This window comes from Squalius cephalus (genome assembly GCF_949319135.1).
Source record: "Squalius cephalus genome assembly, chromosome: 10".
NCBI lineage: Eukaryota > Metazoa > Chordata > Actinopteri > Cypriniformes > Leuciscidae > Squalius > Squalius cephalus.
Genome location: NC_137131.1, coordinates 11,313,078 through 11,438,854, shown reverse-complemented (window position 1 = coordinate 11,438,854; position 125,777 = coordinate 11,313,078). Strand labels below are relative to the sequence as shown.

At 37.5% G+C, this 125,777-nt stretch overlaps 7 protein-coding genes across 17 annotated transcripts in view; 3 read left to right on the top strand and 4 right to left on the bottom strand.

Moving 5' to 3' along the window:
• Positions 1 to 10,379: 10,379 nt before the first annotated feature.
• stk35l (serine/threonine kinase 35, like) lies at positions 10,380 to 21,819 on the top strand. Its single transcript, XM_079883904.1, has 3 exons — positions 10,380 to 11,008; positions 14,274 to 15,029; positions 19,763 to 21,819. The coding sequence occupies exons 1-2, from the start codon at positions 10,546 to 10,548 to the stop codon at positions 14,996 to 14,998; spliced, it is 1,188 nt and encodes a 395-aa protein (XP_079740030.1). The 5' UTR covers positions 10,380 to 10,545; the 3' UTR covers positions 14,999 to 15,029; positions 19,763 to 21,819.
• Positions 21,820 to 27,915: 6,096 nt separating this feature from the next.
• bin2b (bridging integrator 2b) lies at positions 27,916 to 37,705 on the top strand. 2 transcript variants are annotated; one of them, XM_079883890.1, is made up of 13 exons: positions 27,916 to 27,984; positions 28,097 to 28,256; positions 28,786 to 28,866; positions 29,895 to 29,949; positions 30,818 to 30,912; positions 30,997 to 31,092; positions 31,477 to 31,584; positions 31,687 to 31,772; positions 32,429 to 32,504; positions 32,795 to 32,877; positions 34,999 to 35,599; positions 35,693 to 35,788; positions 36,819 to 37,705. In XM_079883890.1, the coding sequence occupies exons 2-13, from the start codon at positions 28,152 to 28,154 to the stop codon at positions 36,930 to 36,932; spliced, it is 1,596 nt and encodes a 531-aa protein (XP_079740016.1). In that variant the 5' UTR covers positions 27,916 to 27,984; positions 28,097 to 28,151; the 3' UTR covers positions 36,933 to 37,705. The 2 variants fall into 2 exon arrangements, with proteins under 2 accessions (XP_079740016.1, XP_079740015.1); XM_079883889.1 differs by lacking the exon at positions 27,916 to 27,984 and having other exon boundaries at positions 28,070 to 28,256.
• Positions 37,706 to 39,917: 2,212 nt separating this feature from the next.
• Positions 39,918 to 43,972, top strand: slc48a1b (solute carrier family 48 member 1b). The gene is made up of 4 exons (XM_079883906.1): positions 39,918 to 40,132; positions 40,242 to 40,373; positions 42,509 to 42,676; positions 42,883 to 43,972. Exons 2-4 carry the CDS (start codon positions 40,244 to 40,246, stop codon positions 43,017 to 43,019), a joined length of 435 nt encoding a protein of 144 aa, XP_079740032.1. The 5' UTR covers positions 39,918 to 40,132; positions 40,242 to 40,243; the 3' UTR covers positions 43,020 to 43,972.
• A 965-nt stretch (positions 43,973 to 44,937) lies between these two features.
• On the bottom strand, positions 44,938 to 58,834 carry hdac7b (histone deacetylase 7b). 2 transcript variants are annotated; one of them, XM_079883875.1, is made up of 21 exons: positions 58,681 to 58,834; positions 58,532 to 58,589; positions 57,085 to 57,187; positions 56,603 to 56,666; positions 55,004 to 55,092; positions 54,758 to 54,868; positions 54,553 to 54,653; positions 52,911 to 53,007; positions 52,654 to 52,823; positions 52,299 to 52,581; positions 50,697 to 50,830; positions 50,446 to 50,610; positions 50,311 to 50,366; positions 49,634 to 49,721; positions 48,036 to 48,137; positions 47,811 to 47,908; positions 47,472 to 47,590; positions 46,522 to 46,655; positions 46,352 to 46,436; positions 46,152 to 46,263; positions 44,938 to 45,405 (listed from the first exon to the last, which is right to left on the bottom strand). In XM_079883875.1, the coding sequence occupies exons 3-21, from the start codon at positions 57,185 to 57,187 to the stop codon at positions 45,360 to 45,362; spliced, it is 2,157 nt and encodes a 718-aa protein (XP_079740001.1). In that variant the 5' UTR covers positions 58,532 to 58,589; positions 58,681 to 58,834; the 3' UTR covers positions 44,938 to 45,359. The 2 variants fall into 2 exon arrangements, with proteins under 2 accessions (XP_079740001.1, XP_079740002.1); XM_079883876.1 differs by lacking the exon at positions 54,758 to 54,868.
• Positions 58,835 to 68,972: 10,138 nt separating this feature from the next.
• Positions 68,973 to 90,661, bottom strand: vdrb (vitamin D receptor b; the record flags this gene model as incomplete). Of its 3 annotated transcripts, none has more annotated exons than XM_079883895.1 (9): positions 68,973 to 70,441; positions 70,551 to 70,667; positions 71,982 to 72,133; positions 72,820 to 73,006; positions 74,666 to 74,765; positions 75,614 to 75,798; positions 76,648 to 76,778; positions 76,936 to 77,080; positions 90,433 to 90,661. In XM_079883895.1, 9 exons carry the CDS (start codon positions 90,659 to 90,661, stop codon positions 70,188 to 70,190), a joined length of 1,500 nt encoding a protein of 499 aa, XP_079740021.1. In that variant the 3' UTR covers positions 68,973 to 70,187. The 3 variants fall into 3 exon arrangements, with proteins under 3 accessions (XP_079740021.1, XP_079740022.1, XP_079740023.1); XM_079883896.1 differs by having other exon boundaries at positions 89,940 to 90,659; XM_079883897.1 differs by having other exon boundaries at positions 90,296 to 90,497.
• A 6,411-nt stretch (positions 90,662 to 97,072) lies between these two features.
• On the bottom strand, positions 97,073 to 117,631 carry tns2b (tensin 2b). 6 transcript variants are annotated; one of them, XM_079883862.1, is made up of 26 exons: positions 117,209 to 117,631; positions 114,266 to 114,371; positions 113,951 to 113,988; positions 110,994 to 111,026; positions 110,130 to 110,164; positions 109,745 to 109,928; positions 109,609 to 109,659; positions 109,359 to 109,481; positions 108,819 to 108,883; positions 108,599 to 108,682; positions 108,408 to 108,520; positions 107,652 to 107,712; positions 107,090 to 107,165; positions 105,676 to 105,805; positions 105,501 to 105,563; positions 105,296 to 105,412; positions 103,713 to 105,011; positions 102,774 to 102,843; positions 101,812 to 102,653; positions 100,691 to 100,915; positions 100,504 to 100,581; positions 100,346 to 100,423; positions 99,373 to 99,541; positions 98,977 to 99,045; positions 98,631 to 98,660; positions 97,073 to 97,923 (listed from the first exon to the last, which is right to left on the bottom strand). In XM_079883862.1, the coding sequence occupies exons 1-26, from the start codon at positions 117,320 to 117,322 to the stop codon at positions 97,779 to 97,781; spliced, it is 4,398 nt and encodes a 1,465-aa protein (XP_079739988.1). In that variant the 5' UTR covers positions 117,323 to 117,631; the 3' UTR covers positions 97,073 to 97,778. The 6 variants fall into 6 exon arrangements, with proteins under 6 accessions (XP_079739988.1, XP_079739989.1, XP_079739986.1 ...); XM_079883860.1 differs by having other exon boundaries at positions 97,079 to 97,923; positions 98,631 to 98,722; positions 117,209 to 117,610; XM_079883861.1 differs by having other exon boundaries at positions 97,079 to 97,923; positions 98,631 to 98,722; positions 109,745 to 109,925; positions 117,209 to 117,589.
• A 3,475-nt stretch (positions 117,632 to 121,106) lies between these two features.
• The window catches only part of eif4bb (eukaryotic translation initiation factor 4Bb), a 16,260-nt gene continuing 11,589 nt past the window's right edge, over positions 121,107 to 125,777 (bottom strand). The window contains exons 10-14 of one of the 2 annotated variants that reach the window (XM_079883884.1): positions 125,764 to 125,777; positions 124,942 to 125,181; positions 124,683 to 124,851; positions 122,805 to 122,877; positions 122,146 to 122,541 (exon numbers count right to left, since the gene is read on the bottom strand). The exon at positions 125,764 to 125,777 is cut by the window's right edge and continues 60 nt beyond it. In XM_079883884.1, coding sequence (XP_079740010.1) covers positions 122,470 to 122,541; positions 122,805 to 122,877; positions 124,683 to 124,851; positions 124,942 to 125,181; positions 125,764 to 125,777 — 568 coding nt within the window. In that variant the 3' untranslated portion in view covers positions 122,146 to 122,469. Of the gene's footprint in view, positions 122,542 to 122,804; positions 122,878 to 124,682; positions 124,852 to 124,941; positions 125,182 to 125,763 lie in introns of both variants that reach the window. The other variant, XM_079883885.1, reaches the window with a different exon arrangement.

Sequence of the window (125,777 nt, the reverse complement as noted above, 5' to 3'; positions counted from 1 at the left end):
TCTTAATTTATTTATGTTTGTATAATTGCATTGTCCAGATTGTACATTTTTCTATGCTGCCAGGCAGTGTTTTTGTCCTGATGAACCAGCACTTTGAGAGATTAGTGATCGACTGAAAAAAGTGGCAGGCATTTGTGGCACTATACCGATATCACCAGCTCTGGCATCAACATGGTCATCCCAGCCATGCTAATGAGACCTGAGAAATCCTTAAGGCAATCTGCGGAGCTGTATTGTTAATCCCAGATTAGGCCTGAGTGCCTATCTGAGCCACCTAATACTCTTTCTTGGCCTCAGCCCTATGTGTGCTTCAGATAAACTGAGCTGACCTTACAGCACATGCGAATCAGTGAGTGAGTGAAATGAATATATAATATATTGAAACATTTGCAAAGACATAACTTTTAATAGCATGTCACCTGCCAATAGAAAATGATCAAGTTCCCCTAATAAGGACTAAACCGCCCTTTAACATCTGCCATCTGTCACAGATCTCGAGGCAAGATACAAAATCTGAATTCCACCTAAAGGTTCATCTTACCTTTATTTTACTAAACAAATTGTAATTACATTTTTGATGGTTAAGATAGGCCTATGTGATTGTGAGCCTCACATTTTTACAAGTTTGCTTTGCCTCGTTTGCACAAGCTTGATTAAAAATGACATTAATATGTAATTCATATATTTTGGTATATCAGAAGCAGCACTATAGAGCCTTGTAATTCGTAATATCTGAATTATAAAGCATAGAATGGATATCAATCTTTGTTCTAACCTGATTGAAATCTAGGAAGATATTTTTTGAGCTCTGAATGATTGTGTTCTTATTTTCCCCTTTTATTCATTTATGTATTTATTCATTCATTCATTATTTATATTTTTAATGCAGACCATGAAACATTAATCATTCAAACAAGTAAACGGTACTACACTTTATTTTTTACACTTCCCTCAAGGGGAAGCCATATACACTCTCAGAAAACAAGGTACAAAAGCTGTCCCTGTGGTGGTATCCTTTCAAAAGTATGTACCATTTAGGTACTAATATGTGCACTTTTGGTACCAATATGTACCTTTGGAGTACTAACATGCATTCTTTAGGTACAAAGGTGTACCTTTTGAAAGGGTACCGCCCCAGTGACACCTTTTGTACCTTTTTTTCCTGAATGTAGATATGAATAATATGCACAGACTTTGATTAGAAACAAGTTCATTTTCATCCAAACGTTTCTCTTACATTCCACCAATCTGATTTACTGCAGTGCTGCTCTTATCAGCAGTCCTCTTTCATCTCAGAGGAGGCTAAGTGTCTTCAGCTCAGCTACTGCGAAGCTTTTCATGTCACGAGGACACCGAGTGACAGAGGCAGCGCGTCACTGCTGCAGCCTTTAGGGAAAAGCTATGTAGTCCACCGTAAGAAATATTTTTCTATAGTAGACTGATGATGTCGCTGCAGAGTATGGGCTAATCCAGATTTGCTTTTCACACAGGTGCTAGTTAGCTGGTAATTGTCGGTTTTGTCTCTAAATAGACCCTACTGGAGTCATTTCTGGTGATGCTTAATGCAGCCACATCTGACTAGCATAGTTGTTGGGCGCAAGTGTTATGCCACTCAGATTAAGGCACCTATTCCAACCAGTGTTGAGACATACTGATTAACTCTTGTGTGTAACTGATCTAAAACGCACCTTGTCTATTGATTATACTGTGGACTGAATGAACAGATACTCAATGGTCATTAACTTAAAAATACATACTTACTAATTAAGTATTCAGTTATGATAATAAAACTATCACTGAGTCTCACTGTGTTTGTTTGGAATCACGTACAGAAACATTCAGATCAATTAAAAGCCTCTTAGCTCAAGCAGCCAGAAGGTAAAGATAATCACTATCTCTAAACACTCTACTGTCTGCCTATCTCTCTTGCTCACTCGCATTCACTCACTCTATAATAGTTTCAAGACTGCATTCGCCCTGAACTGAAACTTTTTGCCATGTTGTTCCACCTAAAATCATTACAAATGACTCCAATTCACCCACATGAATCTGAATCTGTGAAGAAAGAACCTGCATTTGTGGAAACTGTGATAATGCCTTTGATTTTCCGTGTGTTTGCAGAAGGTTTTTGGAAACCCTACATTTCCCATGAAGAGGGAAAAAATGCTTCTTTTATAATCACTGCAGCTGTCGCTCGCTTAAGGTCAGCAGGAGGTCACTGACTAACCCGATATACGTATTCATTTGATTTGCTCTCTTTTGTTTAGTTTTTTTGGTTTTCTGCCACTCTCTCGCAGGCAGAACTGATAAAAAATAGAACAATTAAACAGCTGCGCAGTGGATCTGTTTAATACCATTGCACATTTCGGAATACTGTAAAACACATGCTTGATTAGAAAGTCAGTCTGCTGTAGTCACTAGCATATAGGCCTACATTTCAAAGTACATGGATATAAATTGAACTTGCTTGTAGGAGTTGTATGTTTAGTCCCATAAAACAACCAATATGTAATGTTCGTATCTGTCCCAGGGCATCCGACGTGCCAAATCAAATGTGTGTAAAGCGGACCCTGCAAATGAGCGGGAATAACGCTAGGAAGATGGCTGGATGGATGGATTTTTACAGCGCAGTTTTGCTGTTCCTTTGAAGAGAAGAGCTTTGACCCGGAGCATTAAACGCTGTTATCCTGTTCTGCTCTACATCTCCTACAGAATCAGCTCAACAACCTGTTAAATGATCCTCCAGTTTCTAACTAAGAACACAGCTCTCTATTTTTATAGACACATCCTTTTCCAAATAACATCTATATTCTAGTTATCATTCTTTATTTATTCCCATTAGATTAGAATATTGCTATACATGTTGTTTGCTGGTGGAAATTATTGAGTCGCTCACAGTTTCCATTTATTTCAAATAATTAATACTAATTTATGTATGTGGACATGCAACGCATAGATTTAATTTTATTATTTTTTATTACAGTGAATATTTTTTTCTTCAGATTTCTTGAAAATTTAATACTGGCTTATATTCGCATAAACTTTTCTTACATTAGGCATGCATGACCAAATTCTAATATCAGCATGTATACAATATGTTAAAGGGGGGGTGAAATGCTCATTTTCACTCAATCTCCTGTTAATCTTGAGTACCTATAGAGTAGTATTGCATCCTTCATATCTCCAAAAAGTCTTTAGTTTTATTAGTTTCTTTAGTTTAAAGATAGGCTGTACCGAGTCTTTCCGAAAAAACCCGAGCGTCTGGAGGAGGGCCGTGTGGGCGAAGCCAGAGCCATAGAGAGAATCCGTCGATCTGGGCTTTGTTTATAAAACATTCATCGTCGAAATGCATGGAACAAACAGTCTACACAACTACACAACAATCTGCATCCACTGTTCCTAACGCTGGGTTATTTGGGAAGCTTTCCCTCACATCCAAAAACACACTTTGGAGACACTATGCAGCGCTGCCGATGATTTCCTGTTGAAGCGCGTTGATGTGCGCGGTCTCGCTCTCCTCTGGTCGACGTGTGCGCGGCCGCGCTTTTCCGGGAGAAATGCTCATATAAGGAGTTCCACTTTGGTCTACGTCATTAGATCCACGGTCGAAAAAAAACCAGCCGAAACTTGTACCAACCCGGAAGTAAGATTTTCGGCACAGAAATTCTCCGTTATTCGTCCAAAATATTTTTTAAAAACTTTGGCCATGTTATGCATGAGAATCCATCTCTTTAACACTGTAAACAACTCTGAATACATGAAACACCATTGTACCCCCCCTTTAAGCAGCTATTATTAAAATCCTTATGAGACCTAAAGTGTGCACAATATATTACTGATAATTAAAGTTAATAAAAAAAACAATAGTTAAACTTAATTATACATGGTTATTTATCTCTGAATCTTTCTTTGAATTAGGAGATCAGATTTTGTAGCAGTGCATGGGACATCTGTGTGTTCCATGTGAACATCAGACCATGTGACAGATTTCCCTCTTTTGACAGACGTGCTGATTATGACAATAGTGTTCTTAGGGTGATGAGAGGTTGCTATGGCAACCATAATGCTTGAACACTCACATGCCTCAACCTTCCCACAGCAGCAAACATGAACCCATCACAGGAATTCATTTCAGCCAGGCTGATTAGAAGGCTTTGAAAATATATTGCATTTCACAACACGATTAATATTTCAGTCAAAATTAGATTTAGGAGACCTTAGCATGAATGGATTGTAACTTCTAAGATGAAACGAATCTCATACCATGTGTGCTTGTCTAATTAATAAAGCATTGAAATATGGCATTATATAGCAAAAAAAACAAACAAACAAACCTTTGTCTACTTTTGTATTTACACTCAAACTACACAATATAATTAGATCCCAAAGGAGTCAAAAAATGATCTATAAAGATGTCTGTATAAATCTTGTCGCAAAGTGGTTTTTGACTCTTTTTGAGGCCAACAAGTATCCCAGCCCCCTCTGGTAATGATATAGGAAAAAACAATGAAGAGATTAATGTAATCATGTCAGTCACTCTGCATTTCAAATTCAAGGAGAGAGTAATTGCAGTGAAGTGATATGTGTGTGTGGAGGTGTGTGTGTAAGCCTAATCCTCCATCAGCATCAAGCCTTTCTCTTCTCCTTGTGTCCTGATTACTCCTGCAGTGATTGTGTTTTTCAACAACCTCTCAAATTGAAGAGGTGGACAGAGGCAAAAGCAATGTCAGACCCCTTAACATACGCACAACATCACATCTTTCCATTATCACAGCAATCTCAATCAAAGAATGGAAAAAGTCTTGACTCTTTTTCTGACTTACAGTTCAGTATGTTGTTAACAGCTTAATATCAAGTGAGTAAATCTTTGATCATCAGCACAAGCTTAAAAAACTCGAGCCATAAAGGTTCTTTATTGGCATCTATGGTTCCATGAAGAAACTTTAACATCCATGGAATCTTTCCATTCCATAAAATGTTCTTTAAAGTAGAAAAAAAGTTGTTTAGATTATTAAAATATTCTTTATACTAAGAAAAAAATGGTTATTTTTATGCTGGCTACACACTACTTGAAGATTTGGGGCCCGATTTGCACCCCCCAACAATGAAGGTAAGCCCTATTGGTTCAGTAATAATACTAATGTATTCAAATTAATTATTTATGACTATTATTATTCCATTATTATTTCATTAGACAATTTTATTTTATTTTTTACTTTATCTTATTACTCAGGAGGTTAGTATTTAAAAAACAACAACAACAACCAAACATAAAAACATGCATAAATGTAACTGGCCTTTGTGATTGTTAAGTTGCCATGGCAGCCACACAAAACCAAGGAGTGTGGCACACTATTGCCCACTTCAGAGCTGCACACACCAGCCTATTGTACTACACACTCGTATCCTACGCCACTTGTTCACGGTGGTTTCTGCCTTCAAGGCTACACTACACACACAGCACACAAATGTCTCCAATGTCTTTTCATTTTAATGTGTCACACATAATGTGACACAACATGTATGTTCTTTCCTATAGAGATGCAAAGCATTGAGGTTGCACCAATTTAGAGTTGTTTTACTTGCATCTTTTTGCATAATTACACATACCTTGGATCCTTTGTTAGTGAAGAAAAAAATCCTCCAAGCACTTTCAGGTTCACTGAGCAGGGAAGTCCCAATTTATACCTTTGACTATATCATTTAAGTCTGCTTTTAAGGCTGGACTTTTCAAACTAAATGTTTGCTGTAATCTTACAAGAATTTATTATTCATATGTAAAGATTAGGTTCATTCATTCAATTACTGCAAATGCACTTCAGAAGAAACCGATGTACTTAAATAACATCACTGCCATCTACAGGATACTCTGCAAAATAATAAAAAGACATGGAAGAAATCACCAAACTGTTAAGGCAATATCTAGATTTTTTAAGCCATTTTACATTACCCCTCTTTATAAAAGGTTAACATATTTAATTACAACCTGACTATAAAGGTGATATAACCCTTTTAAATGTATCCAACAATTAAATCATACAATTTTGCCTTTTTGATTAGTATTTATAGTAAATTCTTATGAATTTGTTAATAATTATATTTAAAACTAAACTAATTGAATTTAATTTAATTCAGACTAAATCTATATTAGACATATAAATTGAAACATAAGGGCCACATTTTCAAACAGCAATTCCCTATCATCTATAAACCTTGTTTTGAAACTGAATAAAATAACACAGAGGCACGAAGTTTATTCACAGGGATTTAAACTTGTCACCTTTCGGCGAAATTCAGGATTTTGAATCCAAAATAGGTTATTTGTTTGATTCGTGGTGATTGAGTGATGATTGGGGCTGTGACGGTGTGGCTGACTCTGTGACACACTCATTATATCATTTTTGTACATTCTGAACACAAAAAAAAGTTACAGACTGCAGCTTTAAACTGACACTTTGCGTTGGAATTTACACTTTGCTTCTGTGAACAAAAAAACCCTGACATTGACGAGTGCTGTTAGACCGTTGAGTCAGACCAGACTAAAAATTGTACTTTTTATGGAAGGCCAATAGTGCCAAAACATATGAAACTAATGTCTTAACATGTAATTAACATGTTTATACGCAATTACAAGATAAGATGTTAGTTTCACACATTTCGGCCCCTTTGGCTATCCACACTTTTAAACTTTTTGTCATCCTGAGATCGATGGCCTGTCCATGTCTTGGCATCTTGCAAGGCTTCCAATGATTTAGCTAATTAAAATTTAATTGATTGAAATGTAATGATTTCATTAAAATATTTTAATAAATTTGATTTCACTGTTATTGACATTTACTGAGGCCCCCGGATGTGAGAGACTCAAAAACACAGAATAGCCTAATAAAAATATTTTGTGGGTTTGCCAGCTGACCAATCCTGACCTGACCTTGAGAAAATTATATAGCATTTGCTATTTTCAATTCAAAATATAGCCATCTAAACGTCACAGTGGCCATCTCAATCATTTTGGCATTGACGAGCACTGTTAGACCGCTTACCGGGGTGGCATGGGGTGGCAACTGCTATCCTAAGAAAAAGCATTGGCACCCCAGAAATATCCCAGTATAAAATATAAGTGTTAGCAGTGTTTCCTGTTGGGGCGTGGCTTGTGGGGGAAAGGGGAACTGTGTAGGGGGCCCAGAGGCATTGGAGGACTTCCCTAAAGGAACAACATTTCGAACGCATATTTTTTTAATTCAAAATGGCCAAATTTGTCAAAAAGTTAAGTAGCCTAGTTTACATCACTGAATTACTGCCGGTCGTTTAACATTTTTTTAACTTTATAGTCAGGTTTTTCCAATTTTACATGTTTGGATACTGTATAAAACTACTCATTACCCGCAGAACTGTCCACGCCCATCAGCACTTTAATAGGATTGCGGAATGACGCTAATTCGCCCTGTTTAGTAAATCTGTAGCAAATTGCATTGATGCAAGATACAACTGAATAATTTAATGATATAATTTAAAACCAGTAGGTGGAGCAAGAGATTAAGTTTTTCCCACTGACTTACCCCTAAACCTTTGGGAGATTTTCCACAATGCATTTTCTTTAATCGTGTTTTCTTTCATCAGTCCATTGTTAACTTGAACTTTTACAGTCAATTTAATTGCAAATTAGTCCAGTCATGTTATGAAAAAGGTAGGACAAATTGCAACGGAAGCAAACTCAACTGATTTTGTATCCTCAATATGTCCTGAGTAAGGAAAAAAAAAAGACCCGAAGAATCCCATTAGGGGAAAGTTTCGAAAAAGACCCAAATATATCCTATTCATACGCCTATTCATTCTTTTTCTTACGTGAATCGGGTAAAAAAAAAAAAAACCTTTATATATCAGCATGAAAATTACGGAGTTGATTACATCAAGACAAACAAAAAATGTATTACACGTTTTTTTAAATTGTTTGTTAACATGGGCAAATGGTGCATAATCTAATTACGTATGTGCTAATTTGCATAAATACCACAACATGGGTAGCCTAAATGGGTTCCATTCAGACCTTTACATTAAGTCTTTTACTGTTATATATCAAGATTCAACAAGACATTTTTACCTGGCTATACCCAAAGTTTAAATCTGTTATGGTATTTAACGATTAATCGCGATTAATCGCATCCAAAATAAAAGTTTGTGTTTACACAATATATGTGTGTGTATGGAGTATAATTATTTTCTATATATAAATACACACACATGCATATATATTTAAGAAAAATTTGTTATTTATATATAAAATATTTATATATAACATAAATTATATCTAATATAAATATATATACACAGTATATACATGCAAATATTTCTTAAATATATACATGCATGTGTGTGTATTTATATATAGAAAATAATTATACACCATACACACACATATATTATGTAAAAACAAACTTTTATTTTGGATGCGATTAATCGCGATTAATCGTTTGACAGCCCTGCAAATTAGCACATGCGTAATTAGATTACACCGTTTGCCCATGTTAACAAACAATTTCAAAAAACTTGTTATTCATTTTTTGTTCATCTTGATGTAAGTAATCAAATCAGTAATTTTCATGCTGATATCTAAAGGTTAAAAATTTTACCCTATTCACATGAGAAAAAGAATTAATAGGTGTATGATAGACTATATTTGGGTCTTTGGGTCTGTCTGTGTGTGTGTTTGTGAGGTTATTGGGACAAAATGTCTCCCACAGAGACAAGTGGTGATCCCTTTTGGAAAATCTAAAAATACAGAAAGTTTTCTGTGATAGGTTAGGGAATAGAATATACAGTTTTTACAGAATAAATTAGTTCTATAGAATATGCTCCTAAAACATAAAAAAACCAACGTGTGTGTGTGTGTGTGTGTGTGTGTGTGTGTGTGTGTGTGTGTGTGTGTGTGTGTGTGTGTGTGTGTGTGTGTGTGTGTGTGTGTGTGTGTGTGTGTGTGTGTTTGTGTGTGTGTGTGTGTGTGTTTAAAGGACACTCACAACATTTAAATTAAAATGTTTAATAAAAAACCTTTAGGAGCAAGCTGCAAGTTTCCAAAAGAAACAGTTTTGCTTATGTAACCTATATAAAGTGCATCCGATTTCCTCATTGACAAACAAAACATTGACCCATGTAAGCAGTGAGCCATTGATGTTGGCAGTGTTTTCAGACATGCCCTCACGCCTGTATGTGAATGTGGATGAGTGATGACATTTGAGGTCATTTTTTAGGTCTGGGTCATCCTCTTTTTTTATGAAATCACTGTTATATGCAGGTGCACATAAATAGTTAACAACATAAATACAGTAACAAAGACAATGCTTGTTTATTCTAAAAGGAGAATGAACAACAACATCTGCCACCTAATAATGTTGTCATCTTATGTAATCCATGTAAATCCTGTCCATCAATATCTGAACGTTGATATACTTTATCTGCAAAGCTTATCATCTTGTAATAACCTACAAATATTATTATTATTAAATATAAATTTAAGTTCAACAAAATTATAAACTTGAAAAATAACTCACTGTTCACACATTTGTAACTTTTTATTTATTTAATAATAATACATTTTACTACAAATATTTTAATATGAATCATACCCGATAGCAGAATGAAAAAATAAAAATGTGACAATATTTCTAATTTATGTTCGACTGATGGGAAGCCTCAAAATGCTCCCCGTCGTGTCTGACCCGGTCTGACCACGTGTGTGCGCTGAGCTGTAGTAGAGCACATGCTGGAAGGACTAAACCAAATCTAGTCCACAACAAGGGTGACAACACTCCACGTATGTACATGTATTTAGGTTTCCCACAGGGACATAGCCTGATCCTTGTTGATTGTATGTAGCCCATGCATTTCTGAACGTGTATTGGAGTTATTCATTTCTAAATTAATATTAAAAAATTGTGATATTTATATAGCCAAACATGTCAAATGGAGTAACCTAACTCCTATCTTCTTCTTGATATTCACAACTCAAAATATATATATATAGGCCTATATATTTTTAAAAAAGAAAAGAAAAAAGAATGCAATAAATAATACCTTTAAAATGCTTGAAAACATTTGATTTTATGTAGCCTTGCCTGTGTAAATGGTAAGCAACGCTCGTTCATTTTCAAATGCACGAAACTCACATAAATACAAAGAAAGAATACAAAGTTATTTAATTTAAAATATGTGATTACGCAAGAGGTTTCATCATATTTGGATCTCCTCAACATTTTAACACCACTGATTTAACGTACCAAAATAGGCATTTACATTGCGTGTGTTCTCATAGGTCAGGAATCCCCCCTGTAGAGGAAAGTGGGATGATCCAGTCAAGTTCTCACTTCATTCAAGGTTCATTCAGTTCAGACTAGAAGCTCGATTGTGATTGAATCACGAGACCCCACTGGTACTGTGTGATAAAAATGCAGATGTCAAAGAATATTTAAGAGCTGCTGAACGTCCTCAAAATCTAGAAATATGAACGCGGAAGATATTTCCAAACGCACGCACAAAACGTGAGGAGGCGGGATGGATGCAAAGAACAGAGAGCGGCAACGGACACGGAACGCTTGCAACAGAACCGAAAGCGCCAGTGTCCTGCGCTCGCTCAGCGTCGACAACATAGACGACAATGAGACAATGGGAGACGAGTTGGACCGGGGTAAACATTGTGGTCTTGAACGGCGGCTTTTTGCACCGCGGTACAGCTTGCTTCGTGAAGTTGGCAGGGGCAGTTATGGCGTTGTGTACGAAGCCATTGCCCGTAAATCAGGTGCGAGAGTGGCGGTGAAGAAGCTGCGCTGTGACGCGCCTGAGAATGTGGAGTTGGCGCTGGCGGAGTTTTGGGCTTTGACCAGCCTGGAGAAACGCCATGAGAATGTGGTCCAGCTGGAGGAGTGTGTGCTCCAGAGGAACGGGATGGCCCAGAAAATGAGCCATGGCAATAAGCGTTCAAAGCAGTATTTGAGGTTGGTGGAGACCTCGTTGAAAGGTAAGATGTTTGTTCTAGAAGGTCAGCGGTTGAAGAATGGTTTGTCACGAGCTAACATTAGCTTTTGTTTGTGACAGTTCACTCATTTGGTAGAAATGACATTTTGGCCATTCAAAATCTGATTCATGTCAAGTTTGAGTAATTTCTCATTGTAATCTGAAACAAAACCAGTTAGAATCCATTGTTTGGCAGTGAGTCATGGCGTTCGGCGATGACACCGGACGTTTATAATGCGCATGTCTTTGTTCTACATTAAGATTGTTTACATTTTATGTAAGAATGTGGCAAATGTCGGTCAGATTTGCCCTCCCCCACCCTCCTCTCGGTTATGAAACTCTTGAGTTTGGAAGTGGGGGAGGTGCTGGTGTTGGGGTCAAACCGTCTATCCCGGGTTAGAACAAGGAAGTTTGATTCCTTGCATGACAACTGTGTAAATGATCTTACAAATGAAAGAGAGACAGTGGTGATTTAGGTCAGATAATCGAGGCCAGTTCGATCTCATTAATCTTAATGTGTTGGGCTGTCTTTGTGTGACTGCTTTCACGTGTAGATCTGAATCATGATGTAGGTTTTTGTACTGTATAATACTAGTGTTTCTTGAGGCATTTTCTTGGAAGCTGTTGGCCTAGTCTATATTTAGTGTACATGGGAGTGAAAGTAGGAAGAGGTGTTTAACTTCTAGATGGGTTATATGCTATCTATGAATAAATAAGTGATTTTAAGTGCTTCAAAAGTGTAGTTTCTGACTTTTCGAAGTTTTGTAGTGAACAGTTTTTGTTTAAATGATTGTATGTGTCTAAAAATGATGGCTTAGGCTTAAAGCTCCAGGTTATGTGAAAATAACTGAAAGTCCCACTCCCAACTCTTCAACCAGTCAAGCAAGGGGTTTTACTTCTTGCTTAAATAACAGGTGTTTTGTTACTGATGCAGTCAGTATTTTTTGTTTTACTCAAATGCATTTTGATGTATTTTGAGTCACTGCAACTTCAAGTGCAGCACAGTGTATATGAGACAAAAAACACTAAATTAAATCTTGAGTAAGATTCTCACAACAGGACAAAGCAATATTGAGACAATCCACCTTCATGCTAAAGTTATTTAGGGAGACATACAAAATGTGCAGAGTTGGGGGTACTCCAGGACCAGGGTTGGGAACCACTGCTTTAAGCCAGGCATACACTGATTTTCGTCCAAATTTAAGCTGATTTCTAAGTCATGTTTAGAGCCTGGGACACACCAAGCCGACTTTAAAGAACCAGCGGCGACGGAAACCGACGGTTTTGTCGCCTCGCGTCGCCTGCGTCTGGACAGCACAGACTACAGCCAACTGCAAACTAGCACGTGCATTCTGTGTGTAAGGAATTAACTGTCTATATCAGCAGGTATCAATAGTCTATATCAGCAGGTATCAATAGTCTATATTCGTCATTCAAAAGGTGAAACCGAAACAAGGATATACAAGAAGCGCACAGATATACGAAAAGTTAACAAAGCAGTGCTTGCTTACCATTTTGAATAGCCTATCAGTTATGTTGATAACTTTCTTCATTTTAAGTGGTTCATGTTATGATGGAAATATTCCCATTTTGGAATGCTCGGGTAGAATAACATAACATTAGATCAGCCTTCTGTCTGTGCCGTCTTGACATCAACGGTCTCCCGGCCTTAACATAAATTAAACCATGGCGGCATGAAATAGCTATACTAGCCTATATGTGCTGGGCAACGATTAACCTTGATTAATCACATCCAAAATAAAAGTTTGTGTTTACATAATATATATGTGTGTATTATTATGTCAGATATATGTGTGCATTATTTTGTATATATAAATACACGCATATGTGTGTGTATTAAGAAATATTTGCATGTATATGCTGTATATAATAAGAATTTTTTCATAAATATAAACAGGCATATGTGTGTATACAAAATAATTATACACAGTACACACACATATATTATGTAAACACAAACTTTTATTTTGGATGCGATTAATCGTTGCCCAGCACTAATATATTACGAAATATAAACGAAAATTATCGGCCGAAGCATTTTTTGTAACTATGCGAGTGGAACCGCTTCTCATGGCACAAGCGAATGGGTCCCACATGTTTATTTCACATGTATGTTGTGAGCAGTCAAGTCGCAGCTCTTTGGCTTTACATTGCATGCGATTTACTCGTACATTGAGAGATTGTATATTAACAAACACATTGCTGAAAACGCACAGTGTATGCCCGGCTTTAGACTTTTGTTTGTGGTGTTGTGATGATAGCACCCTTACCTTTGAAAAAGAACTGTGAGATTCACAAATGTTTTATTTATATTTACAGCAGCAGCATGTGCAGATTCGGGTAATGCTTGCTCAGACATAGGAAGTGATAAAAATAAAACCCATGAAAGCACAGGACCACATTTATAATTACACTAAGGCACTTTGGCTTGTATCAGGAAATACAAGTCAGTCTTTGTTGTTCATATGGGAGCTAGTCCAGTCCTGTGAGAAGAAACCAAAATGGCTTCAAACTGGTTCCACTGCAATTCAGCCTCTGAAACTGATGACAAAGCAATTCTTCCATTGCATTAACTCCTCCTTTTGTCTGGTGCTCTCATTCTCTCACCTTTTAATATGTTTACTTTAATGTTATGTGCAAGGTTTTCCCACAGTTTTTGTTCCTGTGTTGTTGTTTTTTTTCTTTTCCTAAAGCAGAAGGTTGGTGCGTTACATAGTGAAGGGCCAAACCCTTCTTTAAAAGCCTAAAGCTTTACCTCAAACTCCCTTTGAGACAAATCGGTTCACTTGACGGCCATATTCGTAACACCCTGGGCAACTATTTCCAGGCATGCATGTACAGCTCACACAACTAATAATTTGTCAAAGTTACATTTCAATTACATATTTCAAATCAGCAATTTGACAACAATGGTGTCATAAATTGTGCTAATATGCATTCTAGAGTAAACAAAGAAAAAGAAGATTGGCTCTTTCAACTGCACAGCAAGACATAAAAGAGGATTGGTGCTTTAAACTGTATGGCGAAACTACAGCTGCTATATTGAGCATTACAATTTCTCCCATTCATTAATGAGTGGACCTTCTCTGCCTTATACAGTCTCTGGTTTATGTTACAGCCACAATTTAATGCCTGCAGAGGCATGTGCTTATTAGGGAAAGGAACATTCTTAATTGTTAACATTGTTAACTGATTTGAACACACTCAATTATATTAATCTCTAGGTATGTTTTTTTGTGTACTTTCAGGTGAGCGTGTATTGTCATGTCCTGATGAACCCTGCTACCTCTGGTTTGTAATGGAGTTCTGCGAGGGAGGCGACCTGAATCAGTTCATCCTGTCTCGTCAGCCTGATCCCTGCACCAATGCCAGCTTCATGATGCAGCTGAGCAGCGCTGTGGCATTCCTGCATCAAAACAACATTGTTCACAGAGACCTTAAACCAGATAATATCCTCATTTCGCAGCGTTCTGGCACACCTGTGTTGAAAGTGGCTGATTTTGGACTGAGCAAAGTTTGTGCTGGTCTTGGTGCCGGAGTACGGGACCCAGAGGAGGGACGAGACAAAAACAAGAATAGTATTAACATCAACAAGTTCTGGCTCTCATCGGCATGCGGCTCGGACTTTTACATGGCACCGGAGGTGTGGGAAGGACATTACACAGCCAAAGCAGACATTTTTGCTCTGGGCATTATCATCTGGGCCATGATCGAGAGAATCACGTTCATTGACGCTGAATCGAAGAGGGAACTGCTCGGGACATATGTGCGGCAGGGTTCTGACATTGTCCCGGTTGGAGAGGCGCTTCTGGAGAACCCAAAGATGGTGTTGAGTATTCCCCAGCGCAGACGCTCACACATGTCCGAAGCGCTCCGGAAACTTTTGCAGGACATGCTGGCCGTCAATCCTCAGGACCGACCAGATGCATTAGAGCTACACTGCAGAATGGGAAAGGTCACATGTGCAGCGTAAAATCTGAACTTTGACCTGAATGCACACACAGGTATGTCTTTGCCAGTGAAGTTTCCATAAATGTACAGATATGGTTGTTTTTGGCTTTTATGTTTTTGTGTGAAGATTCTTGTGTTTCCAGATGCAGTAATAGCAGCTAATAACAATACTATTACTATATTATCTCTCTTAAAGACAAACACATTTACACACAGTGCTGAGTTGTTGTTCTAGTTCTTATTCTATTACTGACTGTTTACTTTTTACTTCAGCCTATATTAGGCTGATTTTTTTTTTGTGATGGTGAAATTGATATCAAGAATTGTGAAATTTCAGTGGCATCCAAAAAGTTGCCACCATAACCTTATTTCCAGCAAAAATAACTATAATGGTTGATATTGTGTATTAAATTGTTTTTGCCTGTTTTAATATTTAGATCATCATCTAGTACCAGGTTAAAATGATAACGATAGATTTAGGCAATTATTGTTTACCCCTTAAATGCTCTATTTCTCGAGGAGCACTTTCCCATTAAAGAGTGCATTTTGGAGTGATCTGATGTGTGTGTGCGCACATGTACAATATCTCACAAAAGTGAGTACACCCCTCACTTTCAGCAAACATTTTAGTATATCTTCTCAAGGGACAATACTATAGAAATGAAACTTGGATATATTTTAGAGTAGTCAATGTGCTGCTTGTATAGCAGTATATATTTACTGTCCTCTGAAAATAACTCAACATACAGCCATTATTGTCAAAAAAGCTGCCAACAAAAGTGAACATGTCAATACTGTGTCCAAAGTGTCAATATTTTGTGTGAGCACCATTGTTATCTAGCACTGCCGTAATCCTCCTAGGCATGGAGTTCACCAGAGCTGCACAGGTTGTTGCTTGGACACTCTTCCACTCCTCCATAATGACATCATGGAGCTGCTGGATGTTAGACACATGGTGCTTCTCCACCTTCCGCTTGAGGATCACCACAGGTGCTCAATAGTGTTCAGGTTTGAAGACATACTTGGCCACTCCATCACCTTCAGCTTCCTCAGCAAGGCAGTTGTCATCTTGGCAGTGTGTTTGGGGTCGTTATCACACCGTTCGGCCCATTTTCTGAAGGGAGGGCATCATGTTCTGCCAGTAATTCATGCTCTTGGACAGGTTGCTTTCAGCGAACTGTTTGTGGGCTTTCTTGTGAGCCAGCTTCAGAAGAGGCTTCCTTCTGGGACGACGGCCATGCAAACCGACTTGTTACAGTGTGCAGTGTATGGTCCGAGCACTGACAAGCTGACCTTCCGCTTCTGCAACCTCTAAGCAATGCTGGCAGCACTCCTGCGTCTGTTTTTTGTAGCCAGCTTCCGCACCTTACGCATAGCATGAGGACTCAACTGCTTTGATTGACCCTTGCAAGGCCTGTTCCGAGTGGAACCCGTCTTGGAATACCTCTGTATGACCCTGGCCACTGTACTGTAACTCAGTTTCAGGGTGTTACCGATCTTCTTATAGCCTAGGTCAACTTTGTGGAGAGCAACAATTCTAATTCTCAAATCCTTAGAGAGTTCTTTCTTTGTCATGAGGTGCCATGTTGAACATCCAGTGGTCAGTATGAGAGAACTGTACTCAAAGCACAAATTTTAACTGCTCTAATACAAGATACACAAATTGATATCGTCCTGTCAAGCAGACAAAAACATGAAAATGATGAATAGGACATGTGGCTTTGCATGGTTAAACGACGTACAGCTATTATCACTTTGTACTCACTTTTGTTGCCAGCTATTTTGACAATAATGGCTGTATGTTGAGTTATTTTCAGAGGACAGTAAATATATACTGCTATACAAGCAGCACATTGACTACTCTAAAATATATCCAACTTTCATTTCTAAAGTATTGTCTCTTGAGAAGAAATAGGCCTACTAAACCGTTTGCTTAAATGTGAGGGGTGTACTCACTTTCGTGAGATACTGTAACAGTTTTTAGGGCGTTTTAAAGTTGTTTTTAACAAATCAGTCTGAGTTTATAGCATTTGGCATGGCATTTATCAGTGATATCAGCCAGAATTTTAATATTGATGCATCCTTAACAACATCATCTCTATTTCCACACGGCTGTCCCAGGGGTGTGATTATTTTGAGTTACCATGAGTGGGGTGGAAAAAAATAAGACGTGATATTCTAGGTTTTGAATCTAAGTAAAACCATGCACTGCACACTTCTGCAATATCATAATACATTACAATAAGTTGAGTTGGTTGTATTATCGATTTTGGATAACATATTAATTGTCTTTCCACGGGATATATTGCCGGTTGTTTCTGTTCTTTTTACTTATTACTAATGTTATGTGTTTTGACACTTTATCATGACGACTTTATCATGATGTGATTTTTTTTTTTTTTTTCACAGACATTCAGAGAGCTCATGTTGGCGTGCTATAAGAGCCTCTTTTGTTTTTAAAAGTGCATGCTGGGATAGCTGTTATACAACCACACCCATTCACCACCACCCCTCCTCTAACACTCCCCATCCCTTATTCTCTCTCTCTTTTCCATACCCTTTGCCCCGGGGGACAGTGCTCATCAGGCAGACCAGGAGACTGGGAGTTGTTCCTAGTTCAAAGATGGAAAGATTTTTGTTTTGACATGCCACACACAACTCACAGTTCCTTGCAGAGACCAGAATTTAGACTAAAGGTAGTGCTGCATTAGGGATGCACAATATGTACTATTTGATTTAAATATCGACCTTTTAGTGCTTAGTAACTATAGCATTAATATAATTAACAGTGTATTGATATTGACCACACTTTTAATATCTGCACATCATTAAAAAAATGTAATTGTAAAACTGCGAAATGTTTTGTTTTTAAGTTGGATTGGTTCAACATAGCATTTAAAATTATGTATTTTAGGGTTGAATATCAGTCACTGAAATATTATTTGTGTGTTAATGAATATGAAAGGCAGGGGGCTTATGAGTTCTCCAGCCATTATGAGGACATTACAGCTGTCTGCTTCTCCCTCCAGTCGTCTTTTGTTGACCATCCCCCTCTCCTTCTCCTACCGTTGCTACATTCAAAGCGGAATAGAATACTGCATGCATGGAGCCTCTTGGCTAATTTGCTCTCAGACAGTGGTGTGTGTGCGTGTGGGACGTGAGAGCGTGTGGTTTGTAGTTCGAGTGACTGCAGCGGGGCTTTAATAGCTATTCCTGACTCAGCACATAGTTTGAGCTGCAGGATATGAGGAGGAGGGGTGAGGTCTTTATACTCTATGTACCGGTAGCTGAGATCAAGCTGCACTCGTGCTGACTAATGACAGATAGACTTTTAGTAGTAGTCAGATAGACCTGCAAAGACTTTTATTATTTGTGTTGTGTTTGAATGCTTGTAAATCTGGTTGTAAATCTGGTTACTCAACAAGCAATCTGAGATTCGGACCCACTTGAGGCATTATGCAACGCTATCATGACATCACCACTTTTAGCCACGTGTTTTTTTAGCCTGTCACTCAAAAGATGGAAAATGCATGGCCCCTCTTTTCTTTTTCTCTTTCTTTTTCTTTTTCTCTTTTTGTGAAAAGTGTGGTTTTGTCTTGTCTGGGTTCTTATGGTCAGTGGAAAACCTGGAAATATCAGGAAATCATGATTTTCTTTTTTTTTTGGGGGGGGGGGGGTGAATTTTTATTTTATTTATTTATATTTATTTTTAAAGACATTTAATTGGATGGGAATTGCTGTTTTTGAAATCCTTACCCAGGGCTGCCCTCGGGCCTTAACTAGTAGTCGCTGTCGTTCATTTAAGTGATTAGTCGACTAATCGCACGTTTACATTAAAAAGCCATAAATCATAACAATGAGCCTTTAAGTGCCTATAGCTATATCATTTCTGTTTGCGGCTGCAGAGATTAAGTCGACGATGCTGACTCGTCATCTCCACAGTAGTGGACACGCATATATGCACGTTTCATATGGATTACATAATCTGAGAATATTTGTTTTCCACTTGAATTGGTTCATTTAAAAGTAGACATTTCAAGCTTTCTATAGATATATTGTGAGGCAAGTATACACTGAGTTTCTGTTCATTTTTGTGACATGCTCAAGTTCACAGAGACCGAGACAGCAGAAAGCGCATCCTGATTGTTTTCATTATTTTACAAAAGCACAATGTTTTGTTGTTATTGTGAGTTTACAGAAATAAAGGTAGACCCTTTACAGTTTGCATTACTCTTATCTGTATGACCAAAAATGACGGAGTATTTTAAATTAAAAACAAGTGATGGCGCCGGCGCCTGTATGTCATGCAGTAAGCGCGCTCTCCACACAAACACAGATATGCGCCTAATAATAGCGCACTTTTATCTAGGTTAACATTAGTGTGAGCGGATTTGTAAAGTTGCTACTACTTGTATGTTTCAAGTGATAAGCCATATTTGAGGTTGATGAATGGTAGGCATTTTAGATTTCCTGCCATTAACAATCTTTCCATCACGGACTGTGTGATTTTGCCACTTCCTGTGGAGGTTTTTTTCTTTCTGCGACTAACCGTCTAATAAAATTTTGGACGACCAATAGCCTCTTCAAGTTGACTATTAGGGGGCAGCCCTATGCAGTAGTAATCATGAATGACTGAAAAATCATGAAAATGAATTGGTCAAAACATGTTTTTTCTTCATCTGTTTTATATTTTTTTGCTGTTTTAGTCTTTCATGTTCTTAGTAAAAGTCCTTGTAATCAGTTCTAATGACTTGTTTTTGTTTGTTTTTCTTTTCATTCTTTTTAGGTTTTCCCTTTCCACATCAGCCCAGAAGGGACCACATTGCTTGGACAACTGTGAATCTTCCATTGCGGATTTAATGTGAAGAGTACGAAGTGCTCAACTTGAACATCAATACAAATAGATTTTCAACTGACCTTTCACTTTTTTTGTTTACAGTAGTGATTTAAACGAATCATTCAGAAAGCCCAGAAGTGTTCAGCCTAACTCAATCATCGGTTACGTCACTAAAAGTGAAGTAAAGCTAAAAACAATGTTGTGATACAGTGAGTACAATCAAGCTAAAACAAGCAAGCTATTTATTAGTCTTACTGAAGGACTAGGACTCTAAAATTGTTCATGGAGCTTCCCTAGTTGCTCATATTCTCAAAACAATCTTTTGCCATAAATAACAGTCAACAGAAGTATTTCAGTTAATTTATCAAGTTTTATGAGCAGTAAACATTAGTTTTTTTTTTCAAGACTTCAGTTTTAGTGCACAAACAATTCACAGATGTTAGGTTTCAGTGATATTTGTTTTTTATTTTATTTAAAAAAAATTGCAATAAATAGATTGCAATACTAGATACTTGACTACATTTTGAGCTCATCACGTCACCAAACAAGCTTCATAGTCTTACACTTGTCCAACCAGTTGGTCTTAATTGAGTGAAAAACTAAACTCCACTGAACTTGATGATATTTATCTTTGCTATGTCGCATCGCAATAGCTAAAATTATAATTAAAGACTAACTTTCTAAACTTGATTTTAAATTGCTATTAAAATGCTCATCTTAAGCCTAAACCCAGTATTGAGATTTTTTTCCCCCTCCTTGAATGCAGATTTATTCTGGTGCCTTGAAGTCTAGTGATATTGAGATTTTCTTTTAGGTTGTTTTGTTTTACAGCTTTATCTTTTAAACATGCAGTACATTCTCCAAGATTTTAATATTTAAACACTTTACTTATTAGGCGTGTGTAGTTTAACCATTTAGGTGCCAGTTTTACATTGTGTGAGATTTTTTTTTTTGCCCAAAAAGATTGATTGATTCTGGTGTCCATTTATAATGCCACTGTCAACTTTGTAAAACCGTGTGAACATCCCTACTGCACAGACACACACATACACTTATACAGTTTCACAGATTAGTTGTTTTTGGACTTGGAAGAGAAGGTTATAGATTGATTATGAATATTTCCTTTTTGTTAGCTGATTCCTTGGAATTGTTCTCAAAAACAGGATGGGAGCTTCAAAATGGTACCATTGGATTCTTGCATCCGCATCCTAAATTCTTCATAGAGAACAAGTTGGTGTGTCTGTGTGTGTTTGACTGTGTGTGATTTTGCTTGACAGTTTGTGTGTGCTATAATTCTACCTCAACACTCTTGTGTTTTAGTAACTACTTCACTAAATGAACTAGCAGTGCTTTCTGTTTTTTGGAGAGAATAGTAGTTAATGTTTTCCAGATGGTTTATTTATTTATATTTTTTTGAATAATAAATCTATAATGTCAAACTTTTAGTAACTTTATTCCCTTATTTTTTTTACTGCTTATTGCTGTCTGCTGTAGAAGAAATTTGAGGCTTGTGAGAACAAGATTTTTATTTAATTTTTGTGGGATTGAATCACCCTCAGGTTTAAGGTGTTGTAGTATGGTTCTTCACTTGGGAACAAAAATGGTTCTGTTACTTTTATATGTTCACATTTCAATCAGGAAATGCTTTTTGTTTTTAATGGGAGCATTTTATTTTATTTTATTTTTTTTCACATTTATTTTCCCGAACGGCATTTTAAATGATTGTATGCTTAATGAGGGTCAGTTAATCCTGGTGAGAGTTGGTAAATGTTTTTACATTTTCTTTATTGTTCACTCAGTTACTCCTCTTTTCAGTTTGGATGTTTCAGAGGGCAGAAACAGAATTTTGTCATAGCAGTCAGATGAACCACAGTATTAGACTGCACTTGCGCTGAGGAGAGTGAACCAAGCATAATAGAAGCTCACTTCCTCTTGTATCCTCTCTTTTGCTCATTATGTTTTTCTTTGTATTCCTTGTGGTCCAATTTTGACTGTACACCGCACTCGTCTATGCAACCTTTCCTTCTCTGACACTATGTGATGCTGCTCTGCTTAACTAGCCTCTTCAGACCTTAACGTTTTTGTTATTCTTTTGTGCTCATTTAATGACCTTTTTGTGGAGCACTTTGTGCTTTTTGTGTGAAAGTCTGACATTTTTTTTTACAGACTTTCCTTTGTGTAAAGCACACTAGAGCTGTGTTGAAAGCTTCACTCTTTTGAGTGGCATCTCTTATTGTTTTGATGTTTTGGATCAATAAACCATGTAAAAGCAAAACTTACGTGTGTTTTTAATGTTTGTTACTCTTTAAGATGACAATTTACATTTGAAGTTGTTTTAAAGGTGCAGTGTTGCAGTTGCAAAAATAGCGCCATCCTGTCTACCATTGTTAGGACAAACCGGTATAAATTACACTGAATAGATTAAAGATTATCTGTTGTCGAAACATAATACTAGATGTTGTACAATATACTGTGATGAGCCAAAACATTATGACCAGTCACAGGTCAAGCCAATATCGTTGATCATCTGACATATTAAGGTCTGGGTAGATCAATTGAGCAAACAAACAGTTCTTGTAATTAACATGTTGGATGCAGGAGAAATGAGCAGGAATAAAGATCTGAGCCACAAGGGCAAAATTGTTATTTGGCAAGGTGACTAGATCAGAGTATCTCTGAAAGTCTTGTGGGTTGCTACCAGTCAGCAGTGGTGTGAATTTACCAACAGTGATCCAAGGAAGGACAAACCACAAACCGGTGCCAGGGTGTTGGGCACCCAAGGCTCATTGTTGCACAAGGGCAGCGCAGGCTATCCTGTCTGGTCCGAGCCAACAGAAGTTCTACTGTGGCTCAAGTCTCACACAAATTTTAATAATGTTATGGGAGGAATGTGTCGCAACACTCAGTGCATCATCTACACCTGGGGAAGTGATGGCACTGTGGGACGACAAGCCTGTGGAGGTGATGCTCTGGGCAATGTTCTGGGTCCAGCCATTCATGCTGATGTAAATTTGACACATGCTTTCTAAACACTATTGTAGACCAAGTACACCTGGTGGAAGTGAGCTCTCTCAGCAGGATAAAGCACCCTTCCACATTGCACCCATTGTTTAGGAATGGTTTGAGGAACATGATGAAGAGTTCAAGGTGTTGCTCTGGCCTCAAAATTCCCCAGATCTCAATCCAATTGAGCATCTGTGGGATCAAAATGTTAGATTCACAGAGGCTCCATCTCGCAACCTACAGGACATGAAGGATCTGCTGCTAACGTCTTGGTGCCAGAAACCACAGAACACCTTCAGGGGTCTTGTAGAATCCATGCCTCGGTGGGTAGGCTCTGTTTTGGCTGCATGCGGAGGACCAACAGCATATGTGCTTGTTTAAGCCCTGACGGACAAAACAAATCCTAATGTAATCCTTTAGTCCCGAGTCATGATGATGTGACCGGACTTCAGTTTGATTTCCACGGTCCGGCTACTAAATACTTGTCTGATTTTTGTCGCCTGATACCACAAACAGCCACATTATACTAATCAGTTCAGACAAGATAAATCCCCTCTTAAAACAAACCTTCCATAGACTGCTGTTATCCATTGTATTTATTTGGCAGTCATGCGTGAGAGCCAGAGGACACTTTGTTCCCATACACTAACACCCAAACACCTGCCTGCTAGACTGATAATATCCGTTCTGACAATTTTTGGCCTAACCTACTGTCAATTCTCACAATAAAAACCATTACAATGGTCATGAAAAAATCCTAAGTATATTGGCTCCACCAAAGGAGGAAAACTGCATATTTAAGCTTGGAATAATGACAGATAGAAAGAGTCTTTAAGAGCGCAAGCCAAGGAGACAGTGGGGATGGGAATGTGTAGTCTATGGTCATGGTATGCACTGGGGGGAGGGTCTTCTGTTTGTGTGTTAATATGACGGGGGAGTCTATGTACTCACTGACCCCCATGATGGGGGAAAACAGCTTTATAAGGTCATTATATAACCATAAATGTGTTTCTTGTGATGCTTTGTTGCTTGCTTCTCAACTAAACACCCTTTTAAATGTTTTATTAATACATGTATATATGGACACTTGTGTCTTTTTTAAAAAAACATTTAAAAAATCTTTATTCCAAACATTTGTTTATTCCATCATTTTACACCAGTAGTGAACATGGCTCATGTCCATCTGCAAAGTGACTAAACAGAGGTGCAGGATATCCAGGACAGACTTTCACCCTGCTTTTGTCATGTAATATATAAATAGTGCCTGTTTGATTGTTAGTGTCATATTAAACCAGCAAACTTCCTAAAATAGTCTATATTTTTGACAGAATACAATTTGTTGAATAATTGAGTGATATCTTAAGTGATATGCACATCTAGTTATAAGGTTTGTTGATCTCATTTATCAGTTTTTAAGGTTATTTCAGAGTATAACAAACCTAAAACGCAGACCAAGACATCACAACCATTTAGAATGGTCAAACTGAGACTTGAGACAATATATAATACAATACAATGTATAATATAATATAATATAATACAATATACGTGCATGCACATCATATGTTCATAAGTCATTTCATTCTGTTTTCTGGATTGATGAGTGGAAGAAGGGTTGTGTAAATAGGGTTGGATTAGTTAGAATCTATGGCTCACAGAGGTTAACATGGATTCCATTAAACATTACTAAACTAACTGCTTATTTAAGGGTTCTACTTTTTCTGTGAAGGATTTTAGGAATCATATATGCATTTCAGGTACGATGGAACAGGAGTCACTGGTATGAGTATTTCTGGAAGCTTGCCGTAGAATGCGGCATCATGAATAATGCTTCACTGGATTTAGGTCACTCTAAATGGAGCATAGTCAGAGTGACATCAGTGACGGGCACTGGTGAGTTTTGATTGTCTACATGCAATCACAGAAAAACATTCTAGATTATAATTATGTATATATATATATATATATATATATATCATGAAACTGCTAACTGTCAGCAAAATACAAGAGCTAGTGTATGATCAAAATAGATACGCAACCCATTTCAATAAAAAGTGACAAGTTATAAATTTAACTCTTGTGTCAGACTACTTACTAATTTAAGATGTCTAAATAACAGCATCAACTATTCTCAAGTTAGAAGGGAATTTGTGTGAAAACAAACTCTTTGATTTAAAGCTTCAGGCAGAGAATGATTTATGGTTGGCAAACTTGGCATTTATGAGAGCTTGGGCCTCAAGGAAACATAAAAGGGCGGTGAAAGCAGCTGTGCCGTGAAATATCTGATACACCGTGCTGACTCAGCATTCTCTGTCTCACATCTTTAAAAGCTTCTGCACAAAGAGACATATTATCATCTATTTAGCAAATGGAAAATGTTGATGATGTAACACTGTACTGTTGAATCGAATGTTAAATAGGCTACAACCAAACATGCAGCCAGGGGCGTAGTTTGTGGGGGGGTTAGGGGGGAGATAACCCCCCCAATATTTAAATCTTTGTATTACAACCCCCCCAATATTTATACCATGATCACATGAAAAATATGCAGAATAATTTTTCAACCCCCCCAATGTTCAAACCAAATCTACGCCCTTGCATGCAGCCAATGAATCGTTAGCCTAGAGAGCGCACAAGAGAGTAAAAATGTTTTTACGGTGGGCTAAATGTGTGATTTTTCAATTAATGTTTTATAGATCATGCAAAAAAAAAATCACATTGCTTTTACAGTAAATACATACAATTCGATTAAAGATGATCATCGCTGCCTCCTTGTGGAGATGTTGGAGCAGTAGCCTACTTAATGCTGTTTTTGTTGTGCTGTTGGTCAGATAGTCTTTTTAAAGTTGGCATGGAAGTTGCTATAGTCTTTTCTTTCCAGTTGTGACTGAGACGGGTTCTCGAACAAGAAAAAAACCCTAACCCTTTAATGGGGTTACATTTGTGCCAAAAATGAGTCGACTGCTTTGTACTACATTTGTCCTTGTCAACAGTCATTGCCTTTATTTGCAGATAAATTAGTATATGTTGATGTGTATGTTCTCTGTTTATTTCGTATTGTTCTGTCGTTCTGTCATCTTGCTTTGTTGTCCTTACTGTCGTCTTGTTATCTTGTCGTCATTACTGTCATCTTAACTGTCGTCCTGTTCTGTCATCCTTACTGTCAGCTTGCTCTGTTGTCCTTAGTGTCGTCTTGTTATAAGAGCTAGAGGTATCCCCATGCTTCTCATAACCTTCTCACATCAATGGAATTATTTTGTAAATGTACTTTTTTTGTAAACCTACTTTGCTTTAATTTTGGCAGCTTTGCCTGAGGTCTGTGTCTGCTTATGTACACAATACATTTGAAACAGTTTACATAAAGGATAGTAAGGATAACAGAGCAAGATAACAGATCAAAACTCCAGCAAGGACGACAGTAAGGACAACAGTAATGACAACAAGATAACAGTAAGGACAACAAAACAGGACGACATGAAGGACAGCAAAGCAAGATGACAGAACAAATTGACATAAACAGAGAACATACAGATCAACATCAACTGAACAACTAGGCACTGAATGTTGACAAGGACAAATAAATGTCCTGCAAAGCACAAAGCAGTCGATTCATTTTTGGCACAAATAGAACCCCATACTCAAGAGAGTATGTGATTTCGGACGCAGCCGAGATGTCAGGATGGGAAGTTATTTTGATTAAAGTTTTTAAGGACACATGCATTAAAATAATAATAATGTGCACTGTGCACAGATAAATCATTTATAATAAATATGGCATATTCCATAATGAACCATTTTGATGTCATGGTGACTTTAAGAGCCCTAAGTAAATGTAGGGTAAACACTTGCAGAGCTGCTATGTCATATTGGATTTAAGATATGAGTCCTGAGCAGTTTAAATAAAGGGCAGGGAGCTTATGCTAAAATCTTATATAATTCTCCTTATGTATTTCAGACACAAGCAGAACTCAACAGACCATTAATAGCCACTCCCAAATAAATAAATATGTATTTGTAGGCTACTGATATGGTACAATTGGGATCTATGTTTAATATTGAGTTGATGGAGTTGTTTTTATCTGAATTATATTTTAACACAATGATTGATGTAAAAAAGTATATTATTAAATTCAAAGCAGTGTAGCCTATAATACAATGAAGGAGAAAACAGTATAGTGTGACACCAAATGATTTACAATGCAAATGCCTTTTTGTTTCCACACCTTTGACACAACAGCACAAATGTGGGTGCAGGTATCGTGTTCCAGCTGAGTTAAACAGAGAACAAGACCGTTCTTTGTTTTGCCTGCAAATGACATCTGAAATTATATCTACTTCTTGTAGAACAAATAGTTTAATGTGTTGCCTATCTCATATCAGTTTTGGCTGGATGTAGTGATTTACAGTAGTAGAGATTAATAAGGAGAGTTTGAGTTTGATCACATAGCCTACAACAAAAATAAAAGGACTTGAGAGGGGAAAAAAATATTAGGCCTAATAAAAACTTAATATATGTTAGTATTTTCTATTATTGGGCTAAGTATTGTTATGTTCTTGTTATGTATGTTAGACCGAAAAAACTAACCAGCCGATCCCTGGATACTAAATTGCATACTAAATACTAGCCTACTACTATTACCATTGAATAAAGTAGTAGCCTATAGGCTATGAGTGGTATAATATGATATTTCATTTTGCACAAGTCCCGCCTCAAACTAACGGCATTTTCATAGAGCCGTCTCAAAGTATTCAGATTGTTTAATATGTGGTCACATTTTATGTTTACAGAGTCTATCGGACTATTTCTGTTATAGTCTGGTTGTACGGAGGCTTTATACGTTGTTTACCAAAAAATTACGCCCGCCAATTTACTTAAAATTATGATTAGTTTTTAAACAGTTTCGAGCGGGTGTTTTGCCATTAAACGTTACAATTGTCCAGCAAACATAATCCACTCAGTCTGAAGTGCACAGCATATCATTATAGCGCTAAAGGTTTTTAGTGTGACATGACTATAGCCTATTAAAATATAGCTGTCACTTTTGCTAGCGTTAACCCCACAGGAAACACTGCAGACTAGTAAACTTATCGATGACAATATACCAAACAGGTTTGGACACGACAGTGGAATGTTGCACAATCGGTTAGTGTGACGTGAGGTCCCGTAAGTTTGAGTCTTTGAAACTATTAAGTAGAAAGTAACACCAACACACCACGAATGCTTTCACACCCACTCTCTCTGCTCACTCCGCCCAGGAACCGTCAGTTTATAGAAGGAAGCGCTGAGACATCTGAGAGAAGGATCGCTTTGTGTGCCAGCTGATCAGAAGTGAAGATGGCAGAGGGAAAACAAGGTGCCAACATTGGGGGCAACATCGGCGCGGGAGCTGGCATCCTGGCCAAACGCTTTCAGAAATCAATGAACCGAGCACAAGAGAAGGTAGGTGTGGTTTTTTGTTTAGTTCAGGACCTTGGCTCTCAGGTCATGCTGCTCTGGATGTGTATTTTGTGTGTGACTATCCAACATTATTCTACTTGTACGTATTTATAAGTCCTGAAGAAAAATGGTACAATTGTAAACAGGATATGAAAATATTGTGAGTTGTAGAGCTGTTTTTTTTTTTTTTTTTTTTTTTTTTAATTCACTTTTGTGAACACAAGGACTGCCACTTCCTGCCTCAATCACTTCCTCCCTAAGCTCACCTCCTCTTCTAGATTTCACTCTTTTGCAGACTGCACACAGTATCTTATTATCTTAAAACCACTCATTTGTTTTAATTCGGGAAATGTAGTGTCCGCTAGAGCATTTCTGATCTTTCCTCATCACAAGGAACAATTGCTGCAATTGATATTCGAGAATAAATGTGGAACTGCCTGGCGAGAGTCATATTTCAGTGGCCATACAGTGACAACTCTTGATCTTCTACCTGACATCATGTCTGACTGCAGTGTGATCAACTTGGTTGTAGGTCATGCAGAAGCTGGGCAAAGCCATGGAGACGAAAGATGAGCAGTTTGAGGAGTGCTCTTCTAACTTGAACAAGCAACAGGTATGTATGAGAGAGAGAGAGAAAAACATGCAGATTTTTTTACCTCAAACAATTGATAGTCTGCATTAAATGGGGTCACCGCTCAACATTAGGACATTGTTATTTAAAGTAACTGGACTGGGTGAGTTGTGGTGTGTTGTATATGAACACTGACTGAATGATTATTGAAAGTAGCACAGGAAACTCCACCTTTAGAAAATGTCAATAAGCGACGGCAGCTCTCTTTCTTTTCAGTACAGTATCAAAGGTTGACCTTTTCTGGCCTATTTTCATCCCATTTATTCCCTCAACCAACCCAAGAACCCCCTATAAAATGCTATACTTGATTGGTAATGCTTTTCATTACACTAACAAACTTTTATTATAGTACACTTCTGTTGATGTAGTTTCTCACTTAGGAACTTCACATCCTATTCCATGTCCTGCATGCTTCGTTTAATAATCATAGATGGTTTACACTCTGTAGATGCAACCAAGTCAAGAGGCTGCTACTTTCAACCATAAATAAAATGTATATTTACATATTACATGCATGGAAGTTTTCATGTTTTATTTTAATCCACTTACCACAAACAGTAGCTTCAAGAACCCAATAGTAAAATCCATTGAACTAATTTCCTTACCACCTACACATTTTCTATTTTTATTCAGAAAGTTTCAGTTTCCATAATATGCCTGTATTATGTGTCGTGTGGGTACACATTTCAAAATGCACTTGACTATAAAAGTAACCAAACATTTTTGAAATGGGTATAATGGTATCCATAGTAACTATTGAAGTCAGTGGGTGCCGTCCACTGTTTCATTACCAGCATTCTTTCCAATATCTTTTTTAGTGTTCAACAGAAGAAAGAAACTCATACAGGTTTGGAACAACTTGAGAGAATGAAAATTCGGTCATCATTTACTCACCCTCAAGTTGTTCCAAACCTGTATGAGTTTCTTTTTTCTTCTTCTTGGGTGAACTGTCCCTTTAATAAACCTTTAACCTTTAGACAAACATGTGATTGTTTCTTTTCTCTTTCCAGACTGATGGCGTCAGGCTCTTTAAGGATGTTAAAGCGTACTACAATGCTGTTAAAGGTACTGTCTTAGTTGAAATGCAGACATTTTTTGTATTGAAATCTACTGACTGAATCTTTTGAATCAATTGAAGAATTAATTTTAGCACTCTACAGAACTTTGTATTTCATAATACTTGTTTTAATCGATTCAGATTTTAGATTTGCAATTACTTGCTAATTGTGCCATAGGCTGCTGGGTGAGAGTGAAAGTGAGATGAGATGGTCTTGGTTGTGTTTCTCCGATTCAGCATTTGGGGAAGTGAATGTCTGTCAATAATGGAACTGAAAATGCTTATTGTGTAAATGTCTACAAGAATAGGTGACCTTCCCGATTGAATTGTGGGCGTACTGCCCAGATGTATGTTTGCAGAGCTATATGAAAATATGAAGGGGTTACTGAGTTTGAGGAAGACGCAAGATGTCCGTGGTCTCGTTACGCGAACCATTCGCGCGCTTTTGATAGAAACCAAAGTCACCGCATGTGTTTTTAGCCCCATCTCACAGGTGTTCTAAAAGGATGAATTAGTATCTGTGCTAAATCTCTGAATGTGGCTGAATCTAAAACAGTTTATGTAACTGCCGTATTAGAGAACAGATTATTCACAGATTATGAATTTATAATATACCACGGAATAAACTGGTGTATACATTGAATGTAATTATTAATCAAATTTCCGTCCAGCACTGTATGTTTTGCAGCGCTTGATGACTACCATAAGATACTTAAGAATGCTCATTGGTTGATTTCATAATTTCTTGTTATTACAGTCACAGCTTTGTTACTTGCAGTGACTTGTTGGGAATAGACACAGCTTTAGTACTACTGCCAGATTGTGTAACAGTTTTAAAAGAAGTCCTCACGTGATGTTTTGTACACTGTTTCTCAGTGATGCATGAATCATCCAAGCGCCTGTCCCAGACTCTTAAAGATATCTATGAACCAGACTGGCATGGAGTCGAAGATCTGACTGTCATTATTGAGGTAGATCAGGCCTTTTTTATGACATTTAATAGTTGAAATCTCTACCTTCCTTGCCTTCATCATCTCTCTGGCTTGATATTACAGAGTGAGGATCTCCTGTGGAATGATTATGAGGAGAAGCTGAGTGATCAAGTCGTTCGAACAATGGAGAATTACACCGGACAGTTTCAAGATGTCAAAGTTTGTATAGCTGCCAAATTACAAACCTGAACGTGATAAATTATGTGTTCACTATCTATAGCCTAGGTCTGTTTAGTGTGTTTTTGAAAGGTTGTCAGGCTTGGTGTTGAATGACTGTTTTTAGCCTTGACAATTTGGCTGTTATCTAAAGTTTTCTTAGACTTTTTGATATTGTTTAACAAAACAAAAATTCCTTGGGGGAGCTATAACTTTGTCACAGCTTTAGTTTAGAGTGATAGATAGTATAAGATGCTAATACCTTGGTATCTTGATGCATACCAAAGCATTGAATGCTTATTAAATTCTCATAGTATTTACATGGTACTTCAAAATCATTCTTAAGTTTACTGTAGCTTTAAATTCTCTAATACTGTGATCTTGCAGGAAAGAGTGGCTAAACGAGGAAGGAAGCTGGTTGATTATGATTCAGCTCGTCATCATCTGGAGGCGCTACAAAACGCTAAGAAGAGAGATGAGGCCAAAACAGGCAAGGTCAGCTCACATTTGATCATTTAAATCTCCCATTTTAGAAATGGTTCGTATTGCTAGTTTGTTATAGCTCATCGCATGACCATTGGTGCTGATTCCTCTCAGGCCGAGGAGGAGTTCAGTAAAGCCCAGGAGGTGTTTGAAGAAATTAACAAGGAGTTAAGAGAGGAGCTGCCTGTCCTCTACCAAAGGTTGGTACAGCTTTATTAACAAAAATGAAACTTAGGGTGTGATTTACACTTTGAATGTTTGGTTCGATTGAAACAAACCCTGGTGCATCTGCTCTGTTAGTACGGTTCATTTGAATAAGTGTGAACGCTAAAAAGACGAGACCGCTGAAAAAATATGAACGCAACATTGAACAAAGACATGTACTGTAAAGGAACCAAAACCAGGACATTATGTCACTAGATGCGAGCCTAAAAAAGACAGAATTCTCAAGCATACCTGTCTTTTCTTGTCATAGTTGCGATGTTGTCCATCACAGTTTGGTATAGGCATTAGGACCGTGTCTCCTTGCAGCAGATCTTAGAGTGTGTGTGTGTGTGTGTGTGTGTGTGTGTGTGTGACGGAGGGTATCCTAGCCCAAGTTTCGTCGCAAAATATATGTCATAAAAGCTGTTTTTTTTAATCTTTGGATTAATAAGTGTGAACACAAAGCGAATCAGGACTAAATGTATAGTTTTCTCTTTTTTGGTCCGGGCCAAAAGAACCAAGAGAACCGAACTACACGTGTGAACACACCCATAAAAGAGATAAATTCAGCCAATTCCTTCCTGTCAACGAGGTCTCTAATAATAATAAAAATGTAATATTTAATTTGGCTACATTGTCCTCCTGTTTTCAGCCGTATAAGCTGCTACGTCACCATGTTCCAGAACATCTCAAACCTGCGGGATGTCTTCTACAAGGAAATGAGTGTGGTAAGAATGCAACATTTGCGTTTTATTTTACTTTGATGCTCCTTTTCTGTTAAGTGCAACAGCAAACATTAAGCACAGAGTACTTCTGGGATGGACATACATAGTATCCTCTTCTTTCTGTCATTGAAATGCCAGGGTTTTATTAATTACATTTACTTATTTAACTTGGAAAATACACTTCATTATGACTCACAACATTTCCTTTTCAGTAACATTGTTTAATGTTCAAATCTTAATTAAGTTAAAGAGGTCAATGTTGCTGAATGACAGAATTTAATTTCATGTTTCAGTTAAATCACAATATTTATAATATGATGAAGAAGCTTGAGGATCAGCACTCCACCAAACCCTTCATCATCAAAGGCCTGAACAGGTAATATCTTTATTTGGAAATAATTAATGTCTATGAAGATCTACTGTGGCCGCTATTGGTCCATATTCAAAATGCATGAATGTAATTTCATACAAAATAATAAGAAGAAGGATAACACAAACACTTTACCAGTAAAACCTTTCACAAAACTTTGGGAACATCTTACTTTTGGTTACCCTGATAGGACACCTGTATGAATTTGAAGAAAACTTACTTCACCGTTCAAAAATCAAAAATCACGAAGGACGCATTAAAGGGGTGGTTCAGGATTTTGGATATCGGACCTCATTTACAAGTTAGCCTGTGTGTTATTTATCAGTGGAGACAGTTTTCAAAAATTTTCACCCAGCCCTTCCAGTTGCATAGTTTGCTGGTGCTAGGCTAGCGCGAGTCAACGGTATCTGTTAGCCTGCCATTAAAAACAGTTTTACGCACTCCACAGTACACCAAAAGCAAATAAATTATAATGCCAGACTATCGATGTAAATGTCTGTTGAGAGAATAATGTTAGAAATCAAACTACTCTTGCATTTCAGTGATCGTTTACATTTACAGGAACTAGTTTCTCAGCAGCGGCGGAGTTTTACTTTGCTCCGGTTAGTAGTACTGCGCCAAAAAGTAAACACAGAACAGAAGCGCACTACAGTTGGCACGTCTAGCTAGCTATATGTAGCTATACATTTTCTGCACTGGCACCACCGGTCTCCTGAACCGTTCTGTCCCGGTTCTCTACTGCATCTCCAGCTGCTGTTGTCTCTACAGACAGACATTCTTTCTATTTCTGCCCTTTTAGCATCCATCTCGATTAGTTGTTCGTCTGTGTATTCCGGCTCATACATGTAAGTTACGGTTCGTTGAATAACACACATTCCTCGCCTGCATCATCTCCAAAGTCCAAAACATTGCCTTGGCTTTCAAACTTGGCCATAGTCCTATGTCTTGTTGATTTCTTCGTGAAATATACTCTGCTTCTGCTGTAGTGATGAGTGTCAGCGGCAGGTAAATACACTTGCGTGATTGTCATGTGGACCGGCTCTCTCGGTTGCCTATGTAACTTAATATCACTCCGCCGCTGCTCTAGACTGTGCTAATAAATACAGGGAACAAAATATAACTATTGCAATGTGATGAAAGGGTAGTTTGATTTTTAACATTATTCTCTCAACAGACATTTACATCGATAGTCTGGCGTTATAATTTATTTGCTTTTGGTGTACTGTGGAGTGGGTAAAACTGTTTTAATGGCAGGCTAGCAGTTACCGTTGACTTGCGCTAGCCTAGCACCGGCGAACTATGCAACTGGGAGGACTGGATGAAAAATTTTGAAAACTGTCTCCACTGATAAATAACACACAGGCTAACTTGGAAATGAGGTCCGATGTCCAAAATTCTGAACCACCCCTTTAAATTAAAGAAAGGTAACCGTAAATACATTTATGGTTACAAAACTTTTTAAATGAATGCTTTTCTTTTGAACTTTCACATTTCAATTAATCAAAGAATCATGACAAAAAAATGTATCACATTTCCCAGCAACTGTTTTCTGTCATCGATAATAATTAATATTTCTTGAGCATCCAATCAGCGTATTAGATTGAAAGTTCACCTTTTCCATCACATAAATAAATAATTAAAATGGAAAACATTTATTTTAAATTGTAATATTTCGTAAAATAGCATAAAATAATTATTTAAAACTTTTGAACTATAGTGTATTTTATTCATCCTCTAAAATGACATTTTCACAAGTTGGTTAGATGGCATTGCAAAGGAAAGTGTAACATAATTATAAGTAAAGATCTTGAATGATCTGTTTACGTAAGTGTAGATTAAGTGCTCATATACTTTTTGTGGCCATTGTATATTGCACGTCTTTAAAAGTAGGACGTCGGTGTACCAATAAAGAGAAAAAAGTAGTAATTGTGAGAGAAACTCACAATTGTGAGATAAAAAGTTGCAATTTCCTTTTTTGTTATTGAGTTTGTATCTCACAATTATGACTTTTTTTCTCAACTTTTTTATTTTTTTATTTATTTTTTTCTGTGGTGGAAGCTTCCATAGAAATCAAAGACTTTCTGTATTGTCTTTTTATATCTCTTGTTTTCTTCCTTTTGTGTTTAGTTCTAAATCTAAGAAGAGAAAGTCTGTCACGATCTCTGCGCCCATCCCCTGCAACACCGCCTTCCCTTCGGATCATCCGGGCATAAGCAAGCTCAGCATGCCCGACACCCTCACGGACACGCGTTCGCACACTTCCTCCAAGAGCACAGGAAGCACAGCATCTGAAATATCAGACTCGGAGTCGAACTCTTTTGACAGTGAGCCCAACACACCCAAACGACAGTCTTTGTGTTCGGAGGGTGAAGGGGTTCGATCCGTGGGAGCCGCTGAAAACATGTCAGAAAGTACCACTGATGAGTCTGTGAAAGCAAACGGCCAGGAACATCAAGGTTCAGTGGCCACTGAGCACTGTGAAGAGGAGGAAAGTAAATCAGAAGACACCCATCATGCATCTGCAGATGGAGACAATGAGGCTAAGCCCTTATCGGGCGACAAAGACAAAACAGCACCTGTCCCCAGTCCTCGAATACCCAGCTTCTCCAAGAAAAAAGAAGGAGAGAGGGATCAAAATACAACGGGAAACAGCAAGACGGAGGAAGCAAAGGAAGACGTTAAAGCCCAAAAGACAGAGTATGAAAATCCTCCTGGCTTCCTCGATAAGGTACAGTGTCTTTGGAAGTGTTAAAACAAAGAAAGTCATTGATTTGTATTTGTGTGGGTAATCTTTGTTTTTGTGTTTTATTCTTTTCCATAGGCTGTTGCTCTGGAGAATCAGGACTCAGATGAAGGTGTGCTTCTGCTGTTTGAAAAGGGAGATGTGATCCTTATATATGTTGATGAAGAAGAAAAGGTGAGGTCTATATATATTTGTTGTATGGCATAGGAGTTTTTACTTAACTTAAGGACTTTCTTGCATCTGGGAACAGGGTTTGAAATTGGAAGGTTGTTGGTTCCATCACTGATAAGGAAACTGTTGTGTCCTTAAGCATATTGGGGATCAGTAAGATTTTTGTTTGTTTTTATTTTTATTCAGCAAGGATGGATTGCATTGAACAAAAGTAACAGTAAAGACAATTATAATGTTTCAGACAATTAATTTTTCCAATAAATGCTGTTATTTTGAACTTTTTATTTCTTGAAAGAATCCTGAAAAATAAGTCATGATTTCCACAAATATTTCTGCTGTTTTCAACATTGATAATTATAATTATAATAATTTCTTGAGCAGCAAATCAGCATATTAGAATGATTTCTGAAGGATCATGTGACACTGAAGACTGATATAATGATGCTGAAAATTCAGCTTTGCATCACAGGAATAAATTACAATTTAAAATCTATTTTAAAAAAACAACATTATTTTTAATTGTAAATTAAATAAATAAATATCAAAATGACTGTTTTTACTGTATTTTTTAAATAAATGCCACCTTGGCTTCTTTAAAAATATTAGAAAATCTTACTGACCCCAAACTTTTGAACAGTAGTGTGTATTTTTTTCCTTTACAAATTTCAGTTATTATTACCTGAATAACTTGCCCCCATCATGGCTTTCATATCTCATTCATGCTTTTGGATATTCACATTTGCCGTGTCATGCTCATGCGGAAAAAACAGTTGTGTTTGGCATCGGCATCAAAATGCAGCGAGTTTGAATAGAATACACACGTCGAATAGAATTTTAGGAAGCTTATCAGTGAATAGTTAGTATGGACTACATTCATAAGTGCTTTCTTTGTCCTTTTTGTAAATGTGTTTTTTACATTTCATAATTTATTATTATTAGCTTTGATAATGGTTTGTTCATTCTAATGAATCAGTCTGAAATCTATTAGTACTTTTCAACATTCTTGTAATGTTGTGAAAATCTTCTATTGCAGCCGGAGGGCACAGTATGGGGCGTGAGAGAGCAGGACTGGATCCAGTACAAGGATCTAACATTACTCTCTGGCATTGTCAAAGAGACCATGATTGAGCGCATCACCTCTGATTAAGATATGTCTTGATGTGGAGGACACAGGATGGCATGTGAACCCGAGGTGCCTTGAGTGCCCGTCTGAGTGCACTTATGACAGGGTGTCGTAATATGAACTTTGTCTGCCCTTTCCACTAGACATGAAATACAGCCTGACTTCTTTAGGATATGGTGACTTTACAAGTTCCTGTCGCAGCCTCAAGACTGCGTAGTCTTTGTTTTTTGTATCTTTGTCTTTCTGACTTTTATAGATTTGAATTTTGATCAATGGATTTATGCATTGTTCATGCAGTTCTTCACTGTTTCATTTGCATGAATGAAGCCACATATTTTGTATCAGAAAAAAAAATATAGTGTATTATGCAAAAATATTTCAAAACATACTGCACTTTCTGGTGTTTTGTTGAACTAGCTGTGATCTCTTCTCTATGTGTGTATTAACAGTGTAATGTTATCGTCAATGTTGTTTCTCTTATAAACTCAGTGTTAAAGATAGACTACCAAGCTTTTTACAATGTTTACAGGACCAAAAAATGTGTTTATATGAGTATTACTTTGAAACCGTTTTCTTAAATGAACAAGAAAAAAATCTATTGTTTTACTATAATAAAGTTGACTGCTGGAAAAAAGTTCTATATTGAATTGTTACTGTATGTCCTGTGCTCAAAGTGGGGAAAAAAATGCAAGTGTAATTTTTATTTGCATAATTTATTTTGCTTCTCTCAGTATCAACAATCATTAAATACTGATTTTGACTTTCTGTAGTAAATAAAATATATTAGGTGACACAGGAACCAGTTTGCAGGCTGTATAAGTATTCCACTATACTGAATTAATATGAGAAACGGTGTGTGACTCTACCAAATGTCTTTTGTTTCATTGTAGAGACAATAGATGGAGAAACTGGTATTTTCGCGGAAAGTATGGTTACCAAACTTTTTGGGGTAACAATCACATGTGACCAACCACATGTGGAGCACTTGTTTTAAGTTTTTGTGACATCTAGTGGATATTAGTGGAATTTGCACAGTTTTGCACACCCATTTGCGCGTAAACGATGGTCCTCACTGCAGAACACGAAATCCAGGGGGAGGAGTTGGATCCAGATCCAAGTCCTCCCACCTTACATATTCCTAAACCTACCCATCTCTACCCCCTGATCCCTAAACCTACCCATCTCTACCCCCTGATCCCTAAACCCACCCCTAAACCTACCAATCTCCACCCCCTGATCCCTAAAACCACCCCTAAACCTACCAATCTCCAACCCCTGATCTCTAAACCCACCCCTAAATCTACCAATCTCCACCCCCTGATCTCTAAACCCACCCCTAAACCTACCCATCTCTACCCCCTGATCTCTAAACCCACCCCTAAACCTACCCATCTCTACCCCCTGATCTCTAAACCCACCCCTAAATCTACCAATCTCCACCCCCTGATCTCTAAACCCACCCCTAAACCTACCCATCTCTACCCCCTGATCCCTAAACCCACCCCTAAACCTACCCATCTCTACCCCCTGATCTCTAAACCCACCCCTAAACCTACCAATCTCCAACCCCTGATCTCTAAACCCACCCCTAAATCTACCAATCTCCACCCCCTGATCTCTAAACCCACCCCTAAACCTACCCATCTCTACCCCCTGATCCCTAAACCCACCCCTAAACCTACCCATCTCTACCCCCTGATCTCTAAACCCACCCCTAAACCTACCAATCTCCACCCCCTGATCTCTAAACCCACTCCTAAACTTACCCATCTCTACCCCCTGATCTCTAAACCCACCCCTAAACCTACCAATCTCCACCCCCTGATCTTTAAACCCACCCCTAAAAGTACCAATCTCCACCCCCTGATCTCTAAACCCACCCCTAAACCTACCAATCTCCACCCCTTAGATCTGGATCCAACTCCGCCCCCTGGATCTCGTGTACTGCAGTGAGGTGCTACTGCTCTGCCTCACGCTCTCACACCACAGTGAACACAAACACTCTCATACAACAGAGACATGATGATGCAACTAAAAATATGCGCATGCACGTTTACTGAATATTGTAACGTTTACATATTATAAACTTTTTTTTTCCATAGTGTAGAGAAAACAAAATAGTTTACATTTATTTATACATCTATTTTTGTTTTATTAATTAACCAGTAAAGTCTGACTCGCTTGTAAATGACCATAGAGGTGATATTACCTGCTCAACATAGATGGCAGGGAAAGTTTATATGGAATAAAAGTGCAACTAGCACATGTGTAATTTTCAAGATAATTCTGCTAACCACAAGCAGTTAAGTTTCTTCCACTACTACAGCTGTGATGACTTAGTCCTAGATATTATTAGTTATATTAATACCACCATTACTTTTACTTCTATTACTACAGCTACCGCATTTAAGAAAAATGTGACCCTGGATCACAAAACCAGTCACAATTAAGTAGCACGGATATATTTGTATGGGTCAAATTTGTAGATTTTTCTTTCATGCCAAAAATCATTAGGATTTTAAGTAAAGATCATGTTCCATGAAGATATTTTGTAAATTTCCTACTATATGAAACATTTATTTTTGAAAGTGAATGCAGCACAACCGCGAACATAATGGACAACTTTAAAGGTGATTTTCTCAATGTTTCGATTTTTTTGCACCCTCAGATTCCAGATTTTCAAATAGTTGAATTATGTCCTATCACAATGAACCATACATCAATGGAAAGCAAATTTATACAGCTTTCAGACGATGTATAGCCTACATCTCAATTTCCAAAAAATTGACCCATGTTGACTGGTTTTGTTTTTAAAATAAAGGTTTCGTATATTAACTTAGTGTTTCTTACATTTGCCGTCATGATAATCATAACCATTTTAATTCAAATTAGGCATCGCCTAATATCACACGTCATTCTCGAAACATTTAGTTAACATTATTTTGCGCATTCAAGCCTTACTCAAGTCAGTCTCGTCTTCATCCATACCCGTAGGAGTCGCTGTTTTCTGTTACACGGACGCATTATTTCACTTTTGCTCCTCTGCTGTACATCGGCGAAGAGCAACAACAATAACACGCTGTCAGCGCGGGTTTATGGAGCAATAAATGACAGTAAACGTGGATTGGTCGTTTGAGGCGGTCTTACTGTCGTTCATAAAACTCCGGTCAATGTCAATTCTGCACTAGTAGCTGTTACTGCAGCTGGATTTGCGCTGTCTCCAGGTCAGAAGAGCGGATGCTCCTGAACAACTATTTTTAGTAACTGGATAGTTCTTTGTTGTTTTGGAATTTCTCAATAATGTTTTCCTTATTCATGTATATTTGACGACAGGAATGGCGTTCAATAAGACGTATATACGCGTGGGCTACTCGTGTTTTGGGATGTTGGTGGGATTTTCGGCGTTTCTAGTGTGGAACATCGCATATAAACAGCCGTGGACAGCCGCGATGGGTGGATTATCAGGTACTTTCTTTGGCTGCGTCTCAAATGCAAGTGAGCCGCCTACCTAGACAGCATTTTGGTCATCATAAACTGATGCTGAACGCACCTGGGATGCTAAAAATGTTGTCTAGGTTGGCAAATAATTAGTTTTAGCCTGGGACAGTGTTCAAATAGATAATGGATTTTAAGTAAACTTTGCTTGTACTTTTGTGCCTTTCGTCGAGTTGCAAGTTAGGGCACTTAAGCGAAGAGAATAGAAGACAGTAAAGTACACCCTTTTCGATCAAAAAGATTGGATTATTAAATTATTAAATAATAATATATTACACTCTTTCATTCAAAAGTGAGGAGTCAGTAAGATTAAAAATAAAGAGAAGGCAAGAGCAGGTTTTATTCAGAAAGGATGCATTAAATTGATCAAAAGTGACAGTAAAGACTTTTACAAGCTGTACCACTGTGATGTTAATTTCTTGAGCACTAATTTCTACTGAAAATTCAGCTTTGCCATCACAGGAATAAATTGTATTTAAAATATATTTAAATTGTACTAACATTTCACAATGTTATTGTTTTTACTGTGTTTATGATTCAATAAATGTAGCACTGTTGAACATGAGACTTCTTTCAACCAAATAGTCCGACCCAAAACTTTTGAAAGGTACTTCACACAAATCCGTTCACAGACGACCATTCAACATGTTCACTGGGTCGTGTCGAACACTTGGCCTGACATCGTCATTGTTTCCATTTCTAAAGCAAATTAGTCCAAAATCTTTGTGTATGGGATAAGAAGAGTGTCACCTTTACCTTAATAAATGCAAGAAAAAGATTTGAGATTTCGCCCAGACCAGTGGTTTTCACTAAACCTTTGTTCCTCACAGTGCACTTTGATCCGTCACTATGCTCTTCAAACTCAGGGCCTTTGAGTTTGTGTTATGCAAGTAGGCTATGGTCTAGTCTGTGCATTTGTACTTTGAGTACAAGTTTTATACTTTGGTCAGTCTAGTTTCTACTGCAAATGATGGCATGATTTTACAGAATTTTGGTCTGTGCAGTTATTAGATGGTTGACCAGTCACATTAAATATGTCAACAAATATTAGGTTAAAAAATGTAAAGCAGAGCATATTCCAGATGTTGTAACTGTGGCCACCGCTTAAAATCACATTTTAACTGTTTGCAGACATTTTTGTCTTTTACATTTTTTTTTTTTTTGGTAACACTTTATTTTACATTGTCCTTGTTACATATGTTACATGTACTTACCATAGTAATAACAGTAAATTATGCATAATTACGTGTAACTAACCCTCAACCAAAACCTAATCCTACCCTAACCCTATGGGAAGTACATGTTGTTAATTAATATTACTCAGTACTTAAATATATAATTACACTGTAACAATGACACTTTAAAATAAAGTGTAACCTTTTTTTATCATTGTATCCATTTTTTTAAGTGTAATAGTGTGGAAAAAATGTGTGTATGTGGGAGGGGGAAGTAGTTATACCCTTGGTAATGTCAGTAAGTTTTAGTCCGATGCAGGAACTTTAACTAGCATTTTCGGGAAATTTGGCAAAATGTCCTGAACTGTGCTCCAAAGCTTCCAGTTTTTTTGACATGGACATTTTTGTCCTCTAAGGACCTCAGAGTAACTTTTTTAAATTGATGCACACAAGTTAAATGGTCGTTTTTTTATTAGTACAAATATTCCTATATGTGCGAGGTCACAAAAACAGCTTGTATAATAATTATACAGGAATAATAAAGAATGTCACACTGCAGTCACTTCTTGATATTTCACATGAACTAATCTATTATTTATAGAATTTGGTTTTTTTATGAGGGCAAGTAAAACTTTTGATTAGTAAACATCCTGCCCACATACACCGCTGTTAAAAAAAATGAAAATATGATGGTGTTGGTCAGGGAGATTATGGTTTGTTGTGTAATATCACAAAGTGCTCTTCTGTAAATCTAACAACGCATGCAGAACCGAGAGCAAATAAGTGCTGTCGAAAGAATCAAACAGGAACGCAGCAGTTTACATGCATGTGAGAATATGACAAAGCAATAATAAATTGCAGACTCATAGATTCAGTCACGTGCTTGAACTTCATATTGCTCATTGTGTGTTTATACATGTATTTCTCCAGGTGTTTTGGCATTATGGACTCTGGTCACACACATAATGTACCTTCAGGACTTTTGGAGAACATGGTTAAAGGGACTGAAGTTCTTCTTGGTCACAGGCGTCATTTTCTCCATGGTCTCCGTCGTAGCGTTCATCTCCTTCCTCTGTGTTGCCGTCTCCCACAACGAATGTGAGTAGAGATCCGTACCGAAGAACGTGAAAGTCATTGTATTTGTAACATTTAGGTGTGAACTAAATGTTCATTCATATCAGTCTGAGATGAAATGTTTTGAAGAGAAAGTGGCCTTCATGACATTAAACTCACAGGAGGACGGTTGTTTGAACTTTGAAAACTGTTTCACTTTCTTTTTAATGTGTGTGTGTGTGTGTGTACAGCCCTCACAGATCCTGCCAGTCTGTACCTGTCGTGTGTGTGGAGCTTCATGAGTTTGAAGTGGGCGTTCCTGCTGGCCCTCTATTCTCATCGATATCGCAAAGAATTTGCAGACATCTCCATCCTCAGTGACTTTTAAATATACACACAGTAACACACTCGTGCCCACAGAGAACGGAGACATGCTTGGCTGTTGGACCAGGAACACTCAACGTGGAGAGTCAGAAAGCTTTTATGTTTTTAGTATATCAATATAAGACATTAGTGTATCACTTCTCTCTGTTGTCTAAGGCAGTCTATTGTAGGTCTTGTTAGACGCAAGAGTATGTTGAAGGATGTCATCTGTTATTTTACATTTTTGGACTTTTTTAATAGCTCTGATCAATGTCAATATTTTCACTTTGAGTATGTATCGTTTATAGGTATTAAGAGGAGTCTTTTGTCTTTCTCCTTGCTGCTCTTTTCTTGTCCTGAATGTTTTTCCTGCAGTTTCAACTATGGGATATTAATAAGTGACAGGTTTTTAAGCTGATCTGTCACTAAAAACCGATTTCTCCTGCTGTTGCATAGCATTTAGGTAGTCCAAACTGATAAATATTGGTTGTTAAATAAGCACTTTATTGTCTAGACAATGTGGTTTAAACAATCGCAAATCTTGTGTGGGAATCTTGAGGCGTTATTGACGAGGGAAACGTAGTTTGAAAGGCTTTTTGTTTCTTATTTCTTGTTTATACTTTTATGACCCCAAAGCAACATCCAGCACACATTTGAATTAAATGAATGATTCAGTCAATGATTTTTGTAGACAAACAGGGTTAGTGATTTTCAGTATTTACCATCACATGTCTGTCATCTGAGTGTTGTTTAGTATAAATTCATTCACTCAGATAATACTGCATGCATATCTTATATAATGTTGAGATTTCTTTTTATATTTACATCGTGATATACTGTTTGAATGTGATGTTGGCGTTTGCTTAACATTTCAGACAAGTTTGTGAACATATCCATTATATTGTATTGTTATGAAATTAATAACTTTATGTATGTGTGAGCGGGCCATTAATAAAATAACCTGTAATGGCAACCAGACACATGCTTCTTGATTTCCAAACTGTTTTAAAAAAATACAGCTTTATTTAATTCTGAGAACTGCAAAACATGTTGAAGAAAACTGAAAAGCCTACAAAACATAAAAATCCAGGCAAATGATGTGATGGCATTTCACACAAAAAGCTTTGAATGTAATTGTAGAGCAATTTGGTAATAAAAAAATGAATGAATGAATATCCTCAGAAATGAATATCAGCCCAAATGGAGTTGCAAACTGACATAGCAAAAAGAACTTTGTACCCTTTTCTTTATGTTTGTTATATACGTAGTTTACAGTCAAGGATAGCTGCCTTACGTGTTCATTGAAGGGAAATCAAAATTAATAATAATAAAAAAACAATGTAAAATGTCTCAGGATTTTTTCTTTACATTTTTAAATGGATAAATATAAAGTGCAATTAACAAAAGCTTTTAGAAATAAATTGTCAAGACCCTTCAAATGCGCCAAGGCCAGAGGAATACTGTCATTTTAAAGACTTGAATATAAAACTTAGAGACCTAAATTTGTAGTCATTTAACAATCCACACGGTAACCCTTTACACTACTGTTCAAAAGTTTGGGGTTGGTAAGATTTTTTCAAAGGACCCTTATATTCATCAAGGCTGTATTTATTTAACCAAAAATGCAGTAAAAGAATGATACTGTGAAATATTATTACAATGAAAAAAAATTTTTTCTATTAATTTATTTTAAAAGGTAATTTATTCCTGTGATGGCAAAGCTGAATTTTCAGCATCATTACTCCAGTCTTCAGTGCCACATGATCCTTCAGATTTCATTCTAATTTCTGATGATTTGATGCTCAAGAAACACTGTACTGTTGATGTTGAAAACAGTTGTGCTGTTTATATATATTTATATATGTTTATATATTATATATACATATATGTGGAAACCGTGCTACATTTTTGACCGTGCTACAAAACAAAGCTTTAAGCATCCTTGAATTAAAGCATTATTTATTTTATTTTTATTTTTAGAAAAGACTCTATCTGACCCTAAACATCTGAACGGTAGTGTATATACCTCTATGGTATATACAGCTGATCAAACTCCTATAAAAACAATTCTGGATAAGAGTTGTGAAAACACATTTCACTTAATGTTTCTCATACATTTCCACTATGATCTCCTTGATTGACGTTTCTCAGAGGCTTCATGTGCAATCTATAATTGCAAAATCAAAAAAATGAGCATTTGAATAAATCACACACTAGATGTGATTATGACAGTAAAGTTCTTTTGTTCATCTTAGTTCCTGAGGATTGTCTCCTGTCTCACACAGTAATATTACAGTAGCTTCAGTCTGGATGTCCAGCTTCTGCTTGGAGAGGAATGAAGTCTCCCAGAAAAGGAGTAAGACTTCTACATTAAATCATCTTCATCATGCTCCATTGGCTCATTTGGGAAACTACAAAGCAGATACAAAGCAAGAGCAAGCTCAATATATTCAATAGTTTTGTTAGTTTCAGTTAATCTCTAAACACGTTTGTCCAATATGCTAATACTGAAAGCTCAGAGAGTGCAACAGTGCAAAAAACTAAATAAATTAAAAATAAAGTCTTTGTTAAAGTGTTATAAGCCATGAACAAAACCAACCAGTCACATTACAAAGTTTGGAGCAAAAATGTATTTGAAAAACAAGACTGTGTACTTTATGGATTTATGAGAAACAAGTAATAAAAACTCAGCGAGTGTTTTAGCGCAATTTTCTCACCTCATGGGATCACAACACTAAGAGATAGTAAATTTTTTGTGCATTCCCGAGATTAGACCTTCCTTAACATAATGCCGAAAACCCGAAGTCTCTAGGTGGTCTGGTTGAAGAGTAGATAGAAGTGCAAGATTGGTGCGCACAGACGCACAGAACAGAAATCATGAGTTAACAATCGCAATTTGTCCGGTGGAAAATTGCGCTAAAAACTACAATCCTATGAAGCATTGTGAATGACATAATCGAATTAAAAACAATAGAGAAATATAAATGTATTAATTTGCAGTTGCATATTATATACAGAAATAATATATTTTAAGTTCAGTGCAAAATATGCAGATTCACAGCAGGTCTGTCTATAAAAGTTACTATTAAAAATCAATTTCCTTATGGAGAAAATGAGTGGAATTTTCTCAATGTTGCACTCTATACTGTTGTCTTACCGGCTTCTGTTTGGAACATTCATAGTAAGGCCATCCAGGACTAAAGCAGCTTCAGTGCCTGCCGAGTATCTCCTTTCTCCTTTTCCATAAGACAATGAACGCCAGTACTTGCCTGAGAGGGAGACAGAGAGTAGTATGAAAAGAAAAGATCATCAAGACCACAGAAAATAAACAAACCACACAAACTGAGAGATTCTCACTCTGAAAACGCAGCACCGTCTCCAGAGATTCGATCGCGTTGGCACAGGGACTCCTCTGTAGTTCCTTCTCAGCAAAAGGCTCAGGCTGCAGAAACAAACAATACTCAATTCATGCAATACCCACTGTGTTAAACATGTTCATGTTGGCATCTGTAAGCACACACACACACCTCATTTCCCACGAGAGCACTGACACAGGCTTGAGATGCATCGCAGAGGGATATGAGGTCATGACCTCCCTCTAACACCAACACCACTCGACCTTCAGCCAACTCCATTAATTTTCGGGTCAAGACCCCAAAACCTGAGAAATTTCACATAAAACCTCATAAACCCAAAACCATTTACGGTCAATGGCACATGCCGACACAAATGTCACATTAGTCATTAGTTACAAAAACATCAGCGACTCTTGATATAAAAGTGTAATATGTGTCATATGAGAGCCTTAATGACTTGACACATTCACGATAGCTGACATGGGCATAACAGTCATGATTAAGCCAATAATGTTTGAGTCCAAACAAAAATGCAAAGTCATTATAAGCTCTTCTGCTTCCCATCTGAAGGACTCTTATTTTTATTCTCAGGGGAAATCCTACAGAGCAAGAAAATGCAGACAAGCACAAACACTCTCAAGCTCAGATAATATAATGCTCTTGCAAAACCTAATGAGCTAATAAGGCAACAAAAAGAAGTTGATTATAAATAAAATCATATTTTATTCAGTATGGAAAAATTACCAATAAAAATTTCAATTATTAAATATTTTAAAAAATACATTACATACATTAAATACATACATTATTGCAGAACTATGTAAACATGTTAACAGTAAACTAAATAGCAATAAAATGTGAGTAATATTTCATAATGTAGTTAATATTAAACACAAAAAACATACATACATACATACATACATACATACACATATATATATATATACACACACACACACACACACACACACACACATATACATATATATACATACATACATACATATATATATATATATATATATATATATATATATATATATATATATATATATATATATTGTACTGTAATTTGGAAAGTGAAGAAACAAACTCTATACATTAGTATTTTTAATACGTACATTTTGCTGAGACCATGTATCCACCCAGAGAATCTGAGTGACCCTTTGCAGCATTAAAACCAGCTGAAACCAGCACCACATTTGGGGAAAACTCGTGAGCAATAGGCATAACTACGGTTCTATAAAGAGAGACACAATATTTGATTAATTAGTACATGTAGACTTAATAGTGGCACCAGATAGAACTGCAAACAGGTTCCCAGAATAAAGAAAATCATGCAAGTTTGTAATAACATAAGGGTGATTAATGAAGACAGAATTTCCATTTTTGGCCAAACTATCCCTTTAACGTGAGATTAGAATGAAACTAAACACAATAAAATGACTGCAGAATATTACCTGAATGCAGCTAGGTATTCTGCATCTCCTATCGGAAGACTCGGCTCTCCTGACCACGCCACATTTACATTATAGCCTTCCCCATCATAAGATCCTGTCTGCAATACATTCAGTTAGTTTACATATACATGCAGACATAGCAGTATGACACTTAAAGAAAGCACAGCTTTGCTCAAATATCTAACACACTTTATAGTTTCACAGAAGAATATACACAAAACAAACCATGTCGGGTCCTCCAGTACCATCATAGTGATGCAGAGATATATAGAGGACATTGCGATCGGTGTAGAACATCTGCTCAGTTTCATTATCATGATGAAGATCCTGACAAAAGTGCAGGGGAGTGCAATGATTAATAAAAACACAAACCTTTTGGAAACTTCATTGATTCACACACACACACAAAAAAGCTGAAGCGTGTAATTTTTGGCGAATTATCGGCAAATTAAATAGCAAAAAGTATGATTGTTGAAGGCAAGAAGGAGATCAGAAATCAGGTGAAGCTTAAAACTTAAGAAATCCTGACTAGGCACAGTACAATATACACTATATACTGTATCTATATCTACAACTTCATTTCCAGAATAGTTGGGACATTTTGTAAAATTTTGCAGTTTGCACAGATGCACCCCAATACCAGGACAGATGTTTGTTTTCGCACCTGTCACTGGTCAAAATCTGGTTGGTCCCTTTCGTCTTTGGGACTGAGAACTCAATGTCCATTTTTTTCCAAAAACAAGCTGAAACATGGACTCATCAGACCACAGCACACATTTCCACTGTGTTTTAGACCATCTGAGATGATCTTAGGCCCAGAGAACTCGGTAGCATCTCCGCATAGAAATGATAGCTTTCTCCTTGTGTAACAGAGATTCCAGTTGCATTTCTTAATGCAGCGTCAGACTGTGTTAAGTGAAAATGGTTTTCTAAAGCACTCCTGAGCACATGTGGCTGTATTTAACACAGTTTCTCATGCAATGTCATCTGAGGGCTCAAATGTCACGCACATTCAACAGAGGTCTCCTGCCTTGCCCTACACAGACATAAAGACATACATTCTTTGCAATCTTGCATTGAGAAATGTGATTGACAATTCTCTCATGATATTTGGCACAAAGTGGTGAGCCATGACCCATCTTTGCTTGCAAAGACTGAGAAGCTCTTTTACACCCAAATATGATACCCTCCACTATTACCAGTTCACCTGCTCATTGTGGACTGTTTCAAAGGAGTTGAATAATCTAACTTGGATAATCTTTTCACTTTTATTTTGCCTCAGTCCCAACTTTTTTGTAGTGTGTTGCAGCCATCAATATCAAAATTTCTTTATATTGGTAATGGACTGCATTTATATAGCACTTTCACAGACCTATGGCCACCAAAGCACTTTACATAGCCTCACATTCACTCACTCATTCATACACCGACGGCAGTGTGTCAGCCATGCAAGGCGCCATCCAGCTCGTCAGGAGCAGCAGCTCATGGACACCTCGACACTTGGTCAGGTGGAACCGGGGATTGAACCACCAACCTTCCGATTTGTAGACAACCTACATGAACCACTGAGCCACTGCCGCCCCGGATATTAACAAAATACAATTATGTTGTTTTGTCAGTAAAAAAGGTTCAAGAGAATAAAAATAAATAAATAAAAAAAATCACAGATTGTGAATTTTATTGCATTTTACAAAATGTCCCAACTTTTCTGGAAATGGGGTTGTAAAATCTCATGGTTAAATACCCTTTATCAGTAAGTGGCAATATGTGTAAGTGTGGAAATAAATCCACAAAGACAAATACTGTGTTTTGGTGTGTCTTACCCAGTCAACTATAAGGATCTTTCCATGCTTTGTTCGGTCTTGAAGCTGTTTAGCAGCAATGGCCACAGAATTAAACATAATGGAGTCACTTTAACAGACACAATGAGAGAGATCAGTTTTTTATAGTGCTACGTAAAGTCAGTATGAAAAGAACCCTCCTGGACTTATTGTGAAAGTTTCATTGATGTACATTATTAAAAAACACATACATACAGCAATATTTACCTACATAAGCTACCGTTCAAAAGTTTGGGGTCGGGTAAGATGTTTTAATGTTTTTGAAAGAAGTCTCTTTTGCACATCAAAGCTGCTTTTATTTGATCAATCATACAGTAAAACAGCAATATTGTGAAATATCACTACAATTTAAAATAACCGTTTTCTATTTTAATATATTTTAAAATGTAATTTACTCATGTGGTGGCAAAGCAATGATATAAAAGTCACTTTAACTTTTAATTTGGATCATTTTGATGTGTCCTTGCTGAATAAAAGTTTTTAAAATCGTACTGACCCCAAATTTCTGAACGGTAGTGTGTTATTACTGCTACTGAAGTTGATATCAAAAATGATATTAAATATTATTCTATATATTTTCTTGCTGAACATCCCCTTTTACTTTACGCGAAAGTGGCTGTGAACACCATTTCATGTTGATGTTGCAAAGTGCAACTCACTTTGTTTGAGAATGTGATGCATGGTGTCCTGAGGGTGTGACCAGAGCAAACCCATTCTAAGGATGAGTCAGAAAAAGAAGAAGTGAGAATCTTTGTGGTTATAGGAGAAAAAATTGTGGACAATAGGAATCTCACCCTTAGCGCTCCGCTAGCCACATGCAGAGCCAGTTCGATCACACTGCCGAATGCCATTTGCAGTGCTGCTGTGCTGCAGGAACTATTTGATATGGTTTTTGAGAGCCCAGAATGAAGAACTACTGACAGTAGTTCCTTAAAAGTGGCCAGCCTGCCTTTAACTAACTAAAACACAAGCACACACACATGGATGTAACATCTCACCACTGCAATAATAGTTACAGCTATATGATTTGTTCAGCATTGTTTACCTCACACTGATCCCTGAGGCCACACTGCTTCAATCTTGACAAGATACTCCTAATTCTGTCGTCATGTTCACGGTGAAAGCTGATATCTCCACAGTCACACTCAAGATTCAGCATACGAGAGTCAAACACCAAACCTACACACACACACATACATGCTATATACAGTATAAATGCATTTTATACAACAGTTACAAGAGTGCTGATATTCAGTCCAACAACACTGGGACTTCCTATCACTCCGCTTATCTGTGTTTGTGTGTTTCGGACAGATAGTCAGTCTGTCATTTAGTGGTATAAGTACTTTTATTAACTTGTACTTTTCTATCTAATCAATTTTACATTTCTTTGTCAATTACACTGTTTTCCTTCTTTTTTCTCTTTAAAATCAGCGCTGCCTGACTAGAGAACACAGAGAAAAAGAGCTGTTGTCTATCCTTGTGCCAAATAGGTAGGAAAACTTCAACACCCATAATGCACTGGGCATGTTGCCATCCAAGGCCACTCCTAGTCTGCTCCTATTGGATAGGACGGGTTGCCAAGTTTATGGTTTTCCCACTGAATTGGGCTACATTTAAACTGTTGCCACGGGTTGATTTTTTCCCTTGCAGGTAAAAGTTTTGACATATTGCATAAATTAGATTCCGTTAAGTTTTGTGAAGGAGGGCCACAGCTTTTAAATTATATTTATAATCCCCATGATATAGTGGTTTTCAGTGACTGTAAAAAAAAAAAAAAAAAAAATACCCTTTAGTATGGAGATGGCATATTTTGAATATTTGGGAGGTCTTTGGGCTACTTTTGGGCTGTTTTTGATTGGCCATTGGCCAACACTATGGTTAGGTTTGAGGGAGTCAAATAGGCTTGACCAGAGAAAAATACTGCCTTGCTTGAGTTGGAAATACTGTACTTCTTAGCCAACTTTCCTTCAAATTAATTCAGAAGAAAAGGAACAAGGAACGCCTTCTGTCCAACCCCTCAAAGCAAAACACCTTCGTGTATAGGTAATAAAGCTGTTGCCATAGTGTTCCATTTTTATCATAATGCTGTTTAAAGAGAAGACAAAGTTTGATACAATTTTCACTGATAAACCTACTCTTACAATAACTGTTTTGTTAACCCTCTGTGGGCAGGGATGCAAAAATGCAAAATATAATCTGAAGTTTTCACAAAAGACCTAGAGCTGTCAAATAAACAGTAATTTCTCGGCCTAGGTAATACAAATATAGAGAAAACTTTGTTCATTTACTTATACTACCGACATTGTAACAATACAAAGCGGGTTAAAACTTGACGAACTTGCACTTTAATATTAACTTCTTAGTACTTAGAATATACTGTTTGGTATTTTGCATGTCACTTTTTTTATGACAGTAGTGTTTGAGATGCATGATTTCAAGTTTGTCTAAATCCTGATGATCTTTTGCTTCAATGGGAGCTAGAACACCTGACCATCTGTTCAAAGGAATTCACATGCTCAATGACAAAAATTTCCTTATTTGATTAGTGACTTATAAATTATGCAAAAACATTTAAATATTTCTTAAATATTTTCCCCAGGGTGTTTTAGTGGATGTTTTGTTGTGAAAACCTCTTTCCTCCTACCTGTGGTGTATTTTGGTTTGCTCCTTATATTCAAGGCAAGACGTGAGGTTAAATGTGAAGGCAGAGTTCTGTCAAAGGTGTCTGGAGTGGATTGCACACGTGCAAGTTTCCGGTGTTTGTTGTTTTGCAAATCCCAATATTCATAACTGTGCAGTTCTCCCGGGGTATTACTGCAACAGTTAACACGCGGGGCTTGAGATGGAACGCTTACTGCTTCTCTTGCTCTCTGTCTGTCGCTTTCCAGCTCTCCAGGAGAAACAGGCCACACTGAGCGAACAGGTACCTTATAAAGAGATAGAGCTTGTGAAAAAGAACTCTATGTGTTTGAGTGCAAAAACATTTGCATTCGCCTCACCTTTTTTGGAGCGTGTTGTTGGAATGCCCTCTGTGGCCACTGCTGATGGTACATGGGGTGTGGAACCACAAGAGTCTGAGTGTGTACGTGCACATAACGATGGATAAAAAGAGGTTCCGACTGGGTTTTGATCAAAGGCCTATGAGACATCACTACACAATGTTCTGGGACTGTGAGAGAGAAAGTGCAAATTACACTAACTTTTTCTTTACACCAATTTTTTTTTTGCTTTCAAGATCAGTGAATGTGTGTGTTACCTGGAATAATCGAATAATGCGGTTGCGGATAATGAGTGGTAGAACATTCAGAAAAGACGATGGGGTTCTGAACGTCAGTGTGTACAGGATATTCATCCTGAGGGAAAATATCTGCAATCAGCAATGAGCAAGGTGCAGGCTTGGCTTATCGTAGCATTACCTTCTAAACTTAGCATTCAAAAGATTGGTTCAGTATGATTTTAAAAAAAATAAATTAATACTTCTTTCTTTCTTTTTTTAGCAGGGTTTCTTTATGACAGTAAACACATTTATAATGTTACAAAAGATTTCTATTTCAAATAAATGATCAACGTTTTTCAACATTGATAATAATAAAAAAATATCACAGTTTCCACAAAATTGTTAAGCAGCACAACCATTTACAACAGTGGTAATAATAAGAAATGTTTCAGCATCACCAAATCAGCACATTCAAATGATTTCTGAAGGATCATGTGAGACTGAAGACTGGAGTATTGATGCTGAAATTTTAACTTTGCCATCACAGGAATGAATTACATATGAAAATATCTTAAAAAAGGAAAAAGTTATTTTATTTTGTAATAAAATTACATTATTACTGTATTTGAAGCTTTGTGACCATAAGATACCCCTTTCCAAGTATGTATATACAGTATATATATATATATATATATATATATATATATATATATATATATATATATATATATATATACAGTGCAATGCATAAGTGAATACACCCATGCTAAAGTTGACTAAAAAGAGGAATACAAAATCATATTTTGGAAATTGAACTTAATGCCTTAATTTAAAAAATTAGGAAAAATCCAACCTTTAAGGACACCAATTTTCTTTGTGAATGAATAATGTATCGCAAATAAATAAATGTTCTTCCTTAAAATACATGGTGCATAAGTGAGTACACTCCTATGTTAGATTCCCATAGAGGCAGGCAGATTTTTATTTTTAAGTATTTTTAAAAAAATTTTTTTAGGATACTATGCATCCTGATAAAGTTCCCTTGGCCTTTGGAATTAAAATAGCCCCACATCATCGCATAGCCTTCACCATACCTAGGGATTGGCATAGGGTACTTTCCATAAGATCATCTCTCAATGCAAATCAAACTAGCTTTTAGGCTAACTGAAATAAAACCATGCCAATCTCTAGGTATGGTGAAGGCTATGTGATGATGTGGGGTTATTTTAATTCCAAAGGCCAAGGGAACTTTATCAGGATGCATAGTATCCTAAATTTTTTTTTTTTTAAATACTTAAAAATAAAAATCTGCCTGCCTCTATGGGAATTTAACATAGGGGTGTACTCACTTATGCACCATGTATTTTAAGGAAGAACATTTATTTATTTACGATACATTATTCATTCACAAAGAAAATTGGTGTCCTTAAAGGTTGGATTTTTCCTAATTTTTTAAATTAAGGCATTAAGTTCAATTTCCAAAATATGATTTTTTATTCCTCTTTTTAGTCAACTTTAGCATGGGTGTATTCACTTATGCATAGCACTGTATATATATATACATTTTCATTTCTATAAAATTTTATAAAAGTTTTCTCTCAATTTAAAAACACTGTTATGCAGCTTCACATCAATTAAATATTAATTATTAATTATTATATAATTAGAACCAATAACGGACCTTGAATGATGCTGTGCTATAGGTCTGTGGCTCTTGATGGCTCATCCTTTTATCTGGTGATAAACCTCTCTTGCACACTGGAGCAGAACTGAAAGATACCTCTACAAAAAGCAAACAGCAGGTCACCACAGGATCTTTGCTTTTTATGTTTATGATAGAGATGAAAAATATGACACTTTTGAACAGCACTTAAGTTAATACACACCCATAAAGTCAGATGCTCTGACAGCAGGGGGCGCACTGGTTTTACACTGCAGTGGGTTCTGCCTCGAGTTTACACTTCTCTTTGGTCGCAGCTTTAGAATTGGCTCTGAGGCTTCTCACAAACATGCACACACACATAAATTTATGTTTACAGTATAAACATATGAAGACTATATTCGTTAAATAAGCCCTTCGATGTTTGCTCATTTCAAGCTCACATGTTTATTTGAAAATGTACATGTGTCACCTGTTCTTCTTATTGGATTTTCCTCCTCAAAATAAGAGTCAGGTGTGTTAGATGCACGCAGCTGTTGTGGATCCTGACTTTCAGATTTCCTGAGAAACAAAGAATTAAAACAATTCAAATGCCCAATTGAAATGCAACCTACAGTATATGTGTACACAGTTGAGGTAAGAATTATTGCCCCCCTTGGTAAATATGGCCAAAGACAGCTGTGAAAATAAATCTGAATGGTTTATCCTTTTGATCCTTCATTAAAAAGAAAAAATTAAAAGTGGGAGGAAACTACATTTTGAAATAAATGTTTTTATCAATACATGTTGGCCAGAGTTAGCAGAACCCCTAGAAACTCTTATGAGTAAAATGTCTCTGAAGTATATATTATATAATATATTCATATTACCTAGTCACACCATGGTGACTAGGAACATGAAATTTTGTCCAGTCATGACTTCCTGAGTATAAATTGATTATAGATTGTTGAGCTTCGCAAAAAAAAAAAAAAAAAAAAAAGGGCTGTAAGAAAATAGCATTAAAAATGTCAATTTCCAACATCAGGGCAATGATTATTTCCAATCAACTATATGAATCTGCCTGTGAGAGGACATGTCTATATTGTCTTAATGCAGGGTGAGGAGGATAGTTTGAGTATACAAAGACTCTCCAAGGATCACTGCTGAAGAATTGCAGAAATTAGTCGAGTCTTGGTGTCAGAAAGCCTCAAAACAAATAGGCTATATCAAACGGTATCTACATCACCACAAGTTGTTTGGGAGGGTTTTGAGAAAGAAAAAAAAACTGTTCTCATCCAAAAACAGATTCCAGCATATTCACATGCCAGAAACTACAGGAACTTCTAACGGGACTGGGTTCTATGGTCAGATGAAACTAAAAATATATATATTTTTGGCAGAAAACACACAAGATGGTTTAGTGCACACTGGGCTAAAAAATACCTCATGCTCACCGTTAAATATACGGCTTAATTGTTTTTCTGCCAGAGGTCCTGGACCTCTTGTTCAGATAAATGGTATCATGGATTCGATAAAATACCACAAGATGAAAAAAATCAAAACCTGATTGCCCCTGCTAGAAATCTTATAATTGGGCTGTGGTTGAATCTTCCATCAGGACAATGATCCAAAACAAACATAAAAAATGATCACAAAAATGGGTCACTAAACACAACATGAAGGTTCTGCCATGGCCATTCCAGTCTCCTGACCTGAACCCTACAGAAAATGAGTGGGGTGAAGTAAGGTGATATTCAAACTCATCAGGCATTATAAGAAGACTTGGAGCTGTTATCTTGGCAAATGGAGGTTGCAAAAATTATTGAATAAAAGGGGGCCAATAATTGTGGCCAACGTGTATTGGAGCAAAACATTTATTTCATAATGAGATTTTCCCACCATTTTCAATAGTTTTGTCAATGAAAGGTTCGATTTTTATGATTTTGTTTTTTAAATATAAGATCAAAAGGATAAGCAATGCAGATTTATTTTCATAACCTGCTTTGCTAATATTTATTTACCAAGGGGACCAATATTTCTGACCTCAGTAAGGAGTAAGGAGACAGTAATGGCAGGATTTATTGTTTGTAACCTGATCTGCTTCTTGCGAATATGTTGATTTAGTATTCGTTTCACCTGGTCACTGGCGACAGCACCTGCCAATCACAACAATCATCAAATCACACCAGACAAGACAAATTATGTGTATAGAAACACCATATGGAATTACAGTATAGCCTACAACAGGGTCAGAAATGAACCACGGCTTGGTGAAAAATGCAGACGAAAAATGTCAGAGCAAAAAAGAAATGTTTATCTGACATTTTAATTATTTCATAATATTCTACTCTAGGCCTGTATAGGTTCAGACACTGGAGTAAGCATTCTAGTTGCAATTTAATTCGTTTTGGAAATAAATGGACAAGCCATTCTTTTACATACAGAAAAAAATATTTGCCCCTGAAAATCAATCAAAAAAAAAAAATTAATAATAAAAAAAAAAAAACACTTTCTGACACTGGTATAACAATAAAAATATATATATTTGTAAAAAAAAGAAAAATATGAGTATACTCTGTTCACTCTTCTTTTTATTCAAAGGCTGATTAAATGGCTGTTTTCCCACTTGCGCGCTCTTCCTCCCTCTCTCCAGCTTCCTGTGCGGATGTTGAGACATCTGAATAATGAGGATGAGACAGAACAGGCTTGTTTCAAAATTACACTACAGTATGCATGCTAGGGGCTTTACTGTGTAATACAGTGTAACTATGTAGATATATATATTACAATTGTAACTGTAAATAAATTGTACAGTTGTAACTTTGGCGTGAAGAGGCTATCCCTTTAAGCCAAAAAGTATCACAACAGTCCTTAATCCAATAGGTTCAGCAATGCAGGACTTATGCCGCGTTCCAGGCAACCTGTAACCCGTGTTTTTCCAACTCGTAACTGGGAGTGCATCGATCTAGTACGAGTTCACGGGTGGGAAGTTACGGGTTTTACTGCCGTTCCAGTGCACTTTCACGGGTATAAGGTTGGAAAAACACGGGTTACAGGTTGCCTGGAACGCTACAAAGTCGTGAGTCGTGGTTTGAAGTCGTGATTTACGTGCTCAAAAACCTGCCTGGAACGCAGCATTACTTTACCCCCGCCAGTAAAAGTACTTGCACAGTCCCCCAGTAAAAAAAAAAACAGTTACAAATAGTTCACAACTCTAGAGCGAGAAGACATTAAATGGCTTTTCAGTTTCTGTAGTATCCTTCTCTGTATTTTTTTTTTTTTTTATGAACTCAACACATGCCGAAACATCTTCACCATTTCGTTATATGCTACCGCAGAAACCATGCTGCACTCAATCTGGGCTGGATCACTATGGTAACCCTTCAGCTGACAAGGAAGTGCTCTATTAAAATGCACATAGAAGAAACTCATCCACTTCCTGAAGCTAAAATTAGAATTGTTTGTCTGATCTAGGGGTGATTTATGTAAGTATGGTATGCTATTCTCATCCTACAATTTGCCTGACCTATATTTGACTTAAATGGCTCTTGGGAAACATTTCAGTCAATCATCGCAATGCGGAACAATCTCAAAGTCTAACTTCCAAAAGTTCTGGGTAATATTTTGCAGCTTAAACGCTTTTATTTATCCATCATAAAGAATGAATAAAAGCAGCTGAAAGACTAAAAAGTGCAAATCTCACACTTTAAGGGTTTCATGCTATACACACAAATAGCAAGCAAGATTATTGACGTGCTTATATATATATTTTTTGTTCAAATAATAAACTAATAAAACCAAATAATCTTACTCAGAAAGATTCAAAGTCTGACCAATAGTTCAATCCAAAATTAAATGTTACATTACACTTCCAGCTTTGATCATTTGAATGCATGCTATTATAATTGACCTATTAAGTTACAATAATATTAGAGGAAGCCTGCGATGTGGCAGAAATTTCAGTTGTCTATATGGTAACTGAACATAGCAAATAAAGTTTAAACACATGCAGGTCTCTTACCTGTCACATCAGCATAACTTTTCCACCTCTAATACGTTTCCAGGCACCAAGTGATCATCTAAAAATGACACATAACATGCATTTGCACTTTCTGGCTGGCCACTTCAAAAAATGAAAAGCAGAACTACACAAATCTATATTCAAACCACCTGCAGACGACAGCGAGCTCCAAAGGTGTGATTTCGGTGAGTGACATCTAGCTTTATGTTCACGCTGTCAACTCTGAAGCCCCTCCTGTTGAGCTTCCTCTCTTCTCACTACATCAACAGTTGTCTGCTTCTCTCTACAAACAAATCTATCAATGATTTCCTTTGGAATCCCTAAGTTGTGTGTGCAAATGATTGATATCTTAATGTCTGCAATAGCCACAATTTAGCTTGCAAAATGGTTTGCTGCCAGAGTCACGTAAAGGAAGAGTGTGTATTTGAAAGATAAGGAAGGCAGGGCACACGCTATTATCTGGTGCCACCCTTACCAACTAATGTACAGAAAAGGGTTATTCTGGGATGGAAAGTCAAAAGACATTCAAGTGAGAAAAATAAGTGAGGCGCACTACGAGCAATTTAAAAACATTTTTTTACCAAATCACTAAATATATCCGTTAAATGAACAGGAGAGACCAGTGATATATTTTGCATTTCAGGTCACACACCATAACATGTTTAGCCTACATGTCAAGCATGAGGACATCTCATAGGCGCAATGGTTTATATACTGTACAGAAGTGCTGATATTTGCCAAGCCCAAACCCACACAAACCTGTTGATATAATGCAAAACATGATTTGGCTAATTTCTCATATAGCGAGGAGGACTACTGAGATACTGAGATATGCAGGCTATATCCTACTAAAAGTGAGGGGATATTGCAAACAAATAGTGGGAAAATGAATTTTTATAAACCAATCCCCAATTTGGTTGTGTATATACATGAAATCCTCATGAAATGAAGTCTTTATTTAATTCATCCTTGATTTTTCTCACATTTTTAATCACTGACTTCTTCTCTGAGCTGGTTAAAATGTTGATGTTGATATATGCAAGTCATTTAGAAGAGGTTTGTGGTTCTGTGGCTTTTTGAGCATGTTGTCACCTCAGTATTTGCACTGACATCAAATGAATGATTTGCTTTATATGATCAAACTATTTGTAATCAACTCTGCATGATGATATTTAATGGCCCTCCAATTTGTACATTGGAGCTCAACATGCATATAGTGTTCATGTGTCTGTGTTTGGTTTTGCACCTGCTCTACCGCTTTACAGGAAGCTTTGACCTCACCCCCCTTCACTGAGACTTTCTCATTCTCTGTTTGTGCGCTCTATCCAGGTTTGTCTATACAGATACCTGGGCTCTTTGCTGAGACAGCAGAGAGGACAATGTGGTTTTACTCAGAAACACATGCGAACAGGCTGCCCCATATAAGAACCACCCCATGCCACTTGCACAACCACCTGCAAATGCATCCCCAATCTCACTTTCAAAACGAGCCGAGCCCATGGGTGTCCTCCATGTTTTGAAAGTAAAAAACGCTTAACTATTTTGTATGTTGTTCCAGGAAATACCTGTGCTGACCTCACCGCATTCCTTTCCATTTGCCCAGATCTGTGCATCCGTTTCACTGACATTTTGACATTCTGAGCATGAGCTAAACTGAGGAGATACACCTTTTCCACGTGATGCATGGGACGACTCTAGCTCTATATTGACTTCTAACATCCTGTATTTACTAATGTTACATACAGGAATTCAGTGTGACACAACCAAGATTAATGACATTGGCCTTCTCATGGCAACATTAATAAATGGTTGTTTAAAGACAGCACAATCATTATATTTCATAATATAGCTGTAAACTAACTAATTAAAAGTTTAGCCTATATGCTTTAAACACATACTAACGTTTAAAATTCACTGTAAAAAGTGAATAGTTGGATCAACTTAAAACAATTACTTCAATTGGTAACACCTAAAGAAATTAAGTTTTCTCAACTTAAATTATCACGTTTTATCGTGAAAAATCTGATCATTTAAGTTGAGAAAACTTAATTTCTTTAGGTGTTACCAATTGAAGTAATTGTTTTAAGTTGATCCAACTGTTCACTTTTTACAGTGTTGTTGCCCTGGTTGGATGTTATGAAAAACTACGATGGTTGGTAAGAACCAGTGTCAAATGCCATTTATTTATTCATAAAATGTGTAAAGCACCTTTTTTTATGGTACAGGACAATAGAGAACAGACAGAAAGCAAAGAAAGAGGGGACAGGCCGAGGCTCGAACTTGAGTCGCCCGAAGAAAAACTCCGCAACATGTCAGAATAAGGCCCACATTACGTCTCATTACCGTAAAGCATGTGTGCATGTGTTTTTTTTTAATATATAAAAGGTATTTATGATTTATGGTAGTGTTTGTAGTTGTTGTACTGCTTTCAGTTTTCAATGCTGATTAAAAAAGACAATGTTTTATAGTTTGACCTACACTTTAAAACAATTTTATTACACAGAATTATATTTCAGATCTAGACTAGTAGACCTAGTTGGTTCAAAAACACTGTCCCAAATTTAATGATGTGAATAGAATGTAGACTGTGTTTTAGGCAAACACCTGGTTCGTAACACTTACAGTAAAGCTAACCGAAACTCATATCAGTTATGGGCACACTTCCAAGGAAACACCCACAGTATTAATACCCAGACAGAAATAGAGAGGGGACAGGAGTTGATAAGACAGGCATTAATTTTTCAGCTTTTACTGAACTTTATCTAAAAGGCGTACAGCACCCCGCCCTGATTTAGACCCATATTTGCACACACACACACACTACTTTTTTAGGTCAGCATGCCCGAAGCGCATTGTTTTCTGTGAATTTCAGCACAGACGATTTTATTTTCGTAATAAACAGTGTTGGGTGTAATGCATTACTAAGTAATAAATTACTGTAATTACTTTTCCCATGAAAAAAATTAAGTAAGGGATTACTCTTAATTTTTTCTGGAATTTAACTCTCTCCCCGCCAGCATTTAATTTTATTTTATTTTTAAAAAAAATTTAATAAAGTTGCCAGCTAGCGTTTTTTGGTCATTTTAAAAAAAATTCCATGGCCCCCAGAATATTTTGTTTAATGAATATCTGAACATGCAATATATATATAAAAAAACAGACCCTCTGCTTTTAAACAAAAAAAATCTGTTTAATTTTAGCTTCATGCATTCATTGTTTATCAACACTTGAATATGGGTAAGTTTTTTTTTTTTTAAAAGCAACACTTTGAGCAAAAAGCTGAGAAAATCACATTTTTGTCGAAGACTACGTCTGGATCAGATTCAATACGATGATCAAAACATAGATGGAGTAACGTTAGATCGAGTCCATCAACACACATTGATTATCGCATTATTTTTCATATGCATCTGGCATGTCTATCCTTGTATTGTTCAACTTGTCGAGGTTGATATGGGATTTAGAAAGTAGTTATAAAAGGAATGCAATATTTTAGATTGAGTATAATTAGTATGGTAATCTAATTGCAATATTGAAGATACAATTAGTAGCTAGTAATTAATTTAAAAAAATTGTATAACTTACACAAATGTATATAGGCCTATGTAAACTAGAAAACACACCAAAAAAACTACTTAGGGTTACATTAAGCTTAGATTCATATACATAACTTTTTTTTTTTTGCTGTAAATTAATTTAGTTTAAATTCCAAAATTGTTTAATTATTATTATTTTTGAAAAGTCAGTCCATTAAAGAATGTTTTTTTAATTTGTTTTTTTACTTTACTTAGTATTTAATTTTTCAAAACAATATCCTTGAGTATTCTTCTCAAATCACTGTCAGTAAACAGGTTCCTGTTCCTGTTGTCACATTTAGTAAATAAACTTTTGTCCAGGCCATACAAAAGGCTGGGATAGGAAGAATTGAGAGTGAGGAGTTGAGGTGGAGGAGGGATGCCGGAAAACTGTTGTGGAACAGAGGTAAGTCATATAGGCCTCCTCTCGCATTGATTGGACTGATTATCTGAACATGCTCCTCCTGAACTTAAATTAATAAAACATTATTTTGTGTTGAGAAAACTGAAATATAATCGTCTATAAAAGCCCGACTGTCAAAAATAACCCGAATCAATTTATTACTAATAAGGTTAAGCATACAGCTCATCAAACATCTCTGTAATTTTGGTCCTCCGATTTTATGCATATTATATACGTGAAGGACCTAAAATGGCTTAAAAGGTCAAGTGCAAAGGTCATTCTCATGCAAGCCTTAAAAAGGGTTTATGAAAGCACCAAGAGTCACCACTCACCACCGTGTCAAGCTGATGTTTGCAGTCGGGAAATGTATTTTAAAGGCTCTGAAAGGCTAATTTAAAGCCTAATGTTACGTATAATTTTTTTAATTGATGTATGTGATGCTGCTTAGTGCTGTGTTGTGTTGTTCTACCGTCTGTCTCTTCTAATAGCGCACAAGTGGAGCGAGTTAGGGCCGTAAGAGGCGAAGTGGTGGTGTTCCCGCGGAGCGTATTTAAGCCGTCTGGACGTAAACTGCCAGCTATTTTATTTAAAACAATTTAATTTGTGTTGCCAACTCATGCTCAGTGTGTTATCAAGTAAACATTGACTATAGCCATTATGTGTACAAGAAATCTAGTCTTCCTGCTTACTGTACGGACACCCATGTAGGGAGGAGGGTGACTGTTTATTTTTCTCCCTGTTTTGTGGTTAGCCAGGGAGATAAGATTATTTTGTCCTGTTTCTTTTCAATGGGCAAGTAAGAGGTTAAACTAGTTAGCTGGCTACTTTTATTTTTGTTTTGGCTTTTTCCGCTCCTGAAGCTTTTCATTGGTCTCCTAGTCATTTTATGTTTAAATAAAATCTCCCTTTAATTGTATCCCCTGACCTGAGGGTTTTTCTTGTTTCAGAGTATGATATGAGACTCCGGGCACCTCTGTCTAGTCTGCGGGGTTCAGGTGCTCTACTTCCTAAACCTGTGGTTTACTTTCCAAATTCCTTGTGAGGGTCTGACCGGGAGCTGTGGTGGAGCAGCTTTGTCAGACTATGTAACAGATGATGATTCAAGGCCTCCTGTGTGAAGGACTCAAGAAAGGCCTGGAGAGATATAGAAAAGGCCTTCCTCTAATTTTGGAGACCGTTTGAAATCCACCACTCATCACATAGCTTCACTGACTTTGGTTCAGTCTCCCCTCCCTTCTCCTCCTGGTATCGGGGTAACGACCGGCCAACTACTCTGTGGCACAAATAGGCACCTCTTATCTCCTGTTCCCCGCATGGCAACGAAAATCAACCTACGCTCTGCTAACTATCGTCTCGTGACTGTGTGCCCTGATAAACTATATTCTCTCCTTATTCTCTCTCACACCCACACTCACCACAATGAGTTGAAGGTACTCAGGCAGCAGGAAAGAACATGTCTGCTTTGTATAAGATATCTGAGAGATGCTCAAAAGATGAGATCTACCACTCACAGTCACAAACAAACACTCCAACTTCAATCCCAGCAATCCCACGCCCATCCAGCCAATATTGGTTGAGTAGCTGCTCTCGCCTCTCAGACTTGAAGACATGCACTGCGTCTGAACATGCGTAGAGTATACGCATAGAGTATAGAGTATGCGAAAAAACGGTAGGCCAAAAGAGTAGTGTCCAAATTTATATTCATATTCGATGTAGGTAAGACAGAGCGATTGCGTTTAAATCATTAACTAAACCTGTAGATGGAAAAGAAAATTACTATAAAAGGAAGGCAACCTAAACAAGTTAATCAAGGTCTTCAGGATCACATGCTGCATCCAAAATCACTCTCTGAGGTATTTCTTTTAGATAAGTAGGCCTAATTACTTTGTGACTATTAAAAGAGTATGTTTGGTTCACTGCCATTCACAGATCCTCTCCTTTGGTCTCATGGGATAGTAAAGTGTTCATTGGATGCTCACTTCAGAAGCCAGAAGCAGCAGGTCATCCGGGTACTTTTTGCCTACTGTTTTATGAATACTGTTAATTCTGACATACTACAAACCTTTCACTTACTGTTTTTTTGCCTACTATATGGGAGTAGCATGCATATTCAGATTATGTTATTATGTTGCTGATTACCTGATATAGGTCTGCATGCCTGCCATACTGGAAAGGTCACAGGAGCCACCTAAAGGTAAACACAGAAATGTAAATTGAGTCTCTTCCAAACGATTTTCACAAGATTTGGTTTGTCATAAATTCTGCATGTTCCATATAACATACAACTCAAAATTAAAACAAATGCTAGTGACTAAATAATACTAATTAAAACTAGTGTTCATAAAAGCAACGAATTAGAGAAAGTAACACACAAAATATTTATTCAAATAATATATTTGTTTCTAAATCAGAGTATATAGAAACATCGTGCATTGTATTTTTTCAATACATATTCGAAGTTTTCGAACCCACAATCTTAGCTTCGAATTAACCTTCGTGTGGCGTTCCTTCCTTTCCCGCTAAAACGTCGTTTGGGCCGTAAATGAATCACACTTATCGCAAAATGTAAATTACTTCTCTTAAAGGGATAGTTCACCCAAAAATAAAATTTCTGTTATTTACTCACCCCTATGTTGTTCTAACCCTGCATACGTTTGTTTCTTTCTTCTGCTAAACACAAAAGAAGATAATTATTTTGAAGAATGTTGGTAACCAGACTATGGAAGACAAAGGCCACCATCAACTGTCTGGTTACCAACATTCTTCAAAATATCTTCTTTTTTAGTTCAACAGAAGAATGAAACTCCTACAGGTTTGGAACAACTTAAGGGTGAGTAAATTTCATTTTTGGGCTAACTTTTTTAAATAATTCTCCAGCAAACCTCAATAAAAGTTCTCCAAAAAAATAAATATGCCATGGCATTTTGAAGACTATCACACTGCCAATCAATTTATCGAGTCAATTTATTATTTGGGTTAATAATTATTAATAAGGCACAATCTATCCAGTGTACTGAGGCCTCCTCTCTGTTGATTGCCATTCAAAAAGATCTGCTGACCGTTCCTGTTTACATTAATACTGTTATGAGTTAATACTGCTGTCGATTTGATCTTTTTAATGTTGTGAAACTTGGACAAGTAAAAGTGACATATCTTCACAGTTAGCAAATATCAGCATAATCTGCTCCACATGCCGATTGCCTCAGTGTGTGTGTGTAAAGTCTCCATCTAGTGCCCATAAAAATGAAATGCATGTGCGCTTAATATAATACACCTAGTGGACAACTTTAAATGTTATATGTAATATATATTACATGGGTAAAATTTGCTTTGACAAAACAGATTTGAGAATATTTGATAGGCCCTTTCTCAACATATGGTCACATGACAAAAATAGATCATTTTAGAATAGGCCTACAGAGCCTATCCCACTCTCCTCTATATGACAAAGTAATCAAAGAAACCAGTGTTAATTATTATTATATTCTTTTAATGATTTGTAAAACATTTGACCAATATTACATGAAATCAGGAACATGAATTTACAATATTTTATGATGAAAAATAAGAGGAAAAAAAACAACAGGCATTTTTAACCGTTTCATGAATGGTCATATTCAACTGGTTTTGTCCTGGTGAGCAGGCATACTACTGTTAGCCTGTAAACAGCTAGCATTTGCATTACAGTTTTCTTTATGGTACCCATTCACTCAGAGACAGAAGTGCATCAGCACTTATGAGCCATTTAGTGCCACAAACTTTCTATTGATCTCCTGTCCTATGGTGCCCAGACAGAAGAGAGGTAAAGAGCATGTCTCTCTTCATCAACTCTTTGTCAGTTGACTGTCATCAATTCGAATCCATCTTCTACTCCATTTTAGGATTGACCTGGCATGAGGTATTGACCATAGAGCGTATGCGAGGTAATGTTTGAGCATGTGTGATTTGCAGGGTAGATGATGTCCACTTGACAGTTCACCGTTTAAAAAGAGAAAAAGAGAGAAGGCCATGCTCATGTTTTGTGTAATTATTTTTGCGGAGCAGCAAAATCCAACTGAGCAGTCAGAATAAAGAGGGGGAGGGGCCTGAGGATGGCCAACCAATCCCAGCAGCAACTGAACACTGTCAATCATGGAAGTGACCACACCTTAACAGCTCTCAGCTTTCTTGTGAACATGTACGTTTGTTGTCTGTCAGTCCGTGTTTGTGAATGTTTGAACGTGTTGGAGAAAGCTACGGATACAAATACTGTACACACAGATAATAATAGTTTAAAAAAATCTGATAAAACAGCTGTTAAGGCGTCTTTGTTGTTTAGTGATATTCATACATGAGGTACTGGGTTGTCCATGTGAGCCACTGCACAGCAATAAATACAAATATGAATCATAAAAAAATACAAATCAAATGTGTCTGTTCCCCAGAGAGGTAGTTTGTTATGGTTACATTTTGGACTAGGAAAAGAGACCAACATCAATTTCATCTCTGTCCTTCTCATGTCTCGCCATCATCACCATCATGCATAATGTATATCTTGCAACGGTTTAAACATGACATGTCCTGGTTTGTCTGATATTAATTCATGGTAAGTGCTGCACGGATATTCTCACTCGTTCATCACGAAATCAGAACAAAACAAATAAGTGAATGATTACAAAAACGCTAAAAACTGGAAGATTGTTTTCCAGTTTAAAATTGAGTGTATACCCTCATCCCACAAAGTACTGAGCAGCTTAGTATAGAGAGAAGGCATGAAGACGAGAAAATAGACTGTCGAAAGAGAGCAATAAGATAGTGAATATATATATATATATATATATATATATATATATATATATATATATATATATATATATATATATATTCACCAGCACTGGGCAGGAGGTTAGCATTCAATCGCACTTTCCTATATTTGCATACATACCCACACATACACACACAACCATCTGCCCTGTGCCTCCACCTGTACAGATAACAGAATATCAAAACTAGTCTACAAGAAAATATTTTAATCTTTTACATATGCAAAGTAATACTCATAGATATATATATATATATATATATATATAGCAAACCTTCCATATCATTAAATCTTAAGTGCCATGACTAAGTTATTTATTAGTAATGTAGCCTACTAAGGAAACGATAACCTTTTCACTCACACACAAATTACCCATCTATCCTGGGCCGAATATGTGACACCCAATCAAATATGAATATAATTGGTGTATAGGTAAATGCTATACATCGCCCTCGCTTCAAAAAAACACACGCGCGCACTGCGCTCGCCGAGGAACCGCAGTTTCCAGATAGTTCAATTCAGCTTACATGATCATTAAATCGTCGACCCAGTTCCGACACCAAACTCACACCTACAGACAATCTTCATTAACGATGATTAACTCTCATACCACAGAAAAGGTTTTCCTAATGACCCTGAGCCCTGACAGAAAAGTAGAAGATTCATACAAATCAGACTTGATTAAAAAAGAGATTGTGGAGAAAGTGGAGAGAACAAGATATATAAAGCAACAGAGATAGTGCTCTGTAAGTATCAGCCCTCTAATGCGACTCAGGGAGTCGACAGTCTCGCAAATATCACATTCAGCTATTATACACAGTGGAGAAAAGGACTCTTACAAACTTAAAAAGCATATTTAAAATGAATAACTGTGAACGACTAAGGCCCAGCTAAGGCAGCTGTGTTTGGTTTAGAGGACACAATGCAGGCAGTGGCTAGAGTGATATTAACACGACGCACAAAGACATGCAAAAACGTCTATACCATGGCCGACATGGTATTAGGTGTCTGTAATTACTGTTTAGATAATAACAACCAAGCATAAGAAAAGAATGTGCTGAGTTGTGTTATGCTGTAATTAAATTATGCTTTGAAGAACCTGCCTGTGCAAACAAATATCAAAAACACCCAGGTAGCGTGTAAAACCGTAGTTACTGATGACAAACATTAAAGATCATAAATTATCCAGCATGCTGCTATTAGAGTTACCTTAAAAAAGTGAGAACCAAACAAGTCTTATTTCTCAGTAAAGTCATTCCTACTAGTGTTTGATGCACAAAACCAACAAAATTATTTGAGTCTCCCAAAACCTGTCAAGAAGATACCCGTGTCGTATTTCAAACCAAAATAAAAAAAGTAATTCATTTTTTTTTTGCAATGTTACAATATTGTCAATTTTCCAATTAACTATATTTACTAAGAACATTTTCTGACAAGTTTTCATTACTGTAATGTGAAAATGTTTAATATTTAAAATGTAAAGCATGTATAGATAATTGTAATCTAGATTATATATATATATATATATATATATATATATATATATTATATATATATAAAAAAATCTAGATTACAATTATCTATACATATCTATATATAATTATTAATTTTTTTCATATTACAGTAATTAAAATTACATTTGGGGGGATTTTTTTTTCTTTTGGCTTGAAATATGAGAACCTTGAACTTTTTTATTATAGCTTTGTACTTGTGAAACGTACTATAAATGAAAAAAAAAAAAAAAAATCATGATAAAAAGCATTCAGGATATTGAGGATTTCATGTGGAAAAAACAAATGTGATGACTAATGAAGAAGGTTAAAGCTTTTTTAGGGAAAAATGCAATTAGTTGGATTAATCTGGAAAAAAAATGAAAAGAAAAAAAGTCTAAAAGAAAAAATGAATGATGGAATGCAAGAGCTGAGAAATATGTAACCTATAGGATTTAGAGTTGTGACTTCGCAACGATGTAAAGAACAGAGGTAAAGCTCTCAGTTTAAAAAAAATAAAAATAAAACATAATTCATGGTTCCAATTCCTGTGTGTTTGCATAAACGCGCAGTTAGATTGTAGTCTTTACATATTGATTATAGCCAGCCAGGGCTGCAGGGTCTTTCTCTGCTAGATTCTACCATAAGCCACAAGAAGCGCTTATATTAAACTCTATTTACACTAATCGAAAAAGGTAAGAATATAGATACCAAGTCCTATTTACAGGTTAGCTGCGTGGCAAGCGCTAATGCTGCCCTAACCACTTTGCAGAGGCGTCAGATAATAGGCCAATCACAGCAGAGGCAAACATTAGAGAAGACAGCCATTGTGTAGCAACCTATCAGAGCTCTGGAGGCAGAGGAAGGGGGCGGAGCTGCCGTTTAATTGGTTAAGTGGCTAGGCGAGGGGTGAGTTGGGTGAGCTGTGTGCTTGCATTAGTATTTTTAACCCTGTGCATTTAAAGGCAGGAGGTGAAGAGATGGGACATCAGCAGTAGTGGACAGCGCTTTGGGGACCATGCAGAGGTTTAGAACAGGACCGCACACTCACACACTCATCCTACACATGCAGTGTAATACTGTTGGCTATTGATAATACAGTAAAATATTACTGTATTGAGTTGCCACAGTGAAAAACACCATGACCATATTACATTCTTGTAAGAATGTACTCCTTACATACAACAAACAAGGGGAAACATCTATGGCACTCCCTTAGCCGATCTGAAAATGATGAGGGATACACACACACAAACACACATCACTCACAAACTTCGTCCTGGAAACTCTGTATGCATTATAAGGTGATTGTCCGTACATTCACTCCACACCTCTCCGGGTCACACCGTTTAACCCGCACATCTTGGATCTGACTCGGGTGAAGTTACTAGGTGACCTGTCCTCCGAATACTTCCAACACCAGAGGGGTCAGCTGCATGCTGTGTTCGGGCTGGAAAGAAAGGGAGCGGTACTGCTTGGAGTGCTCTTCGTTCAGGCTACGGAGGTCCGCCAGCTTCTGGATCATCTTAGCATAGAGCAGACGGCCCCCAGGGTGATGCGCGAGGATGTACGCCTGCAGGACCTCAGATAACCTGTCCTGCAACGCTTCCACTCGCACGTGGTCCTGCACACCGGGCCGGTCTACGAGCACACAAACACAGACAAATGAGATTCCTGTTTGCAAGCATGGGCATGTTTTTAAAAAGTCTCAGTCTGTCTAATGTTTAGCGTATTGTGTATACACACTGACCTGGAGACAGCAGACAAATGCCCATCAGCAGCACATGTTCCTCCTCATGTAGGTTGAGCTTTTTTAAGCCCACCTGAAACTTCACCAGAGGCTCCAACAGCTCCAGAGTGTGTCCAGCTGCGCCCCCAAACATACACAAAATCAAGATGATTTCATAAGGCATAACCACGGGTGCTGTTCATCACAAACGATGATCATCACAAAAGGACATTTTTTAAAATTTAATTATTTTTGAGAACCCAAATGTGACCCCCCCACCCCACCCCCCAACAATATAGCTATTCTATTGTTTTATAATGAATATTTAATTATTATTATTATTATTATTATAATTATAAATAATAATAATTTGAAACAAACATACAATACAATAAACAATGCTTCCATAGCATTTATGATCATTTCTAATTCAATTATTAGTATAATTAATAATAACAACAATTATTATTAATATGAATCAATCATTTTAGAACCTAAATATGTCATAAATAAAACAATAAACAATTCTTTCATAGCATATATTGGTAACATTTATGCTAAAATCTTCAAGGCAACGTATTATAAACTAATATGAATTCATGTACAATAGTATGTTTATAAATTAACATAAACCTAGATTTAAAAAACAAATGCTGTACAAAAAATAATTAATTGTTAGTTCATGATATCTAATGGTAATGAATTGTAAAAAGTAACCCAAACTTCTTTTTGTAAAGTGTCCGTGCTATATTTCTTTTTTTTTAAAAGATTGACTTATTTTGGTATTAATCATCAATATGCATACATTTTCAAGTGTGGTGTAAGTGTCAAAATATTTTTTGGCATAAAACTGGGATAAAAAATGTTTCAAAAATAAAAATAACACATTTCACCTTTAACCTGCAATGCACTTTTAGAAATCATAAGATTAACTGCTAATGAGAAATAAAATACAGTAAAACTTCCTCTTCAAAATCAAGGAAAACTTAACATAACATGCAACTGTTCAGTGTTATTTTAGTATGATTACATATTACTGTAGTATTTATTAATGTTTTAAATTAGCTTATATATATATATATATATATATATATATATATATATATATTCACCAGCACTGGGCAGGAGGTTAGCATTCAATCGTACTTTCCTATATTTGCATACATTTTATTTATTTTTTATTTATTTTTTCATTTTAATTTTAGTCATTTTGTTATGTGGTCTTTTCATTTTTATTATAGTTTTTAACATTTATATTTTGCTTCAACTTTTTTTTTCATTTAAATTTTAGTACATCAACTTCAATTTATTTTATTTTAGTTAGTTGCCAAGGCAACATTTCTAATTTTCATTTCAGTTTTTTAAGTTATGTATATCTATATCTTTTGTTTCAGCTTTCAACAATAACAACACTGCAACCAACTGTCTATCCCTGTGAGCTTGAGTTTGTACCTTTTGTCACATCATTGACGCAGTATTTAAAATCTGGTCCTCCACAGCTCCAACTCATGTCCTCTAGACTGAAAGACTGGTTAGACCTTAGCATGATCACTTCTATAGCACTGGACTTTAGCAAAGCAATCTGATCTTCAGCTGTCAGCTCTCTGAGACACACAAGAACAGACACAAACACATACACGTCAAATGTTGGCTCATGCTGGATTCTGTGAATGGCAGATGTAGAAGGAGTGGGTGAATCCAGTTCAGATAACATGACACTCCTATGGTTACCACAGCAACCTGCGCTCCATAATGCATATGTATGTACACACATTCTTAGGAAGCGGGGAAATACATGGACGTGCACAGAGGAAGGCGAGAAACATGTACCGAGAGTGACGGTTTAGAAGGTCAAACCTATTTTTATGTTCCTGAGGAAATCAAATAGATGACAGTCAAGTCAACAATAACCTGTTGGGAAAATGGTGGAACTTTCCACAAACGAGCACCACTAAATGGATGAAAGGAATATAGAACACCCTTGCTCAGGGTCCACAAAAGATTTTAGTTCCAGGCCTTGTGAAATTAAGAACCAGCCCTTGCCATCAGGGATATTCAGTTGAATTGAGCAAGACAATTCAATTCTGAATTCAAACAAGACATAAAATTATAATTTAAATTCAAATTTAATCAAAGAATTAACTGAATGGAATGGAATTAAATAAATATAGCTGTAATAAATAATACATCATTTAATATTACTTTAGCAATCCTACTAAAATTACTGTAACTGCAATTCAGTAATTCCTCCTGCCATTTCAATTAAAATGAACTCATGAATTTACTTTACCTGAATCCAGGAATCATCTTAGCAAAGCCGATGACTTTTTGAATGCTGTAGGAAACCAGGTCGGCCAGGTGAGGAAGCATGGAAAGACCGGAGCCCTCATCCTCCTTTGAGTCCGGACTGGAGCTCAAACCCTGCTCCTGATACATCATCAACAGATTACTCAGGTTCATCTTACAATCTCCTGACTCTACAGATGTGGAGAAAGAGTTGGGGGGGAGGGGGGGAGAGAAGAAAAATAATTAATGCTTTGCTTCATCTCAGCAACCTTCAACAATTCATGTAACAGGTACACTGACTGCAGTCTTCCGTTACTTTGCATGAAAAAAAATTAATGATTAATTTTTTTAATTAATTATTCTTATGGTGGGACAGTGAAAATGTTGGTAGGGCATGTAAAAATCTGAATCAATGGCCCAAGAAAAAATTCATAAATGGACAGGCACACTATTTTAATACACTGGCTTATAACTCTGTCTACTTTGATAAATAACAGAAGCGTTATCTCCCCCTTGTGTCTGTTCCAAAATCTGCCATCACCTTATATAATACAGTTGGATAACATACAACTTCTGTTGTGAATATTTAGTGAATTGTATGGAAATAATGTGAAAAAAAAATCTACATTTCAGCAATTTTGTGCACATGTGCTGTCATTTAATTACATTATGTATTATGACTGCACGATTATGAGAAAAATCATAGTTGTTGCTTTTTACCCTTGATATTGTAACTGCTTATTCATTTGGATTTTTTTGTTATTCAGATTTGTAATAAATTATGCAAAGCTTGCAAAAAAATCATTGAAGACATCTTTCCCTGCATGTTTCCAGAGGTACACGTGACTGGTTGAGCCTGCTGCTCAGCACAAGCTCACTGACTGTCAGCGTACTGTGTTCTGCACTCTTGCAAACGCCTTCATGACAATAAACAAAGCTGTCAACAGGCAACACAGCCGAATAAATCTCTTACTTACATTTTCCCTATAGAGCAAGCAATATCAACATATCTGAACAGCTGAAAAACAACGTTTTGATACAACACGAATAGATATAATTGTAATGCTGTCATTGACACTTTTCACAATGAATTAAATCAGCAGCAAAAAGCCACAAAAAAAAAAAAAAAAAAAAAAAGTACTCGTACTGTGAGATGTAAGATTATGGTCATACCAATTATGCCTAGTAGAGAATTTATAACAAATGTCATATTTAATGTAAAAAAACAACAACTTGCTGCTTCCAGGACAAGCCGTGTGTGTGTGTGTGTGTGTGTGTGTGTGTGTGTTTGTTAAACCCTAAGTTATGGGGACTAAAATGTCCCCACAAAGTATTTTTTTAACTTGTGGGGTCGTTCTTTTGGTCCTGATGAGGAAATCAGCATATAAATCATATTAAATTATGTTGTTTTTTTTAAATGTTAAAATGCAGAAAGTTTTCTGTGATGGTAGGTTTAGGGTTAAGGGATATAATATACAGTTTATATAGTATAAAAATCATTATGGCTATGAAAAGTCCCCATAAAACATGGAAATGTGTGTGTGCACGCATGTGAATAGTCTGTTTGTCATTAGAGTGGCTCTCCTGTGACGTCAGGCATGGTGAGATGGACGGAGCCTGCTGTGCATATAAGACACACAAACCTCTAACACACAAACACTCATGCCTGCCTGCGCCTCACACTGGGCTGAAAAACATTTCTCAGAATGAACTTTACAGGTGATTTACGCACAAACGACTGTGTGTACATTTGTTTAGCATGTATACACGCGTGTGTGTGTGTGTGTGTGTGTGTGTGTGTGTGTGTGTGTGTGTGTGTGTGTGTGTGTGTGTGTGTGTGTGTGTGTCACCTGGAGAGTGGCTGAAGGAGTCTGAGGAGGCGTCTGATAGTGAATGAAGAGACGCGGCTCGGCTGGCACTACGTGTAACTGGACCCTCTCTAACTGGAGGCTGCAACACAAATCACACACATACATATGAATGCACTGAACAAATTAGCAATGCATGAATGCCTAATAAACAAAAAGGTGGACCATAAAAGTATATGAACACTTAAAGTATGAATGTCTCTACATTATATAACAAAATATCAAACCAATTACATTTATTTGACACATAAACATTATGTCAGAAAAAAAAAGTCAAGGTATGTTAGGTTTCAAATAATACAAATATTGTGAAAAGTTATCTGGACACTTTGATTGTCAAATGTTAGTGGAAAATTTTAACGTACTAAACTATGGTTGCTCTGCAAGGAGATCTATATCATATATACACCACAGTTTGGGGTTAGTAAGATGTTTTTCATTTTGAAAGAAATCAATACTTTTATTCAGCAAGGACACATTAAATCGATCAAAAGTGACAGTTAAGACTCTTTACATTGTTACAAAAATGTATATTTTAATGCAGTTCTTTGGAACATTCTATTATTCATCAAAGAATCCTGACAAAAATGTAGCACGGTTTGCACAAAAATATTATGCAGCAAAACTGTTTTCAACACAAAAATAATAAGAAATGTTTCTTGAGCAGCAAATCAGCTCAGAATTATTTCTGAAGGATCGTGTAAAAGGCTGCTGAAAATTGTAACATTTGACTTAAAATCACTTCAGCACCAGTTGGTAGAGAAAAGTTTGTTCTGCACTTGGTTTGATATTTATTATTATTGTATTCTTTTTTTTCGGTTACTCAAGAGTACAAAAACACATTGGGGCCACTGTAAAATAATATATTAAAACTGGTTGAAAATAAGAGAAAGATATGCAGAGGAAAAGAACATAAAAGATTAGATTTACTCTGAAACGTGAGAAGTCAGAGTAGGAATCGTCATAGGTTTTGTGATGCGCATCCACCAGCGTGTCGATGATGTTGCGCTGCTCCTCTGAGAGCCGGGGCTTCTGCGCCTCCCTCTGTGCCTCCTCATCCTTTCTCCTCTGGATCAGATCCTTTTTCCTCTGAACCTCTTCATCCGTCAGGATAACTGAAGGAAAAGACAGACGAGTATCATCACTATACCCATGTACTATCATTTTATTACAGGTAAAATACATCTAAAAAATAAAATCGAATATTGTATGTTGTTCTCCAGTGTTCTATTATGACCATAATGCATCATAATTTAGTTGTTTGCTGATGATAATCAATAGTTTAACTGAATTTAACATCATTCTCTGTGCCTTCCCTGATATATTCTGGAGCACCTCACAACTGTAAAACATGGGGGCAATGTCCTATATAAGAACGTGCATTACTACCAGGATCAAATTGTGACCTTGAGCAATATTCAGGTTTATAGCTATTATGATTGTTTGAGTCAATAAAACATTTCCATCAAATATTGCCGCTTTATGACTTGTTTACTTCAAATTTATCTTATCTTTCTGCGTGTGGTGTTTGTTTAAAAAAAAAAAGTGGCAACATATAAGCTACACTTTCCGCTGATGATTCTTCAAAACACAAGAGCAATTGAGCATTTCGAAATCCTGAAGTACCTTTCACTTACAAAATGATTAGCAAAGAACTGCCACTCAGGATCATGTGCTCACAAATGGCAAAACTACTTCCTTATCCGAAATATCACTTTTCTAACAGCTTTGTATAAGGGAACTATCATCAATGAACCACCTTACTCGCTTCTGTCTGAAACAACCTTATAAATAATGGTCCCTTCCTGGAGAGCCCTTCAACACTGTAAAAATGACAGTTGGGACATGTTGAGACTTAGCAAGGTTAAATAAAATCGAAACTATAATTAAAACATTATATAACAAAGTGACTTGGCTCCCCGTGATCACTGTTCCAAGATGTGTCATGTTGGCTAGTAACTCACACTCTTTCATCATGCCAATATCCAGGCAACGCTTGAGTCTGCAGGCCTGGCAGTGGCGACGGTTATCTTTAGTGATGGTGCAGCTTCCATTAAAAGGACAGGTAAAACTGGCCTTCCGCTTCATACTGCGCCTAATGAACACACACGCAAAACGCAGACACACAAATTATAAATAGTCTGGCAGAATCACATTGGTTACAGATAATACATGTTAATGTGTTTCTTAATGAACATCGGTGTAAATCTGCAAATACCAAATTGGATGAGAGAAAGTGTGTGCGTGTGTACCTGAAGAAGCCTTTGCATCCCTCGCAGGTCATCGCATTAAAGTGAAAGCCAGTGGCTTTGTCTCCACACACACCACAGATCCGTGGAACATTACGGTCAAACTCATCTGGCACTTGAGTGGATGTACTTACGGCTGACTCCATCACTGTAGGAGACGAAGGAGAAGAGACAGTCAGAGACATAAATACAGAATTGTGCATTTATGGGGATGATGGGAAGAAGAACACTGACTGTGTAATGTACACTACTGGTCAAAGGTCTGGAGTAATTAAGGTTTTTATTAAAGTCTCTTCTGCTCACCAAGGCTGCATTTATTTGATCAAAGATACAGTAAAAGAGTTATATTGTGAAAAATTATTGCAATTTAAAAGAACTATTTGAATACATTTCATGTCACATGATCCTTCAGAAATCATTCTAATATGCTGAATTGGAGAACATTTATGATCATTATCAATGTTGAAAACTCTATAATTTAAAAGTTTAGTGTGACTACGATTTAAGAAATGTATACATATTTAACAAAAACATCTTAGAATTATCAAACGTGACAGTAAAGACATTTATCATATTCTTTCGAGCTTCCTATTCATCAAAGAATCCTGAAAAAAGTGTCGCATTTTCCATAAAAATATTAAGCAGCAAAATCTGTTTTCAACATTGAAAATATTGAAATATCTTATTATTAATAATAATTGAGCACCAATAATAATTGATAAAAACTGAGCACCAAATCAGCATATTAGAATGATTTCTGAAGGATCATGTGACACTGAAGACTGGAGTATTGATTGCTGAATATTCAGCTTTGCCATCAGTGGAATAAATTACATTTTAAAATATTTTAAAATAGAAAACATTTATTTTAAATTGTAATAAGATTTCGCCATATTACTGTTTTTACAGCATTGGTGGGCATAAGAGATGTCTTTCAAAACCATTTAGAAATCTTATTTATTCCAAAGTTTTGACCGGTAGTGTATGTTAGGCAGAAAAAAAAAAAGAAGGAAATTCCCTATTTCTTCAGCACTGACCGACAGCATAACAAAACCACAAATCATAACTGACATTCTTTAGCAAGTGTTGAATAATTAACAATCCTTTAATAGAACAATATATCATTCTGATTAAAGCCATGAGACCAGTATAAAAAACCGAAAGGGGGGAAAACAGAGTTCTTTATATAAGCATCACTAATGTATGCGCATTGATAAACAGCGTACCAGAAAGAGGGGAATATTAATTAGCTATCAGTGCTAAACCACTGAGAAAGGGCTGGACCGCTCAGAGAATTGGAGTGGTTGTAGGAGATCGCGCAAATGAAAACAAACAGATGTCAGCTTCAAGATCTCCATAGGAAGCTTTTTTCAAAGAATAAAAAAGAGCAAGGTCAGCAAACACATGAACATGATAAAATCATTATAGCTCGATGGAACAACCCATGAGAAAGAGCAGCCGTGCTGAAATGAGCAAGAGGTCACAGTCACACGCCAACTCAAACAGGTTAAAAAGCATCAGGTGATAAGAATATTGTCACAATAAATGTGTATATGATAACAGCACGTGATTAACCATTTCACTGTCGTAGAAAATGAAACCAGTAATGAAGTTGAGATCTATGTGAAAGGTCGCAGGGACATCACGATTCTGTGTACAAACAGGAACAGCACAAACCAAATAAACACAACTATGCATAGAGTGATGTCACGGTTTTCCTGTTTTCACTCCTTTTTGTGAGCTTTTCTGTATAAACGCAAAATCTTTCAAATGGTAGGCTAAATATGCTGAAAGCTTCATGTAGTGCAAGTTCCACAAATACCAGTTCAGGTCTAGTACACTACACCCGCACACACATGACGTGACCTCTTCAAGAGAAAGTTCTCAAATTACTCTAACGCACACCGAAATCTCACACTAATAAAACCATTTCAAAACACTTCAGCACATAATGATGCATTTATCTAAATTGGGCTGTTCATTTATTCATCTATTCAAAATGTGTGAAACATTTGCAATCCCAGTTTGTGAAGATTTAGTTGGCAGTCAGCCATAAACATGGCACTACTTATGTGCATATTTTGGAAGGTAACCAGCAGATGGATGTTATTTTTCTTGACTTTTCAAGTAATGATAATGATTGTTATTGGTTGTCAATATTTAGACGTCTTCAAAAAGGTGGATGGAAGTAAATCAAATTCAAATGAATAAATAATAAATAAATGATTTATTTATTTTATTAATAAAATTTGTGAACTTTGAAGTATAGGCCTACTGTCAGGGAATTACCAGACCAAAACACAGGTTTATTGCAGCATTAGGATATGAGCACACAGGTAAGTAAACAGGAAAATAGCAGGTTGGGAAGAATAACTGGACAATAATAGCAGTCTTTACTGTGTTTTTTTTACTGCAGTCCTTGTTGTAGACCAGACCATCATTGAATATGAAGTGTGCACTCTTATAGTGCCCTAGATGGCTAGTAACTGGTGTCCGGAGCGGACGATAGCTGAATGAGTGCAGGTGAGAACCAGGAGGGATGCTGGGAAATGTAGTCTAGAAAACATGTGACAGAACCCCCTAATCCCTCCTAAACGAGCTTTGATCGGCCTCCGTGCCCGTGACGAGGAAGCTTTGATCGGCCTCCGTGCCCGTGACGAGAGAGCTTTAATCTGCCTCCGTGCTCGTGACGAGGGTGCTTAGACACCGTGCCCGTGACGAGGGAGCTTTGATCGGTGACCATGCCCGTGACGAGGGAGCTTTGACTCCGTGCCCGTGACGAGGGAGCTTTGATCGGTGACCATGCCCGTGACGAGGGAGCTTTGACTCCGTGCCCGTGACGAGGGAGCTTTGATCGGTCACCGTGCCCGTGACGAGGGAGCTACAGTATGATCGGCCTCCATGCCCATGACGAGGGAGCTTTAATCGGCCTCCGTGCTCGTGACGAGGGTGCTTAGACACCGTGCCCGTGACGAGGGAGCTTTGATCGGTGACCGTGCCTGTGACGAGGGAGCTTTGATCAGCCTCCATGCCCGTGACGAGGGAGCTTTGATCGGCCTCCGTGCCCGTGACGAGGGAGCTTTGATCAGCCTCCATGCCCGTGACGAGGGAGCTTTGATCGGCCTCCGTGCCCGTGACGAGGGAGCTTTGACCAGTCACCGTGCCCCTGACGAGGGAGTTACAGTATGATCGGCCTCCATGCCCGTGACGAGGGAGCTTTAATCGGCCTCTGTGCCTGTGACAAGAGAGCTTTAATCGGCCTCTGTGCTCGTGACGAGGGAGCTATGATCGGCCTCCATGCCCGTGACGAGGGAGCTTTGACTCCGGGCCCATGACAAGGGAGCTTTGATCGGCCTCCGTGCCCGTGACGAGGGAGCTATGATCGGCCTCCATGCCCGTGACGAGGGAGCTTTGACTCCGTGCCCGTGACGAGGGAGCTTTCATCGGTCACCGTGCCCGTGACGAGGGAGCTACAGTATGATCGGCCTCCGTGCCCGTGACGAAGGAGCTTTGATCGGCCTATGTGCCCGTGACGAGGGAGCTTTGATCGGCCTCCGTCTCTGTGACGAAGCCTTTGACTCCGTGCCCGTGATGAGGGAGCTTTGATCGGTCACCGTGCCCGTGCGAGGGAGCTTTGATCGATCCCCGTGCCCGTGACGAGGGAGCGTGCCCGTGCGAGGGAGCTTTGATCGATCCCCGTGCCCGTGACGAGGGAGCGTGCCCGTGCGAGGGAGCTTTGATCGGTCCCCGTGCATGTGACGAGGGAGCTTTGATCGGCCTCCGTGCCCGTGACGAGGGAGCTTTGATCGGCCACCGTGCCCATGACGAGGGAGCTTTGATCGGTCACTGTGACGAGGGAGCTTTGACCGGCCTCCGTGCCTGTGACGAGGGAGCTTTGACCGGCCTCCGTGCCCGTGCGAGGGAGCATTGATCGGTCACTGTGCCAGTGCGAGGTAGCTTTGATCGGTCACCGTGCCCATGACGAGGGAGCTTTGATTGGTCACCGTGACGAGGGAGCTTTGACCGGCCTCCGTGCCTGTGACGAGGGAGCTTTGATCGGTCACCATGACGAGGGAGCTTTGACCGGCCTCCGTGCCTGTGACGAGGGAGCTTTGATCGGTCACCGTGCCAGTGCGAGGGAGCTTTGATCGGTCCCCGTGCCCATGCGAGGTAGCTTTGATCGGTCACCGTGCCCGTGCGAGGGAGCTTTGATTGGTCCCCGTGCCCGTGACGAGGGAGCTTTGATCGGCCTCTGTGCCCGTGACGAGGGAGCTTTGATCAGCCTCCGTGCCTGTGACGAAGCCTTTGACTCCATGCCCGTGCGAGGGAGCTTTGATCGGCCACCGTGCCCGTGACGAGGGAGCTTTGATCGGTCACCGTGACGAGGGAGCTTTGACCGGCCTCCGTGCCTGTGACGAGGGAGCTTTGATCGGTCACCGTGCCCGTGCGAGGGAGCATTGAACGGTCACCGTGCCTGTGATGAGGGAGCTTTGATCGGCCTCCGTGCCCGTGACAAAGCCTTTGACTCCGTGCCCGTGACGAGGGAGCTTTGACCGGCCTCCGTTCCTGTGACAAGGGAGCTTTGATCGGTCACCGTGCCCGTGACGAGGGAGCTTTGATCGGTCACCGTGCCCGTGACGAGGGAGCTTTGATCGGTCACCGTGCCCGTGACGAGGGAGCTTTGATCGGTCACCGTGCCCGTGACGAGGGAGCTTTGATCGGTCACCGTGCCCGTGACGAGGGAGCTTTGATCGGCCTCCGTGCCCGTGACGAGGGAGCTTTGATCGGTCACCGTGCCCGTGACGAGGGAGCTTTGATCGGCCTCCGTGCCCGTGACGAGGGAGCTTTGACCGGTCTCCGTGCCCGTGATGAAGCCTTTGACTCCGTGCCCGTGACGAGGGAGCTTTGACCGGCCTCTGTGCCCGTGATGAGGGAGCTTTGATGAGTGATGATGGAGCATGAACTGGGAGGATTTCAGAGACAGGTGGAGATTCCGCTGTGATGACCGCTGGCTCCTGAAACACTGGAGTGAACTGGGGTGGTTGTGACTGAGGGGCGATGATGTCTTCAATTGTTTCACCTACTGTGAAGGAGGATCCACTCAGCCACTGCACATTTTCAATGTATTGCTCCAGGAAACACGTGCTAGCTGCCGCCGAAATTTGTTGCAAAAAGATAATCGTCCAAACTACTCCAGAAGATTATAGGGTATCATCGTTCCATGGCACCAAATGGGAGAGCTCAAGGAACTCCTCCACATAGACTTCGACCGGTCAGCCATCTTGTGAGATGAAGAGGAGCAAATCGGCGGGGTGGACTGGTGAATCTGTCTGTGCTCATATTGCTGTCTGCTTTCAGGTAATTATCAGACTCAAAGGCAGATAGACAGTGAAAACCAGACAGGTTTATTGCAACATTAGAATGTGAGTGCATAGGTAAGTAAATGGGAATATAGCAGGTTGAGGACAATAATTGGATAATAACAGAATAGTGTTGCAGGTGCAGGAGGATATCGCAGATACATGGACGGTGAACGTGGAGAGAACACTTCCCGGGATGGTCCAGACAGGTTAGGGTAGAGGCTTACTGGAGTGTAGAAGGATCACTAGAGAAATGGAGATCAAGGGGCAGGTAGACGATCGCTGGGGAATTGTTGGGAAATCATAGGGGAATCGTCAAAGTGGAATTTATTTCAAAGAAAGTAATGATAAAGATATAATCTTAAGTCATTTTTACTTTATACATGCTTGCATAAGCATTCGCATATCGGTGCGGTCAAGTGCAGGAAAAAAGTCATTGCATTTCTTTATTCAGGATTGTGCCTAATTTCTCAACAGCCTGTAGAAAAAAAAAATTTAAATAATGAAGTAGACTTAGTGAAGTGAGCTGTATGACTGATTAGCCTAGCTATACAATATAGGCTAGTCCTCACCAACTAATATTATAAACAATAACATTCAAAGTGCAACACAAAAAGACAGAAGGATAGGACGATGTTTGGCAACCCCCGGGAAATCATTTAATACTATAATACTATTCACCTGAAAATAAAAACAAGGGTCACACTTTTAAATATAGCTGCTCAATATTGGAAAAAAACGGACATTGCGATATTTTTTTTTTCTGCAATATATTTTGTGGTATGAAAACACGTTCAAATGATAAACTCTCGCTCTATGATGGTTAAACTTTGCAATTAATCTGGGAATCACATGAATTTCGAACCGTGGTGCCAGGTCTGCACAGATCAACTACAATCCCAATATTTGACATTGCACATCCTGCGATTTGACGTTCGCGGCTACACACATCGCGATATCGATGCTAAAAAATATATTGTGCAGCCCAAGTGACACTTAATTTTAGGTGTCTTGTCTTTAACTACTATGTACTAAAATTATACTTTTTAGGGACAATTTTCTTATTAGGTACAATGTTCACTTTTGCTGCTATTGAGGTGGGATATGGAAAAGATTAAGGACAGGTTTGGTGGTATGGTTAGGTCTAAGGGGGGGTTAAGGTGTAAGGGAGGGGTCAACAGTGTAATTATAGATGTAATTACAGAAACTAATTACAGCTGTAATTACATGATGGTATTTTTTAAATATAAGCACAATGTAACAACATGCATATACACAGTAAGTGCATTGTATCAAATGATTAATTGAAATGTTAGTACATAGTAGTTTAATACACTTGATATAAAGTGGGACCAAAACAAGAATATAATGCTGAAAGTCTCACAGAATTCTCTTTCCTTTTAAAAAAGGATGCTAATTGCAAATTATTAGATAAATTTAGTCCTTGCTTTTTCAAGACTCCAAAATCATTAAAGGAGAACTCGGCAACTCTAGCGAACTCTAGTCACTTCTTCGCTGATTTTTCCTTTTGTTGTCGCATGTTTTCCCCACAAGCTCCCCCTACAGCTGTGGGGGGGTGTATATTTCACAACACGGTCGTAAAAAACTCACTTGCGGCGGCCTCCTCCCCCTCTCTACCGCTGCTCATGTGCGTTTGTTTTGATCGGAGCAAGCCAACTGTATCGTGTGGAGCTATGTCTACCGAGGTGGGTAATCTGGTAATACATCATACATGCGTGTGTGTTTATGTCGAATTGCCGTAAAGCAATTCGTGTTTCGCGCTCGTTCTCGTTCTCGCTTCTCACGAGACTTCCAATTTCTATCTTGCCGGGACGGTAGTCCCCAAGTTGCAAGGTTGGTTTTCCGCCTGGAAACGCTGGGGGGAGCGGGGAAAGTCACCAATATCACCAGAACAGGTTGTTTAACCATCCAAATGAATTCTAGACAGTTTTATTAAGTTAAAAAAGTTGCCAAGTTCTCCTTTAACTGTGTATGCACACTGTGTGTTTTGTTGAGATTCTGGACTGTGCACAATGCACATGCCACATCTCCACTATTCGCACTTCAGTATATGGCTCTTGTTATCAATGCACACATAGCATGAAAGAGATAAGAGACTTTCAGAAAATGTTAAATGTGTCTCAACTGGGCAGTCAGGTTAATGTTCCATCTTATGCCACATAGCATCTTAGGAACTCTGAGAACACCTGGGATATTTTAGGTCTGGACATGTGAAGACGGCATGACTGACACTTTGACTGTGGCCTCACTATATGTATGACCGTGATGCCCTTTAAGGTAGTGCAGAGTTAATGATTGAATGGACTGAAGCATCACATAGCACTAACAAGTATGTAGGCCAAGGTGTACGAGAAAGACTGTCCCTCTTCAGAAGGATGACCTGGTTGTGAATTTAATGGCCTGTTTATTATATAAAAGAACATGATGTACACCGGAGAAGATCAGCATCGAAATGACATGCATTATCATTATCTTTTAATCAAAATTGAAAACAAGGATTGACTGAGAATTGACTTTGACCTTCTCAACACGAAAAAAAAAAGAGCAAAGTCATTGTGGATAAACACGGATTAGCATATTCCATAACATATTGCTAGTGGTAATTGTGTAACATACAGTTTTCATGCTACAGTAACTCTATAACATGTAACTATGGTGATACCTCAACCGTCATGCGTAACTATGGTTCCTTCGCAATAAATACTTCTAGTAACTGCATAATGTGGTTCGACTTTGTAACGAGTGCAACATTTAAACATAGTTAGGTCATAAATTTAAGTAAACAGAGAAAAGCGCCACAGCCCTTACAGCAGAGGTCGAGGGGCGCCTGTATGCAGGACAGGACAGAGATGCTGTCAGGGTTTCATAAACCTTCATTAGCTATGACAACAGACAGAGACAGACTCACAAGGCAGGAATGCCAGGCCTGGCATAGAGACCATGTGGAAAACACAGGAACACATGCAACAGCACATACTAAAGCTTCGTAGAAATGTTCTCACACTTGGAGCAACCCGGCAAACTGGCATTGACGGCTATAATGCAAGAACGATCAGCAGACTCATAAAAACCATAAAAACAGACAGAGACATAGAGACAAACTGTCCTACACATTTCCTCCGCACACACACACACGCAAAGGAAATCTGTGCGTATGTGTAGTGTGCAGAGCCAGTTGGGTCAGTTCGGGTCCAGAACACACAGAAACTGCTGTTGTCCTCAAACGAACCTGACTGGAAACACACTGCCAGATTATAACACTGCCACACACTCACACAAAGTCTTTCTCTCACATACACAACACACAAAATTCCACAAGTACACCACACAAATACAAACTTAGACTCATGCCAAGCAACACTCTATGAGGACATGGTAAAGTAATTTTTCTGTCAGATTCTTTCAGAAATTTCCATTTGCTTAAGCTAAAAACATTCACATTATGTGAACATAAGTAATTGTTTATAGTAGATGCTTAACCACAGACAGCATTTACATTAACATACCGCTCAGGAGCCGGAACAGCCGATGTATTCCTTGAAATCAAGCTGGTTTAGATTTAACTTCAAGAAATGTGGTAAACTTGAGGAGAAACACAAATTCAATCCGGTTCAAAATCCGGTCCTGGAGGGCCACTGCCCTGCAGAGTTTATTTCCAACCCTAATCAAACACGCCTGAACAAGCTAGCCAAAGCCTTCAGAGTTACTAGAAAATTGCAGGAAAGTGAGTTCGATCATGGTTTGAGCTAAACTCTGCAGGACAGTGGCCCTCCAGGGCTGGATTTGAGGAACCCTAATATAGGCAAACATCACTTCCTCAAAGGACAAACATTTTTGCATAAACACAATTTGAAGGGATAGTTCGCCCAAAAATGAAAATTCTGTCATTATAAATGGAAATATTTTGAGGTTTTTCTTTTCTCAAAACTATCCGTTCTGTTCTGCAAAATGTATTCTTTTTATGTTCCATTGAATAAGCAAAAGTCACACAGGTTTGGAACGACATGGTGAGTAAATGATGATAAAATTAAAATTTTGGGGGTACTATCGCTTTAATACAGTGGAGAACGCTGCATTCCAACATTGTGAAGAAGAACCTCAAATGAGCCTCAACAACATCAACTTCTGATTGCGGCATTATTTTTGTGTAATGACCATTAAACTATAATTATAATTTATGTATTTATCTGGTTATTAATATGCAATAAGGGTGATACAAAATCCCTCCGCTTCATGATAATGACTGACTGAAGGCTATATTATGCCTTACATACTAGAAATTATGCAAAATAATAGGATCTCCCAAAAAAAAACAATGCAAGGGAAAGAAATGAATTTTTTTTTTATCATACATCTGTGTTATTTCAGTCCATTTGATTCTCAACCCATGTAGATTTAGTGAAGCCATATATAGCAATGTCAAGCATCTGAGCAAATAGTACCAATCCACAGTAGCTGAAGATATGCTGCGCAAAGACATACATTAATCATTTATCGTTCCATCATGCTGAAAAACCTCCACACACTGAACATCAATTATTTCTGAACTGTTAAATTCACCATAAGCAAACAAATATTATTTATAAAAAGATGCAAAAACAAAGATAGCACTGTAAAACATTAGCCACAGTAAACAAACAAGCATCAGGCCAACACTGTTCAGGTTACATTACTAAATGGCCTGAAGTCAAAATTAGCTGTTTACTAATGAGAAATCTTTCTCAGCTGTGAATAGTCTCTTTACGTATTCGTCTTTGGTTACCCTTGCCATAACGCGACCACTCACTCTGCTCATGCAAAACACGGGGCAAGAACACACACATGACCAGAAAAGTGTAACTGACTCCTCCTTCCTCTTTCCTCCCTTTTCCCTCCTTCCGTACAGGGGGTCTTTCTACCCTGTGTCCAATCCCAGTGGTCTGCATGCACACACACGCATACACACACACATACAGAGCCAATGTTCCCCTTCAATGGGCCTCTCTACAGGGCTACAGTCAAGGCCTCACAGCTTCTGCCTAGAGTTACAGAAACTACACACAGGCCCACACATTCCAGCCTCTGAAATGAGCACCGCCACAATAACAACCTAAACATCACAATCCAGTTACTTTAAACAAAAGAAACATATCATCACTGCAACCTACATAGAGCAAGACATGTACAAATGAAAGTCCAGTATGGCACAGGCTCAGACACTATAGTGATTGTGAACATAATATACAGGTGCATGGAAACTCTGGAGCATACTGAACATGTATCCTGTATAGAGTAATATAAATCTTGCTGCAGCCGTACATATTCTGGAGCTCAGCACAAAACAAATCCATGTATTTTTAATAACTTATCCTGCACTGATAATCTAATAAAATTAACAAAAATTAAGAGAAAGAGGACAAAATTAGATATGCGTATAGTTTGTGTATGTATACATTACATAAGTTTGATGGTTTTTGAAAAAAAAAAAAAAAAAAAAAGTCTCTCACCAAGAGTGTAGAAATGTTCATTTTTATTGCATTTATTGGATCAAAAAAGCAGTAAAAACAGTCATTATGTGAAATATTATTACAATTCAAAATAACTGTTTTCTATTTTAATATATTTTAAAGTGTAATTTATTCATGTGATGGATGGCAAAGCTGAATTTTCAGCAGCATCATTACTTTAGTCTTCAGTGTCACATGATCCTTCAGAAATCATTCTAATAGCATATTTGGTGCTCAAGAAACATTTATTTTTTTATCATTGATGTAAAAACAGTTGTGCTGCTTAATATTAATGCATCCCTGCTGAATAAAAGTATTAATTTCTTTTTTTTTAAAATTACTGACCCCTAACTTTTAAAATGGCAGTGTACGAAAGACAATGGTACTGAATAAAAGGGAAAGAGGGTTTTGAAATCTTTCCAGGGTATCACGTCTAATCTTGTTACATAGTTGGATATTTCATACTATTTCCACTCAAATTAGAAAATAGCAGCCCTGAGTTTGCACAATGGAGCATCGTTCACAAAGCAACCACTTTTACTATGCATTCTAGCCACACAAAACACAAACACATCATCTGATAGAACTAGTCCAAGGCATAGCCAACCAAGCCATTCAAACATGGGACAAGGGTAAGCATTACGTTGATTTTGAAAGTCTACTACCTGACAAACCAATTTTCTTTTTTTTTTTTGTGAAAATATGGGAATTAATATGGCCAGGTATTTTTCTTTTTACCATGCTTATCTGACTTGCCCTAACTAGTTGTCCATTACACTATCAAAATGTCTGTAAAACTAGGGCAAAATGTACTCTATAAATATGAAGGAATTTTCCGCATTGTTTTTTTTTTTACAGGTGTTTTACCTGCATATTAAATTATGCATTGCATTGTGTTTTAGGGATAGTGGAAATTTCCATAAAATTAATGCATAATGTCCTGGCAGAAAAACTACCAGTACATTTTCCGATTTTATTTCTTTACTGTGAAGGAAAGCTGAAAAAGTCCTAGCCCCGTTCAACAGACATGTTAAACAAACTATGCGGACTACAACAGATTCTCAACATACCAACAGCACAATGTGCTTTCATGTGAGTCACACGCTCTCTCTCTCCACAAGGGCATTATGTTTAACAATACTGCTGAGGTTAATATGATTTATATAGCAGGGTTTTAATAAAGCACTTTTATCATAAGGTTTTATAAAACATATAGGTCTCCAATACAAGAAAGCAGAATTGAAAAAAATATTCAGTTGGAATAATTATTTTCACTTAAAATAAACAGGTACAAATAGGCAAGTGCATAATATATCTTGTATTGATGTACATTTAAAACTGCCCATATGTGAAAGCATATGAATGAAAGTTGAATTATATTGTAACTATTCTAATGTATATTAACTAATGATCTACAAAGCATTAAAAAAAATGCATTAATGTATGGTGAAATGATCAAAGTAAGTTATTATAAAATGATACCGCAAACACGCTCTATCAAAAAACATTTATCGGATGTGAATCAGTACACCAAAACCTTATGAATTCGTAGTTCAGTATATCTCTGACATTACAGTATGTGGTAAGAAAAGTGAGCTAAATCTCTAAAGCAGTAACTTTAAAAGCGCTGTGGCTGTATGATGTCGCAGTTACAAATTACTGCAACAGATGAGCTGATACGCAGCTATACAATCAAACACAATACAATCTTTTTTTAATGCTTAGGATAGAATTAATGCTCATTAGCAGGAATTTTCTGCTTTAAGTCATTCTTCAGAACTATCTGTTCTTGGTGCCATGTGCAAAGTTTTCCACGTTGTATAACTTGCCAAGATCGGTGTTTAAATTGCATTCAATCAGTGCAACAAAAAAAGATGCATCGAAGACATACAACGAATAAATAGACAAACAGGTATTATAGTGACAAACGTGTTTTATCTCAGCAACTACCACATAAACTCTCTCTCTCTCTCTCTCTCTCTCGCTCTATCTGGAGCTCATGTGCCATGTTAAAAAACAGTCACTTGAGTAGGTTACCTAACATTAGCAGACTAGCAGCTTTTGTTGTGAATTGCATTAGTGTGAGCACAAGGTTCACTTTGATAATAGTGTGTGTCAGAGTAAACAGCTCGCTTCGTACCTGCGTGCAACTTTTCCGATCAAGCGTGATGTGACTTTTGCTGCTTCACTCTAGCCCGTAACTTGTAAATCTTGTTTTTTTTTCACACCGAGAACTTGGCGCCAGCTCACATGCTAGCACGCCGAGAAAACACGCCCACCGCCTCGGCAGCGCAGCCCGCAGAGGGTCGCCTCGCTCCGCGTCCAACCGCACCGCAGCCCCGTATTCGCGATCGAGCCTCCGGAGGAGCTAGTCGATGAGATGCTAACGAATTACGCTGGCTATTGCAGATTTGCAATCCATCTCGCTAGTCTATGGATTAACTAAAGACAAATAAATCAAAAACATCGGTCGAATCTAAAAGCACCAACAGTTACCTCCGCGCCCTGTGGGTGATTCGCAGTATCCGGACACAAAACAAACTTTGAACCCACGCTGGTTAGGACTGTAAAAATGTTGTACTTGACCCTAAATAGATGGGACTCCGTGTAATTACGCCCCGCCCCGACTCTACCCTGTACGGCGGATTTTCCTCCAAAGACTGTGCTGTGAGCGTTCGTCCGCTGTTTTGGTTGGTGTGACATCCTCTGCCACGCGAGCACTGTTTGGACAGGTCGGTTGTTCGTAAAGCGCGTGGGGACAACTCCCACATTCCACAAGCAAAACACACTCACACGCACAAACCCCACTGCATTCACAGGCAGAGACTGCGCGCGCACACACACACACACACACACACACATACACTCACGCGCGCGAGGGGTGTGTCATGACGTCAGAGGCATCAACGAGGTAAACAGTTTGTCCGCATGAGGTCGAACATTATGTTCCTGTATATATGTGGAGAAATGTGTCAGCCACTGGACTGCATTAAATTAATTCAAAATAATTTACTCATCCTGTTGCAAACACAATTTTCTTCTTCGCAACACAAAATATGGTATGCAGAAGGACTGTACTATTCACTTTCATTGTATGTCAATAAAAAGCTGCAAGGCTATCATTCCCTATCATAAGGGTGAGTATAAATGGTGAGAGAAATTATTATTTTTGTATTTTACTGTTCCTTTAAGAAAAACAAATACAACGCAAACAATGTATGGCCGAGCCAATACTTAACCTAATAGCAGTATGCGATTTCCAGTCAATACAGTAACCGCAGTAATTCATGGAAATGTTCAGCCATGTGTGACGGCCAGTCTTTTTAAATATAATATTTTGGTTTGTAAGATGAGTTCATGTTTTTTGGGTGTGTCTGCCTGAGTAATATAGCAGAGGCTTCTGTTTTAGGCCTCGAACGCAGAGCACAATGTTGTGTGCGTGTGTGTGTATGCATACGATCACATGAGGAAATTCATCGCTGTGACACCCAGTGGGAGAAGAAAGGTTTTGTGTCGTGTTTGTGTGCATGCATTTGTGTGCATATAATATCTGAGGAGTAAGGATTGATGGTGAATGTTTAGATAAAGGGAGAGAAACGTGATGGAGTCACTTCGAGAAAGTACGATTTTAGTCGTAGGCATGAACGGAAGTAAAAGATACCGAGAGAGGGCCCCTTATGGTTATCCCCTGGGTGTTTCCGTTGTTCTCTCACGGGAACATATGGGCTATTGTCTGGAAATATAGAGGGGCACGTTTAGGGTACCGAACATTCTTTGTACATCCACTTAAAACTGCAATGCAAAGAGAAATAAAAGATTCAGAGGCTTACGGATATATTCGATATATGTATAGTCTCATTACAATATTAACAAAATAATATGTGAATCTATGTGCTTGTGATGTTTAATCTGGTCTTGTGACCTTCAGATGACTCTGTTATGGTGTTCACCTAAGATTCCACTCACCCCTGCGTTTGCTAAAGACAGATAATACTCACTTTTTTTTTTTTTTTTTTTTTTTGCAAAACCTTTGAGAGAGAGAGACTCCATTTCTAATGCACAAAATGTCCTGACGGTTACAGTGATGTAACAGGTCATAACCTCTCATTGACTACAAAGATCGCGTTGGAATGTGTGAGGATCAGGAATGCTTCTTCATTTTAGGTCAAAGGTCAAGGGCAGCCAGCTAATCGGGGTTCTGCATGGAAATCATATAAAACATGCCTTAAAATACTTTTTTTAAAGCTATAAATTACTAAAAAATATATATATCCGCAAAACACTGTAAACAGCAATTGTAGGCTATTATTACAGTATGCTTTTGTATATGCTTTAATGTTGTGCAACACAAGGAGTTTTTTGTCATATTCATAGTTAGCATTTAGATTAATAGTAAATGCAATTTTTGAATTTAACCCTTTATCGTTCCTGAAAAATTTGCCCTAAAACGCCTAAAAAAGGCATACCCAAAATAAATTGCATGCTGTTCTTGAACCATTTGGGGTATATGCATGGTTTTGGTCTCTTTTGAAAGGGGACACTTTGAGGTTTGTTCCTAAACAGTCAGAATCACTGTAAGTCTTACTGGTATTGAGTAATAGAACTTTGAACACACTAAAAAAAAAGGAGAAAAATAACTTTCTGCCTACATTTCTTTTTTTTTCTTTCTTTTTTTTTTTTGTAAACAGATGCCTGCAGATAGCTGAGAGCTATAGCTGGAAAACACAATGGGATCACAGCATGAAGCCGTACCAAGCCCAATTTAAAATTTGATTACAGTTGTGTAAAATTAGATCAAACTGGGGTTACACTTTATTTTAAGGTATCCTTGTTACTGTGAAATTGCAAAAAATCTTTTGTTGACTCAACTCATATTTTGTTTATTTTTTTGCTTGGGCTTTTTGAGTTTTACTTTTTTTGGAAAAGTCTATCTGACAAATTATAAAGTAATCTGATTAAATTAAGTTATGAAAACTTCACTGTAGATTAACTTAAATTGGATAGTTAAGAAATCTTCACTTACTGTAGCAACAAATCAATATTGACTGTATTAGCACTATTAATTTGTAAATTACATTTGATTTAGAGTAAAATGTCAAATTAAAATCACAGCAACACATATTTTAATACACAATTGCATTTATTGCAATAACAAACACCTAAAATCAACCACAAAGCTATCTTACGCCTCACTCAATGTATGGCTTATGCTTGCCTCAGTTTCCAAATAAAGCAATAAGAGCATATATCACCAAGCTGGATTAATTTGCTGTAAAAAAAATAATTTAACAAGCTCACCCCACAACATACATTATAGAAACGTCCTTTGTTCAGAACTTTCCTTTCAAAAAGAAACAATGAAGATTGTTAAAGACCCCTGAATTGACTTTTTAAACTCATCAATGTGAACTCTCTCAAGCTTCAACAAATGTATCAATGAAAATAAACGCCACTCAAAACAAAACAAAAAAGAAAGCAGAGGTTGTATGCGCCAGTGTTTCCTCACTGCATTTTTTTTCCAGGCCATGAATCTTTGCTGTGCATAGCTCTCCCTACCAACCTTCATACAAATTTTGATGGATCACCTCCAAGGTGTATCGTAGCTCTTTGGGATAGTCAATGTACAAAGCATAAAGGAGTCCGAACAGTGTGTCAAAAGCATTTTGAACATCTTGGAGATCCAAAACCACAATCTCCTCCTCCAGTATCACAGCCACATCCACAACATCATCTGGGAAGACACTCGTGTCTGGTGTCCTCACTCACGGTCAAGATGTCCACACTAACCCTGCAAACAATGTCTTGCATCATCAATAGGCTGAAAAGAATGAGAGAGAAAAAACTCAGCGGTGGACTATAACTTTCATTAATACTGCATAAAACAGACAATACCTAAACATTTAAGGAATTCATTGGCATTTTCCCTGCATTTATTTCCAGGAGTAAATATTGAATTATGTTGTTCACGCAACAGTTTACATCAGCGGCTTGAACACTGAACAGTATATGTGTTTGCGTGGACAGCTGTTTTTTTTTTTTTTTTCTGAATGTAATCATTCTTGTTGATGATTCAGAACATAAGATTTACACTAAATAATTGGATTGATGTGTCTGATTGTTGGATGAAATCGGAATTATAATATATATTGGAAAATAACTGACATAAGTGCAATATTTTGTGTTTCTGTGACAGTGACACATATTTTGATGTGAAAAATGAGAATACAGGAATTTACAGAATACTTGAATAGCTCTATTTGGAGAGAAATAATCATTCTAGTTATCTAGTAATTATCTAAAAAATAATTACATCTGAATTTCTTCATTTTTAAACCAATCAAGCTCTAATTTTGGCTGAAAACTGCAGGGAGTCCTTAAAGCTTTCTCCTTTGTTGGCATTTATTACAAACCATGCTGCACTGCAACATTAAACACACCGGATCCTGAGCGAATCGCGTGAACACACAAGATCCTCCTGAGTGCATTACTCACATTCAAAGATCATGCTGGAATGTGCGAGGAACATAGAATGTTACTTCATTTTAGGACAAAGGTCAAGGGCAGCCATCCAATCGGGATTCTGCATGGAAATCATATAAAAACATGATTAATGTTTTTAAAAGCCTTAAAATATTTTTACAAAAAAATAAATAAAAAGATGCTATAAACAATTAAATGTTATCAGCAATACACTTTGTAAACAGCAATAGTTGTTTGTAGGGTTTATAGTTAGCATTTAGATTAATACGTAAATTAAATTAATATCACGGTTCGCAGGTCTGTAGATTCATTCTTGTCTTCTGTGATTTGTGTGTGTGTGTGTGTCACCTGTGTTGCTGGGAAACCTTGATCGCTGATTAACAATCAGCTTCGTCTGCGGCTCGTCACCCTTTGCTATAGGCCAGGGATGGGCAACTTCGGTCATGGAGGGCCACTGTCCTACAGAGTTTAGCTCCAACCCTGAAAAAATCACCTGCCTGTAATTTTCTAGTAATCCTGAGGACCTTGATTAGCTTGTTCAGGTGTGTTTGATTAGGGTTGAAGCTAAACTCTGTAGGACAGTGGCCCTCCAGGACCGAAGTTGCCCATCCCTGCTATAGGCCTATTGATTCAGTGTTTGTTCATTACTTGTCGGTTCGTCTTGTGCTTACTGTTTGTTCTCTGTTAGTGTCTCAGATTCTCCTGTTTCCTGGGCTCCAGTTTGCCTGCTGCTTGTGGAATTGTTCCTGCCCGCGAAGGACTTTACTTTTGATTTTAGGAATATTTTACTGACTTTGGGTTTCTGCCTTGGTGGATGGTCTATTTTGGATTTCTGCTGGAAATTCATCCTCACTGCCCACTGTAGTCCCTGTGCTACCGAGGATTTTCCATCTGCACCCACGACACTCAAACTCTCTCTGTATCTGTTCACTTATCTTCCATTAAATGTCTTGTGCACTTGCAAGTGAATCCCGTGTTTGTTGTGTAAAATGAGGTAAAACTGAGGTTACATTTTTATTTTAAGGTATCCTTGTTACTGTGTAATTACAGTAAGTAATTTTAAGTAGACTATAGTACTTAGTATAGGGTTTGGTTATGGGCTAGTTATTGCTAATGGTTTATGTAGGCTACTGTTATAGTAAGTAGCCTACATGTAACATAGGCTTAGTCCTACTACAAGGGATTGTAAAATAGTGTTACCAAAATTGGTTAGAATTTTTAGTCTGTTAATTGACCCTTATTTAGTAATGAAAATATTTTCTTAGATTAGTCCAAAAGGGAAACCGAAAGAGAAAATCTTCTACATCTTTGTTCATAAATTGCACAGCGAAAAAAGGCATTTGATTACCTAGAGAAAGTGTGGATCACAGCGGGGAAAAAAGGAAAATGAAACGGGTTTCAGCCTCAGATTCTACTCTTACAAATACTTAAAGAATCTGCTGCATTTGTTTTTGTCACAATTAAATTCATACATTTAATAAGTATGCTATAGGCTACCCTGGATTGTTCGTGTACGACAGTCATCTCTTGTTTTTGATTTGAGATTTGAAAATAATAAAAGGCATATCGTTTTGTAACAATCTGATGTGCCTGTTGCTCGGTAGAAAGGTATAAATAAAGTAAATAATACTATTAAAACCTTTTTCGACAGAGGAGATTGTGAGTTTGAGATTCCCTTCAGTCCGAGCCACTGACTGTAGGCTACAAGGTGAGCTTAATTTACAGATGAGGTACGTTAGCGCTTATGAAAAGACATAATAGCAATACTATAAATAAAGTAAAGCAAAAAAAGTTGATAAAATTCGACAAATATGAAAGTCAGTAGGTTATAGCTAACGGTTAAAACTATTTAACAAGCTAAATACTGTTGGTTTGAGTGAACCTGCAATTGACGCGGCAATAGCTAAATAAAATAGCCACGCGCCATATGCCCGAATTAAGGAAACATCGCAAATTCACAATAAACATGTATACACACGCACAATTTTATACTATACATCTATACATAACAGCACTCATATCGACATATTGAATAAGTGTTGTTGTGCTGCTCCTCGCGGCAGTGCGGTCCCATGGTGTAATGGTTAGCACTCTGGACTTTGAATCCAGCGATCCGAGTTCAAATCTCGGTGGGACCTCGTCCTTTTGAAAATGCAGAAAAAGCCACAGTAGTCGAAGATTGAAAACAAATGCTATGTCGTGTTGAATTAGAAAACTCAAGGTTAAAGCATCAGCTTTGTACCTTCATAAAAATCATAATAATAATAATATTATATTTAATTTACTGATGAGGATGGACTGGTTTTGATATTTGATAGCTGCCTATTTAAGTCATCAAAATCTGTGACAGTAAAATCAATTCACATCAGCACAACAGCCCATCAGTTGATTCCTTGTTGCAATGGCCATTCTTTTTTGTCACAGTAAGACTATGTGTATAAATATGAAATATATATATATATATATATATTTTGTTGTTGCTCTGTTACCAGATTGAAGATGTAAAAATTTTTAAAATGTCCAAAATAATTATAAATATATTGTTAATTTACACTTTGCAGACCACTTAAGTTGATTTAATGTTGATTTACAATCTAATGGTTACTGTGAGATAAATAGCATTGAGCCTAATTAAATGGCTGAATTCATAAGCTTTAAGTTTAGGATTGTATGCCACACCTAAGCAAACTATGTTTAACGGGCAACAAGCAAAGACTAGCAGTGTTTGTCAGTTTGAACGTTAGAAAGTGACGCCCAACATGATTAACAAATTTAGAAAAACAAAAACAAAGAAACATGACTGCAAACCTTTATTAAATAACTGGAAATCAGATCATTTATATAAATGAGAGTCTAGACATTGTAGTTCTTCATATTTTCCATTTTTATTAATATTTTATTTAAATACCAAAAAAGTATAAATTTTAAAATGCATCAGTTGCTAAAAAATATGATTGTCTTGAAAAGGCCATTTTGAATAGAAAACAAACAACCAAAACATTCTGACCATTAAACTGAAACCAAACACACAAGTCAAAATCAAAATCAATGAAAATAAAAACAGAACACAGTTGTTGTTCTGCTCAGTCATACACTTTGGCATCTTGAGTGGTAGGATTAAAAAGGCCCATTTACTTAACCCAAAAAAGGTTTGTGTTAAAAAAACTTTCTCTACCTTTTATTTATCCATTAGATATACTTTACCAGGAAAATGTCCAGTTGTTGTTTTTCTCATAAAATTCATTTTTATTCAATAAAAGGCATATAATTTAAAAACACTTCATAATGCACTCAATTTTAACCTGACCTTATCACACTGATTTTTACTACATGTGAACATGACAGAAAAAGTGGAAGCTTGCATACTGAGTTGTTTTTTTGTCCATCCTAATGACAAACACTCCTCTGATTCTGTGTATAAATGTAACAATATCCACTGCACTACCCTCTTTTCCTTTGTTCTCTCAATTTTGTTTTTCTCCATCTCTCTATACTGTGTTCATTTTCGCAGCTGTTGAGGTCCCAGCATGACTTTATTGATGAAGTTCACAATGGCTGTGGCTGGCTGCTCTGGGTCGAGCTCTGCAAACAGGTGACACACGTTTCCCAAACCACCACTGCGCCGTGCAACAAATCCAAACATCCTATAGAAAACAAGAAAGAATCAGACCATGACAGATTGTTTAAGTGCTTAACAATCCTTAATCTTCTACAATAGGTTTGCATGCATCAAAGGTAAATTTTAGGTAATTTTCTCATAATGTACATTGCAGCATCACCTCTTTTCTCACAGTGTCTGAAACGGTTCAATGATTCGATCAAGGATCTGATCTGTCTAAACCCCTCCTTTCCGATAGCTGCTTTGCTCTGATTGGTCAGATGGCCCAGTCTATTGTGATTGGTCTACCCTATTCTCTTACAGCGCGTTTCGGAAACGAAATAGTCATTACTATATCTGAATTTTAGCTCTGGAGCCTGTATTTTCAGCCAGTGAAGAAAGACCATTATTTCGGCTTTATGCAAATTCGTTACAAACCATACGTAGGTTCGTGCAGGAAGTATGACTGGAGTTACTGACGACTCGTTTCAGGCAGTTCAGAATTGGTTCTTTCTTTTGGGAGACAATAACTTTGATCTTTGCAGATCTAAACAGCTATATTACACACTACATGAAAGGTAATATCCGAAAAAACATAAAAGGGGCACTTTAAATTAAGAAATCAGAAATCTGAGTGGCAAAAAAAACAAGTTGTCTCACTCCTAAATTTACACATTCAGGAATAAACTTCCGAAAGAGAAACTACCGAAAGAGAAATTGTGTAAGTGTAAGTGTATAAGTAGAAGCACTTACTTGCAGGAAGTGTTATCAGCATCAATCCACCTGGCACGCACACAAACACACACACACGCACGCACGCACACACACACATACACACGCAGAGGCTAAGCAACATGTACAAGCAGAGCAAATAAGAGAGAAGCTTAAAGAGGGCAGGAGAGCCCTTGTGCAGAAAAATAATGGCACGTTGATAGACTTGATAGATCAGCATGAGAGTCAAACCCTCTCCTCTAGACATGTTCACTATACTACGATCAAAGCAATACACGTTGGCTTGGCCATTGGCAGAGTATATGAACGATGCAGTCTGTTGTAGATTGGAGTTGTATTTTTCTAATGATTCCATCTTGAATTTTACCTTTGATCCAGCGGATCCACACTGCTGAAAGTCACAGTATGAATAGGGTAATGTCGCCTAAAAAAGAGTCTGTATAAAGAGAGAGAGAGAGAGAGAGAGAGAGAGAGAGAGAGAGAGAAAGAGAGAGAGAGAATGAGGATATGGATTAGATTCTTATCTGTGTCATGACTATGAAGACTGTTTTTACTTTTCAGTGTCTCCGATTAATGTCTTGGGAATGAGCCATAAAGGCATGTGGTTTGCTTGAATGTCTAAAATAAGTAACTTTAATCTCATACTTGAAGGACGGTACTAAAAATATGCTTGGGGAGTGTTATTAATAAAGCCATGATACAATGAATGTTGTTTTGCTTGGCGAAGCAAAACATACGTGATATTCAACATGTGTGTTTGTACCTGCGCTGATTATCAGTGAGGGTGATGCCCTGTTTGGACACTTTGAAGTGGACGACTGTTGGCGAAGGACGAGGCTCCTGGGTCAAAGTACACTTGGTTGCCTTGGAGACGGCTTGCGGGCCAGTCAAAGATTCCGTTTCCACTGAATTTAGGTAGAGAACATTACAAGCTGACAATGAGAGAGAGAGAGAGAGAGAGAGAGAGAGAGAGAGAGAGAGAGAGAGAGAGAGAGAGAGAGAGTAAAAAAATTATATTAGAGGGAGAAAAGGGACATTTCTGCCATGATGACAACTCTCTCAATGGAGCTGTGATCGCAAATAGATTGAGTAAAGGCCCTATGAGCCTGTGCTATCTAGAGTTTCATGACAGAACTTTGTATTAATTTGTTTCATATTTTTATTTTTAATGAAATATAATTAATATAAACTTTGAAGTTTATCATCAAGCTCTTTTTTTTATAAACTACCATTCAAATGTTTGGGGTCAGTATGATTTTTTTATTCTGCAAGGATGCATTAAATAGATCAGAAATGACAATAAAGACTTTTACATTGTTACAACATTTCAAATAAATGCTGTTCTTTTGAAGTTTCTATTAATCAAATAATAACAAAGTATCATAGTGTACACACAATATTAAGAAGCACAACTATGTACAGTATCTTGAGCACCAAATCAGCATATTAGAATGATTTATCAAAGATCATGTGACACTGAAGACTGGAGTAATGGCTGCTGAAATTTAGCTTTGTGATCACAGAAATAAATTACATTAAAATAGAAAAAAATTAATTGTGTTTTATAATATTTCATATTATCAATGTTTTTACTGTATTTTTGTTTAAATAAGTGAAGACTTGGTGAGCATAGGAAACTTTCAAGAACGAAAATCTTACCAACCCCAAACTTTTATATATAGATTTTTTCCTCCAACCATTTATACATAGAAACATAAAATATAAAATAAACTCACCTGCCCCCTGTTTCAATAGGTCAGCAGCTGTGCTGGTATTAGTTCCACTTTGCAACTCCTGCAATTCACCAACAAGATCTGAAACACAATCAGACAGTTATACACTCACTATGAAAAAAAAATGAATGCATTGCCAAAGGTTTAAATGTTTGTATGACCTCTATCTGGGATTCGCAGTACACACGGAAGAGACACAGGAGTAATGGAGTGCTGATACACCAAAGCAGACAGGGAGCCTGGGAGGAAAGAGAGAAGAATCATAATACAAAATCAACAGGGGTCACTGTTTCTACGCAGAGCATTAGAAAAACATCCATAAACCAGACATAATCGTCTTTGTCTCACCAAAATATGTTTCATTTTGACAGCCTTTGATCTTGACACCTTTAGCGCCACTCTCAATCAGGAAGTGCCTAACTAGCTGCTCCTGTGGGTTGCCCGTCTCACCATGGTTACTAGCGTGGGCTGGAGGTGTGGTGACTTTGAGGGCCAATCCATATGCGCCTTGGAATGAATTACTATCCCTAATGAGAAAGCAGCCAGGCTCCTTATCTTTCAATACTGCAATAGCTAAATGGGGAAAGAGATATTTTGTACTTCTGTTAATAGAGGCACAGCAATAGTTCTGTAATATGCATCATCTCCTATAGAATGATCATTTAATACAACTATATTTTTAAATGTTTTAATTCCTACAATTTATTTGCTCATTCAAATATGCTCAGGTTTTTCATTTTTGTATTGCATTACTATGAAGTTGTTAGGGTGTTCCTGGGTAGATGCTAGTTTCTTCATGACCGCTTAAATTAATAACACAAACTTGCACTGAGATTAGTCGTATTCGATAAAATTCTGACCAATAAGAAAACTCGACAATTGTTTTCATGTTATGGCTGATAACTGATAAATGGCCTATATTAAAATGCGATTCCATTTTGCCTAAGGCTAAGCAATAAAAAAAAAAAAAAAATGGAAAAATGCGGTAAATACTATAAATAGCAACTGCTCAATTGTTAATATTATTGCAAAATGTAAACTATATCATTGCTCAGCTCTAATCTGCTAAATTTGACTATAAGGCATGAAGATCACGATTTTCTGTAAAGCTGCTTTGAAACAATATGTTTTGTAAAAAGCACTATACAAATAAACCTGTGTTACTAGATTATTATTGTTTTTAAAGATTCAATTTAGGTGAGCGTTAGATAACAGCAAGGTAATCTAAACGTAAAAACAGGAAATGAGCATTTGCAATTAAATATCTAATATAATTAAATACTAAAAAAATCAAATACATTTCTAATGGTACCAATATATTGTGTATATAATAGTTAAACTGTGTAGAGCATAGAATGCCATAATCATGGGTTCGACTGCCAGAGAATGCATGCAAAATCTGCCAATTGAATAAATGTAAATGTACAAAATATTGACGCAAGCACCATTAAACATGCAGATGTTCTCACCCTGGTCTCTGGAGATGCCCGGTTTGTACCAGTACTTGGAGCTGTCTTGAACAAACTTGGAGCTGAGGCGGTTCTCTGGCTCCTCCACACCACTAGAGGGGGTTACTTTGTAACTAGAAGTGGGAGGCAATTCACTGGTGGTAGAGGAGAAGGACACATGGAACTGGGCAGATAAAACAGAAGGTTTTCCAGCTGATTTTACTGAGGAAGTGCCAGTGCTATCAGACATGTTCTGAAGGGGGGGTGAACGTTGTTTTTCAGGAAGAGGAGGTTGGGGTAAGGAGGCCGGGATGGTGATTGCAGTGTAGCCTGTGTATGGTACATGAGGCACTGTCAGAAGAGGGTAGCAATATGACACTATAGGGAATGAGGGTGTGACGTAGCCATCAGGGTCAGGTGACAATGTTGTCAGGTCACTGTTGCTGCTTCCCTCATTGGAGTTGGTCAAGGGTGTCAGGCTTCGCCTTTCAGCATTGATGTTGAATGAAGGGAATTCAGAAGTGGAATTTCTCTCTGAAGAGCAAAGAGGCGGCTGAGGACTTGTTGAGGTTGAAGTTGAGGTGTAGCATGAGCCAGGGCGCTCCCCTTTATCCTGCACTGATTCTGGGACTCGGTTGCTGAGAGCTCTGGGGTTGTGCGTTTGTACATGCACTGACTCCACACCCTTGGATAATGGTGGGTTACTAGTGACAGCGGTGTTAGATGTAGAATCTATTATCTGTGTTTTCTTAATCTTTTCCTCTGCTCCACTGGCAGTGGAGACAACTGTGATCAGAGATCCAGGGAAAGTTTCACCCTCTGGGGCTTTGCTTTTTATTGGATCTCTTGCCTCCAATGGTCCACTGTTAGAATACACAGATGGATTTAGGTTGATAGTAGGCCTACATTAAATTCAATCTTCAACTATCAAAATAAACACCGTGGTTGACATGAGATTAATGTACATGAAGAAACATAATTACCTGTCCCGGGTAGGATGAGAAAAGGCCTCAATTGGACTTTTATCAGCATCTAAGACCTTAATACTCCTATCTACAAAACACACAATATAGAAAGAAAAATGGAACAGATTAGAAATGAGAAGAAAGCTGAAAGTTAAAGGGATGATTCACCCAAAAATGAAAATTCTATCACTGTTTACATCATTTAGTCATATGGACTTTTTACTATGCAACTTTTTTGCCACTTTTCTGTCCTTTTCAGGGCTAGACAGTATCAATCACCAACTAATTTTGTTTACATTGCACAAAATATCTGGTTGGAAAAAAATACTGGTTTGGATGACTTGAGAGTAATGAACAGAAGTATATTTTTTGTTGTTGTTGAACTATCCCTTTAAATATACACTACTATTCAGAATTTGGGTTTTGGAAAAGGTCTCGTATGCTGACCAAGGCTGCATTTATTTGATCAAAAATACAGTAAAAAATGTGATATAGTGAAATATTATTGCAATTTAAAATATCTGTTTTCTATTTTGATGTATTGTAAAATTTAATTTATTCCTGTGATGCATGGCAATCTGAATTTTCAGTAGAAATTACTCCAGTCTTCAGTGTCACATGATCCTAAGAGAACTCTTAATATGCTAATTTGCTCAAGAAACATTTCTTATTACTATCAATGTTGAAAACAGTGCTACTTAATATTTTTTGTGAAAAGTCTTTTTTCAGGATTATTTGATGAATAGAAAGAAATTTGAAATAGAAATCATAAACATTATAAATGTTTTAAATCTTACTGACCCCAAACGTTTGAATGGTAGTGTACAGTCTGACACTTCATTTGCATTATATAATACCACAAATATTTCTATTATATACATCTAATAAAAATTGTTTTAGGAACACACTGTTTGGCATAATTTAATGACTAATGACAAATTGTGTCAATGTGATTACCATTAAGGCCATTCTGACTCTCTTCAGTTGAGGCACTGTTGTGATTGGCTCGTTTTGGAGATGGCGTGACAGCAATTGGGGAGGAGTTTGGGGAATGACTGATGGAGGCGTAACCAGGACTCTCTCTGAGCGCTTGTGGAGAGCAGGGACAAGGTGGATGCGGACTGTGGTAGCCACTGCTTTGAGGGCTGGGATATGGACTGAGTGGTGTAATATTTTCGGGTTGGGTGGCTGTGACATATGCCGCTTGATCTTGTTTTGGGATAGCGTGGCAATGTCCGTATGATAATGTTACTGGTGACATCGCTATTTTGCGCCGCCAGTATTCGGCCTCTTGAACTCCCTCCCAATGAGACTCCACTCTTCCATCCCTCCAGTGCATAGGCACCTCCGTCCTAATCCCAAACTCCGCCTCTCTAGACCAAGGTAGAGCTTCTAATTCTCTGCCACGTAAAGAGTGGAGGGCAACGTCCTCTCGTAAGCGAGAACAATCCCTGCAGGAGCACGATGTTGGCGATGTCGTGCTGTAACGTAACTCTCTGTATGGACTGGAGAGCAGTGACTGATTAGGGGATAGAGAAGGAGGGATGATGGCATGGCCCTGAGGGAGGGCGGAGCAATGGAACAGAGGACATGCCTCCCCAGTGAAGAATGCGCGTGTCTGTGGAGGAAGTGTGTGGGAATGGGAGGACTGTGAGTGGGAAAGTGGCGAATGAGGGTGAGCTTCTTTAGGGGGAAATGAGTACAGGTGTCTAATGGTTTCTGGGCAGGGATGGTGCAGACAGCGCCCTCTTTCCCATACAAGATCTGGGTGGGATACACACAGGTCTCGGACTGACAGTGGGGCAGTGCGGCTGCAGGGAAGTGTGTAGTGTTTGGGGTGGAGGGTTTGTGCAAGTGCATTCGGGTTGGTCAGGTCTGGGCCACAGAATGAATGAGTGTGGGAATACGGACGACCATAACAAGACTGAACGGGCCGATCTGGTCTCAGGGGAGAGCCGTCGCAATCGTCAAGAATTGCGGTTTCTCTGTGTCTTTCCCTGTCTTTGTCCTTCTCTTTTTTTTCTCTTGGAAGTGGAGAGAGGGATTCTGGCGGTGCAGATGAGCGACTTGCATCTTTGCTGAGTGAGAGAGGCTGGATGGAGAGATGAATGGGAGGACGAGGGGAGGAATTACTGGGTAAGTGTGTGGAGGTTTTGATGGAGGTAGGGCATCCGCTGGGACTGGAGCCTTGTGCTCGACGCTTCTTCACTTGAGCATACAGGCTACCGTCCAAAGGCCCACGTGTGTGACAGATATCTAGAGATCACAGGGAAATACATAGACAAAACCATATTATTTACAGTCTCATGACTTTGGATTGAATGAGAAATGTCTCAGTGTGTTTTTGTCCCAGAATGCATTTTTTTACCAGTAGGGAACCCCTCAAATAAACAATTCTCTGATTCTCAAAAAAAAAAAAAAAAAAAAGATTGATTTTTTTTTTTGTCCTTTTTGATATTTTTGTTTGTCTCTATTGCTGTCCAGACTAGTGTGTTTTCATGTTAACACAGAACTGTCCATACTAGACTGAGTGCACATACCCTCAACACTATCCTCATGGTGAAGGTTAAAGTTCTCATATGAGTCCCAGCGCACAACAGGATCTGTGGTGCCATAATCCACAGATACTCCCGGCTCATTTCCCTGTACCTCCCCACCTCAGAACACACAAACACACACATACAGCATTAAGACAGTGCTAATACACGGAAAAATGGTGGAAGAGTTAAGTTGATAGATGTTTACCTCTCCTTTGCGGGCCAGAAGAAAACAGCAACTCCACTGTGGCGTCTGTAGGGAAACGCTCGTCTACACATAAAAACAAATCAGAATGATAAAACAGAAAACATCTGTTATTTCTCTGCTTTTGAGAAGTTGAGGCACTGGAGTGGGCAGTCAAACAAACAGTGCAAGTATTTACCTGTGCAAGCATGGTCAAGTTCCGCTTTGCCAAAAGCAAGCTGAGATCCATGAACACTACAGGTGTGAAACTGGACTCTGAACACACATTCTCTCATACACACATCTGAGAGACGGTGATAGCACTTCACCTAAAGACAGACAGCAAGAAGAACATTGTTACTGAAGGAAATGTGCTGCTTTTCCGCACAAAACTCGCCAATACTTTGCTTGGGTGTTGTGGGTGGTTGCCAGGGCGTTGCTATGTAGTTGTTATAAGGTGTTATGATTGGTTATAAAAGTGTTGCTATGCAGCTGAGAGGGTGTTCTGGTTGGTTGGTGGATAATGGCCCACCAGGTGTCTGAGATTCTTATCCAGATATATGGCTTGGGTTTTTCACCTTTTTTATCTTTAAAGGGATAATTCACCCAAAAATGAAAATTCTGTCATCATTTACTCACCCTCATGTCTTTCCAAACCAATTAGACATCCGTTCATCTTCGAAACACAAATTAAGATATTTTAATGAAACCTGAGCCTAAATTAAATCTGTTCATCATATAAGGTGATCATATCTCTTCACAAGACTTGTATTAAACCATTCAATTCATGTGGATTCTTTTTACAATGCCTTCATGATCTTTTAGAATTTTCTATATTTCGGTTAGCTGGACTTTCCATGGAGGGACAGAAATATCTCAGGTTTCATTAAAGTGATCTTAAAAGTCTTATGGGTTTGAAATGACATGAGGGCAAGTAAATGATGACAGAATTTAAATTTTTGTAATAATAATAATTAAAAAAAAAAGAAAATTCTGTCATTAATTACTCACCCTTAAGACGGAACACAAATTAAGACATTTTTAATGAAATCTGAGAGATTTCGGTCCCTCCATTGACAGTCTAGGCCACTGACACTTTCAAGCCCCAGAAAGGTTGTAAAGACGTCATAAATGTAATCCATGTGACTCCAGTGGTTTAACCTCAATTTTATGAAGTGATGCGAGTGCTTTGTTTGAGCAAAAAACATAATTTACCACTTTATTTACAAAATATTAATCTCCATCGCGTGTTGATGTTCATTTGTGTTCAGAAGATGAACGAAAGTCTTACGAGTTTGGAACGGGTGAGTAATTAATGACAGAATTTTCATTTTTGGGTGAACCAACCCTTTAAGCCAGATAACTTGGCAAACTAATAGCACACACTTTTTCTCATATAAGTTTAATACCTAGCATTAAAGCTTTTGATCAATTCTAACCCCAAGCATTGCATGCAATATTCTGGTGTCTTACATACGTTTAATAATGGAATGATATTTTTAAATATGTATTTTAAAATATTTTCTCCCTTCAAAGCAATGGCTAGTGAGCAGGTTTTAGGAGCATCTAATATAACAAGAATGTATTCATGTGAAATTCGTTAGTGTCCTCACCAGGATGTCTCCCTTCAGCAGTAGAGCTGGTTCAATATTCACACACAACATCTTACTGTTAGGGTTCTGAATATCACTGTAACACAAGCAACAAGAAGTCAGCAAATTATGATATCTGATTTGTTTTCATAGGTCAGTCAAGAGAGGACATGACATGTGGAGAAGAGAGGGGAAATGTGATTTGGACACACTGTGAGCCAGTTTGAAACTCACATTGCTTGGATTTCCTGCAAAAAAAACAATCTTAAACTAGCCTAAGCTGGTCAGGCAGGTCTTTGGGCTGGTTTTAGAGGGGTTTTGGACACTTTTCAGCTGGAAAGCCAGCCTGTTGACCAGCATAATACCAGCTTTGCACAGCTGGGAGACTAGCAACATTAGTATGGCCAGAGTGAGATCAAGATCAACTTAAAACAGCTAAGACCAGCTGAATGATGGTTATTAAAATATATATTTTGCAGGGTTATGTGCCACAGGTCAATATATCAGAACGCACAGTGCCACCGTGCCACAGCTCTGAAAAACATGTAACACTTAATGAGACTGATAAAATAGACCCACTTACTATTTGCCTGAAGAATAGACCAGCTGTAATGACTGATAAATCTTCAGAAAGGGAGAGTAACCTTCAAAATGCAATGGAAAAAATTATGCAATGCAATGATGCTACATTCTGTCATCCTTTACTCACGCTCATGCCATTCCAATCCTGAATGACTTTCTTTAAACATAAAAGAAGATTTTTAAATCTGAAGATTTTTAATTTTTTTTTTTAAAAAGGTCGCAGTGTTTTTTTGTTATACAAAAAAGGTCAATGGCGACCAATGCTGTTTTGGATACCAATGGTATTGATTGCCATCCATAGGCAAAATCATTTGAAACATTCTTCAAAATATCTTCTTTTGTATTCTGCAGAGGAAAGGAAGTCATGGAATGACATGAGGATGTGTAAATGATCCTTTCATTTTTGGTTCAACTATCACTTTCACACATTTTAACATTTAAAACATTTACATAGAATTCTGGGTTACACTTTATTTTAAGGTGTCATTGTTACAGTGTAATTATATATTTAAGTACTGAGTAATATTAATTAACTACATGTACTTAATAGGATAGGGTAGGATTAGGATTTGGTTGAGGGATAGTTGCATGTAATTATGCATAATTTATTGTTATTACTATGGTAAGTACATGTAACATATGTAACAAGGACACTGTAAAATAAAGTGTTACCGAATTCTGTACTTTTTCCCTCCCCAAACTTAGTACAGACATTGCAAAATAAGGCCTTGGTTCGATTGAAAAGGGGTTTGTGTACCTCCTCCAGACTGGTAGTTATGCAAAGCTGGAATATGAATCTGATGCAGGAAAAGTGGTGAGCTGTTCATCTTTATTGCACCCGAGAGAAGACCAGCAAAATAATGTATATACCTGCGATGACAGAGAGAACATCATGACCAAACTAGAACAAGTTATTCTGGAACAAACATAAATAAACATTGGTCATACCTGTTCTGAGATGGCTGGAGAGAGGAAGAGATTTTATCCTCACAAAATTTCCTCATAGCAACTGTCGAGAGAGCCTGATCTGCCCTGCACACATACACCAGTAAGAGTCAAATCATTTGAATACCAATCATGAATTATAATAAAATAATAAAAAATATTTATAAATAAAAAATAATAAAATAATAAAATAAAATATAAAATTGTGTGTGTGTGTAAGTACCCAGCTGATATTTTGCTATAGTGCATGTAAGCTGCCACAATCACCCCTGTTTTTCCTTTGTTTCCCTAAGAAAGTAAAAGTTAGAGAGAAAGGAAGACAGATAGAGAAGAAAAAAAATATATAACAACTAATACTAATTTGGGGTTATGATTTCTATGACATGAAAATTTGATATTTAAATTCTCTCATCATTTACAAGTCTATATATTGGATCAGACGGATCTGGTTATTGAGTTCACAAAAGGGGAAGATAATCTTAGGAATTATACTAGAAATACAGTTGTATGGACTACTTTTATGTTACTTTTATAGTGCTTTTCTGTCACTTCAGTCCAAATTCATTGCAACTGCACGGAAAAGAGAGTACATTAGTCTAAACTTTTCCATAAGAAAGACAGTCATATGAGTTTGGAATGACTGTGGAATAAGTAAGTGATGAAAGAATCTCATTTTTGGATGATCTATTCTTTTAATAAGACTATGATGACATTTAGACACTTTTAGCTCTTATATTAAACATTAAATAACTCTGATCTCAACCTTGCAGTGAAGTACAATCACGTTGTGGGGGTCAGAGTTAAGCCAGTTCTCCATGGTCTTGCACACAGCACATATTTTATCGAGGGGCGGGGCATGCAGATCGGGCCACCCAAACTCCTCAACCTGAGGCAGGGGAAGGGGTCATCCCAAAAATACAGAAACAGAGCCATATGTCAAAACAAGCAAGCTACAGAGTGACTTATAATATAGTATGCAAATCTAGATAATAGAATAACAAAGAGCAAGATACCTTTGGATTTAGGCTGCAGATGTCATGACGTTTCTCTGACAGATTTATAAGCTGAGAAGAAGTGAAAGAGACATAAGAGTGCTAATTCATATGGAATTAAATCTCAACAATGATTTTAAACAACAATACAACTGACCAAGAACTTGTCTTGATGTTTAGATTTCAACATGGCCGCCACTTCCTTAAGGTTAGCGCTGTAATGCTGTTCTTCCAGGTCAGAGAGGTAGAGGACAGAGATGATACGCTCGGTGATGTAGGTCAGATCGAAACCATAATGACTGCCCATTAACTTCTCCATAACACTTTCCATGCTGTCTCTACTGTGAAACACACACACAAAAGAGACAAACACATGCAAACTTAAAGGAACGGTATGTCTGAAAAATTAGACATTTGCATATTTTGTCACCCACAAGTCATTCCAAACAGGTTGATTTTCAGTGATAATATTTAAGTGATGCATTCATGATGTTGTTCTTTTCTCTGTCATTCAGAGTTAGCTTTATAAAATTTGCTCTTACCTGGGAGGGATGTTCAGCTGGTTTTGAAATGGAGGCTAGGAGAGATCAGAGTTAGTGTGAGAAAAAGGCAGGCAGATATGGTACAGACATTGCTTTTTAATTGCAATACATCAAACACAATTCATTTAACCGTTCTTTTCTGTTAATAATGACTTGTTTTGTGTTTGACTCCAGTTGTGTCTTTGTAAAAAATAGTAGTAATTTAAAATGAACTTCTTATTTCCTTTCCAAATGTTTTATTACATTCCTCTGATACGACCAAAAACAACAACATAAACAACACTATATTTTACAATATAATTACATTGTTTCTGCTTGGGGTCTATTTAATCCCAGCAAAAACACACTGTAGAAAATACAAGAAAACAACCGGCAGGAGTGGACTACAGAGTTTATAATCAATCAGAAAATCTTAACATGTGAAAATGCATTGCATTTATTCATGTTTCATACCTGGCGTCTCTGTGACCCCAAACATAAGACTTCAACTTTAACCAAACATAAGATAAACAACTTCCATTTTTCCCCAGACAAATTCTATTTTAAAGGTTGATTGAACAAGTGAATGCATAAAAAGTTGACATTACACAAACATTTTTTAATCTTTCCACAAGTCAAAAATGTCCTGAAGCTGGTTGCTTCAAGTTTTTGAGTATCTAGGTGAGATTTTGTTTATTATCAGTTCTTATAAGATTCATGAAGTCTCAATCAGATCCTTCAATATCAGTTCCGCTATTGAGTTAATGTAAATGTAATGTAGATGCACTGATTTTTAAAAAATATATATTTGTTAAATGTTGGGTTAAATACAAATTCACCCATAGACATTATGGAAGTAAATATCTGTAAATTTGTAATACTCACTGGATCTGAGATAACTTCACAGGGCACAGTGACCTGGAAGAAATTGAGATACACAGAATCAAACATCCTTGTCACATAATATGGGTTTAGACATCAGAGACCATAACAGAGACACATAACAGTGTTTTAAACATACACATACACAGCTAGCATACTTTGGGGCCACTGGGTGACTCTCCATTTAAAGACATCCTCTCTGTCCTCATTAGGTTATCATCACACCAGGGGACATCTGGTACTGTTTAACACTGTGTGCGAGTGTGTGGGTGCGCACATATTTGCACACGTTTACTCTGCTTCCTTTCCAGTAATTAGTTTAGACTTAACATTTTAACATACACACTCTAACACACATGACTTTGCATAGGCTATATAAGGCTTTAATACGTTATGTAAAAGTTTGAGAATCCGTCTCTGAAACCTGACCACCATTCTGGATATTGGAGGGTGAAAGTGTGATATTCTGATAGACTGACAGACATGGAGGCTGATGTGGACAGAGGGTGGAGACACGTATATAAAGAGAAACAAAAGCAGCTGATCTCTCCATCCAGGACGGGTGAAATGCCTGCTGCATGGCTTTGTGAACTATTTCCACTACTCTATTTCAGATGATCAGCTGGCCTGTGCCTCCTCGTAATCATGAGTCTGTTTGTAGGAGTGTATTTTTTTCACCATGTAAGTCACGAATGTTCACTGCATTGCTGCCTTACATTGAAGAAAAGTCATTTTGTTCATTATTTGAGCTCTATAGACTTAAATAGATTGTATTTGTTGGAAAACACAATGAAACGAACATGTTGCTACATACACTCTTAAAAATAAAGATTTCAAAAAGGGAGTTTTTACCTATTTTTGGTTCCCCTAAGAACCTTTCAGTGAACCATTTTTTTTTAGTGTGAAGAATAAAGCAGTGGAAAGGATCTGTGGATGTTACAGGTTCTTCATGGAACCATCGATGACAATAAAGAACCTTTGTTTTTAAGAGTGTAATGATACAATTATATTACAGCAGACAAAACAGATCCTTTATGTGGGATGAGGAAACACACAGGGGTTCATTAACTACATCCTGTTTAGCAGGTAGCAACTAATTGCTAGACACAGACACAATAACATGCTCTCACACACACAATCTCAATCACTAAAAAAAGTTCAAAGATAAATGTTCATCTATAATCCTTAATAACAATCTGATTGTATCTCTCATGTGTCAGTGTCTTACACTCTTGTCTTCACTTTCATCAAATGGTGATTCTGTCTTTTCTACAGTATTTCTCTCTGTGCCAAACAGATAATTTTTTCACTACAAAGATAAAAAAATATTAAACTATCCAAAATGAAAAGTACACTAAAAGTATACTTAACTTTTGCAATAAGCAATATGAAATCACTGTTTAAAAAGTAAAAGTGTCTGTACCTTTCTCAGACGAGTCCAGTTTTCTAGAGTTCATATAGCACACACACACACACACACACACACACGAGTGCTCTCCTCTCTTTCTCTCTCTCTTTCTGATCCTCTCACTCTCTTGCTCCCACCCAACTCTTCCTCTCTCTCTCTAAAACTAGAGGGCATGCACTGTAAAAATTATTCTAAGATCAAGTAAATGATGCTTTAAAAATGTCCAAAGATTTACTTGATTATTGTAGTTTTTCATTGTTAGCTCATGATGCATTAATTGAACCTGTAACACTTTTCAATAAGGCCCCATTAATTAATGCATAAACATAATGCATCACCTAAAAATGAGCAATACATTTGTTAAAATATTTATTGTTCTTTGTTATAGACCTTACGAATTTATGAATGAACCGCTTGTTTAAAAATCTTCCCGTCTACTGACATATGGTATGACATCCACTTACCTTACCTTACCTTTTCTTAACTCTACAATAAGTAAATCCACTTAACCGATGTGATACCATAGAAATATACAGAGCTATTCTGAAGATTGCACATAAGTTCATAAATTCTAAAGATTCTCTGGCGCATTAAGGTCTAATACTACGGGGCAGTTGAATGCTTGAATCTGATTGGTTGATGAATGTTCTAAGGTGTGCAATTATTTTCAGGAAACGCACGGCCAAAGTAGTTCCAGACAGGTCTTGACCGCATTACAGTTCCATATGACTTCACCAAATGATTTCAGTTATTACAAATTATTTCCATTTTTTGCCACAAAATTACATTTTATTATGTATGGAAAGCACATACCCTCTTTCTCCCGCTCTCTCGCGCACTCAAGCACAAACACACACAGTACGGACAAGCACTGGCACAGAAACATGTTGTCAGGGCTGCTCTGATGATATTATCAGTAAAATATTAAAAGCCACATGACATTTCTCACTAGTGAGTTAATAACGGCGCTGTTTTTGAAGCGGATAAACTTTTAACCATTAGTAGAGACGATGTTGCCGAACAGTTACTTTTTTCCAGCATGCATTGGGGCATGAATAATTATGATTGCATTGTTTTGACACTTGACATTTGTCCATGGAAACTGTTGCCTTAATTTATTTAGGTTCGATGAACACAATTTTATTACTGAGAAATAAAAGAGTTCAGGAGAAATAATAAGAAAGAGAATGAGGGAACAAGAGGAACAGCTGTGGCGTGTATAACGTGTGGATACACTAGTGTATATCCGTGTGATGCACTGATGGCATCCGGTGACTGATTGCAATTTCTATTAATACCAAAGATAACCAGAGTTCATAACTCATTGGATTTAGACCTATTTGTACTATATTTGTGAGTGGCACACATCACAAGACCAAAAGCCACGAAGATCATAGATGAACATTTGGTACTACAAGGACACACACAGTCATTAGCAAGAAGCGGAATTATTTTTCAGCCAAATTTCCTTATTGTTTAGCAATATTCACGTACTTCACATTATAAGCAAACAGTAGTAACAACATTTCAGCTGCGAGAGAAAGAAACATACCTTTTCCTCGCATTTCGTATGCACTGCAGTTTTACACTCTGCAAGGAGAAAATGTGGATTATATAAATAAATATTAATGTACATTATATGTTATATGTGTGTGTACATTATATGTGTATGTGATAGGTTTTGCCTTCAATGTGGGGACCAAATGTCCCACAAAGATAGTAAAACCTGAAATCACATACATTGTGTGGAGCAACCAATGGTGTCCATGAGTAAACGGCTTAAGAAACATGATAAAAAAATATATTTAAAAAAACAACAGAAGTAAATGTAAAGTATAAATGATATAAAAGCAAATGTGTGTTTCACCTCTGCAGTACATGCCATGGCTGTCGAGGGTTTGTCTGCAAACAGCACAGTGGTGTTTCTTCTTGAAGTTCCTCTCTTTAAAGGAGTGTGAAGCCACTTTCTCCAACTATGTATGTAAGCACACACACACACCTCAAAATTATACAGTAGTAGATACATTTTCACAAATGTATTTATATTTGGATCTATGGTACATTTGGCAAGAAATAAACCCCAAAAATATCTGCCAACCACAAACATGATATTAATGAGAACTGAGCACACATGTCCACACGCCCCCAGTCGTGGTGATATGTAAATGTATGTTTGTATTGGGGAAGAGTACTGTGATGATAGAACTGTTTTTGATGCACTGAGCAGATATTGTTAAAGACAGTTGGATGATTTGACAAACTCTTTATTCTGTTCTACCCTACAAACTAGCTGACTTTTTCCAACTTAATTAATGACGTCTACATATTACCACCATCATCAACAAATTATTATGAATCCTATAGGAAAGCTTGAACTCCATTCATAGCAATTATAATATTTTGTTTATGAAATTAGATAAGATTTTTAAATAAGTCTCTTATGTGCACCAAAGCTGTATTTATTTGATTAAACATACAGTAAAAAAAGTCAACTTTAAAATAACTATTTTCAGCATCATTACTCCAGTCTTCAGTTTCACATGATCCTTCAGAAATCAGTTGAATTTGCTATTTGGTGCTCAAGTAACATTTTTATTATTATTATTATCATTGTTGAACAGTTGTGCTGCTTAATATATTTTTGTGGTAACCAGCCTAATAACCATGATTAAAAAAAAATGTAAGATGGTTTGATGAATAGAAAGTTCAAAAGAATAGCATTTAATCGAAATATATGTATATGTCTGTAACAATATTACACTTTTGACCGTCTTTATTTTCACTTTCGTAAGATTCTTACAATTCTCACAATTCTTTAAACCTTACTGACCACAAACTTTGAAAGGCTCAGCTTGACAATGCTGCCATCTACAGCCTGTAAATGGGAAGTAAACAATCGCTATAATAATAGGAAGCGCGTGCTAATTCATATGGGTTGTATAAAATCTTAATCGATCTGCCTAAAAGTTTTAGAGGAAATATAACTGTTCAACAATCACACAAGATGTTTTAAAAAGCACGCGTACAGCAGTTCACTAATAAACTAGTGCAAAAGTTCCCATCATAGAGGTTATGTTTACATAGCCTACTACGAGCCTGTGACATCCAGATATTAAATGTAAAACACAGATATAAGAGAAACTTTTTTTCTTTTCTTTTTAAACGTGGTTCTTAACAGGCACATGTTCAGCTCTCCACCCTTCTCTCTTGCTCTCTGCAGCCAAAGTTTGGCTCATGGATAAAGCATTTCCCTTCACATATCCAACACCACAGCTTTCTCCTCATGCCTTCTCACTTTTGAATAGAGCAGAATGAACTCACTGTTCAGGTTTCTAGAATTCTCCCAAAGTCAAATGTACAGGCTATAAGAAAAAAGAAAGAAGAAAAAAAAAAAAACTCTACTCTGCTACTGTTACTGCTTACATTCTGAAATAGAGTTTTGGCCCTGCTAATAGGAATTCTCTTACACATACACACTCACATTCCGGGCAGGAGTAGACGGGAGCAGGTGGGAAGGCCGAGGTATGCTTCCACCGTTCCAGAATTCCACCGTCTATTTTTAACCTCTTTCTGACCACAGGATCCCTGGGAAACCTATGTGTTTGTGTGCATGCTTGCATGTGTATGATAATCTGGCTATTTGTCAGTGTTATGGATTATATTGTCAACACCATTACACCCTTATGACATGGAAGAGTTTGTCACTGCTTACAATGAATTGTGAAGTGGAAATATTCCCTTATTCTATTTCCATGCATTTAAATCTCTAAGGAGGTCAATTTTCCACCCTATAGGTTAGTTTTCTAAGGGCACATAACATGCTAAAGCTGTCTGACCCCAAAGAGTCAACCTGCCACCAAATGACGGACATGGAAGTGTGATTGTGAGTGAGCGTTTGTGTGTGGGGGTGAATGTTCACTGACAGGAATATCCCTTCAGCTACTATTCAACCTTTGCGGCAAAAAATAATTTTACATACATTTCATTCACTTTCAATTGCACTGTACATTAGACTGCATTATAAGCAGAGAACAGAACCACTTAAAACAAGAGACAGCTGACAGCACTTAAAATATACACTTTAACCTGAAATTTTGTTGGAAAATAAATACTCCTATGGAATGTCAACCAACTCGGGAACCCCAAGAGTCAACAAAAAAGACACTTTATAATAAGTTAATATGACTAGGCTATATAGCTAAAAATGATAGCCAATATAAATACGCGACAACATAATATAATGAATAATATAAAATATAATGGATAATAATAATATATTATATAACAATTATGGTTGATGCATTTGGAAACAAACAATACTCTTACATGATTTATAAATCTAGATTAATGCTAACATTTCAAGCTGTATTTAATGAATATTAATGTGTCATGAATGAACATGAATTAATAATGAACAAAAGTATATTAACATTAAAGTAGGTTAATGAAATTAAATTTTTTTTTCTTTTTTTTTTTTTACAAATGTTTGTTAGTTCATGATACTAATGCATTCGCTAATTTTAATTAACTGAACCTCATTGTGAAGTTTTACTGTGATAACTTTTATAAAGTACATTAACTAAACAGATTATTAGTTATAAAGTTACAAATATTGAAAACAGATAGAATTACTATATGTTTTACATTTGTTCTCCATGGACAAACCCCTGATTCTAAAGATTGCAAATATGGAATGATTTACAGAAGACATAAAACATAAGCATTGAGGGAGACCCAATGCAATCATTGCCTGGAGAGCTCCTTACCTTTGACCCCATGTGTGCACGCAGACACACACACACACACGTACCTCTGTTAAGCTGAGAATCTCTGCATCATCTGTGAGGTCTCGTGTTTTCGGGGGGTCCGAGGGCTGGGAATTCCTCTGTTTAGCCCACCGCTGCTTGCTGAAGACACAACCCATTCTACTTCACTTGCTTTATTCCTCCTTAGATATCCTTTCCTTCTCCTCTTTACACTTTCTTAGCACTTGTTTTCCTTGGTCTTCAGTCCAGGTTGCTCTTTGTTTTATGTTTCCCGTCTCCTCAAGGACGTCTCCTTGTTACTCAGTGTCTTAGCGTCCAGTTCCAACACAGAATCATATCTCTCACACCATCTTTTCCACACATTCTCTCCAACTTCCAACGTCTCCCTCTAAGTGTCTCTCGGGGTGTCCTCCCTTTGACTGTCTGTTGCCCCCTCACATGCACACTATGTAACGCCCTCCTCCGTCTCTATCGCAGCTGTTTTTGGCAGGCTTACGTCAGACCCTTCCTCTTCTCAGGCACTTGAGCTCTGCTCACCCACTGGGAGCCATCACACACACACACACACACACACACACACACACACACACACACACACACACACACACACACACACACACACACACACACACACACACACACACACACACACACACACACACAACCCCTAAGGCTTGTATTCCAACATCTCTCCACCACCCAGTCCCTAAGTCTGCACACAGAGAGAAGCATTAGGTCTTCTGTTCCTCCTCATCTCTGTTTTTTATTGGCAGAATGAGACAACAAAGCATCTGTTCTTGTTCCTTCACATCCGCTCTCTAGCAGTACTCGCCTCGCATCTGCATGTGTGGGTGCAATACTGAATAAGTTACTGTGGAGCACATGAAACCACAAAACTGTTCCATGAATAAAATTCCATTCATAATGTTTTTGTAAAACAGGGTGAGCACAGTAGCTCCAATTAAATGAATAAAAAGCTACAGGGACCAACTGAGGTGACCGTAGAAGTTGTATAACTGCAATTAATGAAGTTAATGAAGGTTACATGACTGAATCAGCATACTATAATACACATATCAGAAATATGGCTGACTTTTCAATGTACATTTACTGGACTATACTCCTGCTGTGTGATACTGCAATTAAATGAATTGTGTCAAATAAAATGCGTCTGATTATTGCATAATTGCCATAAATATACAGTGCTGGAATTGCATAATCAGATTCCATAAAGTAAGCAGGCCTACTTGTAATTAGATGTTTTAAAATACTCATAATCAGACTACAGAATTTTTTTCTTGATTACAAAGTCTTCTAGTTTTGTGGAATTGCACACACAGACCAGCCACTAATCAGATGGCTAATTACATGGAAAATTGAGAGGCCACAAAGCATTAGACCACTGGATTTACAGAAATCATTGTTTTCTCAACATTTTTCTTTCAAACACATCTTTTTCTTAAAACTATTTATTTCAATTTTTATGATTTATTTATTTATAAGCTTTTCATTAACCTCACAAATCCCCTCCAGTTCCTTAACGAACCCTGACATAATGTAATATTATTTAATTAAAAAAAATATATATGTTCTTTGTGTTGTTGATAAAAATGGAAAAATATTTGTTTCTGTTTCTATTTTTATATCAATATGGTACATTATCCAATTCAACATGATAAACGAGTTAGGTCAAAAGTCATTTAAAAGTAATCAAAAAGCAGTCGTTATATTACTTTAAATGTGTAATGTAACGGATTACTATAACGTTCATTTGTAATCAGTAACTGACTACAATTTGTAGGCTAAGTAATCAACCCAGCACTGCACATATATTATATAATTAAACCTTTATGACCTTATGTAGTCACAAGACGAGGTCAGAAAGTTCTTATGATCATGCATTTTCTTTTAAACATTTGTTTGTACACGCCACAAGGCTATTTAAGTGATCTGAAATAAAGCTAATAGATTGAAAACTTTTTATTCAACAAAAAATACCTTGAACCATTACCAAAAACTTATTTGTGAACTACCAATAAGTTACATAGGCTACCTGTTATTTGGTCGCTTCAGTAGACCACCAGTTAGCACCAACTGTCATTCTACAGACAACAGAAACAACACTCATACATGCACCTGACACAGCAGAAAACACACTGTAAACACACAAAGCACAGCACCTGTCACTAAAAGCTGAAAACACACAGGATTGCAGTCTCGCATCAGACTCACATAGGCTACCTTGATTCTGCTTTTTGTTCGTTCGTCAGCGATTAGCTTGGCTTTATCGCGTCGTGCTCAGTGTGAAAGAGCCTTTATAGTTTAACGTTACACCCAAGTTTTTAAAGTCTCAATGCTATAGTTCGGAGATTGTTAATACTAAAATATAAATCATCAATCAACGACACAGAGGAATATAGTTGAAATCGCATTCAGAACAATTTTACGATGAATCGTTATTAAAAAATTGACAGCCAATCAGAATCTCAACGAAACTCAACGTCATCACACGTCAGCGTGGGCTCTGAAATATGAATCGTTTGATAATAAAATGGCTTAAATCATTATATATACATATATATATATTTATTTATATTTATGTGTATACTACACATACATGCATACATATAATATAATAATACTATAATACTGTATTAATAATACTATATTATATATATACTATATAATAATATAGTAATACATACACACAGAGCTTTAGAAATAGAGTTGAGTTTCTGACTTGCCATTTTTGCATATTCTGTGTGTGTGTGTGTGTGTGTGTGTGTGTGTGTGTGTGTGTGTGTGTGTGTGTGTGTAGATCCGTATACACATATGAGCTACAATGTATTGTTTCACAGTAGCTTCACAATAGTAACAAATTAAAAAATCGCCTGAGAAGCAGCTTGGTGTCAGTTAATATTCAGTTCAGTTCAATAACTGTAACATTCATCAAACATACTGTATAATATATACAGTGTATTTGTGCACATACATGTACGTGTGACAAACTCCTATACACTCCACTGCACACTGAACAAGCAAAAGACACAAGATAGTAGTATTTTACATAATTCATATCTGTGTGTAGTTTGATGTGTATGTGGGCTAATCATTTTATGTTTGTGTGTAGAGTTACTACGCAAAAACAATTTTTGGAAGAGTTAAAATACTTTTAAATGTTGACAATACACATTAACATTTTGTAGTGTGGATCATTCATTGCAACATTTATCCTCATTCTCATGTTTAAGAATCTGTTATCTGCTTGATAAATCATTTATGCTACTGCTGCCCACTAATATGCCTTTAAAGCTTTTATCCAATTTTCTGGCCTTCAAACACCTTAAAATGCACATATGTAGGTCAGAGAAATCCACATTTTCTCAGGGAGCATGCCCCCAAACCCCCCTAAGTTACCCAACTACCCAGCCTGGTGTTTTTGAAACAAACGCCCCTGCCTGCAGCACCTTGTAGCACAGAAAATAAACACATTGTTGTGTTCTGTACTACTGTCTTTGATTGTTTGTGATAGCAATGATTCATTCTTTCGGATATGAAATGTATGTTTAGTTGACCTATCGGTGAGCCACGGCCTCCTTATTTACTGTTGCTATCTCAGACAAACAATGGAGGACCTGTGCCCCAGTAGAGCTTTATGTCTAGCAACGCCCCTGATATGAACACTTACCATATTGTACTGTATTATAACAAAAAGTAGTAAAGGCCTGTTCACACCAAGAACGATAGCTTTAACTATCGGAATGAGTTGTAACTATATCTAATTTGCATAAATGTAGTGGAAAGTTGTTGTTTTTTTATTAGCATGAAGCTAAGTAAACCTTATGTTCCATCTAAAAGAAACCTTAATGGCAGGTCCGGCAGACCACAAGAGCCATGGCACGTGGCTTGTTTATAAAAGCCATACGGATGACAGAAACATTTGGTTATACTTTATTTTAAGGTGTTATTGTTACAGTGTAATTATGTATTTAATAAGTACTGGGTAATATGAATTAGCATGTACTTACTAAAGGTTTAGGGTTTGGTTGAGGGTTAGTTGCATGTAATTATGTATAATTTATGTTTTTTACGAAGGTAAGTAATATATGTAACAAGGACACTTAAATAAATTAAGTGTTACTAAACATTTCATAACAGGACCAGAGTTCAGGTATCTCCATGTGTGGACACAGTGACAATGCACACATGATAGAGATTGCAAGAGTCCATCTGAGTAAAACATGCCAGACCACCAGACAACTTTTTCTCCGCCAATAAAAAGAAATTGCAGTATTTGTGTGTAGCTAGAACAGCCCAGGTTACAGGCAGGAGAGTTTCAGTTAGGGCAGCTGGGAAAACATAGGCGGACAGCGCAATATGACCACACAAAGAATGCAACAAGCATTGCAAAGATCCCACCCTAGAATGGGCCGTAAAATCCATCTAATAAAGCAGTATGTGGAAGACACCTCGAGAAACACATGGCTCAATTTTTCAAAGCTCAGAGTAAATGGCTCTAAAATGTAACCTAACTAGATTTCTTGTGGCACACATGCTGCTTATTTCAATACTCAATCACCAAGAGACTGGGAGGATCTGCACAGCCTCAGTGTTGGATCATTACATTGGTTTGAGAGCACTTTGAGGGAGTTCACTAACCTTGCCTTCTGAGAAAACAACAACGCTATGCAGGTTTGAGGAGAACAGATTAACAAAATAAGACAGAAACCTTGAGTTTCAGTCTGAGGCATTAAGAGGATTTGAGAAGAAAGCCTATCCTGCTGCCTACACCTCATTCAGTACTAAGGGTGTCTCTGCTAATGAACTCTTCAGTGGAAAATTAATGTATAAGCCCTTTTCAACAAATATACACCATGGTTTATGGCATTACAAGACAATACAGAGCATTGAATGACCAATTAAATTAGACTTATGCATCATATTGGAAATGCTGACTGAATTAAATCAGAGGAATTCAGAGGCAAGTTATAGTATCTTACATACTTTATTTATAACAATGACTTTCAAGTTAACAATGATTTTTAAATGTCTACATGAATGCATTTATCTACTTACTGCACTGATTGTTTTCATTTTATTTTTTTAATTAAAATGGACCAGTTTTGGGAATACTTGTATACATTTCCATAAACGTGACACAGAACAGCATTGTGGGTACCTTAGCCATCAACCCCTCAAACTACGCCACTCCATCATCATGAGGGAATTCTAATTTAACCCCTCATTTGATCGTTCAGTTGCTCTTTTTCTTCTGTTCTGTAGTTAGTTGATCCTTCCTAATTGTTCATTCCTCTCCACCTTCTCCCTGTTCTCCATCCATTAGTAGGGCAGCATATTTACTAGCTGAGCTGAATTGCTGTAGGGACAAAAAGAAATGTAATGACCACAATGTCTGTGATGAACAAATTAGAGTGGCATGAAGAAAATAATGTTCCGGTATTTGTTTCTGTACAAGTTATTCCCAAAGTTCTACACAACAGTGGGCTGAACACCTCCACTGATTTGTAGTTTCTACAAATCAATCATCTTTGGGGTCTAACTGTTCTTGCAACGTAGCCTACATTGAAAATGCTACATGAAAAAACTGATTCAGGGGTCAGGACCAGATGAGGTACTCACAGGAGGAACACTCTCTTCATATTTCTTTGGTTCTGAGGCTATTCTGGGATCTTTGCCCCGCCTGACCTCCTTCCTGTCAATACAAGAAGGAGTTTAAGAATACTTCACTCAAAAACTAAAATTTTGTCATCCTCAAGATGTTACAAATCCGTATTTTTTTCCTTCCACATAACACAAAGAGGACTGAGCTGCTCTTTTCTATACTAGCCTGGGTTTCCCCATGGGAAACTTTTCCCCATGGGATTTTATTCACGCTGCTAGGCAGCCTGGATTCCATGGACCAGATTTTCACCTCAGCGAGGGGACCAATCACAGAACGGGGAGGGAGCAGCAAGACGATGACGACGTCTATGCGACACACCGAAGCAGTTTGTTTATATATATATGGATCCAACATGGCAGCAGACGCTGCAGCCTTAGATAGTGTTCTAAGTAGTTTAGAACGCAAGTTTATTTCGTCTTCTTCCTCATCGAATTTCTGTCGCTCTACATACGCCATCTGGTATAATTGAAACGACTGGCTATGAGCTACGTACAGGCGCATTTGATAGACATTCGTAGAGCCCAATAAACGGCTCTGGGCATTCGTAAACCACGCCTCAAATACGAGAAAATGAACATATGGTTCCCAGACCATGTCTGGGGTGGGGTGGGGGGGTGGGGCTCCATTCATATACATTTACCTTATAGATGACCTATATAAATTACAGATTACCTTTTTGGACCTTCTAAGTTTTGGTTACTTGAACTTTCAAAGGTGGGACAGAAACCTCTCAGGTTTTATAAAAATAATATCAATTTGTGTTTCTAAAGCATTATTCGCACTGGATTAGCATTACATGATGACGGTCACCAGGTACACTTGGCGAATGGGAGAATGGGGGCTGCATCAGACTGTTTTGATAGTATTTTGGGTGCTGGGTCATATCGTTATACAACTATACAATTTGGCGAAAGAGAAAGCTGAAAACCATTAGAAGAGTGAAAAAAAAATGATTAGATGGAGATGGATGACATGTATAGAAGCATGCGGTAAAGAACATTCTTCTGTTTATGATATCTCAAACAGCTAGACCTATAACGACAAGACATTTCCAAGCAATAGCCTATTGACATCACATCCGGGGATAAGTCAATAAATTCGAATAAAATCACAGGCTTCACTTATCCCGTGCGAATGCGCCACACGAAATTCAGATGTGAAATTCAACGTGAACTTCCACACGAAGTTCACGTTGCTTGTTCATGTTCCCCTTTGTCTCGAAGTGCATGCACAGAAAGCCGCTTGAGGAACAGGGCGAGTTCTCTTTCGTGCTTATAATAATTGTCATATCAAGCACGCTACTGTGGCAAGCAGGGCGGGGCCGAGGGCCGTAAGAGACTTGTATCTCTCACAGAGGACCTTTGGAAGCATTAAAGGAAGAGTGATGATGACAGTGAAGGACGAGAGAGGACCAGGCCTGGACTTTTACGTTTTGTTTTGCTTATGTGTGTGCGGCAGTCGTCCATGAGGGGCTGCTGCCTTTACTTACTTGCGTTTTGTGTTTGTTTATTTTTGGATTATTAAACTGTTACACGTTTGCCAGTTCCTGCTTCCTTTCCATAACAACATACTTTGTTACAGTCCCATTTCGCGAAAGTCACATTACATGATTTTACTGATTTTCACATTAAGTTTGCGCTTTAAGTTTGCACCAGGAGCGAAAGCACACCACTGGAAAGGGGGCAAAAGAATTGTTTTATCTCAATTATCATTTTCATTATCATTAGAGGCCAAAATCGAAATCGAACCTTAATTTCGATTAATCGCACAGCCCTATGCAGTCATGTGAATTTATAAAGTGCATGACACATTCACATTAGTGAAGACTGTCTCACCTGTCTGCAGGTTCTCTCTGCTTGTCTTTAGTTGGGCAGTCAACCCCTCGTCCCCACCCCCCTCCTCCTCCTCCTCCTCCTCCTCCTCCTCCTCCTCTCCCAACTCCTCCTCCACCTCTTCCCTGAGGCATAACTTTATCCCTTTGAACGCCATCATCCCGGTTTTCATCTAGCAAACAGAACAACAGACAAGTGAGAAAACTGTATATATTCAAAAGTTCTTGCTACTCTGTTGAAATGTTATTGTGGAGTCTTTTACCCTTGCCCAATACAGTCTCTGCACTTTTGGGAGCAACTAAGGGTGTTCCTTCCTTCTCATTAGCACTCCCCCCTGGGCTGCGTTTGGCCCAGGCATTTTCTTTAGGGGGAGGGGCAGGCATTACTTTCAGTGGGAGCCCTCCCTGATTGGAAGAGGGTGATGTACATGCAGGAGAGATCGGCTCATCCTCGTGGCCACTGAAGACTTCATTCTCTGAATGTTCATCTTGAGACCTAGATCCTTAACATCACAAATACAGAAATATATTTTTATTAATTTAACTACTTGATTTTTTGTTTTCCTGCTATCATTCGAGATCTTTAAACCAGTGTTATTTTTGTATTATTTATATACTATTGTAGCATTTATTAATATTTTGATTTAGTTTGTATTTATATTTTCAGTTTATTTTAATTTTAAAGGATCAATAATTTTATGTGCTTTTGTCCTTTTTATTAGATTTTTTTTTTTTTTTATTATAGCTTTCATTTATATTTATTTCAGCATTAGTTTTAGCAAGTTTAGTAATTTCTAATTTTAATTTAAGCTTTGAATTAATTTATATTTAAAAAAATTGTCTTAAATAGTTTTAGTTAACAATAGCAACATTGCATCAAATCCATAATTTATTCAATGCAATAAAAAAAAAGCATATATAGCACTTCTACAGATTTTTTAATGACTACAACCGTTTCTAATACCAGTTGTAAACTGGGTTGGTTATCAGCTATCATATGAGAACATTAATCAGAATTGTAATATTAGTGCATTCCTAATCTACATTATTTGATAAGGTATCTACTAAGAACACAAATGTATTACCTTTAGGTTGTGAG

Bases quoted from the DNA above. Each gene is read 5' to 3' on its own strand.
- stk35l (XM_079883904.1), top strand. From the start codon at position 10,546: ATGGATGCAAAGAACAGAGAGCGGCAACGGACACGGAACGCTTGCAAC. The intron at 11,009-14,273 runs GTAAGATGTTTG...GTGTACTTTCAG, and splicing joins GGTGGAGACCTCGTTGAAAG to GTGAGCGTGTATTGTCATGT.
- bin2b (XM_079883890.1), top strand. From the start codon at position 28,152: ATGGCAGAGGGAAAACAAGGTGCCAACATTGGGGGCAACATCGGCGCG. The intron at 31,093-31,476 runs GTTTGTATAGCT...GTGATCTTGCAG, and splicing joins GACAGTTTCAAGATGTCAAA to GAAAGAGTGGCTAAACGAGG. The intron at 31,773-32,428 runs GTTGGTACAGCT...TCCTGTTTTCAG, and splicing joins CTGCCTGTCCTCTACCAAAG to CCGTATAAGCTGCTACGTCA.
- slc48a1b (XM_079883906.1), top strand. From the start codon at position 40,244: ATGGCGTTCAATAAGACGTATATACGCGTGGGCTACTCGTGTTTTGGG. The intron at 40,374-42,508 runs GTACTTTCTTTG...GTATTTCTCCAG, and splicing joins CGCGATGGGTGGATTATCAG to GTGTTTTGGCATTATGGACT. The intron at 42,677-42,882 runs GTGAGTAGAGAT...GTGTGTGTACAG, and splicing joins TGCCGTCTCCCACAACGAAT to CCCTCACAGATCCTGCCAGT.
- hdac7b (XM_079883875.1), bottom strand. From the start codon at position 57,187: ATGTCTCAACATCCGCACAGGAAGCTGGAGAGAGGGAGGAAGAGCGCG. The intron at 55,093-56,602 runs GTTACAAACAAT...TTTGTTTCTCAG, and splicing joins ATTCGCAAGAAGCAGATCAG to GAAATCTGAAAGTCAGGATC. The intron at 46,656-47,471 runs GTACGTATTAAA...GAAATTTCTCAG, and splicing joins ATACATGGTCTCAGCAAAAT to GTTTTGGGGTCTTGACCCGA.
- tns2b (XM_079883860.1), bottom strand. From the start codon at position 117,322: ATGGGTTGTGTCTTCAGCAAGCAGCGGTGGGCTAAACAGAGGAATTCC. The intron at 107,166-107,651 runs GTAAGTGGGTCT...CTTGTGTTACAG, and splicing joins GTCTATTCTTCAGGCAAATA to TGATATTCAGAACCCTAACA. The intron at 102,844-103,712 runs GTAATCACATTG...TGTGTTTTGTAG, and splicing joins GAGTCAGAATGGCCTTAATG to ATAGGAGTATTAAGGTCTTA.